The sequence below is a fragment of the Homarus americanus genome, unplaced genomic scaffold, assembly GCF_018991925.1.
Source record: "Homarus americanus isolate GMGI-L3 unplaced genomic scaffold, GMGI_Hamer_2.0 scaffold31887, whole genome shotgun sequence".
Taxonomy (NCBI): domain Eukaryota; kingdom Metazoa; phylum Arthropoda; class Malacostraca; order Decapoda; family Nephropidae; genus Homarus; species Homarus americanus.
Window position 1 is genome coordinate 1 of NW_024750920.1, and position 128,634 is coordinate 128,634.

Genomic DNA, 128,634 nt, shown 5'->3' on the forward strand with positions numbered 1-128,634 from the left:
CGTCTAGGTATAGTATTTGTATATCCTGTACCGTCTAGGTATAGTGTTTTATACCTGTACAGGTATAGTATTTATATACTTGCATTGTCTATATACATGCTGAACTGTATACCGGCAGGTTATATCAGGTCATACTACAGGTTATATAAGGTCATACTACAGGTTATATCAAGTCATACTACAGGCTATATCAGGTCATACTACAGGTTATATCAGGTCATACTACAGGTTATATCAGGTCATACTACAGGTTATATCAGGTCATACTACGGTTATACACGATATCAGGTCATACTACAGGTTATATCAGGTCATACTACAGGTTATATCAGGTCATACTACAGGTTATATCAGGTCATACTACAGGTTATATCAGGTCATACTACAGGTTATATCAGGTCATACTACAGGTTATATTAGGTCATATACAGGTTATATCAGGTCATACTACAGGTTATATTAGGGTGCCAATTTGGGTGTTCTTTTGTGACACTTACGGTTATAATTTGTTCACTAACCTAACAACCAAATCTAACCTAACCTAACCTAACTCTCCCTAATATAATCTAACCTAACCTACTTTTAACTTAACCTAACACACATAGCTCAGCCTAACCTAATGTAACCTAGCAACCTAGCCTATACATTATCCTAACTTAATCTAACCTACTGTAACCTACTTTAACCTAACCTAACCTGACTTAACCTACATGTAACCTAACCTAGCATGATCTGACTTGCTATAACTTAATATAACCAAATCTATCATAATATAATCAAGTGTAACCTAATGTAACTTAACCTAGTGTACCTAACTTAATCCAGCCCAACTTAACCCAGGTGTGTTTATCAATTACCGTTATCTACCGTTATTACCGTTATCTACCGTTATTGCTATTAACCGTTATTACCGTTATCTACCGTTATTACCGTTATATAACAAACTATCATTATGACAGTTATCTACTTATAAGTTCGTTATGACCGTTTTAACCGTTGACTCTTTCTACGGATATGAAAGTTTTACCGTTGCCCTTTCTTTACCGTTTAAACTTTATTAGCCGTTAAGACATTTAAGGTCATTAATTAACATTATGACCGTTAAGAGCTGTTAACTTTTGGCCGTTATTTAACATTATAACAGAAACTTATATAGTCGTTATAAGTCATAGCGCTTTGACCGTTTAAAGTTCATATAACCGTTATGTCTGTTATAAAAGTGCGTTGAAGTTACTGTTATGACCGTTAGTGACCGTTAGTAACCGTTAGTAACCGTTATAGTAAATGTTATTAGCATTATTAACCTGAAGTGCGTTATGATTTTCTTACGGCTATGACCGCTAAATCCGTTAGTAACCGTTAAATGGTTATTGGACCGTTATTATCCGTTAAGGCCGTTATTATCCGTTAAGACCGTTATTATCCGTTAAGACCGTTATTATCCGTTAAGACCGTTATTATCCGTTAAGACCGTTATTATCCGTTAAGACCGTTATTATCGTTAAGACCGTTATTATCCGTTAAGACCGTTATTATCCGTTATTACATATATTAGCCTTTATTAACTGCTAAGAAAGTTATTGGCCGTTAAGAGCGTTATTGATTATATCAGTTGTGACCGTTATTAACCGTTATTAACCGTTATTAGCCGTTATGAACTTATCCGTCAGTCATTACGTTTATTAGCAGGTTAAAGGCAATTATTAACCGTTAAGACCGTTATACTGCAATGATTAATTAGTTATGTGATATGGCTGTTATTAATGGATGTGCCTATCTGTTGTTGACCGTTATTAACAGATCATATTGTCAATAACTGTTATGACCGTTTTATCCCGTTAACACCATTTACCTTAAAGACTGTCATTAACTGTAACGAGTTATGAATCATCCTTACCGTTACTCACTTCTGTTATAAGTAATTTATTTATTACCGTTGCAGACTTACTACCGCTGTGAACTGACCGTTATTACCGTTTTGGTTGACGATGAGATGGGAGTGGTGCCGGGAGCCAACAGCCACGTGGTCAGCAGGAGGTGTTGACGGCGCGGTGTCACGACGCAAACTAAGCTCCTCCGCCCCTCACCACCACCTTTGCGCCATTACTCTTGCCACCCGCCCACACTAAGGGTAATATTTCCAGCCTCTCTTTCCTTCCACGTAGTTTTGGAATAAGGCGTAGTGTATGGACTCTAATTCCCTGATAGTCGCCAAATACGATACCATAGGTGTTTTGGAGTGGAGTAAAAAGGCTCGAGAATTGGGGTGTCTGGTGTGGGATGAAATCGACCCGCCACCAGCCTCACCTGGCTAGATAGATGTGCGCTACGGCGTCCTTCTTGCACGGACTCTCTCTGCGGCTCCAGCCAATGAGTGAACTGACTACGTCCTCCCGGCCAATCAGCCGTCGGCACGGACGACAGCCAACCAATAAGAACGACTAAACACGCTTGGCCATTCACCAGCCGATCACTGAGCACAATCAACCAGTCAGTGAACGAGGTGTTAGTAATTGACCAGTTAGTGACCAGCAAGAATAATAACACCAATGAAAACTCAGATACAATAATACTTTTATGTTTTAATTCAAGGATAATTAAAGCAACCGGCAACCTGTCCTTAATAGAGTACGTCTGTCAGTAGCTGTAAACACGTCTCCTAAGTCCTCTTTCCCTCTTGCTAAGGGTGCAGGTAAGTGCTTTAACATGGTGAGATTACTACTACTACTACATACACTCTTACTATCATAACTACTACTACTATCATAACTACTACTACTATCATAACTACTACTACTATCATAACTACTACTACTACTATCATAACTACTACTACTATCATACTACTACTACTATCATAACTACTACTATTCATAACTACTACTACTATCAACTACTACTACTACTATCATAACTACTACTACTATCATAACTACTACTACTATCATACTACTACTACTACTATCAAACTACTACTACTATCATAACTACTACTACTATCAACTACTACTCTATCATAACTACTCTACATCAACTACTCTACTATCATAACTACTACTACTATCACTACTACTACTATCATAACTACTACTACTACTATCATAACTACTACTATCATAACTACTACTACTATCATAACTACTACTACTACTATCATAACTACTACTACTATCATAACTACTACTACTATCATAACTACTACTACTACTATCACAACTACTACTACTATCATAACTACTACTACTACTCTCATGAATAATATGTAAACAAAATTCATACTCATACTCTTGCTCATAAACATACACTCATAAATGCATACCATTGATCATTCACTCATACACCCATTCATAAGCTTATACACTCAAATACTCAGCCATACACCTAATACACTCATACCCTCGATCATCCATTCATACACTCACTCACAAAATCATTTATACATTCATACAGTGATTCATACACTCACAAACACACATACTAACTCTTACACAAATACACTCTCAGGTTTATTTCACACATACACTCATACCCATTCATACACTCATATACACACACTTACACTCAACCATGAACTCACTAATACACTCATACACCTTATACACTCGTACACTCCTCATACACTTACCCACGCATATACTCATTCATACACTTAATCATACACTCACTATACAGAAAACACCACTTAACACCCATACACTCATACACTCACACATACACTCTTGCACTCCACACATACACTTACACATACACTCATACCTCCATACTCTTGCACTCACATATACACTTACACATACACTCATACACTCACACATCACTCTTACACTCACATACACTTTACTCATACACTCACATACACTCACACATACACTTACACATACACTTTCCCACACTCACACATACACTTACACATACACTCATACACTCACACATACACTCTTACACTCCACACATACACACTTACACTCATACACTCACACATACATACACATACACTCTTCCACTCCCACACATACACTCTTCCCTCACACATACACTCTACACTCAGACATACCTCTTCCACTCCACACATACACTCTTACACTCCACATACACTCTTACACTCACACATACTCTTACACTCACACATACACTCTTACACCCCACACTCACACATACACTCTTACACTCCATACACTCTCCACACATACACTCTTCCACTCACACATACACTTACACTCACACATACCTCTTACACTCCACATACACTCTTACACTCACACATACACTCATACACTCACACATACACTCTTCCACTCACACATACCTCTTCACTCACATACACTCTTACACTCACACTCACTCACACTCTTACTCACATATACACTTCCTTCCTCTCAACACTCACACATACCTCCACACACTCACTCTTACACTCCACATACACTCATACCTCCCATACACTCATCCACACTCATACACACACACTCACTCTTACATCTCATACACTTGCATTCATACACTCATATACCTCATACACTCACACATACACCCATCATACCTCATACACTCACTCTTACACTCACATATACACTCATAGACTCACACATACACTCATCATAAACTCATACCTCCACACATACACTCATCATACACTCATACACTCCACATACATCATCACTCATACCACCATACACTCACACACTCCTCTTACCTCCACACTCACACATACACTCTTACACTCACACATACAATCATACACTCACATACACTCTACCTCCACATACACTCTTACACTCACACATACCTCATACATTTACACATACACTCTTACACTCCATACCCTCTTACACTCCACCCTCTTACACTCCACACATACAATCATACACTCACACATACATCATACACTCCACACATACCATCATACACTCACACATACACTCTTACACTCACACATACTCTTACACTTATACATACCTCCTACCTTACACATACATCTTACACTCCCACACATACAATCATACACTCACACATACCATCATTACCACACCATCATACACTCACACATACCTCTACACTCACACTCTTACATACATACCTCCTACACTTACCACTCATACACTCACATACCATCATACCTCCACCCACCATCATACCTCCCTACACCTCTACACTCACCTACACTCTTACACTTATACATACCTCCTACACTTACCTCACACATACAATCATACACTCACATACCATCTACACTCACACATACCACTACACTCCACACACATCCTACACTCACACATACACCCTTACACTCACTCTTACACTCATACATACAGCTGAGGACCATCTACAACGCCTTTATTCTTCCCAAACTAACGTATGCGTCACCAGCCTGGTCGTCTTCTCTCAACTCCCCAACAACGTCGGCTAGAGAAGGTACAGAAAGGGCCTGCAGAATCATGCTCGGCGCAGAATACTCCGGCAACACCAACGCTCTCTCTCCACCCTGGAATGCCATCCCTCAGTAACCTCACCACCAAGCACTGGAAGGTTTGGCCGTGGACTACTACCACCGCCATCGCCACCTCTGCCCCCCACCCATCGCCGCAGTCGCCACTACAACAAAATTCAGCCCATAAGAGCCCGCACCGATAGATATAAGAACAGCACCATCCATCTATTGTTAAAATAATAAACAATTCCTGATTTATGTACTGTACAGCCCTGTAAATGTGTTCAATGCATATTATATCATTATGTCTAAATCAAATGTAAGTCTGTATATTTTCAGCCACCGGCACCGCTCTATTAATAAACCGTTTATTTATATATTTGTTACATACACTCTTACACTCACATACACTCTTACACTCCACCACCCCTTACACTCACTCTTACTCCACACATACACTCTTACACTCACTCTTAACTCACCACACACACTCTTACACTCACACATACACCTTCCTCACATACACCCTTACACTCACTCTTACACTCCACCTCTTGCACTCCACCCTCTCACACTCCTCCACATACCTCTTACACTCACACATACACACTTACACTCCACTTACCTCACTCTTACACATACACTCTTACACTCACATACCCTTACCTCACATACACTCTCTTACACTCCATACATACACTTACCTCACATCTCTTACACTCACACATACACTCACACATACCTCTTACACTCACTCTTCCACCACCCTTACACTCACATACACTCATACACTCACACATACACTCTTACACTCACACATACCTCTTACACTCACATATACACTCTTACACTCACACCTAACACCCTTACACTCACTCTTACCTCACACAAACACCCTTACCTCCTCTTACTCACATACACCCTTACCTCACACATACACCCTTATCTCCACACATACACCCTTATACTCACACATACACCCTTACACTCACACATACCTCTTACACTCACACATACCTCTTACACTCCACACATACACTCTTACACTCCACATACCTTACACTCACACATACACTCTTACTCCCATATTACACTCTTACACTCATACTCTTACACTCACATCTTACCTCCACTTACACTCTTACACTCACACATACACTCTTACTCACATACCTCTTACCTCATCTTACCTCACATACCTCTTACACTCACATACACTCTTACACTCACACACATCTTCACTCACACTCTTACACACTCACTCTTACACTCACATACACTCTTACACTCACACATACTCTTACACTCACACATACACTCTTCTCACACTACACTCCACTTACACTCACTCTTACACTCACACATACCTCTACACTCCCACTCTACCTCACCTCACTCTATACACACACATACCTCCACACATACACTCTCTCACATCTCTTACACTCACACATACCTCTTATACTCCCCACACATACACTCCTTACACTCACACACACTCTTACACTCACTCTTACCTCCCACACATACTCTTACCTCCCACATACACTCTTACACTCACACATACACTCTTACACTCCTCTTACACTCACACATACCTCTTATACACACATACACTCACACATACCTCTTACACTCACACATACACTCTTACCTCACACATACCTCTTACACTCACACATACACTCTTCACTCACTCTTACACTCACACCTTACACTCTTACTCACACTCTCCACACTCCACACATACACTCTTACACTCACACATACACTCTTACACTCACACACTTCACTCACACATACCTCTTACACTCACACATACATCACACTCACACACTCACTCTTACACTCACACCACACTCACCTCACTCTTACTCACACATACACTCACTCATACACTTCAGGTCATCTTCAGGTAGCTGGGCGGTGTCATGCGCGACTCACTTAACTAAACTTTAAGTTCATTATGTAGATGACCTGAACTTGTCTTACTGCCTCCTAACTGGTGATGCGAGAACCTATCTAACTGACTCATGACTGATGGATTCTCAAGGTTCCTACGTTAGAACTGACATAGACGAATATTTTTTAATAATTATAATAAGATAATAAAATAACACCAATAAAATAATAATAATAATAATAATAAATAATAATAAGTGATAATAACTAGAACAACAACAACACAACAACATCACCTTAAAAACAAAACACTTAACTACTCATAAAGAAAAAAGGAAAAAATTGGATTATTTCCTTATATTATTATTTTATATTAAGAAAATGCCTTAGAAATTAGGACTCAAAGTGGTCATCAGGCTTGAGTAAGCAGAGTAATTCCCCCAGCTATTTCTATGCTGTGTGTGTGTGTGTGTGTGTGTGTGTGTGTGTGTGTGTGTGTGTGTGTGTGTGTCTGTGTGTGTGTGTGTTGTGTGTGTGTGTGTGTGTCTGTGTGTGTGTGTGTGTGTGCTGTGTGTGTGTGTGTGTGTGTTATATGTACATGTGGTATGTACTGCTTCATCGATGTTATAGGGTTTGAGTTAGGTTTTAATGGAAGAAGTCAGTTTTAGTTAGGGTAGGAGTTAGGTAAGTTGGTTTTAGTTGAGTGAGTTAGGTTAGTTATATTTAGGGTGGTCAGTTTTAGTTGAGGATGATTAGTTATATTTAGGGTAGGTCAGTTTTAGTTAGGCAAAGGTTAGTTATATTTAGGATGAGTTCAGTTTTAGTTAGGGTGAGTTAGTTGTATGTTAGGTGGGTGAGGTAGGTTGAGTTGATCCAAGTCCAACAACATTGACACGGTTCTCGTCCAGCAAGTTAAGCAACATTGGGTCTGGTTAGTGCTTGGATGGGTGACCCTGCAAACACCAGATGATGTTGGCATAAAAAGTTAGGTTTAGTCGGGTTAGGTTTTGTTAGGTTAGGCCGCCAGCACCAGATGTGCAAACCCTCTATAAACTCGATTCTCGTGCATACATTTTTAACAGGAGTGCTTTTGTACAGATTAGAAAAAAACTATAGGTGTTGTTTTGGGAAAGTTAGTACATACTGACTCTACAGACTCTTCATCACTGATTACAACAGGTAAACGGAAGGTAACATGTAATAATATGTATCAGTTTAAGGTCACTAACTGCTTCAAGTTGGACTGTGGTTGAACAGACGCCGGGGCACCTGTTGTGCAGCACCAAGTTGCATTCTTACACCGATGTGTTGTGTGATATTTATTCAACTTGTGGAAGTCCCTGTTCGAAACAAACTACTGTACCCGCTTATGGCGTGTCACAGTAAACCTCTGTATCACTATTAGTGTTGAGCTTTCTGGAAGATCCGTTAAAGTTATCAAAAGTTGAAGAATATAATAATAGTTTGCCATAATATGTTTGCTCAGTAATAGTTTACACGAGTGATCTGACCTCAAATACCTGACAATATTTCTTCACTAAAATTATAAAAAATAAAGTAATTATTCACGACTTCACAGCCGCTGATTTTTTCATAAAAACAATTTAAAACGCTGCAATTTCACTGTGTTTTATAGCGGCAACTGTCGTAGTTATCGCAAATGTTAAAACTATTTATTAAGTTCAAGTTAACCTAATATAACTTAAAACCTAACCTAACCTAACCTAATAACCTAACCTAGCATAACTAAACACCTGCCGTGAGAACTAACTGTTACTGAGACAGGGGTAAGCGGCAGTTAAGTCCTCCATATTTATCACTTAAGTAGAGATCACTTATTTTCACTTAACAGAGATAATTAATTTTCATAAGCAATATAACTCTGATCCACCCACTCCCAGTGTCATGGTCACACTGATGGCTGGTCTGTTTGGTTCTTGTTATACTTCACGCCCGCAGAACATGTGGATAACTGGTTAGTTATCAGTAATGGTGTCATCGGCCGGTGGGCCTGCCAGTCTGGCTGATAGTGCCACACTGGACGGAGTGCAGAATGGTAGGAGAAGCGCCGACAGTCAACAAGCAGACTATCTACTGGAGAGACAGGCAGAGCCCTCTTATAACTATAAAAAAGCAATGAACACCAGCAGGTCGAACACCGCCATCTGTTTATCACACAAAACTATTTTCGTGTATACGGGTTTACTGTACTACCCCGAGGAATGTATTTACTTTCGGTTTCTCTGCCTCTCTCATATATATATATATATATATATATATATATATATATATATATATATATATATATATATATATATATATATATATATATATATATATATATATATATATATATATATATATATATATATATATATATATATATATATATATATATTTATTTATTTATTTATTTATTTATTTATTTGTTTATATATAGAAAGGTATGTACATTGTAACCAAGTCAAACAATTAAGTAAAAACATTTGAAATTATACATCACGTACACTTGTATAAATCATTCGGTGATACTTACATCTCTGTAAGTAAAATAAATATATAAATTTCAAAGACTACTGGTGAGTTACTTTTGCAAGTTTTCTGTTTCTTCCTTGTACAATATGAAGAACTGCCAATTGTTTTCCTTTTTCTAATTGTCTTCATTGAAATTTTTCCAAAGTAATAGTCTCACTGTTATATACTTGGCTTAAGTTCATTGGCCACTTCACAAATTCTATTTCTTGGGACATTTCTGTCCTGAATTAACTCTACTAACTTTTGTCTAATATTTTCCTTGAACATAATTTCACTTATATATTATCTTGGAAAATCTTATCGTAATGTTTAAAAAATAAAACCTATCATGGCAATGTCTTCCAAAAGATACAAAATGAAACATGTTGCTCCATCTGCATTTATTGCCATTCCAATAATACAGTACACACCTCTTAGGTTCTCATGCAAACAGAACCTTGACTTTGGTTTTCTACCTATACAATTATTTTCTGAAAAGTGGCTGCATACTATATGGCTCTTGTTTAAATTTTCCTAAAGTCTTTTGCATATTCAATGCTCTCAGCCATGCATGACATCTGAAAACTACAATTTAAAATGACAAACAGTAATATACAGGGTAGTAAATAACATGTCTCTATTTTTATTTCAGTTTCAGTTAGGACAATTTTTATATAATTCCTAGTTAACAATGCTCTAAAAATGAAGTAAAGAAGCTGAATATGGAATATCAATGTCCATTAGATATGATATATTATTGTAAGTTATTTAAAAATCCTCATCTTTCATAATTATCAGTCAATAGTGTTTGAAAAAGTGCTACAGTACTAGGAGAACTTATCATAAATGTGAGTGAGATGGACAATTTACCATTAATATTCAGTGCACTGTATCAAGTCCTCGTGGAATATGATTCAAATTTATTTTAGAAAGTCTGCTCTAGTTGTCATGGGCCTCATATATGTGAGACAGCTGCTAATTGAGTATCGTTATGAATGACACATGCTTATCAACCTGACTCATATATTTCTTATGATATCTACTGTGTACAGTTAACATGTATTTTTGTGAATATTTAATTAAAGTCATCCTTCGCTTTCCTTATCCTTTGGAAATACATAACTCTTTTGACGGTTACATATGAAACACCGATGGCCTCTTATCCTATATTAAAATTGGGTCACTTATGTAAACATGCAGACTACAAATTCATTTGACAACTATCGTCATCTATTGAAGCCACGCAGAACTTAGGTAAATGCTCTGGCGTTTTTCCCCCCCTCTCCTGTCTTCCCCATCAATAGTCTTGGGTCATCAAAGGCACTAGTTGTCTTGCTAAATTCTTCAACCTTTTTCTTTATCATGTTCAGTTTGTGTTCCGTTGCAGTATATTAAGAAATAATATTAATAAAATCAATATAAATAGATGTGTGAAAGAAATCTATCAGGTGTCGTATATCATCATAATAATAAGTATAGTATAAGTATAGGAAATTTATAGGTGTAAATTGAACAGGTTTAGAAAGTCATGATAGTACAGTCCTTAAGATATATCTGCCGAGGTAGTAACACACATATGATATGATTCATTACAAATGTTACTGTTAATATTAAAATTAATACTGATATTAATATTATCACAACCATAGGAATCTTTTCGTGTTTATATGACGTACTGTACTGTAATAGGGCAGACAATGGCAGTATGTCGAACTGACTCACTTGGTGAGACTCCATTGAAAAAGTTAAAGGTAATTAGAAGTTAGGTAAATTTATCATCACATTTAGGCTAAGGTACTGTATATACACACACTAATATTATGATCGTCCTTAAATAAGTTGTAGTGGCCAGAAGACTGGTTGAGGGCGTGACTCACAGCAGCTCTCAGCGTCAGAGTCTGAGGGGCAACACTGTCACTGGTGGTGGTCCTCTAACGACTATCACCTATTATCAAGTGCTATTGTTAGGTTGGGATAACAACTATTAATTATAAAAAATAAACTACTATGGGTTCAATTCAAGAGACAGAAACCCGGCGTTTGCCACTGTCTGACCGGTCTCCTTGTTCTTATAGACTGACGATGGTGGGTTTTTTGGAGTCTTGGAATTCCTCTGTTCCCCATACATTATCCAGGAGAGAGTGGAGGCAGCTGGTCAGCAGGGGTCCTCCTGTTTTATACCTGCTGAGTTTGCACCAGGTCCTGTGGCTTTGTTATTTTTCATCGGTTTGATGGTAGTAGCTACCTCATCCATGGATGGAGGATTGTTGAGGTGTGCCAGCTCTGGGTGCTAGGGGCATGCTAGGTATGCAGGACAAAATAAATAAACTCAACAAGTAGATGCACCGGATACGTGAACCCCAGTGAACTTCATGTCAGTCTTCTAAACGGGCGTAGCGTCACGCCTGTGGCTGCATGAGGACGAACTCGATGTGTGCGATCGTAAAATTCACTTCAATAGAGCTCTATGAGCTTTAAAATCCTTTCATTCAATTGAGTTAGTGTTTGAGTGTGTGAGGGTGTTTAAATGTGCATTTGTGTCATGGTCCTTGTATGGGTAGTAATTTCAACACTTAATTATTCGTTTTGTGACGACCCCACTTTCTCACCGATTACTTCCATTGCTGGTTACCAGCAGCCAAGGTCGTATGTACAGAAGCAGTAGATATCTACAGGAGTCGTCAATTACCACTGGCTGTCCTGCCTCGGTGATCGGTATCAGTGTACAGACAAACAACTGGCAGGTAGATTTCCACCTGGTCACAGAAACACACTTGTGCACTGAAGTATTCTTTAATAAGCACTAATTATTCACAACATTGCTCACAGGTAATGTCATCACAGCTCGGCATAACAATAACCGTCCACAAAACATGTGCGACTAATGCGTTACCCATAGAAAGACTTATTTTTCTCTAGCGAGAGGTATTATCCGTTTTCTTCTAAAGTTTTGGTGTCACTATTACAATGTAAAGTTAAATTTAAGAGATAACCTATGAGTAGCCATAAGTCAGATATAAGTGAGATAAAGCATTCAAGATGTATTGAGTATATATTTGAAAGTGTCATATATCTTTATGTGTAGAGTACATAGTGTTAAGAAATGTTTTTGAGTGTTCAGTTTCCAGGTGGAAACAATTTATGTTCGGTGAATTATGAGATGACTGTTCAAAACTGCAGTTAATTTCCTTGAGTTGCAGACCTCAGAATATCTGGAAGTAGTGCTGTCAGTTTGTAGTTAAGATTCTCAGCTGTCAATGGTAGACACTTTGAAATGTAACTTATACCCATGGACCTGGCGGATGTAATGTATTGCCATTCTAGGCACTTGACATGAGTTTAATTCTGAACATTGGTCCTGTTGGCATGAATACTTGTTTGGCTGACGTGGAAGACCAAGTGACGGAGTTGTATCAGTGTTAACATAAATTTGGCCAAATCTTAGTGAACCCGAAGTGGTTCATAGGTGGATGTTCTGGTAAAGTGTCCGGTATTCAACTAAATTTTCAATAAACTATCTTTATTGTATGTTAGGCGTATCATTTCTTTCCATTAAAATAAAGTAAAATTAAGTACTGAAGGATTTCTGAATTGTAAGTAAAAATAAAAGGGAAGTAAATTCGGCAAACAAAAATGGCAGACATCATTCAGAACTTAGACCCTTAGCATTTACCTGTGATAAACTCTGATAGGAAGAATAGCACAGATCTTCCTTGTACAAACTGTATAAAATAGTGTGTAATAATTAGAAAACACCCAATTGTACAACAGCTCACCAGTGATAAACTCTCTTACCAATTCAGTGATGGAAAATGGAGACACCAACATTACTCTTATAAAAGGTAGAAACTATAAGAACATTAAATCAATAACTAGAACAAGTTATCCTCACATATGCTTTATATTACCACGCAATTAATGTTTTGTGATTGAGTTGTTCCTTATCACCTGGGGCCATTTAAACACTTATGGTGGAGCCCTGGGCAAACCTCTGCTGGTAAGCCCGGGTTCCTCTCACTGCTGCACCCAAGCCTGACCACCAAAAGCTTCTCTGACCTGACCATTACATGATATACTGTAGTCATGACCAGGAAGGCACTGCAGTGGGCCTGGCTTGGGCTCAGGGTAACTGTCGTTAAAATACAGGATATGATTGAGCCTGATGTAATAGATATGACTCCAGTAAATAAATAAGAAATAAAGTGTGTACATTATATTTAATTCATGGTGAGAACGATACAAATCATTTGGTAGTTGGTACACATACAGTACACCAATATTAGTTGGCAAATATTTCCATGACTTAACATAACACTTCATCATTTATGACTTTCAACAACTATTATTCCTGTACTTGAAGGAACAGAGCCTAATTTTTATTTAAAAATTTATCCTTAAAACACTCAATGTAGTACAAACATATTACTAAATGATACAATTGGGATTGGTGGTAATGGTCTCAGCTACACTGCCAGTAGTTGAACGAGGACGACTTGTTGCCTCCATTTGTTGAACAAGGACAACTTGTTCCTCCAGTAGATGAACAAAGACAAGTGTTCCTCCAGTAGATGAACGAAGACAATTTGTTGCCTCCAGTAGATGAATAGAACAACTTGTTCCTCAGTAGTTGAACAAGGACAACTTGTTCCAGTAGTTGATTGTGAGGTCTTGCTTTCCCTCCCGTTTTGAACGAAGACATTTGTTCCTCAGTAGTTGAATGAGGACAACTTGTTCCTCCCATATTTGAACGAGGACAATTTGTCCCTCCAGTAGTTGAACAAGGACAACTTGTTCCTCCAGTAGTTGATTGAGGATAACTTGTTCCCTCTCAGTTGACGAGGACAATTTGTTCCCTCAGTAGTTGACGAGACAACTTGTTCCTGGTTGTTGTTGCCTCCAGATGAAGCGGCTCAGTAGTTAAAAAATTCCTAAAGCTCACAGTAATTATAAAAAAAGGATGGACAGTTGAAGGTTGGGATGAAAATACAACAGTTCTGATTAAAAGTTTTCATTACAAGTTTTACATCTGATGAAGGTAATAAAACAATAGGGAGACACAAGCAAGCCACTATACCAGGATGTTCTACAGGAGTTTGGACATTTTAACACAACAAATAATAATGTTTATAATGTTCACCAAGAAAGTGCCTGCTTATTCATAAAACTTTCTGGTTGTTATTAAACCTTTTGGTTTTGATATTAAACTTTCTGGTTGTAGCAAAAACTGATAAAGATAGATACACAATATAAACTGAAGGTGATGAACAAGTTAAGCGATTAAGTACATCCCATACACTTGTTAACCTTAAGCGCCGTCACATACAGAGGTGGTCCAGTCACTCAACATTTTCACTCCAGTACAAATGTATCGGTATGGTTGACAGTTTAGGGTCCATTATCCGCCACTCGAGATATTTTCAGCTTTCAGTCCGTCGGTATAAATGTATTATTAGAACGCTAAACAAGTCTCCACCGCATCTTAGGTCCCTTTCCGCCACTTTCCGCGTGTGTGTATTCTGTCATTGGTTTCCCCCGATGCCACAGGTGCCGATGCCGACTCTACCATTACGCGCGTCGGCGTTGCAAAGATCGACTTCTTCGTCCCCTTCAGCTTCTTGGTCTGTAATATAAAGATGGTGTTGAGGGAAGAAATGATTGAGCTTAGTAAGGAGAGAAATAAGGTTATATTAGGTTAATGAAAAAAAAACTTAGCCCTCTAACTTTGGTGGGTTAGGTTAACATTCACGGTCTTGGATGCAACTGACATGTCTGAAAGGTTGCACTACGCTCAGATCTTGAACTCACCGGTTTGCATCCACAAGCTACAAATAATTGTATAAAAAAATAAAAATAAAAAAATATAAAAAATATCACCATGGAAGCATGTAATTTGGTCACATTACAGGTTGTAGCATAAAGATCCATGGTAAATGTACTGTACACTCTCAACAAAATTTTCTCCAACACCTGGGCACAATGGATGTGAGAATGAGCAGAATGCAGCTTGTCATCTCAGAATTGTTTCTGATTCTCCGTTCATTTTTCAGATTGCATTGGTTATAGTGTCGAGAAGTTTTTGGTAGAGTACTCCCACCCTCTTGGTCATTTCACCATGATAATTTTATTCAAATTCACATTTCCATCTAGATTACATTGTGTGTGTGTGTGTGTGTGTGTGTGTGTGTGTGTGTGTGTGCATGCGCACACAAGGTGGTGTCATGCATCTAGTGTTAAGGGCAAGCACTGCTTGCTCCCTCTCGCTTTCAATTACATCGCTGGCTAGCCCTGTGGTGAACAAGGAAGCAACTTGCATAAGTCTTCCCCTACCAGTACACAGCCTCTTCACTATCAAGACCCTGCTGTGCTTCCTCATGGCAACACACGGTAACTGGGTGCCTCGTGGACCCAGGCTAGACCAGCACCGGATCTCGAGTAGCAGTGGGTCCCAAAGGAATGCAGGTCCACTGGCATGTGGGCACATCCTGGTGCCTACCAACACTGCCCCACTGCTTGCGGATTAACCTTGGTTGGTATAAAGGCTCACGGGAGTAAACCCGAGCTGAAAAATCTGTGGTGGAGCTCCGCATCAGGCCTCTTTAGTCTCCTCCAGAACCAACGTCGGTGACATCCTTAATAACTCGTATCATTGTATCATAGCTGGATGATCGTCATATTCGATTCAGGTGACTGCATATTTTGGATAATTGTTGGGAATATTTGGTGACATTTCCTTCAGTTTAGTGAATATTGTGATACCAACTGTAAATAAACCCCATTATCATCCTCATCATACCTTGTTGAGTGCTCAGGAGAAATAAAAACTAAGTCTGCAATTCATAGTAATAATAATAGGGGACTTAGATACCTCTGAAAGTGAAGAGTATGAGGGTTGTTGTGTGGAGTGGTAGAGGCTACAAACAGCAACGTCTCAACTCTAAAGACCATTCAGTGCAGCAATATTGGGTTAATTCCTCCTACCTCCCTTTAAAGAAATTTAATTATTTGCTGCAATGTTTATGGTGAGTACAGTATGCCCCCAAGTTCGAGGATTTTACTTTGTGGTTCTCGGTTATTCACGGATGACATCCTGGATGTACCCAAGAATGTCTGTGGGTAGTTTTAAAGTTGCCGAATTTTAAGTGGCTGGGACAGGAGCCATTCATTCTAGAGACAGTAATTTCCTTTATCTGTGTTGTAAATATGTGTGTGTGTGTTTATATATATATATATATATATATATATATATATATATATATATATATATATATATATATATATATATATATATATATATATATATATATATATATATATATATATATACATATACAAATACTACAGGTAAAAGAAATAATTGTCCTAAGGGCAAACACATAAAGGGAATGTACATTTCTTTGTACACACATAAAAATGTAACCCCCGTCCACAAATGTTTGAGAACCTAACCCCACGAATCTGGGGCCCCCTGTACTAGTAACATCGCCATTAGCTGGAATCTCCTGCCCCCGAACTCTCCAATAGCCGTTCTGAGCCTAAGAACAAATTTCCGAGAGATTGCAGTACACCCAATATGACCCCACGCAAGGCGCCATGAGTGGCCTAGCTGCATGGATTCTTACTCCATATTTTGCTGCCATTGTAGAAGATTGTTCTCTAGTTACTGTTGTGTTGTACAGTAGTGTACAGTCAGACACAATCAGCCAACAATAGTGTTAAAGCAGTGTTAAGACAAAAGTGATTAGAGTTATGTATACTGTACTGTACAAACAGCAAGTGTGAAAGTACCACATACTGTACAGAAACAGGGAAACACTGGAGCACATTAGCTTTTGTCTTTATTCAAGACATCTTCAGATCAGTAACATGAGACCACTAACACCTCACCCCAGTGAAAATAAAAGTCACTGAGCAGCCAATATCTCAGATTTTAGTTGGCTGTGAGAGGGAATTCTAGGTAGTGGGGCCAAGGACCATGAGTGTGTTAGGTTAGGTTAACTGACAAAAGACTTACCCTCTAACTTTAGTGGAGAAAGCTACTTGGCCTTGTCTGCCCATGGGCTTCCCTATCTGCTTCAGACGTCGTGCTTTCGCTGTTTCCTTTCTTGGCTTGTTGACGCTGGGCTTCAAGTTGTTTTCTTCTGTAAGGATAAAATACAAGCACCCAGCTGTGTATATGAAAGCATCACATGTTAACCCCTGCCTTATTACTGCTCATGATTTAACACCCTTATGCTAACCAAACTTAACCACATATGTACAGGCTCTCTCTGCTGAATAAAATTGCCTGGCATTTGCCAAATAAAATATTAAGTGGTATCCCCATATTAAAGGTTAACCTAACCGATCACTAAACTACCCTAACCTTATGCTAACCTGACCTAATGTAACTTAACTGAAGCCATCCTAACCTAACCTATGTAAACCAAACCTAACCTACGTTAACCAAAAGCTAAACCGACAAAACATTATGAACAATTAACTGTGTCTGAGTTTACAAACATGATCTGTGTATGTAATTTATATAGCTACCCATTTGAGGAGGACATACAGTGGGTATGAAGTAATGCAAACATTGTCAACATTGTTCACCTACAGTATGTTTGATTTGAGTAATGTATAATTTGGTGGTGTAAAAGAACATTTCTATTACAATATCATTAAAATGGATGTTATTGCATGAAGTACAGTACAGTGGAGTAGAGGCATTCCCCAATTTATAAAAGAGCTCCAATCAATTTTTCATTATCAGAACACACTGTTTCTTCGGCCTCCCATTGTAAAAGTTGAGATAAGTTCAAAAATAAAATAAATATATAAAAATCCTCAAAGTGTCTTCAAATGCCACAAAACATGTTTCAGTGTACAGTAAACCCTTGTTATTCACAGAGGTTAGGTTCCAAGGAATGGCATGAATAGGCAAAACCGTCAACAGCAACTTATACTACCTTAGTGCACTACTGTATACCAATACCAAACAACCGCGCAGCACTCATGTCCTTATTTTAACTTATCTAATAATTCAACTTTCTTTGTCAGAGTCATCACTGGCTTCTACCTTTGAAATTTCATTCCACTAGCATCACTAGCACTGACACTAGGCAGTCTTTTCAGGGCCATTTCACACAAACACTAAAGTTTTGAGCACAACACAAGAGATACTGCATAATGGTTGAGCACAAACAAGAGAGAGGAGACACAGCGACATGGGTGACTCGTTGTGCTGCAAATAGTCAAACTGCAAATCATAAACCAGCAAATAACAATGGTTTACTGTACACAATGATTATTGGTCAATAATAAACATAACTGTTGTAGAGTACTGTACAATATTAGTTTTCTGTCTGTGCTGTACTTATGAGAAACTGGATGAGATCATCATCTATTATACAGTAATATTCCTGATAGCTGGACCTTTTCGATCCCTGCAACTTCTGAATGTGCAATTTTTCCGGTATAAGAACTCATCTCAATTCCTGAAATCTCTCGAACACAGAAACATTCTGCACCAATTGTTCTGGCAATTGGGATAATTCCTGTAATAATAACCTGGAAACTAATCTTCAGATAATCCAATTTCTAATCAGACTTACTGCAATCACTTACTTATTTTTTTCAGATTCTGATGAGAAGCCTGGGTGATGTTGTCCCCGCTTCCTGGGATCTCTCTTTAAGCAAGGAGAGTTTTGTGACGTCAGATTCTCGTAGCCCCTGAAACTGACCGCTACAAGGCCATCGTCTGTTATGGCATCGATAACTTCGCGCCGTACCTGCAAAATGGTACCAATTAATACACTGTTGCTTCTTCTTCTTCTAAACATAAAATACAAACCTAACCCAACCCATATATGAGGGCTCTAGATCCCCTGTGAGAGTAATGGAGAGAAAAGTGAGGAATGTAAAGTGAAAGTAAGGAGCCGGAGGCAATATCACAGTAACCTGTACTTTAAAACTGGTCTGCCCTAGAAGTTGTTGTATTGCTGATGACTTATATAGTGCTGAGAGCAGATAGTATTGTAGAGACAGTAGAGAAATTTGAGAAAAGAAGGCTAGAATGAGTCAAAGGGCCTGAGAGTGCATGTGGCAAAAAACAAAGTACTGACTAGTGGCTGTCTGTAAGAAGGTGATGGCAGCAACTAAATAATGTTCATTGTGTGAGGAAGACATGTACACAAGAGATACAGTGGTGTAAATAGCAGACTGCAGGATGTTGCTGACTGCTGACTTAAGTAATTAGCAATGATGTGAAAATTAAGCCAGAATAAAAGTAAGAATATATCAAATTATCCAATTTATAAAAAAAATATCTGTGCGCGTCAGACATCATCATCAACGTTTTACAGCCATTTAAGCTCTAGCGAGGGTTAGCTGTGATTTCTGGTGATAGTTCTACACACTGTACAGTCTCTTGCAGCTTCTCTTATCAGGTTCTTAACTCTGATGTCATTTCTTACTACAGTACCTTTCCCTGTGTCATTCTTAACCTTTAATTTTCTGGGTGTTTGAACTACTGACACCCATACTACATTTTACTGAAACATTAATACTGATAATAGCTACTGAAACAATACATTAAGACACTGACAACCAAATATAGTATACACATTTAACTAACATTTTTCGATCACTACTTTAAACTGTATACAAATGTCTGTAAAATATCTACAACACCTCCTGAGTTATGATATACACACACACAATTCATGTCTTTATCTCTGTAGATTTCATTAAGCTGGAGATAGTAAATAGAGGGTGGAGAAGGTACAGGATGGCTGGCCAGGCATCCTACAGTAATTAAGCTCACCACTTGGATTGTCCAGTCCTTGTGTGTGTGATAAGTGTTGAGCCAACAATGTGTTCAGTTTAAGGTTGACAGCCACAAACACACTTACCATTGTGAGTCTTCTGACCAAACAGCCAGACATTCGTCCGACTTTCCATGCTTTTATGGGTGAAGGCTCGCTGCTGCTCTCCTTAGAGCTGAGACCAGCAGTACTTGTCACTGAATTGGCTGTAAAGAGTGAAAAGATGAAAAGAACTCCATTACTCACCATACTTTAGTGATTGTAAATAACAATGATGATAATATTTAATGTGAAAATTGAGTTAAGTACCGTACGTACCTCCTGCTGCCAGCACCACCACCCAACAATAACTCAACAGAAAATATCAATAAATATATACTGGGTAACTTGTGTCATATATTAGCTAACAAGCGAATACTGTATATACTGCAGTGTACTGTACCTGTAATACAACTAAGAATATTACAAACTGATAATACCATAGAGATTATTTTTGTAGTGATGTAACATATTCCTGCAGCAGCTGGAGTTGCCGGGAGCTCTCAAACGCTTGGCAGTAGTGTGTACTGTTTGCTGTGACACACAGCTCCATTCAAATACCTCCATTTGAAGGCCCATATCATATAGTTTTTGTTTTATTTAAACAAACTTTAAAAATTAACTTTTCTGGATCAGTTTGGTAAAAATTGGTGTTACAGCACTAACTTAATTAGAACTGATTTTCTAGACTGCCATAAACATTTCTTATGTTTTTCATAAAAATTACTTCCCATCATTACAATGTCAAAATATTTTTATGGATCTTTTATTGAAACAAACTTGTAGAGAATTTTAAACATCATTACAATACCAAATTCATTTTAACACAATTAGATCAAATAAGTTTATACACATTTTCATTAGCCATAAATATTTTCACCAATGGCTGCAACCTTATAAGGAAAGTGAAAATAGAATCATACCAAGTAGAAGTGTTTTATATGGTACACATTATTACTACACTAATATACCTGTTGATACCTGTTAATAATTATGTACTAATTACAATAATTATTCACTTATCATGAGGCAGTTCATTCTTGAGGTCAGGAGATGGTTGAGGTAGGAGGTGAGTGTACAACACTCACACTGTACATCACTGAAGGTGGAGAGGAGGTTATGACTCCACTCCTTATGTCATTGACTGTACTGTACACTATTTACATTTCATAGACACTTCACTTTAGTGCTCCTCAACAACCACCTCCACCACTTAGGCCAACTTTCCCCATACTATAGTGCATTTTTTCCAAGTGTATTTTTACCCACAATAAAGAGTACTAAGACAAATTACGTATCAGTAATGCTACATATGCAAAAACTAACATTTTAAAAGATCAGAATCATATTTAATATTACTACGGCCAAGAAGAAGGGAAATATGACTGTGCTCTCATATTTCCGCCTCTGCCAACTCAAGCGACAAGCTTCCCAGTCTGACAGTCATCCACCAACTTTCAGGGACTGTGTAATATTTCAATGTGATTCTGATCTTTTAAATTGTTAGTTTTTGCAAATAGCATTACTGAATGAAACTGTCTTAGTATGCATATTAGGGTAAAAATAAGTATAAAATCGTCCTCCTAAAGCATGAATTTGCTACCGAGTTTAACAGTTAATTCATGTATAAGATTTCTGATAAACTTCCTACTTGCTGATGATTGAAATAATGAAAGTATGTATCTTATATAATTTAGCTAAATATCTTTCTTGTCAAATGGTCATCCCAACGATTATGAATAAACTCATTTAGAAATACATCTACTTCAAGATGAAATCAGCTGTAACTCTTGAGAGGGGCAGGCATCTCTTCTCAGCTGGGAAAAATCACACTATAACAAGATTTTGGTTGGCTTTTTCTGGGTTGGGGATACATGCATCCGTGCTGGATCCAGATTAAATGAGATTGGGTTAGAAGGAGTTTAGTGTATTACTAGTACAGTACAGTACAGGTCTAGCTGTTGTACAACGTGGCAACAGAAACAAAACACTATAGGCCAAGACTCCATACGTAGGAACATAATCAGGTTAATATTCATCCACTGGCTGTCAGCAGGTTTCCAATTTTCAATATTAAACACACAAAGACTTAAAACATAAATATGACTTCATATCATTTCTTGTGCAAATCAATCTTAACGAGATATGTATCTCACAAATTTCTAGGCGTAAATTTCAGTACCGCCATATTGCCAGAGTCACTTGTCTCCTTCCCCTCCTCCTCTTCGTGACAACCAATGATCTTCAAGTATCGTGTCATGTGACGGCTGGCCAATAATTTTGAAGGCTCGTGATGCCGTGTGAAAAGTGCTCTCTCCTTATCTAGCTGTTATTTAGCGAGTTTATCAGAACAATAGTTAAGCAATCCACATGATCGCGTCCTACCAACATCAAGACTGTATCCTATTGTGAAAACTTTTACTTCTAAGAAAAGACAGAAATTCGTTTGTCTGTAACCATATGCATACCGACAAGAAGTCAAGCGAGTTATTAGATGTGCTTTTCAGGTCAGTTTATTTCAAGACACGTGCATTCAGGCATCAGGAAGGAGCACAATAATAAATATTTGGCTCAATATTTATTTCAATCTGATTTTAAGAATCAAGAAACCATCCTCCACCACTTCCTTCACCCAGCTGTATCCTTCACCACAGTAGCAGGTTAGCTCAAAAATGGTTAGGTTAGGTTAGGGTTTTTATGGCGTATTTTACTCAAACCTGACTGCCATTTTGGTGCTTATTAAGATTCGCTACAAATGAAAATCTAAATTTTTTCAACAACTTCTAATATGCACAAGAGATGAAGGTCAGACATGAGTAAGACACACCATAATACACCAAATAAAACTATTTTGGTATCAAAACCTGAGGACAGCCAATGGACGAATATTTACTCATAATCAAAACAGCGAGGCATTGTGTTTACCTTGTGTCTCGATGAGGTTTTAGTGAGGTTGATCACTTCCTGCAGAGGCTCTTCTTCAACTTTAGGAGCTCGGCGTTGGTTGGGTGGGACGTGGCGCCGCTCCACCTGCACAAATAACTGTCATTAACACCTGTGGGGGCAACTTTCTGTGATACTGAGGCAGTTGAGAAGTTCAAATGACACCTTCATCAAAACTGTGGAGACATCCTTCGAAAGTTTCCCATTTACCCCAAACATCTTACATCACTTTTTTGTCTCTATACTCTATAACATTTTCCTAAATTCATAAATATAAATGGTTAATACAGAGAACTAACCCGCCAGGGCTACAACAGTATCCACTATAATATAACAATGAAAATCCAGAGTTTTATAATTGTTTTTAATCAATTTCACTCACGGGTTAGTCCTATATAAATTACCAGGTACTTCATTTAGCTACATACTTACGTTAACTCTTGATCTACACATTGTCTTCCTGAACCAACACACAGCACTCCATCACCAACACACACACACTCCATCACCAACACACACGCACTCCATCACCAACACACCTCCATCACCACACCAACACCGCACTCCATCACCAACACCGCACTCCATCACCAACACACACACACTCCATCACCACCAACACACACGCACTCCATCACCAACACACACGCACTCCATCACCAACACACGCACTCCATCACCAACAACACGCACTCCATCACCACACGCACTCCATCAACACACGCACTCCATCACCAACACACGCCTCCATCAACACACGCACTCCATCACCAACACACACGCACTCCATCACTAACACACGCACTCCATCACCAACACACGCACTCCATCAACACACTCCAACCACCAACACACGCACTCCATCAACACACGCACTCCATCACCAACACACACACACTCCACCAACACTCACCACCATGAACATTCACCACCACCACACTCACCTGTTCATCACCACCTCATCACCACACTCACCACGCACTCCATCAACACACTCACCTGCTCCAGCTGAACGGTATAAGTCTGTAAACTCTGACCCAAATCCTCCGCCATTGTGTTTGTTTACTATAGGTTGTTGTGAGGCCAAGAAGACAACACCAACCACCCCAGAACCTCTCACTCGCTTATAAACCATCTACGTAATATCTCATATAATGGAAGAGAAAAAGTGTCTATAATATATCAATAATCATTTTTATTCTTGATACCAATCCTTATATATATTTTTTTAAATTGCGAGAACCACAAAGAAGAAAATCGTAAGCGTTTCCACTCCTCAGAACCAATAAACGTTTCCCTCACTCTTGTGTTAATTCAAGTTCTAATAATTTTTCGTAACTTTACATTGAGAGTTTTTGCTATTATATTTTATTAAATGTTGTTTGAATAGTGTAATTACCAAACTTGCGCAGGAGATTCCACTGCTGTAATCTTGAACTGCACTTGGTTAGTCAGGTTAACAATTCTAATATCTGCATATAAGATTTTTAATAACTTGATAATTACAGTAGACGTATTACAGGAAAATTCAGAGCAAATCTGTAATGAGTATTCTTCATATATTAGAAACTTCCAATATTGTTGATGAACCAAACACCTTTCTGTTCTTATCTTTATCGTTATTGTAATATTTTTGTTTGTGTAGGTTTTGAGAAACTCTTTATATAATACAGTATTTACACACACACATACAGAGAAGCATTCACGTACACAGAACAAACATTCACAAAAACATATGTCCCCTGCAACTGTGTGTGTGATCGGTTATCTTAAGTGAAGCATATCACATCCAAGAACAGTACGCTGTCTTGATAGATAAACGTCTTGTGGTGTAGTGTGGTGTAGTGAAGGTACAGAGGTAGGTGTGTAGTGTGGTGTAGTGTGTGGTGTATTGAAGGTACAGAGGTAGGTGTAGTGTGGTATAGTGTAGTGTGGTGTAATGTTGAAGGTATAAAGGTATGTGTAGTGTGGTATAGTGTAGTGTGGTGTGGTAAAGGTATAACGATATGTGTAGTATGGTGTAGTGATTCTGTTGTGATGGCTGTAGTGGTGGCAGTGTGGTGATGGTGTTAGTGGTGGTATGATTGTAGTAGTACTTGTAGTGACAGTGATTGTAATAGTGTTTAGTAGTAGTGGTAGTGGTAATGGTGGTACTGTACTCCTTCATACTCCTCCAACACCTGATGAAAAAGAGGGTCCGGAACCCGTAGGAGTCCCCCTCCCATCCATGGATAGTAGTGGTGGTAATATGTCTATTATCTAATCAGTAAAATAAAATATATATATCATCTCTGGGTGGAGGTTGGTAGTAGACAGATAGTATAAATATATTCTTCACGCCCACAGAAGCAACAATGGCTGTCGTCCTGTACTACCACCCACTATCACCGCCAAGTAGGGCCGTATTGCTTACTGCCAAGGCGCTCAACCTCTCCCTAACGCTCAAGAAAGTCGATGTGTTGGCCGGCGAGCAACTCAAGCCAGAGTTCATAGCTATTAACCCACAACACACCATCCCTACCATGGTTGACGGTAACCTGAAGTTGTGGGAGAGTAAGATGGGTTATTTTACTTTAATGGTAGTAATAAGTTATGGTAGTGACGTGGTATTGTATAGTGTGACGGTATTGTATGGTAGTGATAAGTTATGGTATGGTAGTAATGCTGACCGTATTTTCAGCCGCGCTATCTGCACCTACTTAGCGACACAGTACGGTAAGAACGACTCCTCTACCCCAGCAACCCACGAGCGCGTTGTCTGGTAGACGCTCGACTTGACTTTGATATGGGGACCTTAATCACCGATGGGCGGAGTATGCTGTAAGATATGGGTGGGTGTACAGTACAGTTGATTCCACTCCTGATTTTACCACTTAGCGATGCCAGTCCTCTCCCCGAGGTCTGAACCCCCAAACTGGTCAAGCGGGAGGGAGGGAGGGAGGTGTGTCGGGGTAGGTGTCTTGCTGTGGTGAGGAGGCAGGGTACAAGTAGAGGGATGAGACAAAAAATGTGCTGTGTATCAGTTGGAAGAGATCACAATGCAAGATAACATTTTGACAATACTGCATGGCGGGGTTCCTCTGCTAAAGTAATCGTCAAGTGCTAGCCAGATGAAGGAAGTTACAATAGAATGGGAGGGAAGAATTCATGATCTAGGTAAGGAGTTCCTTTGCAAAATTGGGCATTTAAAAGCAAATGGATTATGGATAAACAGTATTTGGATATATATCTTGTAGAAACAATGAAGTTTTGCTAACCCTTTGACTGGCAGCAGCCATAATAAAATAGTTAAAATACATCGTACCGAAGGGATTAATGCAATTAAAACAGTCAGGAAGTGGGTAACACATTTATTGTAATACAAACTGGACATGAACAAAATAGTTCAGTTGGCGGCTGTCCGGTGTAGAATCCGCACATAGTTCAGTTGTGCCAAAGAGGGAGGGAGGTTAATTGGGTACAAAATAATAATACTATTATTATTATTATTTTATTAACTGTACAATTTATGATGCCAAACGATAAAGCTGTTGTTTAAAGGTCTTATTAATCTCTGCTACTCGTTCACATTATTAAGTGTTATTTAGAATAAATGTTATTTTCACACGCTGACGTGGTCTACTTCAGATAATGGATTATCAAACAAATTATTTTACTTCACATGCTCGTGACCGTTGCTTGAGTATCACTTCTTGTATGTGTATTCTCATCATACTCGCCTCATGGAGTAAGACGACACAACATTACTCTACTCTGTAATGGTCTGTAGTAATTTGTCCACCGCCAACCCCACGCAGGAGTAGGGTGGTGGAGCAGCTGTCCCTCCTTGCACATCATAGTTTATTATTATCAATTACCTTTAAGCAACAGCTATATCGCTTTGCATCATGTATTACACATTATAAAAATATTTTGTTACCCATTTAACCTCACTAACCCAACCCAACCTAACCTAACCCACCATAACTTAAACTAACCTAACCTAACCTAACCTAACCTAACCTAACCTAACCTAATAACCCAGCTTACACTAACCTAAGGTAACTGTATGCTTGACAGTATCCGGTACTGAGGGGCGGCACCACCAGCCCTGAGAAACTGGACAAGTTACTCGAGGCTCTTGGCTGGCTCAACACCTTCCTCATGGACTACGCCTTCACCGCCGGCAACAAGACGACGGTGGCGGACATGTGCCTGGTGGCCACTGTGTCAACAATAGTGGCGGCTGGTGTAGAGATTGATAAGTACACTCGTGTGGTCAAGTGGCTGGCCAGGTGTAAGAGCACCATGCCAGGCTACGCTGAAGCCAACGGTGAAGGAGCCAATAGCTTCGGCGAGATTCTCAAGGCTAAGTTACAGCCACAGTGACACTTATCTACTGTACCTTAAGTGACCCTCTATACCTTAAGTGGCTTGTTCTAGCACCGTTATGTAAGTTCATTGATAACACAGATGTTCTTATCACTATAGTAAGTATTTTAAGAGGCGACAACTTTTTATTTTGATACAGTATTTTATATAGTTTTTCTCTACGATCATAAATCACCCGCAGTGGGCAGAGCATGAAGGATGAGGGAAACTGCAGGGTAAAACACGTCGAAAAACTGATGGTATGACACTATAATTATGTCTGTACGTGCTTTGTACGTGAAAAATTAATTAACCGTAAATACTCCTCAGAAAATCTCACGTCCACAAAGAAACAGAATATTACACCATGACGCCTCAAGAAATATATTAAAACAAGCACTTCCTGTTTAATGTGACGGGGGACCTCAGGCAAGGAAATTAGGTCAGGTTAGGTAGGTTTCTTTGGTTGGTTAGGTCAGGTTCTAGCAAATGTCACCTCTTTTAAAATATTTACTATAATGATAAGAACATCTGTGGAGAGGTGAACAAAATTGAACAACGCCTTCTGGAGTTAATCATCTCCTCCAGGATTACCCACTTGTATAAATATCCCTCGGCCGCAGTAGGTTTGAAGATCAACTGATTACCCTCTTACTATGACCCCAAAAGTCCTACCACGGCGCTCACAACTATTGCTACCCGTAATTAAGACTGTTTATAAAGTGTTGAGCGCCATAAATAAAGAACAAACCTTCAGCTGTGTTTCAACAAGCTCTCCGCCACTTGGTGTCTTCAAGTAGTTAAGTGACTCACGCTACAAGTTAATATGCACACAAGGGTCTACAGAGAATATTGACACTTTCAGTCGTTTGTAGGTTTGGTTAGGTTAGGGTTGGTTAGGTGAGGCTTAGCTCTTGTAAATTACAGTAAATCCTGATAACTTGTACAGTAAAAACTAAAGATAAACAAAGGTCTGATATGAAGTACTGTTTATATATGTAAGAACAGCAGAGTACAGTACAGTGTATGACAATTCACTACACAACATACATTAGTGCGTATAAAAAGTACATTACAGTGCAGTATAATACACAACATTACAGTATATCCTTAGTACGGTAAATTATAACAGTCCAGTATAGTACAATACACTATATTACAGTGAAGTATAGTACATTATATTACAATACACTACAGTACAGTAAATTCAAACAACAATACAGCATAGTTCAGTGCTGTTCAGTTCCTTATTGCACTGTATAGTACAATAAAATGCAGTACTGTACAGTATACTACAGCACATTATAGTATAGTACAGAACAGTGCAGAGTAGTAACGTATTACAGTACAGTGCAGTAGTACAGTACCTTACAATCCAGTGTAGTACAGTCCAGTAGAGCAGTACAAAATCAGTGATATTGATTGAACATTTTTAGCTAGTGTGGAAAAAACATTGTACTGTAAAACACACACACACACACTATCTATCTATCTATTTATCTATCTATCTATCTATATATATATAATAAAAAATTACAAAATACTAAAATCCAAATATAACATAACAAAGTAACATATCCTTATACAAATTGTGTGTTTGTGCTGACGCAAGTATATATAACTATTGATGACTGAGTGTGGAGGGGCGGGGAGGCAGATAGTAGGAGCTGCATCCCGGCGTCAGGAAAGATGAACCAAATTAAGTGCACGACAATAGTTACATTCCGATGACAGTAACTACTTCCCGGCGGCAGCAGAAATAGAGGTGGCAGTGGCAGTTTGGACTGCATCGATGAGCGCTGCCCTCAGACAAGCTCGCTCTAGTGTGTGGACCCCCTGGATGGTGCAGCCTATAGTGAACACAGACACGGGCCATATTAGCGTAAACCACACACACACACACACACACACACACACACACACACACACACACACACTATACCTATTATCTAATTAACTCATGGTGATGTGAGGACGTATCCAACTGACTCACTTAAACTACGACACAAAGATGAGTACTCAAAGGTTCCTACGTTAAATTGTCCACCTAACTGGTACACTTGCCTCCACAACTTTCCCCTGTATATGATCCACACATAAGTCAGGGCAGTGGGCGAGTAGACGAATAAACACAGCGTTATTTACACACTATTGTTTAGGTTAGTGAGGCTGGGTAAGGTTAGGTTAGGTTAGATATAAGACTCACCCCCAGGAGAGCAGACGTCATCCTTCAGCTGGCCCGGATGTTTACCTGTGGCTAACACCATCTTCGCTGACCCCTGCCGAACAGGTGTGATAATGATAATATAATAATAGTGATAATAATAATAATAATAATAATAATAATAATAATAATAATAATAATAAGAGAAACGAGACACAGACAGATATGTAAAGGAAGATCACCTGAAGAATAACCACCCCAGTCCACTGTCTAGTTAGGTTAACAAAAAAAAAATTATAATACCTATTTTTTACCTCAGTGTTGGGAGGTTACCGGTAGATGAGAGATGGAAATTAACACAACTTTAGAGAGAATTGGACTGGGCATATTAGAACGAATACAAAAAATCCATTCATAGTAGGTGACTCAATACCACGTCCAGTTTATTCAGTGCCTTGGGTCTCTGGTCATGGGTCAGCTCAGCTATACAAAGTCGGATCTAGGTCATATAGCCGACGCATATTTGACCTGACCTAACCTGACGTTTACCCTACCAATATTATCCCGTCTGAGGGAAACTTATCTCCTTACCATCATGGTCTGGGCAGCTAACTTAAGGGCCAAGGATCGAGGGAGTCCCATCTTGACACCACCGTCAGCCAGCGCCTCCAGGGCCACGTACATCTGCAACCAAAGAAAACGAGACACTTGAATAGGAAATTTAATGGATAACTGAACGAATTGTGCAACATGGCTAAGTAGTCCTGTTCTGGTATAGAAAACGGGGTTACTGGTGTTGTCTCCGTACTCAAGGTGTTGTCTCCGTACTCGAGGTATAGTCGTCGTACTCAAGAGGTTAAAAACAGGCAAATAAAATGATTACTATAAAGGCAGACTTTTGAGACTTACATAGGCAGGACCAGAACCGCTTAGTCCCGTGGCGGCGTCCAAGAAGGTCTCAGGCACCTCGTCACATTCTCCCACAGCCGAGAGCATCCTGATGGAGAAGCAAAGATGGATTCTCAAAGGTTCCTACGCCAAACTTTCCTCCTAACTTGTGATGTGAGAACGTATCTAACTGACTCACTTAAGCTACGACACAAAGATGGATCCCAGCACCATACAACATCAACGTACCTGTGGGTCAGCCGGGCATCATCTAGAGTAGCGTGTCGACCCTTGGCAAACACTGACGCAGCCATCTGTACCAGGGCAGGGGTGTTGGGCATGACCCTTATCACCCTACTCTCCGGGGGCAGGGCAGTCTCGATGTCAGCTAGTGTCACTCCTAGAGCCACGGAGGTCACTAGAGGTCGGGAGAGGGTCACACACGGGTGCAGGTCACGGAGGACTTGACCTATGATATTAGGTTTGACGCAGATCACTACTATGTCTGTGTCCGCGGCGGCTTCTTGGTTGTTGTGTGTCGTGGTGCATCCTAGGACCTACGCGTGATGAGGTGATGAATATTGGTGTATTATACAGTCTTAGTCATACAAAATACACCATAAATAATACACAACATTTCAAACTTCATAATATAATACACTATACTTCAACTAACTCAACACAGCTACGATAGCTACTTATGTATTAGGATATTTAATTTTAAGGTAATAAAATGGTGGCGAAGGTGTGGCTATAAGGGGGAGGATGGAGGCCACGTTATAAAAAAAAAAAGTAGTAGTAGCAATAGTAGTAGTAGTAGTAGTAGTAGCAATGTATGCAATAGGCCTATCAGTGCTCCAACAAGAAATAAAGTATGAAACAACTGGGGTCAAACAAGTGGCATATGCTGATGACCTCACAGGAGCAGGAAAAGTGGAGGACATCAAAAAGTGGTGGGACCTGGTAACATCCTTGGAATCACATGAGATTGCCACCTAGCCTTGTAAATCACTTCTCCTCGTGAAGCAGATGCATTATGATCCGGGCAGTGGGAGTTTTTCAGTGATCAAATAACTAGGACGGCCAAGACATCTGGGCGCGTGGTGGCTTTTCACGGACTTCAAGACCAGGCCGTAGGGAAAAGTGAATGGGTGGGTTAGCGGAAATCCCATAACCTATCGAAATTGCCACAGAACCCACATGCAGCACAGCATTACACATAGATCAGCATCAATTGGAACTACCTGATGCGTACCATCCTGAATCAAACCCTCCTCCACCCTTTGGAAGAAACAATCAGTGTCAAATTCATTCCCAAACTAGTGAAACCACCACGACTTAACCTAGTGAAAGAACATATGCACTTCCCACCAAGACTAGGAGGATGGGTTAACAATCAGAGGAGGTGCCAAACTCAGACATCAAAAATTCCCTTAAGCTCTGGCAGCCCTCACTGACCACATAATCGCCCAGAATGCAACAGGGGAAGTGGACACCAGCGAAGTTAATAAGATCCGTAGGTCCATTACAACAGATCGGCAGAACTGCCAAAATGACATGTTGCAGCAACTATTGCTGCTGGTTCCAGAAAAGTTGACAAAAAAAGTAGCTATAGCGCAGGAGGTGGGCGCCTCGAACTGGCTAACTACGTTACCGATAAGGGCAAATGGTTTCAGCCTTAACAAACAAGAATTTACAGATGCCATTGCTCTAAGGTACAGTTGGCCAGTAGATGGTTTGCCCTCCCAATGCGTGTGTGGCTATTCCTATGATGGCGATCACGCCATGGTTTGCAAGAAGGGGGGCTTCATATGCATGAGGCATGACGAGGTAAGGGATCTCACAGCAAATATGTTGAAGGAAATCTGCCAGGACGTCATGGTAGAACCGACCCTCCTTCCACTGGATGGCGAGATCTTCCAACACAGGACTTCAAACACATCTAACGAAGCCCGTGTGGACGTCAGTGCTCGAGGATTCTGGACGCAGGGACAGCGAGCTTTCTTCGACATCAGGATTTTTGATCCCATGGCCGCTTGTCACCGTAACCTAGCTCTCGATGCTGCACATAGGAGGAACGAGAACGACAAGAGACGGGCATATGGGGAGAGAATTCAAATATTAGGAATCAAATGGCTTCACTCCTCTGAGTGTTCTACAACCTCTGGTGGGATGGGCCCAAGTGCAAGATGTTTCTACGCCAGACTCGCGGAGCTGATCTCCGAACAGAAGCAGCAGCCCAGAAGTTATGTCACAGCCTGGATGAGATGTCGACTGTCCTTCTCTCTCCTTCGGTCGGCTTTGCTCTGCCTCAGGGGAACGAGAGCTTCTGCCCCTAATCCGACAACTGCTGCAGATATCGACTATGAGGCTACAGTCACTGAATGCCGCATGGATCTGCGGCTCAACTAATTTAACACAGATAGGATAGTTTCTTATGTATTAGGATATTTAATATTAAGGTAAATAAATGGTGGCGAAGGTGTGGCTATTGGGGGAGGCTGGAAGCCACGTTATAAAAAAAAAAAAAAAATGTAGTAGTAGTAGTAGTAGTAGTAGAACACAGGAGTACTCACATACCTTCATCTGTTGCAGTAAATGTTCATCAGCAGGGGGAGAGGAGGCGACTAGGTTCTCCGGCTTGGCGACACCTGAAACACACACACACACAGGTAATGAGTGACACCAATTACTGGATGACCTCAGCTTATTTCACCTGATGATTAAACACACTAACGTAAATCTAATTTAACCTAGCTTAACTTAACGTAACCTATCCTAACTTAACCTAGCCTATCCTGAATTAACCTAACCTATCCTAATCTAACCTAACCTAACCCAACGTAGCTGGGACTCCCTTTCATTATTAAACCGTGATGAAATTAGAATGAAAATACATACATAAATACATACATACATACATACACGTTTAAACAATAAATAAACATACACTTAAATACATAGGTGTTGTAAAGATAAATATTACGTATTGTGTTATATGCAATAGTGTGTGTGTGTGTGTGTGTGTGTGTGTGTGTGTGTGTGTGTGTGTGGTGATTTATGGATAATTTTGACAAATATGTTCCATTAACACAAACATTCGACAAACTTGAATTATCGATTTATTTACTGTAGTCTACCAGAGACCCATTCTCTCTGGAGCCTATTTGATTTTCGTTTTTGTTATAAGTCTGCCAGCGCCTTAGGCGGTGAGTTATTATTGTTTTGTTTTTTTAATTTTCTCCATTTATCATCTAACTAGCTGCAAGTACTCGACATGTACTGGCAAACTTTTTCGGAGTGAGAGTTGTGAACTCTTGGAACAATCTACCAGAGAGTGTTGTGACGGCACCGAGTGTGAGCTCTTTCAAGACCAGACTTGACCAACACTGGAGCAGGTTCAGGTACATTCAGGAGCCGGTGCATGCCCAGTGCCTGCCAACAGTGTAACAGAGAGCCAATTCATGCCCAGTACTTGCCAACAGTGCGTGACAGAGACGTGACCGATCGCCCAAGCTGCTAACGAGGCGATCAATTGGTGAAGAGGATAAAAGTACAAGTTAGTAAAAGTTACAAACTGTTTGTTAGTACTGGACAATAGACATATACTGACTGTTGGCAAGAACTGGGCTGCTGGGCATGTACTGACTCCAGGATGTATCTGTGCCTGTGGCAGTGTTGGTCAAGTGTCTTAAACACTCGGTGCCGTCACAACACTCTCTGGCAGGTTATTACAACAGTTAACAACTCCTATTTGTGGCTTCTTCATCCCTAAGCCGTGAGCGGGGCGGCCATCCACCAGTCCCAGGTATGGACACTCGACTAAAGTAATGTTCTCTATGGTGTTTATTAACCACCTGTTCGCCTATAGTATAAGCCAGGAAACTGCAGGCGCTCTCATCTCTCTGGGTAACTCAGGTGCAGTAGTGCAGGTACCAGTCTGGTGGCCTTGCATTGGACATTTTCAATCAACTGACAGTCTCTAGCATATCTCGGGGAGCAAACGGGGTGACAGTACTCCAGGAAGGGAAGTATCTCACTTTCTTATAAGACCCACTAGCTGAGTTGCTTGAGTCACTTTCTCACATTGATCCGAGAACTTCAGGTCATTGTCAACACACACTCCTAGGTCCATTTCACACTTCATCTCGCCGGGACATGTAATACGTCTCCTGCCTGTTGGTACGACCCAGGTGCCTCCTCTTGCACTTCGTGACGTTGATTGAATCTTGTTAGCCAAGCCTTTGACCACTCCTGAAGCTGAGAGACATCTTCCTGTAGCGCTTCACTGTCCGTTTGGCCCTTAATTTCCTTGAATAACTTGGAATCGTCAGCAAGTGAGAGATGTGAGGGGTGGGGAGGGGCAAGGGGAGATGGAAGGGGGTGGAGGGGGCAAGGGGGAGAAGGAAGGGGGGTGGAGGGGGGCAAGGGGAGAAGGAAGGGGGTGGAGGGGGGCAAGGGGGAGAAGGAAGGGAGGGGCAGGGGAGAAGGAAGGGGGTGGAGGGGGCAAGGGGGAGAAGGAAGGGGGGTGGAGGGGGCAAGGGGGAGAAGGAAGGGGAGGGGCAAGGGGAGAAGGAAGGGGTGAGGGGCAAGGGGAGAAGGAAGGGGGTGGAGGGCAAGGGGGAGAAGGAAGGGGGTGGAGGGGGCAAGGGGAGAAGGAAGGGGGGTGGAGGGGGCAAGGGGGGAGGAGAGCAAGGGGGAGAAGGAAGGGGTGGAGGGGCAAGGGGGAGAAGGAAGGGGGGGGGAGGGGCAAGGGGGAGAAGGGGGGTGGAGGGGCAAGGGGAGAAGGAATGGGGTGGAGGGGGCAAGGGGAGAAGGAAGGGGGGTGGAGGGGCAAGGGGGAGAAGGAAGGGGGTGAGGGGCAAGGGGAGAAGGAAGGGCAAGGGGCAAGGGGGAGAAGGAAGGGGTTGGAGGGGGCAAGGGGGAGAAGGAAGGGGGGGAGGGGCAAGGGGAGAAGGAAGATGGGGAGGGGCAAGGGGAGAAGGAAGGGGGTGGAGGGTTTAGTCTTAGTTTAACAAATTTATTGGCAGAGCTTGTAGTACAGTTTGCCTATTCTGAAGTAATTCAGTCAGGTCTTGACACTGAGGGTGGATCACTTCTCACTGTCACGCAGACAGAGGTTCACACACAAAGAAATACATCATATTCATTAACAACTATGAATGTATATAGGTCAGGTTCATATGGATAATGTCACTGTTCACTGCCATGCAGGACAGAGGTTCGTACACAAAGAGTTGCATCATATTCATTGACAGTACATATATATATGTAAAACACACACACACACACATATACATACATATACGTATATACATACACATATACATGTACACGTACATATACATGCACACACGCACACACATACATACATATACGTCGGTCAGATTCATGTGTATTACTTCACTGCCATACAGGACAGAGGTCTGTACACAAAGAATGCATCATAGTCATTGACACTATATAGGTCAGATTTGTGTGGGTAATGCCACTGTTCACTGCCACGCAGGACAGAGGTCCGTACACAAAGAAGGAAATACATCACATTCACCAGCAGCATATATAGGTCAGTGGATCACATACATTGGAGTCATATTCTAATTGAAGACTAATCAGTGTGGGCTAGCAAATTTGGTATAAACAGCAAGAATGTCCTCAAGCACACCTGATTCAATGAAGTAATTACATAGTTCAAGATACAGTAAGTCAGGTGGCCTGAAGTCTTTGAGGGGCAAGGGGAGAAGGAAGGGGGAGGGGCAAGGGGAGAAGGAAGAGGGGTGGAGGGGAGAAGGAAGGGGGAGGGGGATGAGGCGATTCTGTATATCACAATGTGCCTTGCCCTCCTCTCCTCCTCCTCCTCACCACCCACCCCTCCTACTATTCCACTTTCCCTCCCACCTTCCCTCATTCCCTCTCCTCTCTCCTCCGCCTCCTACCTCCCACCATCCCACCTTCACTCCCTATCTCCCACCCTCCTACCTCCCTACTCCCCCTCCCACCTTCCCCCACCTCTCCATCTTTGGTTTGGCTGCTTATCTGATCACGTGTACAGTGTGTGTGTGTGTGTGTGTGTGTGTGTGTGTGCGTGTGTGCATGTGTGTGTGTGTGTGTGTGTGTGTGTGTGTGTGTGTGTCGTGTGTGTGTCCTCGTACTGATCGTTACAAGAACAACCCATTCCAACCAAAGTGAAACCAATGATAAAGGTTCTAATCATCTCTTTCTCACGATAACAAGTGATAACAGCAGATAACATTAACGATAACAGTGGTAGATAATAAGAACACATTACAGATAGAAGCCAATCTCAGCCTCCTGGTGAAGAGGCTGGAGAGAGAGAGAGAGAGAGTTAGACAAAGATGCCAATTAAACACACACGCACGAATCTCACACACACACACACACACACACACACACACACACACACACACACACACACATCACACACCTCCTCCGCCGACTCAAGTCCTCGTAGTTCCTGCACCCTGAGCTCCCAGTGTTACACAACATTCATACTTCCAGCTCACCTATGCCTCCCCCACCTGGTCTTCCCTCCAAATGCACACACAACGTAAACACCTAGAAGAAGTGCAAAGAGGGCATGCAAGATTATTCTCTCCTCTCTACTCCATATCAAGAAGCGCTCAACACACTGACCCTTTCGACTCTCACTGACCATCACCACGACCTCATCTGCAAATTTGGTAAGAAGGTTCACACCATCCTCGACACCGGCTCCTACTACCACCTGAGATCCCTTAGCCCGAGAATTGCTGTCCGACACCACAACCGCATCCAGCCCATACGTGCACGAACTGATCGCTATAAGAACAGCCAGTCCCAACCATTGTAAAATTATCAATAACTTGTAATAAACCAGTGTATTCACTCCCAGTAAACACTACCCTTACACTGTTACTATGTTGAAATGAACTGTAGTTTGAGCTTTTCCACATCTAGTTATTATATGTCTTATTTGTGTCACTTATGTTACTTGTATATTATTTGTAATTGTAACCCATTCCCCAAATATGTAACTGTATATTTTCAGCCTTCATGCTTTTTCAATAAAACCGTTAATTATTATATATATTATTAGGACCTACCTGCAGAGATGAACCCCTTCGCCAGTGCTTGTGCCATGTTGCCAGCTCCAATAAACCCGATCCTCAGTGCTGCCATAGTGACGGTCAACTGCCGCTGTATAAGTTGTCACTAAATTAATTCATAAAACTATTTTTTAATTGGTTTTATTTTGTTTTGTTTACACCAGTAGAGTAAATTTCAGGTCTGAGAGATTTGATTCTGGTTTATCTTACAAATTCAAAAATCACTATTATTAATTTATCTTAGTTAAGATCATTTATTACTTGTACTTTAACACGTTTTATTACGTTACGATTTACGATGGTGAGTCACTGTTAAAGGTAACTTCTTGGTACCTTTCTCTTCACTGTTGTCACTGTCAAGGCTGCGCGAGACTCCCTGGTCGGTCCAGGAGCGTCGTGTTCACTCCGCTTCCTTGGGTATATTCCATGCCCACCCCTACAGGCCTACCAACCCACCCTCTTATCTTGAATATATAAACACTAATATAACCGCTGCTATATTCAGTATATGTCGTATTATATAATATAAATATATATTGTGGCTTGATGTTTGATATTGGGATGAGAGATAAAGATATACTTGACGTTGTGAGTTTCTAATCATTACTTTGTACCCAATCAACGGTTGGTCACTAACTCAGGTGCGCACGAAGATGGATGTTGCCATATAGTGATCAGAAGAAATAATGTAGGTATTAATGTGTCTGTATGTATGTGTGTGTAATATAACCCAACCTAACCTAACCTAACCTAACCTAACCTAACCTAACCTAACCTAACCTAATCTAACACTAACCTAACCTAATCTAACATAACCTAACCTAATCTAACTTAAACCAACACTAACCTAACCTATCCTAATCTTACCTAACTTAACATATCGTATCTAACCTAACTTAATAGCCTAACACTAACTTAACCTAACCTAACCAAACTATTCTAATCTCACCACTCAACGGCATTATTTTCATAAGCCTTTGGTGAAATGACCATATTCAGTAATAATTGAATATTTAATTATTGTTGTTTTGCATTTCGTCGCATTCAAATAGTTTCAATTGTTCTCATTATCTTTCTCTATTTCCTCTTATTTATCTCTATCTTATTTTCATATTATTCTTATTATTTTTTCTTTTGTTACGTGTACAGTATTAGCGTGTGTTAAATAAAAGTTGAACGCGGTGTCGTGATCGAATGGTAAATTTCAGCCCTACCCTGATGACCTTGAGTTGCCAAATGTCGCAATAACCACACCTTTTTTTTATTTAATTCATCGTTCAGTTCTTCGTAGATTATTATTATTATTATTATTATTATTATTATTATTATTATTATTAATATTATTATTATTATTATTATTATTATTATTATTATTATTATTATTATTATTATTATTATTATTATTATTATTTTTGTTATTATTATTATTATTATTATTATTATTATATATTATTATTATTATTATCCCATAGAAATAATTCCTCTCATTAATATATATAAATAAGTTAAACGAGACACGTGATTAATTTTTACCAATTATATTTATTAGTTTGAGTTTCAAGTTTAAATACAATGCCCATCATTGATTAATTTATTTTACTAGAGAACATTACTAGTGAACATTACTAGAGAACACTACTGAAGAACATTACTATGAACATTACTAAAGAACATTACTAGAGAACATTACTTGAGAACATTACTAGAGAACATTACTGAGAACATTACTTGAGAACATTACTAGAGAACATATTAGAACATTACTGAGAACATTAGAGAACATTACTAGAGAACATACTGGAGAACATTACTAAAGAACATTACTTGAGAACATTACTGGAGAACATTACTGGAGAACACCTTTCCTAATAGCCAACCTCCCCAAAACATTGAATCGTCCTTAGAACACCATGTCCCTCCAGAGAACATAAGGGCCTCTACATCCTCCAGGAGACTGTGGGGTCCGTCAGCGTTCATCCCAAGTCCGCAGAAGGAGGAGAGGGTCGGATAGGACTCCATCTTGGTCACCGAGGCCCATCTCTGCTGCGTACTTGTGAAATCTGCCCTCATAACGGTAGACATGGTGAGTGTGTGTGTGTGTGTGTGTGTCTGTGGGAGTGTGTATGTGTGTATATTTCTTCGGCTTTTATGAATAAGGTCATTGAAAATACTCTCTCTCGGTTCATCTGTCCATCTATCCACCAATAAATTTACCCATTTATTTATGTATGCCTCTTACTTATTTACAGTATATTTGAACCATTATCTATCTATCTAATCTATCTAGCTATCCATCTATCTATCTATCTATCTATCTATCTCCTTCCTTCCTCCTTCCAACACCTACCCCTTTCATCATCATACACTTGAGGAAGGCCAGGCAGTACCCAGTTCCTTCTTCAGGGGATTCTTCGCCTTTTCCACCGGCAGACACACATTGGAGAAGTCCCTACATCGTTCCAGAGCCTCGCCGAAGTCAGCTTCCCTGAGGAGTCGACGGGGAGGTTCAGAATTCTCTTGACCGATGTAGGCATAGTTCGGCATGTTGTTGGAGTCGAGCTGGGAAATTGGTTGGGGAAAATTGGTGGGGAAAATTGGTTGGGGAAAATTGGTTGGGGAAAATTGTTGGGGAAAAATTGGTGGGGAAATTGGTTGGGGAAAATTGGTTGGGGAAAATTGGTTGGGGAAAATTGGTGGGGAAAATTGTGGGGAAATTATTTTGGGAAAGTTGAGAATAATAATGTTTGTCATAATGATAATCCTATAGGACTCCCTCTCACCCCCCACAGGACTCACCAAGGACTCCCTCTCACCCCCCCCAGACTCACCCAAGGACTCCTCTCACCCCCCACAGGACTCACCAAGGACTCTTCCCTCACCTCCACAGGACTTACCAGGACTCCTCACCCCACAGGACTCTCACCAAGGACTCCCCTCACCCCCAGGACTCACCAAGGACTCTCTCACCCACAGGACTCACCAAGGACTCTTTCCTCACCTCCACAGGACTTACCAAGGACTCCTCTCACCCCCACAGGACTCACCAAAGACTCTTCCTTCACCTCCACAGGACTCACCAAGGACTCCTCTCACCTCCACAGGACTCACCAAGGACTCCCTTCTCACCTCACAGGACTCACCAAGGACTCCTCCTCACCCCCCACAGGACTCACCAGGACTCCTCCCTCACCCACCACAGGACTCACTAAGGACTCCTCCTCACCCCCATAGGACTCACCATCTTCACCTCCCCAGGACGCGGTAATGTTGCTGATCTTGGCCGTCATTCTCTCCTTCAGTGTTTCAATCTTTCTCAGGACTCAGGGGCAAACCGCTTCTGTCAACGTCATGGAAAAACAGATTATTTACCTTTTGTGTACCGATATATACGGTCTATGTACTGTACATTGTGTGTGTGTGTGTGTACTCCACTGTGTATGACTAGTATCTCAAAAAAGAAATTATCTGACTTCCGAAATGCTATGTAACTCGTGATGTCCCGGGAGGGTTGGTATGTGTGGCTCTGTTCGTGATGTCCCGAGGGCTGGTATGGGTGGCTCTGTTCGTGATGTCCCGGAGGGTTGGTATGGGTGGCTCTGTTCGTGATGTCTCGGAGGGTTGGTATGGGTGGCTCTGTTCGTGATGTCCCGGAGGCTGGTATGGGTGGCTCTGTTCGTGATGTCCCGGGAGGGTTGGTATGCGTGGCTCTGTTGGCATACTGATCCTACTACAGTTGGTAACCGAACATTATATTAACGGAATAAATACAGCGCATCACTTATATTAAACTACAGGGCAGGAAAGCGCATGTCCCAATATCTATCATCCGTGGTCTCAATGTTTTACACAGACTGGACACATTGAGATACTGTACAAGCTGAATTAATACAAACTTATATGACTATTTTACTGTATAAATATGTATCTATCTGTAGCACCGCCGGAGGAAACGTTGATTATTTCCACATTTTTTATATTATCATTTCACTATTTATTATCTAACTGGCTGTTCAGGTGGTTGGTCTGTTCATTGTTACTTTGTTATGGCGGCGCCGTGTGAGCTCATTCAAGACGAGAGGATAAAGTAAAGTAAAGTAAAATAAAGTAAACATCTAATAAAATAAATTCACAATCAAACCATCAGAGAAAACGGCGATATATTAAGAATATTTAAGGTATAACTATACAATTTCGAGCATGAAGGCTTTAGCACAATGTCTATGAAAATGCTCATTATCATCACTCAACACAAGTTTAACACGCATAACTCAGCTTATGGCTTAAATGTCCTGTTCCAGTACAATATATAGTTTTGTATCTATTTGAGATTTTTTTCATATCTTCTCTGACAATTTGACGACGGCTGTAAGCGACACACACACACACACACACACACACACACACACACACACACACAAACTCACCGTCCGCATCCCTGCTACATTCTGGTAGGGGTTGTACTGGTTCACCTGGCCGTACTGGGTGAACTGGGGCATCTGTGGGTACTGGGGGAACTGGTAGGGTGAATAGACAGGCACTGGGACGTACATCGGGCGGCGGTAGCGTTCCTCCTCAACTCATTCTGTTAAGACGTGAAGGCAGGAGACCACAACAGCTCATCAAGTATTTAAAGTCTACCATCAACAATCCTACACGTAAGACTCTCGTAGATCCTAAAACTAACCAAAACAAAAGACTACAACCACAGGTGATCTACAGGTATATGATCTGAATCTACACAGGTTAATTACACTCCCACATAGTCATAAACTCACCAACATATCCTGGAAGTCTGGTATGATGTCATAAGTGTCAATCCCATGGCACTTGTCACACGCTGCCTTCATCTGCAGCCACTGTCTCACCGGTTCTTCTCTAGCTCGACATGATCTTAATGGGAGGTATGTGTAAGGGATAGATAGATAGATAGATAGATAGATAGATAGATAGATAGATAGATAGATAGATAGAACACTAATGAGATGAAGACAGTAAACATTAAGGGGCCTAATTGGACGACTTACCTTTATATAAGCGTATTTCTTCATAGCCTCAGGTGGACTATGAGGTGGGACAGGAGCCAGGGCGACACTGCCAGGTGAATCCACATACTGCAAAGGTGAGTGTCTCCAGTGTGTGTGTCTCTCTCTCTTTTGTCTCTCTCTATTTCCTTCTCGGTTTCTCCTTTTTCTCTCTCTCTATTTCTCTCTTTCAATTTTCTCTCTGTCTACGCACGCATCTCTCTCTCTAATCAAATTACGTAACTTTAGAAATATATTGTTTTTCTTAATTTACTTAAAACTTTATAAACAATGACTTATATTGTTCGATATAATGTCTCTATACCGAATACTTATAAATTACACTTATTGATTAAATGTCACTTAACACCCACTACTTATTTATTATTGTATATATTATACTCAAGTCTAAATAATGTACTTAAAAATTACTTAATATTTCTAAAGTGGATTTATTGCTTGTTTAAATGATGTAAACTTACATACACACACACACACACACACACACACACACACACAAACACACACAAACATTTACATGAACACAGACACATACATATACACATCATAATAATATGAAAAGCCTCGAAATCGAGGATGGCCACAAGGGCCTCCTAGGCGTGAATTTGTTAAGGTGTAGAAGCTGTCAAACACAAACACACACCCTGAGTTAACAAGCTGACCCAGTGTCAAGGAGTAGTCCGAGAAGACCGGACAACTCATAACCATTACCCGGAATACGATCCGCAAATCGATTAACACCCAGGTTCCCAATTACGGGTAAAATGGCGTAAAGAAACTTGCCCATAGCTTCATCCTGCCCGGGATCGAACCGGGTCCGCTTTGCGAGGCAGGCATGCTGACCACAGGTCGCCACATAGATACCGACACACACACATATAATGAAATCGCTCGCTCACGTGTGTGTGTGTGTGTGTGTGTGTGTGTGTGCAGTATGTGCTCATGTATATGTCTCGGTGTGTGTGTGTGTGTGTGTTATATGTGTACAGTATGTGCCCATGTATAGTCTCGGTGTGTGTGTGTGTGTGTTTATGTATGTATGTGTACAGTATGTGCTCATGTATATGTCTCGTGTGTGTGTGTGTGTGTGTGTGTGTGTGTGTGTGTGTTTATATGTATGTGTACAGTATGTGTGTGTGTGTTTCCTGCCCTTCCCATCTTCACCCTCCCCCCCCTGACGATATTCCCACCTTGCCTACTGTATATCACCCCACAGGTAAGATGACTCTGTATAAAACACAATTAACGTTTCCTCCTCCACCACTAGACTGACGTCCCTCAAACTCCTCCTTCGTCGGGTCATTTTCCTCCCAAAGTTGTCAGTCTCAAGTAGATTTTTATATATGCTCATTTAGAAGTCTAAGGTTAACTTCTCCTCCTAACTGGTGATGTGAGAACCTATCTAACTGACTCACTTAAGCTACGACACAAAGATGAATTCTCAAAGGTTCCTACGTTAAATAATAATAATAATAATAATAATAATATAACTACCTGGGGCTGCCTACAAATTATTATATAATTCGTAATGTATTCACCTGAGGATCAAGGTCTTAGCGATTATAGGTGAGAAAATTATCACCATTATAATTATTTTCCGGAAATGGACCAAATTGCTCAACTTTGTAACAGGAACTGAATCTCAAGACTTTGGAAAATTGTTCTCATATGAATCGGAAAATAGGAGAGAATTTTTCGCCAATATATTTTTATTATTTTTTCTTGAGATTGTGTCGATATAATTGTGGGAATTGTATATATATATATATATATATATATATATATATATATATATATATATATATATATATATATATATATATATATATATATATATATATATATATATATTGTTTTCTTTGAGTACGATGATTTAATCCCTTGAGTACGACGACTTAGATCCTTGAGTGCGTTGACTTAGAATCCTTGAGTACGATAACTTAATATCCTTGAGTACGGTGGCATAATATCCTTGAGTACGATGACTTAATATCCGTGAGTACGATGACTTAATCCCTTGAGTACGACAATTTAACATTCCTTTAGTACAATAACCTTTACTCTTGAGTACATTAACCAGTACTCTCGGATTTCTGGCTGCCACAGGAACGATAATGACCTAACACCGTCAGCGTGACTCGGCGCTTATGAGGGTCGGCAGTTGTGAAGGTCAATAGGGGTCAACATCTGGGTGGTTGGGGAGGATATGAAGACACGAAGCATTCACGGGTAGTAGTAGAAGTAGTAGTAGTAGTAGTAGTAGAGAATTCAGAACGTTGATCAAGGCAGCTTCACTCCTCTAGTGTTCACAACCTCTGGTGGGATGGGCCCAAGTGCAAGATGCTTCTACGCCAGACTCGCGGAGGTGTTATCCGAACTGAAGCAGCAGCCCAGAAGTTATGTTACAGCCTGGATGAGCTGTCGACTGTCCTTCTCTCTCCTTAGGTCGGCTTTGCTCTGCCTCAGGGGAAAGAGAGCATCAGCCCCAAAGCCGACAACAGTTGCAGATGTTGACTATGAGGCAACAGTCACTGAATGCCGCACTGATCTGCGGTTCAACTAACTCAACACAGCTAGGGTAGCTACTTATGTATTAGGATATTTAATTTTAAAGTAGTAGGAATGGGATTTACTGATCCAGAGGAGCTTGCTGCCACCGAACATCAGAACTCAGTCAAGCTCACGGCAGCCCTCACTTAGCAAGTCAGGTGGATTTTTTTACATCGAATTTCTTTTCAATGGGACACTATGCTATTAAATACTTTTTTTAACGAAGCTTTATAATTGTGGTCATCCTTGATTTGGTTAAAAGTACCTTGAAAAAGTTACAAAAAAAATATTTACCGATCGTCATTTCAGAATTTATTGGGCCGTGATTGGTTATAACCTGAAGAATCATCGTGACCATGAGATAATAAACCTTTGCTATTGGTCAGAAGTTTCGTGACGTAGCATTGTGGCATTGAGATAATAAACCCTCACCATTGGTCAGAAGCGTTGTTGAGAAATGACATCATAGACTAGAAGCACTGTGATTGGTCGTAGGTGATTGACACTTCAGGTTGATGACACTTCCGGTAATTGATAATCACCCACATACACACACACCACCGTGATTGGGCAGCTTTTCCTTCTGACGGGCGGCGCCGTGACAGTATAACAGCTGATGATGGCCGGCTACATCATTATAATAAACCAACATGGCGGCCTTACGGTTCAGTTGTGTTGCAGAAAATATTTATGACAGTGGCATGAAATATGGCAGTGACGTCACAACCCCTACCAGCCCTCCACACAGTGTTACCAACCTTTCCTCCCTTCCTAGAGGAGTATGTTGGTAGCCCTGGAGGGTTATGTTATATATTTACATAAGTTTCTGTTTGCTTAACTTACTGTTGGTACTCCTGCAGGCTGAAGAAGAAGAAGAAGAAGAAGAAGACATTGTTCCCTTCAGGGTAATATTACTTATGGTAATTGTCTTCGTGTTATGTGACAGTTGTGGTCCTGACCTCCGGCCATTCCCCCTCATTAACTCAGATTTAAGTATACAGTACATACATACACTGTACATACATACATACATACATACATACATACATACATATGTGCGCATCACTATTAGGTCCCTGGGCATCAGAGAGGTCCCTGGGCATCACTGAGAGGTCCCTGGGCATCACTGGAGGAGGTCCCTGGAGAGGAGAGGGGAGGAGGGTCAGAGAGTCACAACAGGAGAGTGAGTTAGCAGCAGTTGTTACTCTTGCAGGCGCATTTGTTACTCTGCATCACGGTGTTCCCCAGGGGCCTCAACTGTATGTTTTATCTCAGTTAGTTAATGGTTTTGAGTGTTTTGTTTTCTGTTTTTTCCTGTTTTTCCTGTGTTTTTTGGGCTGAAGTTTTGAGTTGCTAGATTGTTTTTATCTGTTGTATTACTGTTGTTTTCAGTATCTCACCCACCCTCATCCACCCACCCTCATCCACCCACCCTCATCCACCCACCCTCACCTACACCCATAGCTATACACCCACTCCCACCCACCACCCTCACTTACGTTGTCCTATCGTCCGTGTGTGTGTGTGTGTGTGTGTGTGTGTGTGTGTGTGTGTGTGTGTGTGTGTGTGTGTGTGTGTGTGTGTGTGTGTGTGTGTGTGTGTGTAGAGGAACATGTACATACACAGAAAATGAACAGTAATCGTGACTTGCACATAAATCTATCTAGGCTGAAAGAGAAAGACAGAAAGTAAAGGAGGATTTTAAAGATAGAGAAATAGAGTGAAAGAGATGATACAAAGATATACAGACAGAGAGACAGACAGAGAGACAGAGACAGACACAGAGACAGACAGAGAGACAGAGAGAGACAGACAGAGAGACAGAGAGAGACAGACAGACAGACAGACAGACATAAACACAGACAGACGGACAGACAGAGACATAAACACAGACAGACGGACAGACAGAGACATAAACACAGACATACAGACAGACAGACAAACGGACAGACAGACAGACATAAACACACACAGACAGACAGACATAAACACAGACAGACAGACAGACAGAGACATAAACACAGACAGACAGACAGACAGACAGACGTAAACACAGACAGACGGACAGACAGAGACATAAACACAGACATACAGACAGACAGACAAACGGACAGACAGGCATAAACACAGACAGACAGACAGACAGAGACAGACAGACGTAAACACAGACAGACGGACAGACAGAGACATAAACACAGACAGACAGAGAGACAGACAGAGAGACAGACAGAGAGACAGACAGACCTAATAATACTTCTCCTCCACATGTTAAATCTCCTTCGTCATTTTCCTTTTCTTCTTCTTCATCACCTCCCTCCTCTTCTATCTATCTATCTATTTATCTATCTATCTATCTATCAATCTATCTATCTGTCTATCTGTCTATATGTCTATCTGTCTGTCTCTCACACACACACACATCAAAAGTTTATAGGTGGTAAAATGAAAATAAATAAATACATAAATAAATAATATTGAGGAAAAGGTAAAGTTGACAAGTAAAAATATGGAGTGACTAATGTTGGGGTTGACATACGTGGAGGTGGCAAGGAAGGAACACACAAGAATAACTGTTGGTGGCAGACAAATTAAGTTATTAAAGGGGTGAGAAGATTATTATGTAAACTAAGTCATTTAATAATATTTATATTAAGTTATGATTATGTTAGTTAATTAGGTACATTAAATAACACAAGTAAAACACATCTATACATCTACCAAAACACACCAGAATATTACCCAATTATTCTTACTTTAAACATTAAATACACCTACTGTATACAACAACAACACAAAAACCTGATAGAAATGGCAGCTCGGGTAGCAAGTCAAGGTAGCGATGGCCAACCACAAGGAACCAGGGATTAACGCCGTAGTCCACAACCATCAAACCATCACAACACCATCAGCAGAGGAACACCGTAGGCCGTAGAGGAGAGACAGTAGAGACTCAGCTTACCAGTCAGACACACTTCTTCTGAATCTGTGCTCACTGGGGTCAAGTAGCTTCGTGAAACAGCTTCTTCTCCTGGTGTCAAGTTGGAGCAAGTGGTGGTAGAGTGAGGAGGGGACAGAGTCGTCACAGGAAATCAATAAATAAGTACATAAATAAATAAATAAATAAATAAACTAGTTAGCTATCAAAAGGAGTCAGAAATGTGCATGTTACCCATTAAAGTTTCATTCTCTATAGTAGTATGAAAGAGAAAACCAACATTTATTAGAGGATAACTTATTCAAATTTGTGCTACTATACTGGTATGTCTTTTTGACCAATTAGACGGCAGTGTTGTATTTACGGTTTTTTTTATCCTCTTCGCCACTGATCGGCTTGTGTAGGCAGATGGTGCGACCTCACGTCTCTTTTCCTTTATATTCTTCACCAAAAGGTCGGCTGGCTAGCCGCCCGGGCGATCAGTCACGTCTCTGTCACGCACTGTTGGCAAATACTGGGCATGCACCGGCTCCTGAATGTACCTGAACCCGCTCCAGTGTTGGTCAAGTCTTCTCTTGAAAGAGCTCACACTCGGTGCCGTCACAACACTCTCTGGTAGATTGTTCCAAGAGTTTACAACCCTCACTCCGAAAAAGTTTGCCCTCACGGTTTTCCGGACTTGCGGCTTCTTCAATCTTGAGCTGTGACCCCTTGTGGGGCGAGCGTCCGCCAGCTCAAAGTAAGGACACTCAACTGAGTAGTGCCCCCTGAGATGCTTATAAACCTCAACTAGGTCCCCCCTTGCCCGTCTGTAGTATAAGCTAGGCAAGTTCAGGCGCTCCAATCTCGCAGGGTAGCTGAGATGCCGAAGTGCAGGCACCAGCTTGGTGGCCCTCCTTTGAACATTTTCAACCAACTGACAGTCCCTAGCATATCTCGGGGACCAGATGGGGTGACAGTACTCCAGATGGGGAAGCACTTCACTCCTGAAGATCGTCACGAGGGACGGACCGTCTAGATATCTGAATGACCTTCTTATAAGACCCAATAATTTATTTGCCTGATTTACCTTCTTCTCACAATGGCCCGAGAACTTCAGCTCATTGTCAACATACACACCTAGGTCCTTCTCACACACAGTCTCAACTAGTACATTTTCTTCATCCCGTTGGGACATATGGTACGCCTCCTTACCGTTGGTACGCCCCAGGTGCATCCTCTTACACTTCGTGACATTGAATCTCAGCAGCCATTGTATTTACGGGTTTTTTATATAGGGAGAGGAAGGGATGGGGATATTGATGGATAGATGGATGGATGGATGGACTGATAGATGGATGGATGTATGGATGGATAGATAGATGAATGGGCGGATAGGAGAATGAATAGATGATGATGAGAGGTATGATGAGCTGGATGATGGCTGCGCGTGAGTTGATATATGTGGTGAGGCAGGAGCGCAGGCTGCAACCACACATCTTGAGCTCTCTCTTTTCCTGATCCAGTTGTGAAAGTGTCGCACCAAAATGGGAGAGGGAGAGTTGCAATGGACTGCCGATAGCCTAGTTTGTTGGGTTTCGCCTTAGTAGCCTGTCCATCAGGCATTGCCTTCGTCTGCTGGTGTAGTCGTTGGGTTCCCATGGTGGTTACCTCTTCCGCCTATACCGCCGTGGGGTCTTGTTGGAGCTCTGTAAGCATGTCTGCCTGATGCTGGGCTCCACCGCAAATTTTTCGTTCGGGGTTTACTTCCGTAGCCTTATTATACCTACCAAGGTTAATCCGCAAAACAGCGAGGCAATGGTTGGTAGGCGCCAGGACGTATCCACATGCCAGTGAGCCTATGTGCCGTCCCTCTGGGGTACCCACTGCTACTCCGAGATCCCCTGATGGTCTAGCCTGGGCCCACGAGGCACCCAGTTACCGTGTGTTACCACGAGGAGGCACAGCAGGAGTGTTGATGGTGAAGAGGTTGTGTACTGGCTGGGGAAGACTTATGCAAGTTGCTTCTCTGTTCGCCACGAGGGCTAGCCAGCGGCGGTAGCTGAAAGCGAGAGGGAGCAAGCAGTGCCTGCACCTTAACACTAATATAAAGCTGCCACACTATACGCATTAAACCACCCTGTGCACACACACACACACACACACACACACACACACACACGTCCCAACCACTGTAAAAATTATCAACAACTTGTAATCAACCAGTGTGTTCACTCCCAGTCAATCTTACTTTTTGCACTGTCACTATGTTGAAATGCCCTGTAGTTTGAGCTTCTCCCCACCTAGTTATTATATATCATATTTGTATCACTTATGTTACTTGTATATAATTTGCAAATCAAGAGACCCATTCCAGGATTCTCTAAAAGGTCCTCGAAGGATTTTCTCTGTTATTCCTGGATAATTATAAAGTCCTGGGTAGCCTTGGAGTTAATGACGGCAGCATAGCGTGTGTGGTTCATCGTTAGAGCCTCCCTTGTGGTGTCCAATACAGTACTACCTCGTTCGCTCCCTCGCTCCCTCGCCTTGGAATTCCTCTCATCCAGTGACGTGAAGGTTGAGATTCATGGAAGTATTTTGTTTAAGTATAGATAAAGTTTAGGGATTTTTAAGGTTCTTGGAAGGAGTTTAGGACATTTCTTCTTCTTCTTCTCACCCTCTTTTCCTTCCTATTCTTGTCCATTCCTCCTCTTCACCCTCTTCTTCTCCTGTTCCTTTTCTCCACTCGCTTCTTCTTCTTCATCGTCTTCTTCTTCTTCGTCTTCTGCTTCTTCTTCTCCTCACCCTCTCTTCCTTCCTATTATCCTTCTCTTCTTCCCCTCTCCCTCCTTCTCCCCATCAAGCCACACCTTAACACCACCACCGTAACTCAGGTGTTTAATGTCAGCGCCAAATTCGACTGAGATTTCTCCATCATCTACGGATAATTAACTTCCGCCTTGACCATACTGTTAATGTGACACCCCCCCTCCCCCTAACCTCCCAACACCCTCCCCTAACCTCCCAACACCCTCCCCCCTTAAAGTAGTTAGTGGTTATATTATTAATGTAGAACAAGGTCTTTGAGTAGTTGAACGGGTAATGTGTGTGTGTGTGTGTGTGTGTGTGTGTGTGTGTGTGTGTGTGTGTGTGTGTGTGTGTGTGAGCGTTTGTAACACTCTTAAGTTCTCATCCACAAAGCTATTACGTCACACATGGAGTATAACACTTTTTTGCGTCAAGGTCGTGTAAGCTGCCATGGAAACCTGCTCCACCTCCTCCTCCTTCTCTTCCGCCTCCTTCTTACTCTCTTCCTTCAACTACTACTCTTCTTCCTCCTCCTCCTCCTTCATCTTACTCTCTTCCTTCAACTATTACTCTTCTTCCTCCTCCTCCTCCTACTACCACCACCACTACTACCACTACCACTCCCTCCTTACCAGGCGATGGTGAGAGAGAGAGAGAGAGAGAGAGAGAGAGAGAGAGAGAGAGAGAGAGAGAGAGAGAGGGGCGTGTCCCGAGAACTATCAAGGTGTGTCCCCCCTCCTCCCCCTCCTCCCCCTCTCCCTCTCCCCCTTCAATGAATATATATATAAATAGGACACCTCTTCCTCCTCCTACAGTCACTTCCAGTCAAACTCCTTCAGACAGTCAGAAATCAGGTAAGAATCCCAGTTAAGTGATTGGTGATGATTGCCAATTACAATCCATTTTATACAGTTAGTGATTTGTACAATTGTTATTATTATTATTATTATCATTGTCATTATTATTATTATTGTCATTATCATCACTGTAACAGGATGATCGGTTTAGTGTTGGTGATGGCCATGGTGGTGACGGTACTGGGCCGGGGAGAGGAGGATTACTACAATGCTTATGGCTTTACGAAGGTACTGTACTGTTACCTGTGTACTGTTACCTGTATAGTGTTACCTGTGTACTGTTACCTGTGTACTGTTACCTGTATAGTGTTACCTGTGTACCGTTACCTGTATAGTGTTACCTGTGTACTGTTACCTGTGTACTGTTACCTGTATAGTGTTACCTGTGTACCGTTACCTGTATAGTGTTCCGTGAATAATATCATCTGTATTGTGTTACCTGTGTAGTGTTACCTGTGTAGTGTTATCTGTACAGTGTTACCTGTGTAGTGTTATTTACATAGTGCTACCTGTATAGTGTTACCTACTGTATATAGTGTCACCTGTAAAGTGTTACCTGTAGAGTCTTACCTATATAGTGTTACCTGTATGGTGTTACCTTTACAGTGTCACCTGTATAATGTTACCTGTATAGTGTTACCTGTATAGTGTTACCTGTATTGTGTTACCTATATAGTGTTACCTGTATTGTGTTACCTGTATAGTGTTACCTTTATAGTGTCACCTGTATAGTGCCTCATCACCCTCTCTACCTCAGATGATGACTAACTGCTTCGGGAACGACCTTTACTACGACTATATTAGACGAGTAGGTTACGCCAAGCAGGAGTGTTCCCAGCAGCCATTGGCTTATCCTGGACAGTTTACCGGGAGTGGTGGAGTGGTGAGTGACTAACTATCTATCTGCCTACGTCTGTCTGTCTCTATTATATATCCATCAACTGTTTCTGTAAATGACATTTTTTTTATTATGTCATTAACCTTAATTAACCTAAATTAACCATAAGTTACCCTGATTATTTTTACTAGACTCCTTAAGGTGCTTTGTAGAATTAACAATTAATGATGTTAAATCTTAAGTCATGAGAAGTTTATTCACTTTAATATATCAAAACAAAAATTATTATTATTGTTATTTAATGGTAAAAAGGAATAGAAATACACGCACGCACGCACGCACACACACACACACACACACACACACACACACTGCTGCTGCTACTACCACTACTACTTTGCTGTCACTCGGAATCGAGTATGACGACCATCCAGCTATGATACAATGATGTGAGTTATTAAGGATGTCACCTACGTTGGTGAGTTCTGAGGTGACTGAAGAAGCCGATACGGGACCGGCAGGGTCGTTCACAGGTGTGACAAATGTGGAGGGCTACATATAGTGCGGGAGGGGCGGCGGCAGGGTCTTTTTGGCGCTGACGCTTGTCTGCCTTGGTATGCAGTCGTGCTAACTCTAGTGGTGCTCCTCCAAGCGTTACAGTGTGGAGCAATCGTCTCCCAGGTTAGGGGTCGATTTGGTACTTTTTCAAGTTTGTCCTTATACCTTTTCAATTGTCCGCCAGCGTTACATTTACTATTCGTTGGGTGACTGTAAAGTAGCTGCTTCGGCAGTCTACTGTCGTCCATGCGGGCAACATGGCCAGTCCAGCGTAGTTGTTCATGGATAATGGTAGCCTCGATGCTTCTACATTTGGTGTCAGTGAGAATACTGGCATTTGTTCTCTTGTCTTCCCAGATAACTCGGAGGATGGAAGGTAAACTACGTTGGTTAAAGTTTTCAAGTGCCTTGAGGTGCCTCCTGTATATGACCCATATTTTGATGCCATATATCAGGGTGGGGAAGACCACTGCTTGATATACATGCAGCTTTGTAGATAATTTCAGCTCCCTACAGCTGAAGATACGGGTACGAAGTCTGCCAAAGGCTTGAGATGCACATCTAATCTGAAGTTGAATCTCTTCCTCGATGTCCGCGGTGGTGAACAGGTGGGAGACGAGATGCCGAAAGTGGATAACATTAGATGGTGGAGGTGTGGCTGAACCAAGGGCAGGCTGAAAGAGAATCTGAGTCTTATGTACATTCACCTCAAGGCCGAAGTGTGCATACGCATCTGTGTAGGTGTTCAGGATCTTCTGTAGGTTGCGTTCAGTGTAAGCGACAAGGGTGAGGCATACTGAAGTTCAGTAATGGAAGCTGTGGTCACCTTCGTTCCTACCTGAAGTAATCTTATGTTGAAAAGACCCTTCATTCGGTACTTGATGTCCACCCTGCCGGCTAAATTGGCACTTGCACGAGTAAGGAAGGCAGCCAAGAAAATGGAAAAGAGAGTTGGTGCCAGTACACATCCTTGTTTTACCCCCGTTTGGATGGGGAGAACTCAGACTGGGTGCCATTGTGCAGGACACTGCCGTTCATGCCATCGTGGAGTTGCCTCACAATGGTGATGAAATGTGGTGGGCAGGCAAAACGGCTTCCCTTTTGACCGAGTCGAAGGCCTTGGTTAGGTCGATGAAGGCCTACAGGTCACGATGCTGTTCTCCGCACTTTTCTTGTATCTGACAGGCAGCAAAGATCATGTCAGTGGTGCCACGTGATGGTCTAAAGCCACATTGAGATTCTGGGAGGAAGTTTTCCGCCTCAGGAAGAAGTCTGTTCAGGAGGACTCGGGCGATAATCTTGCCAGCTATAGACAGCAGCGAGGTCCCACGGTAGTTGCCACAGTCTGACCGGTCTCTCTTGTTATTATAGATATTGACAATGGAGGCGTCTTTAAGAGCTTGGTAGATTTCCTCCTTTTCCCATATATTCTCCAGGAGAGAGTGGAGACGGCTGGTAAGCAGAGGTCCTCCTGCTTTATAAACCTCGGCTGGGATTCCACCAGGCCCTGAGGCTTTGTTATTTTTCATCTGTTTGATGGCAGTAGCTACCTCATCCAGGGATTTAGGATAGCTGAGGAGGGTCAGCTCTGGATGCTGAGGGACCTGCTGGATAGTTAGGACATCCACATCAGTGTTTCGGTTGTGCAGCGAATGGTAGTGCTCTTTCTAGTGCTGAAGGATGCCTTCTTCGTCTTTAATTAGGGAGTTACCGTCGGATGAGCTGAGGTCGCACACACACACATTAACAAACAAATACATACACATACACTAACAAAACAAACACCCAAACAAACAGATAGACAGACATAGACAGACTCACACAGGTAGATAAACAAACTAAAAATATCCGTCCCCCCCCACCCCCAGCAGAGTGTGGCGCCGCTCCCCCAGCAGGTGTACGGGTACCCCAACACCCCCCTCTACCCCAACACCGGCCTCTACCCCCAAGTGTTCACCCTGCAACAACCCTGCCGTCATCCTTCTTAACCGCCATTGCAGTAAGTGTGTGTCCTCTCTCTCTCTCCTCTCTCTCTCTCTCTCTCTCTCTCTCTCTCTCTCTCATTAGATCTGTCACTTAAGATAGCATTTTTTAAACCTACTTATAATTATCATGGCCTTTATTATAAGACCCTACCCTATAATTATCACCAGCCTTTGTTAGCTAAGGCCCTACCCTATAATTATCACCCAGCCTTTATTATAAGACCCTACCCTATAATTATCGCAGCCTTTATTATAAGACCCCTACCTATAATTATCACCCAGCCTTTGTTATACAACCCCTACCCTATAATTATCGCCAGCCTTTATTATAGACCCTACCCTATATTTTTCAGCCTTTATTATAAGACCCTACCCTATAATTATCACTGGCCTTTATTATAAGACCCTACCCTATAATTATCACCAGCCTTTATTATAAGACCCTACCCTATAATTATCGCCAGCCTTTATTATAAGACCCTACCCTATAATTATCACCAGCCTTTATTATAAGACCCTACCCTATAATTATCGCCAGCCTTTATTATAAGACCCTACCCTATAATTATCACCAGCCTTTATTATAAGACCCTACCCTATAATTATCACCAGCCTTTATTATACAACCTTACCCTATAATTATCGCCAGCCTTTATTATAAGACCCTACCCTATAATTATCGCCAGCCTTTATTATAAGACCCTACCCTATAATTATCACCAGCCTTTATTATACAACCTTACCCTATAATTATCGCCAGCCTTTATTATAAGACCCTACCCTATAATTATCGCCAGCCTTTATTATAGACCCTACCCTATAATTATCACCAGCCTTTATTATAGACCCTACCCTATAATTATCACCAGCCCCTTTGTTATACAACCCTACCCTATTATCGCCAGCCCTTTATTATAAGACCTACTATAATTATCACCAGCCTTTATTATAGACCCTACCTATAATTATCTTAGCCTTTATTATAGACCTACCCTATAATTATCACCAGCCTTTATTATAGACCCTACCTATAATTATCACCAGCCTTTGTTATGCAACCCTACCCTATAATTGTCGCCAGCCTTTATTATAAGACCCTAACCCTACCCTATAATTATCGCCAGCCTTTATTATAAGACCCTACCCTATAATTATCACCAGCCTTTATTATACAACCCTACCCTATAATTATCGCCAGCCTTTATTATAAGACCCTGCCCTATAATTATCACCAGCCTTTATTATACAACCTTACCCTATAATTATCGCCAGCCTTTATTATAAGACCCTACCCTATAATTATCGCCAGCCTTTATTATAAGACCTTACCATATAATTATCGGCAATTAACCACTTCTCCCCCCCGCCCCCCCAGGGCCGCCAAGCTGTCGAGCCTTTGATCAATAGAGATGTCATGGAGGCCTCACTCGCTGCAGTCCACGCCGGCATAAGTAACTATACCTGTCAACTGAGGGTGATGGGACTGGTGAGTACTAGTGGTAGGTGGTGGCAGTTGTGGTAGGTGGTGGTGGTATAGTAGTGGTAGGTGGTGGTAGGTTGTAGTAGTATTTGTTAGGTGGAAAATTTAACGTAGGAACCTTTGAGAATCCATCTTTGTGTCGTAGCTTAAGTGAGTCAGTTAGATACGTTCTCACATCACCAGTTAGGAGGAAAATTTAACGAAGGAACCTTTGAGAATGTACATGACACTACACTAAGAATCTCTACTATCTCCCTCCCAACACAGATTGATGATAACCTCAACATAAACCTGAATGAAGCCATCAATCAATATGTCAACATTCCTATCGACTCTTATCTGAGGGAAGACTTGGTTCTAAGCGTCCGATACTGCAAGGAACAGTCGGTATGTTTGTTAACTCTGCCTTTCGTTCTTATTCTATCTCTGTCTGTCTGCCTGTTTAAATATCTATCTTTCTATTCAATTATCAATTTATTTATCGTGTTGAGAACTGTACTAAAATATATAAAGACAGTTTTTTCAGTCTGTTTTAACCAATAAATAACACTACTTCTGTGTGTGTGTGTGTGTGTGTGTTTCCAGGACCGTATGCCACTCGAGTTACTCACCGTGCCATCACCAACTGTCTTCCGAATCCTCTCCTTCGCCAAGTGTGAGAGGAAATTACGTCGGTTTTCCTGCCTCAAGAAGGATTTGAGGGATAATATTAATTTAGTGGAATTCTCAGCCATTCCTGACATCGGTGGTGCTGGACCTATTGATAATCTCGCCATCATCTTAACGGCAGCTGGAACACTGGATGAATTGGATTTCTTCTAGGCTATCTAGGGAGACCATTCTCCCTCTCTCTCTCTCTCTCTCTCTCTCTCTCTCTCTCTCTCTCTCTCTCCACTATCCACTCTACAGTATCCACAATCCACAAACCACTCTCCAGTACCCACTATCCACTTGTCACCTCAGCTCAAAAATCCAATACATTTTAATAAAGTGTATAGAACAAATATGATTATTTATTATTTCCTTGTAAGAGAGAGAGAGAGAGAGAGAGAGAGAGAGAGAGAGACGAGAAAGAGAAAGATATGGATAATTAAGATGTGCCAAAAAAGATAGAAATAAATTATTACTGAACTGAAATTATTATAATTATGATATGTAATATTATGATGATCCAAAGTTATAATAATAATAATAATAATAATAATAATAATAATAATAATAATAATGTGATGTCCCTCCCTGCTCCCTACAGTATTGAGGAAAGGTAAAGTTGACAAGTAAAAATATGGAGTGACTAATGTAGGGGTTGACATACGTGGAGGAGGCAAGGAAGGAACACACAAGAATAACTGTTGGTGGCAGACAAATTAAGTTATTAAAGGGGTGAGAAGATTATTATGTAAACTAAGTCATTTAATAATATTTATATTAAGTTATGATTATGTTAGTTAATTAGGTACATTAAATAACACAAGTAAAACACATCTATACATCTACCAAAACACACCAGAATATTACCCAATTATTCTTACTTTAAACATTAAATACACCTACTGTATACAACAACAACACAAAAACCTGATAGAAATGGCAGCTCGGGTAGCAAGTCTAGGTAGCGATGGCCAACCACAAGGAACCAGGGATTAACGCCGTAGTCCACAACCATCAAACCATCACAACACCATCAGCAGAGGAACACCGTAGGCCCTAGAGGAGAGACAGTGGAGACTCAGCTTACCAGTCAGACACACTTGCCTCGATACCTCGGTCTCATAGTCAGATGGGAAACTTGTTCTGAATCTGTGCTCACTGGGGTCGAGTAGCTTCGTGAAACAGCTTCTTCTCCTGGTGTCAAGTTGGAGCAAGTGGTGGTAGAGTGAGGAGGGGACAGAGTCGTCACAATAATAATAATACATTGTCCTCCCGTGCTATGTATGAGGTCTCCCATAAGAGTACAAACGTTCACACAGTCTCCACGCAGATCTGTAAGGCAGTGTCTTCTGTACTGGGTATGATAGGCTCAAAGAACATAACCTAATCTAACCTATAATGAATTTCGCTTTTCGGTGTCTATGTACTGTCCAGGGTCTGTGTTCTGTCCAAAGCGTCAGAGTACTGCCTTGGGTGGCTATGTACTGGCTAGAGTATCTAAGTACTTTCCAGGCTGTTTACTGTATGTACTGTCCAGTGTTTATGTACTGTCCAAGGTTGACCAAGATATGCCCCGTCACCCCTGTCAAGCCAGCCAGTGTGACGCCACTGACAAAAAGGTGCAACATTTATCAGAGATTTAACGCCAACTCGAGCGTTCACGTACGCCACGCCCGCCCGAAGCCCAAGGACAAGGTTGATGGAGGGTCAACTGGTGGAGAACGTTCAAATTTGAGGTTAATATTTATTTATTTTTTATATTATTATTATTATTGTTATTATTATTATTATTATTATTATTATTATTATTATTATTATTATTATTATTATTATTATTATTATTATTATTATTATTATTAATGCTAGGTCATCCCGGACGATCATAAATCCCCTTTCCACCCTTTCCTTCCTCCCTCCCTCAGTCCTTCTACTTTCCCCTCCCGCTCTTCACCCCGCTCTTCCTTCCCCCTGTCACCCCCGCTCTTCCTCATCCCCCTGCCCTTCCTGTCGTCTTGAAGGCCCGACAATCACAGACGTTTATCAATTCTTGGCTGCCTCAGTTAAGTTTCCTTGTTCACAGTGAAGTGTTTATTCTGTGGGTGGGTGGGTGGTGAGGATTGTGTGAGGAAGTGTTGGCAGGTGGGAGAGGTGTGTGAGGGGACGTGGGTGGGTGGGAGGGTGTTGGTGGGTGGGTGGGGAGGGTGTGTGTGTGTGGGTGAGTGAGGTGTTGGGTGGGGAGGGTGTGGGTGGGAAGGGTGTGGGTGGGTGGGGAGGGTGTTGTGGGTGGGGGTGTTAGTGGGTGGGGGGAGGGTGTGGGTAGGGGACGTGTGGGTGGGTGGGAAGGGTGTTAGTGGGTGGGGAGGGGTGTTGGTGGGTGGGGGTGTTGAGTGGGTGGGGAGGGTGTGGTAGGTGGGCGGTTAGTGGGTGGGGAGGGTGTGGGTGGGTGGGTGGGGAGTGGTAGTGGGTGGGTGGGAGAGGTGTGTCAGTGGGTGTGGTGGGGGTGTGGGTGGGTGGGGAGGGTGTGAAGTTGGTGGGTGGGGAGGGTGTGAAGTTGGTGGGTGGGGGTGTGGGTAGGTGTTTGTTCCTGGTTGGGTTGAGACCTTGCTGCTCTAGTTGATAGCAGCCCATCCACACACACACACGAAAATAGATACCAGGAAGGACATTGACACGATAACAGGAAACATGAACTTTTTAGCAACAAGAAAAGCGTCTGTGTATGTATGTATATATGTGTGTGAGTGAGGCGTGATGTGTGTGTGTGAGTGAGTGAGGCGTGATGTGTGTGGGTGGGTGAGTGACCGCTTGCCTTCAACAAAGCATCGTCAGGATATATATCAGACAGTGTACTCAGCCACATTGAGTCTTAGGAGTTGATCTGACGAAGTAGTTCCTCTCTCTCTTGCCCATCTGACCGACCAGCGACCACCACTACCATTACTGCCTCAAGAAGTAACTACTACTACGACTATAACCCACTACTACTACTACCCGAAGAAGTAACTACTACTACTACTACTACTACTACTGCTACTACAACCACTACCGAACCCAGGTGAGACAACCCAATATTTTACCCCATTACACTGATAGTACTCAGGTATGAACCGTTAATAGTAGCCAGTCTTTAGTAGTGACCATCTGTACCACAAACTAGAATTAGAAACATAATGATCGTATACCTTCACCATACTACCCTCCCAGCACCATACTACCCTCCCAGCACCATACTACCCTCCCAGCACCATACTACCCTCCCAGCACCTCAGCACTAACACAGCTCTCCTACAGGATGGTGAGGGTCGTTGTGCTGCTGAGCGTCCTGATGATGGGTCTGACTCAGGAAGACTTCTTCAACAAGTACGCCTTCAACAAGGTACTGTGTGTGTGTGTGACTTTTCCACAAACTTTCTATGACCAAACCTAACTCAACCTAACATAACCTGACTTAACACTAACACTAATCTAACCTAACACTAACCTAACATTAACGGTAATCTAACCTGACTAACACTAGCACTAACCTAACACTAAATTAATACTAACCTCTGATCTACAGGTAATAAGCAGTTGTTTCGGGTCAGGTGAATACGGTCACTACCTATCACAGATCTCCTCAGCTCAGGTCAACTGCAACCAACAACCAATCACCGCCTTCCTCGCTGCCCCAGGACGTAGTAACCCAAACGTCTATTATTCCTCCCGCCCCCTCTCATCCACCCAGGTGAACAAGTGGTAGATTTACTCATTATATTCTTCCGGTGAGGTGAGTCAGCGGTACACTGACTCATCTTACTAATTTGGGTGTCCCTATAGTTAAACTGACTCACCGTGCCACTTGGTTGATTCATCCTCACCTACTTACTCATATTAAGAGTTGAGTAACTGGCTATTTACTTACCTTACTCTACAGTTACTCTATAAATAACCATAAAGTAACTGTATGTGACTTAAAACATCAAAAACATAACAACACACTTGATGAAGTTTACAAAACGTGACGTATTTTGCTCCGTGTCTCAGCCTTTCAGTAAAATAATAAACAACTCCTGATTTATGTACTGTACAGCCCTGTAAATGTATTCAATGCATATTATATCATTATGTCTAAATCTAATATAAGTGTATATTTTCAGCCACCGGCTGCAACTCTATTAATAAACCGTTTATTATTATCATTATTATTATTATTTATATTTCAAAGCTTTCAATATGATCAATAGAAACATAATTATGTAGATAAATACACACGTTATACAGGGTGAGTCAAACGTCTCCAGACACAGGCAAAATGATCACTTTATTATACAATCACTTGTAAGTCACAAAATATGCTCTATGTGGGCACCATTATACTGAATGCACATACGGATGTGTTCCTCCCACTCATGGCGAACGCGCGTTAACAACTCTGGTGTTATGCTCACACACTCATCACGAAAGCGTTCCTTTAGCTGGACCGTGTTTTGTATCTTCACCTGGTGCACTGTGGCCTGCAGGTGCCCCCACAAGTAAAATCAAGGGGGGTGAGGTCTGGGGACCTCGGAGGCCACTCCACGGGACCACGGCGGCCAAGGGCGCAAGCGGATACCGTAATGGGGTGGCGCCCCATCTTGCTGAAATGTAATGGTGCCCCCATAGAGCATATTTTGTGACTTACAAGTGATTGTATAATAAAGTGATCATTTTGCCAATGTATGGAGACGTTTGACTCACCCTGTATATACATTCCACCGTATACAAAAAAATAAGGAAAAGATAAAAATAAGAAATTCGTCCCAGAGTTTTAGTTTCCTTTAAAATAATATTCTTGTACTAAAGAAAATAAATTCCTTTTATCACCAACTCAACAGATATTTGACGCCTCGTATATACTACATGTAAACTGCTCCCCTTACTCACTCTCTTAACATCCCATCAGACAGGATTAAAAGTCTACTGATAATAAAATATTCATAAAAAATACGTGTCTATCTATCTATTTCCTTGCAGACTTCACCCTCAAGCGGCTTCAACCCCAGACGGAACAACCCACGCTACACGCCCGCTACCAACCCCCTTAATCCACGCCCACTCACTGGCTATAACCCACGCTACACGCCCACTACTAACCCACGCCCACTTACTGGCTATAACTCCCGCTACATTCCCACTACCAGCCCTCTTAGCCCACGCCCACTCACTGGCTATAACCCACGCTACACGCCCGTTACTAACCCCCTTAACCCACGTCCACTCACTGTCTATAATCCCAGCAAGCCTTTTACGAGCCAATCAGGATCCCAATTCGATGTCCCCATCAGCCAATCAGGATCCCAATACGGTGTCCCCACCAGCCAATCAGGAGTCCACTATGGTGTTCTAGGCAGCCAATCACAACCGCCCTTCCCCCAGCCAAATATCTATCGCCCTTCTACTCATCAGGTGAGTCTGCTAGAACACACACACACACACACACACACACACACACACCTAAAAGTAAACAAATAATTTCACTTTTATTTAAATTTGTTTTGTTATTATAAGTAAGAAGACACATTATGCCAGGCTATTTAAGTAATGTAAGTAACATGGTCTTCAAGTAATATAAGTGTCCATTAATAAGTTCATTTCTAACCACTATGACTTAATTTCCCCATTAATTTCTATATTAAGACTTGGTTGACATATGATTTAAATATTATTGTCTCTTAAAAGATCAGAAACTCGTATGCAAATTAGCTTCATCAGTTACTAATTGTTTATATTATTTTTTGAGAGTTAATGTCTCTTAGTTTTAGGGTAAGACGAGAGAGAAATTGAATTATCTCTTTCTCTGTCTGGCTGTCTCTCTGATTTGATTTGATTTACTTAGTTTTTTGTTTGTCAACGCTTCGGTACTCTCCCTCTCTCTCTCTCTCTCTCTACCTTGTATGTCTCTCTGTTCACTGTATGTTCCTCCGTTGCTTCAGTGATAAAACTTGTACGAAATTATGTAAGTTATCATCATTATTTACTAATTACTAACACAATTGTGGGATTTTTATAACTACATATATTCATTTTGTATTATTAAAAATTAATTATTTGGGTCGAGCTTTAATTTGGAGTTTCTTTACCCCAAATTATCTGAGAGTTACCTGTTATTTCAGTTGACAGTAATTACTTTTTCTTCATATGTGACCCAGACTTTAAAAACGACATAATTAGGATGATAACTAATAATCAACAAAAGCATAATTAGGGAAATGAATAAAATATGATATAGAAATAAGTAAGAAATATATAAATAAATGTATAATGAAATAGAATAATAATTAACCAGTATCATTAAGAAAGTCTCCTTCCCCTCAGAGTACTGGATCACCCGGACACAACTCTCGTCGCCAGTACTCATGGGACTACGACTCGATAACTACCTCCATCCACGACCTTAACGCTGCCCTCAGTAACATGACCTGTGTCTTGACCTCTATCAACGCCGTCAGTATTACCTCTATCGGGTCAATCTATCCCTTATTTTGGGGGGGGGGGAAGGGGGTCAGTTTTAGGATAATTTGGGATCGTTTAAGGTTATTTTAGGTCAGTTATGGTTTATATTATGTCAGACTAGTCCATTAATTGCTTATCTAGGCCGTGTCAGGTCACACCAGAATATTGTAGGTCATTTTTACGTCATTTTAAGTCAGTTGTAGGTCATGTTGATATAATCTTGGGGTCACATTTACTCTTGGTCTGTTTATTGATTCATTCACCCGTTTTCTCTGTTGTCTTCCCCCATTTATTCACCCGTTTTCTGTGATGTTTTTCCCACAGATCGACGGAGACTTAAACATTAAATACGAGGCCTTCATAAATTACTACAGCGATCGGCCACTCGACGCCTCTCTCAAGGGTGATCTGGTGGATGGGGTCAATATGTGCAGGTCTTATGTGGTGAGTCTATCTATCTATCTATTTATCTATCTATCTATCTATCTATCTATCTATCTATCTATCTATCTATCTGTTTATACCGGCCCATTTGTTTTGTTTTAATGTTTTAACCATCTCTCTCTCTCACACCCCCCCCCCCCAGGAGTGTTTGCCAGTGGAACAACTCAAGTCTGGTCTGCCGTGGAAGTTACATCGTCTGTTGGACTTCCTCAAGTGCGAGAAGAACTCCCGCTTGACCTCCTGCTTCAAGCAAGACCTCAGAAATAACCTTGACCAGTTCGACCTGTCAGCTCTACCAGACGACGGGAGACGAACCGAGCCTGTCGACCAGTTGATGACTATCCTGGTAGGGGCTGGCGATATGGAGGTCTTTTAAGTGGTTCTCTGTCAGCACCTTTCTCAGTCAAGTGTCTTTCTCAGTCCAGTGTCTTTCTCAGTCCAGTGTCTTTCTCAGTCAAGTGTCTTTTTGCATTTTTCCGTCAGTGTATTATACAGAATCCAAATACCTTCTGGTTTACCTGACGAAGGGAGTCTCTGCAGGTATACTTCACTTCAGGTATACTACACTACAGGTATACTTCACTACAGGTATACTTCACTACAGGTATACTGCACTACAGGTATACTTCACTACAGGTATACTTCACTACAGGTATACTGCACTACAGGTATACTTCACTACAGGTATACTTCCCCTCTTTCTAGTTTACAGTAAACCGTAAAGTGTCCTTCAGGCTGTCTACACTTAGGTCCATTTAACTTGTAAACAAAGAAGTGAATCAGTGTTTGTTGTTAATAAAAGTACAGTGACTGTTGTGTTTAGTTTACCTGAGGATAATAATAATAATAATAATAATAATAATAATAATAATAATAATAATAATAACAATAATAATAATAATAATAATAATAATAATAATAATAATAATAATAATAATAATAATAATAATAATAATAATAATAATAATAATAATAATAATAACAATAATAATAATAATAATAATAATAATAATAATAATAATAATAATAATTTTCCTCTTCGCATTAATATATTATTATCATTATTACCATTCTTGTTATTTAATATTTAAAAAAATTACTATTAATAATATGAACGTAAACACTATGCAACAAGTCTTGTACACACACACACACACGTACACTCACACTATGCAACAAGTCTTGTACACACACACACACGTACACTCACACTATGCAACAAGTCTTGTACACACACACACACGTACACTCACACTATGCAACAAGTCTTGTACACACACACACACGTACACTCACACTATGCAACAAGTCTTGTACACACACACACACGTACACTCACACTATGCAACAAGTCTTGTACACACACACACACACGTACACTCACACTATGCAACAAGTCTTGTACACACACACACACACACACACACGTACACTCACACTATGCAACAAGTCTTGTACACACACACACACACACACACGTACTCACAGTGTGTAACTAGTCCGGTACACACGACAAAGCTCCGCCGGGTATAGCTCCCTCGACACATCTCCTGCATGACGTCAGCGTGTTATTGCCAAGGATGGACCTTCACCTTAACTCTGTCATCCAAACTCTTCACCTTGAACCATAACCTTCTGCTGTGACCTTGATTTTGGTCCTATTGTATCAAAAAATATTATCCCTTTGTCCTAAATCATTATTCTAAAAATATGTAGAGTTTGATGATGATTGTTCTTCTCGTTGTTGGGATATTTAAACAACTACTTACATTATGATAGCTGCATCCGTCTTAAGTGTACATTGTATATTGTATAACATGATAATATATCCAACCATATTATATATGTTTTCATTATTTTTTACTCCTGGACATTATTATTTCCACGTACTATATAATATAACAAACTTGTGGGTTAATTAAGAAAATTTATGCTTTAGGTATGTACAGTAGTTGCTGCCACGCGAGGATTCAACTCACGTGTGGGCGACACACACACACACACATACACACACAAGAACACAATGCACACAAACACACACATCACACACATACACAAAATAAAATTCTCACTTATGTTAGAGACAAATATACACAAAGACACCTGACCGGTGCATCCTGTGGCCTTGGTGAGAGGTAACTCCACGACACTAATGCAAAAAAACATCTCTGGTCCGGAACATATAATTCTCTGTGTTTATGTTTTACCTAATGATGGCTGAGTCAAGGTTGTGTGTGTGTGTGTGTGTGTGTGTGTGTGTGTGTGTGTGTGTGTGTGTGTGTGATTGTTTGTGTATGTATGTGTGTGTGGGGGGGGGGTGCGCGCGCGCGCACACAGGTTGGTGTAATGCGTCTAGTATGGCAGCTTTATGTCAGTGTTAAGGTGCAGGCATTGCTTGCACCTCTCGCTTTCAGCTACCGCCGCTGGCTAGCCCTCGTGGCGAACAGGGAAGCAACTTGCGTAAGTCTTCCCCTGCCAGTACACAGCCTCTTCACCATCAACACTCCTGCTGTGCCTCCTCGTGGCAACACACGGTAACTGGGTGCCTCGTGGGCCCAGGCTAGACCAGCAGGGGATCTCGGAGTAGCAGTTGGCCCCAGAGGGACGGCGCATAGGCCCACTGGCATGTGGTCACGTCCTGGTGCCTACCAATCACTGTCACCAACTGTAGGAGGAACATCGAGGCCACCATTGTCCATGAACAACTACGCTGGACTGGCCATGTTACCTGCATGGATGACAGTAGACTGCCAAAGCAGCTACTTTTCAGTCACCTAACGAATAGTAAACGTAACGCTGGCGGGCAACTGAAAAGGTATCAGGATAGTCTTAAGACAAACCTGAAAAAGCGCCAAATCGACCCCCTCACCTGGGAGACGATTACTCCACACCGTAACGCTTGAAGTAGCACGAAACGAGAAGGTGCCAATACGTTCGACTTGGCCCGACCCGACTACATACCAAGGCAGACAAGCGCCAGCGCCGAAAAGACCCTGCAGCCGCCCCTCCCGCACTATATGTAGCCCTCCACACGTGTCACATCTGTGGACGACACTGCCGGTCCCGTATCGGCCTCTTTAGTCACCTCAGAACTCACCAACGTAGGTGACATCCTTAATAGCTCGTATCGGTTTATCATAGTAGGATGATCGTCATACTCGATTCCGAGTGACAGCAAAGTAGTAGTAGTAGTGTGCGGAAGGTAACATAGAAATATATAAAGAACATATTACAACAGATAGGGCAAATCCAGACTTCAGTTACGGGGTGTCCAAGTGTAGGTTGGGGGTGTCCTTGGGAAGGAAAGGGAGGGACAGAGGAAACAAGGGAAGGGTGGAAGATATAAGCAGGCAACCGTACCACCACTTTCTCTAACATAAACAACAACGGTAATTACTCTCTGACATCACACTTACCTGATCACGAGGATGTCATTGAAGATGTATAATACAGGGGAGGTATATTAAGGGTATGTAAATGAGATGATGATATTTTATATATGCTTATAATATTAAAGGTATGTTCATGATTTATTACCCAACCTAACCTAACTTAACCTAACCTAGGCTAGGATAGAATGCAATATCCTCGATAGTGGTAGATTTTGAGATGGTAGATGATGCGTACAGTGGAGAGGAAGAAGTGCGTACCAGGCGTAAATAGTTATGTTGCCTCACACGACCCTGAAGCACTGTCAAGGTTGTGTACCGGTGGAGCAAGCGACCACACCCACCTCCACACACACACGGGGGTCATACAGGAAGGGAGGTCCGCTATCATCATTACGCCACCCTCCTCCCTTCTCTCTCTCTCTCCCTCTATACATATATAAAGCCAGGAAACATTATCTGTGTTGCTTGCAGTCTGACACGCGCTTGTTAAGGTAAGGACATGAACGAGGATCTTACTGTGACGCTGAGGGTACGTAGTTGTTCTCTGTACTTGTTTTGTTCATATAGAAGAACTTTTAAGATGTTTACGTGATTTTAGTTTACTTTATCCTCTTTACAACTCATCGGTCTGTTAGCCGCTTGGGCGATCGGTCACGTCTCTGTTACACACTGTTGGCAGGCACTGGGCATGCACCGGCTCCTGAATGTATCTGAACCTGCTCCAGTGTTGGTCAAGTCTGGTCTTGAAACAGCTCACACTCGGTGCCGTCACAACAATCTCTGGCAGGTTTTTACAACAGTTCACAACTTTCCATAAAAGTTTGCCCTGGCAGTTGACTGAACTCTTGTGACATTTTCAAGCCTAAAGCTGTGACCTCTCGTGGGGGGGGGGGTATCCGGCAGCTCCAGATATGGGTACTCGACTGAGAAATGTCTTCTGTGTCAAAGCACTTGGACCAATTTTCTGGATCTTCATACGTTATTTGCTCATTTATCAGGGGATTTGTGAACGTAATTTGTTCACCCACATTCTACAATATCCTCTGAACAAGTTTCTAAGTCAGTGTACGTAAATTGTTCATCTAGAAGTCCTTCGAATAATATTGAGGCCCTGTGTACGTGTTCTGTTCATCTAGATATGTCTTCAGAACAACTTAAATGATTGATGTACTTGACTTTAAGGGTTAATGACTCTCTGTACGTGATTGGCCCATAGCTAACTCCCAGCCCTGTCGAGTCTCAGTTCAACCTTTATGCCATTTTGTCTCACCTTACTGTTTACGGTCTTTATATACCAACACTGCCTAAGTCTATCTATCTATCTATCTATCTATCTATCTCTATACATTTAGCTGAGACTAAATTTGTATTAGCAGGCAGGATGGTGGTGGTGTGGAGGGCGGCCCTGAGTGTGTGGGTGTTGGTGCTGATCCACGTTGTCTGCGGCCAGGAAGCCTTCTACCAGAACTACGCTTATACCAAGGTACTACTACTGCTACTACTGCTGCTACTTCTACTGCTATGACTACTGCTACTACTGCTGCTACTACTACTACTGCTATGACTACTGCTACTACTGCTGCTACTTTTTTTTAAACGTGGCCTCCATCCTCCCCCAATAGCCACACCTTCGCCGCCATTTTATTACCTTAAAATTAAATATCCTACAACTACTACTACTACTACTACTACTGCTATGACTACTACTACTATTACTAATGATAATAATAATAATAATAATAATAATAATAATAATAATAATAATAATAATAATAATAATAATAATAATAATAATAATAATAATAATAATAATAATAATAATAATAATAATTATAATAATAATAACAATAATAATAATAATAATAATAATAATAATAATAATAATAACAACACGAAAAGCATGTGTGTGTGTGTGTGTTTGTGTGTGTTAAAAACGTCCATAATGTGTCTATAAATATCAAGTGTTGCATAAGAGTGTTAAGAAGGCGTGTGCGTTGTGTTTCAGGTGATGGGAGAGTGTCTGGGAGAGAGAGTGTACCAGGACTACCTACAGAGGGTGGCAGTAGCGAGGAGAGAGTGTAATACCCAAACCACGACACACAATAGGCCTCCTGGATCGTCTCGGCTCACGCCCTTCGCCTTCAACTTCCCTCAGGTGCGAGCTGTTTTTTGCCGTTCTTAAAAAGGTCAAATACCTTCAGATACACGAGTCCTCACAGGTCAAAGTTCACGAGATGCTGACAAATTAGTGTTTTTGTTTATTTTAATGTTGATGTAGTATTGTTATTACCATCTGAGAGAGCAGTGTGTGTGTTGGGGTCGATTAAACTGAGGCCATGTGTGATTCCATTCATTGGTTCCGCATCCACCTCTTCACCCGCACTTTGCAAGGTTAAAAAACCACAACCATGATGTAATTTTACAACTGAAACCGCAGCAGCGCAACACTCACAGGGTCTAAAATCGCCCCCGCACCGCTCGTAGTGTCATGGGTCAGCTCAGGCCGAGTCAAAAGTTTGTAGGTGACTTCTTTTCAGTGTACACCGGGCCAGCGAGGTCTAACTCTGGTACCTCAAGATTTCCTCACGCGTCACTACAGACGGTGTTCCCGCCCGGTGCTCCACACTAGAGTATTACCGCCAGGTGATGACACGACTTCTGCCTCTCAACTTATATATAACTCTACTTTCTTCCTGCAGGGAGGGACGGTGCAGCAGCCTGGAGTATTTTCCCAACCACCTGGAGTATTTTCCCAACCACCTGGAGTATTTCACCAACAACCGGTATTTTCCCAGCCATCTGGGGTATTTTCACAACGGCCTGGGGTATTTTCCCAACCACCTGGGGTATTTGCTCAGCAACCTGGGGTATTTTCCCGTCAGCCGGGAGTATTTTCACAGCAACCTGGAGTATTCTCCCAACCGCCAGCACTGCAGGGTGAGGGCGGCTCCCCCCAGCAGGTGCTCCACCCAGGGTCCTTCATACCCTCAAGACAAGGCCTCCCCTTCGGCCCCCGCCTCCCTAACTTCCGCCAAGTAGGTTAACTTATCAATTTAGTATTTAGTTAGTGAGCAGCCAAGCTTAGAGATATATTAAAGAGACACTAACCTTTGAGAGACATCAAAGAGAGACACTAACCTTAGAGAGACAGAGACACCCCTAAATATCATTACTGTCTCTCTGAAGCGTGCCGATCAAGCGTGTTGGCCAGACAGGTTCAAACAATTTGCTAATTAATGTTAAATATTTAGACCAATTCTGTATTAGTTTTTTATATAATATATCTTGAATTTATATATTAACATGCTCTTGATACTGACCTCTGCTTGAATCACTCGCTTGAATCTCTGTATGACCCCTGTTTGACCTTATGACCCCTGTTTGACCTTATGACCCCTGTTTGACCCCAGAAGCGGGCCCTGGTGCTGGGGAGGTCAGAGATACAAGACGCCATGAAGAAGGTGTTGGCGTTGGTGGGTAACTTCACCTGTGTTCTCACCAGACTGGGAGTGGTGAGTTAACCTAAGCATTATTAACATGTTAGATTATGTTAACATTAATGAAGTGTTAGATACGTGTTGTTAATATTAATGCTAGATGTCGGTGTCAACATTATTAACTTTGTTAGATATCAATATTGTTAACGACCTATAGTATCAGTATTTAACATGTTAATTAACGATATTAACACATAATAACTAACGATGTTAGCACGTTTTTAGATAATAACTTCCAATATTATTACTATTTGTCATATTAAAAGCCGATATTAACACTACTTTACACGTTAACACCTGATATTAACACTATTTATCATGTTAACTCCCGATATAAACACTATTTTACATGTTAACTCCCGATATTAACACTCTCTAACATGTTAATTCCACGCAGGTTAACAAGGAGCTGGATATTAACTTTGAGGGATTGGCAACCAACGTGTTCAACCAACCTGTTGCTGTCCCCTTGAAAAATGACCTGATCTCTGCTATTGAGTACTGTAGGGATATGGCGGTAAGTCTCTCTCTCTCTCTCTCTCTCTCTCTCTCTCTCTGTCTGTCTCTCTCTCTCTCTCTCAGTGTCGGTCTAATAGCATAAATATATATATATATATATATATATATATATATATATATATATATATATATATATATATATATATATATATATATATATATATATATATATATATATATATATATATATATATTCTTTACACAGGACATGACAGTATCACCTCAACATCCAAAATAAGTCTCAGTAACCTTGAAATTCCGGGGACGATTATAAAGAGAACGCCAGACATCAACACGTAAACATGAAGGTTATTCTGTTCTGTGACTCGACTCTTTTTGAGGAGAATTAATCGTTTATGGTTCTATCCTGGTATGCTTCGCCAGTCATTTTTTGAGTATCAGTCATGGTGATTCGTGAGAGAGACGGAGAGACAGTGGGAGGTGGAGAAGGAGAGAGAAAGAAGAAAAGCTTTTGATTGCAGTCGCTTATGATAGGGGAGATATAAAGAGAGAGAGAGATGAAGTAAGAGAACTAGAGGTTGAGAGAGAGAGAGAAAGAGGGAGACAGAGAAATTAAGAACACTAACTCACTCACACATAACATAAACTTAAGTAAAACAATGCATACCATAATTTCGTCACCTGCGCACGTCTCACCCGTTGTGTCTTCCTCTTAGTCACAATTGTCTTTCATTCTCTTATTTCCTTCCATTTTCTATCTGTCACTCCATTAATCATTGATTTATTCTTTATTTATTCTTTACTACGTTTATCAAGTATTTATCACTTGTACTAACCCACACAACTATTATTCAACTATAGTGTTCAAATTATAAAAAATCACGTTTAAATTCAACATATCACGTTCAAATTCAATATACCACGTTCGAATTAAATATATCACGTTCAAATGCAATATACCACTTTTAAATTTCTACATATCACGTCCAAATTAAATATATTACATTTAAATTTTATACTTTCAGCTATGTTTACCCCTTGAGAAGCAACAGTCAGCCGTCCCGCACCAGCTACAGCGTCTCAAGGCCTTCATCAAGTGTGAGAAGGAGGAGCGACTGTCTGCCTGCCTCAAACACGACCTCAGGAAGAACGTACACCGAGTCGACCTCAGCCTCTTGCCTAATAATGGAGGGAGAACGGATGACTTGGAGACATTGTTCAGTTTGTTAGTTGGCGCCGAGTCTGCCAATGAATTAGAATTGATCTAGAAAGAGAAAGACAGAGAAAACGAGAGGATTAGAAAAAGGAATTTGTGTACGTTGAGTCTAACTATTAACAGTGCGTAACAGAGACGTGACCGATCGCCCAAGCGGCTAACGACCCGATCAGTGATGAAGAGGATAAAAGTAAATGCTCGTTCTCTGAGCTGACTGGAGACTATAAACTATTAACTGGTCTAAACTATCTCTTATATACAAAAAGCTGTCTAACTAACAGGAACTGGTCTAAGCTGGTCCCCACACCGGGGATCGTTATAACATCTGAATTCTCTATAAAACTACTTCGTTACAGAATATCTAAGTTACCCCGACACGTTTTCTGTAATACACTCATTTTCATCTTTTCTTAGATGGATAGATAAATAGATAGATAGATATATAGATAGATAGATAGATAGATAGATAGATAGATAGATAGATTTTCAGTAAAATCTTAATGTAATAAATTATATTAATATTTCTTTTATAATTATAAAAAATACTATATAATCATGCATAATTTTCATAAATAAAACATTGAAATATAAAATCGTTTCATTTACAAAAGAAAATATAATTAGCAACTGGTAAATTGTCATTAAAAGCATAAATACTAACGTTCCATATATGAAAACCCTAATCACAACTATCAGTTAATTCCTGAATACTGTCGATAAGGAGAAAGATGTTGGCGGAGCAACGAGTGGCGGCAGCAGTGAGGGAAAAACAAACCAGGACTAAAGTATTATACGTTGTATCTTATAGTATAAAGTTAAGAAAATGTTCCATTACCTTTATAAGTCTCTCGTACGTCCCCATCTGGACTACTGTATAGGGGCAGGGAAACCTTACCTCCAGAAAGACTTAACATCCCTAGTAAAGGTGCAACACAGACTGACTAAGATGATGACTGAACTATTATCTCCATTATCCGGGTAGACTTAAGACTAACAACTCTTCAGACAAGACACAGTAGGGCAGATCTCAGAGAGACATTCACAGTCTTGAGAGTGATGGACAACGTGAACCCAGACCATTATATGTGATGTCACGCACCACCAACAAGAGGGGTACAAGCTCCCCAACATGTCCTGCTGAACGAACATAAGGAAATACTTCTGCACACACAGGCTGGTAGACCTATGGAACAGTCTACCAGTTAAAGCTGTGGTGGTGGTAGACCTATGGAACAGTCTACCAGTTTAAGCTGTGGTGGTGGTAGACCTATGGAACAGTCTACCAGTTCAAGCTGTGGTGGTGGTAGACCTATGGAACAGTCTACCAGTTAAAGCTGTGGTGGTGGTAGACCTATGGAACAGTCTACCAGTTAAAGCTGTGGTGGTGGTAGACCTATAGAACAGTACCAGTTTAAGCTGTGGTGGTGGTAAGACCTATGGAACAGTCTACCAGTTCAAGCTGTGGTGGTGGTAGACCTATGGAACAGTCTACCAGTTAAAGCTGTGGTGGTGGTAGACCTATGGAACAGTGTAGACCTATGTACCAGTTAAAGCTGTGGTGGTGGTAGACCTATGGAACAGTCTACCAGTTAAAGCTGTGGTGGTGGTAGACCTATGGAACAGTCTACCAGTTAAAAGCTGTGGTGGTGGTAGACCTATGGAACAGTCTACCAGTTCAAGCTGTGGTGGTGGTAGACCTATGGAACAGTCTACCAGTTAAAGCTGTGGTGGTGGTAGACCTATGGAACAATCTACCAGTTAAAGCTGTGGTGGTGGTAGACCTATGGAACAGTCTACCAGTTAAAGCTGTGGTGGTGGTAGACCTATGGAACAGTCTACCAGTTAAAGCTGTGGTGGTGGTAGACCTATGGAACAGTACCAGTTTAAGCTGTGGTGGTGGTAAGACCTATGGAACAGTCTACCAGTTCAAGCTGTGGAACCAAGAACAGTACTGAGCATCAAAATAGCCCTAAACAAGATTATCAAGAACAATGGAGGGATCCTACACCGGCCACTGGCTCCTTCCCTCTGCAAGGCCACCTCCAGTGGGTGGCCATTAGGTAGATGTATAAAATATGCACAAATTTACTGAAACGAAGAATTGATGTAGATGATGTAGAAAATGTGATATATTCGTAAAATATAGATAGATAGATAGATATTCAATAATCGTCATACAAGTTTTTACAATTAATAATGATAATAATAATAATAATAATATATATATATATATATATATATATATATATATATATATATATATATATATATATATATATATATATATATATATATATATATATATATATATATATATATATATATATATATGGCCACTTAAACCGTGTTGTGGCGCTGTAGGAGACACGGCCACCTTAAATGTTTTACGATGGTGTTTTTCGCGTGTTGTCTTGGATGGCGACACCACTACAAACAACATTATAATGACACTTGAGTTTTATTAATAGTGGACCTTGATGGCGGACAGCAACCTTTACCTGTCCAAGTCATAGTTACCCCGAAATTTTTATTTCTTAGATAGATAGATAGATAGATAGACAGACATACAGATAGATAGATAGATGGACAGACAGATAGATAGATAGATAGATAGATAGACAGACAGACAGACAGATAAATGGACAGACAGACAGATAGATAGATCGATAGACAGCAGGGCCGTAACCAGCCTTGATGGCGTCCAGGGCAAGGTCTGAATTTGGCGCCCCCCTTCACAGCTCCCCACCACCACTAACCCTCCACTTCCACCACAAATAATTATATCAACTAAATTTTAATTAATATAAATATTGTAGCATAATAGTATGGTTGTATCAAGGCTTGAACAAATTAACTTCAAAAACGGGAATAATTTTCTATCAGTAATCACCAATTTGCTGCTCAAAACGCACATGGTCTACACTCAGTTCAGAAAATACCATAACTTTGTGGATTGCTTAACTTTTCATTATAAAATTCAATACTAATCTTGGACAATTCTGATGACAGATTGACCAGACATTTCTGGTAGAGTAATCTTTTCGTTTTGTTATTTTCCTTTGAAAAAAATTACTTTAAAAAATTCATAGGCCCCCTTACCTTGGCGCCCAGGGCGGCTTCCTCTTCTGCCACCCACTAGGCAGTGACGGATTACGTTTAATAGGGGCGTGAGGCACAGATCAACTTGGGGCCCCCTACCCTCAAGGTGTGTGTGTATATATATATATATATATATATATATATATATATATATATATATATATATATATATATATATATATATATATATATATATATATATATCAAGAACAAAATATACCAAAATTTATCAATGGTTTCATCAATATTAAGCTTCTGCAAAGTAACACATTCAATGTTCATAAGAGACAGAAAATTGAGACGTTGCTAGAACATCGTTGAACGAAGTTCATGTTTTATATGCTTCAACTTCGAGAATCTTTGGATTTGGGGGCCCCTTAGAGTCGGGGGGCATGGATTATCCGGCCCTGCCACTAGGTACCCCCTGATAGACAGATAGATAGATGTAGGAACCTTTGAGAATCCATCTTTAAATCGTTTCTCTGTCTTCACCTCCCCCCCTCCATCCCAAGTCTATCTCTCTCATAAATATTTTCCTCACAATTACATCTTGTTGATAATTTACCACTTGTGTTATCACGTAGGATGTTGCCATGGTGATAACCAGCTGACCAAGGGGGTATATAAGACCCCAGACATCCCTCCTGGCCACACACGACTGAAGTGGACAGCTAAGCCCACACCTGCTGCTGCTACTGCTCTGTGACGACATAGTTCAGGTATGAGGAACACCGCTTCTGGTGTTCCGTGGTCTTCTTCAATGTTCAGGCATTATTACCGACCTACCTAATTTACCAAATGTCCATCGTAACAAGAGGTAGCTAAGACGGGCAATATATGGTGATGGCCTGTGTAGGATCCCCCATTGTTCTTGATGATAGTCTTGTCAAGGGTTATTTTCACTACCAGTATTGTTCTGGCTTCCCTAGTTCGTGCTGGTAGACTGTTCCATAGGTCTACCACCACCACAGCTTGAACTGGTAGACTGTTCCATAGGTCTACCACCACCACAGCTTGAACTGGTAGACTGTTCCATAGGTCTACCACCACCACAGCTTGAACTGGTAGACTGTTCCATAGGTCTACCACCACCACAGCTTGAACTGGTAGACTGTTCCATAGGTCTACCACCACCACAGCTTGAACTGGTAGACTGTTCCATAGGTCTACCACCACCACAGCTTGAACTGGTAGACTGTTCCATAGGTCTACCACCACCACAGCTTAAACTGGTAGACTGTTCCATAGGTCTACCAGCCTCTGTGTGCAGAAGTATTTCCTTATGTTCGTTCAGCAGGACATGTTGGGGAGCTTGTACCCCTCTTGTTGGTGGTGCGTGACATCACATAATAATATAGCTCGATATATTTGATCAATACCAGTGCCTTCTTCCATTGTGAGCTACTCTGTTTATGACCACACTTTGTTGCCTACCTCCGACCTGGTGCTTCATTCACCTAACTACAAGATTTTACCTGTAATGTCATGCGGTTGGATCTTGGAGACTAACCGCACATATATACTGTAGTCTGTGTTCTATAAAGTTCTTCTGTCGTGTTCACACTCTGAAAAAGTGTGAAAAAAATTGTTTAAATTAGTTATTGTATTTTTTGCTGTTCCTCTAATACATATAAAATGGTTGAGGTGTTCTGGTGTAAATTAAGCTGTTATGAGGTAAATTGAACTTGAATCTACTGTTTTTATTGTTTAGCCATCATTCCTCTCTCTCTCTCTCTATCCCATGTTCACTTTTTCTCACCCAGGATGCTACGAATTGTGTTAATGATGATGGTGGTGGTGGTGGGGACAGCTCGGCGACGATCGCTTCACCAATAGATATGCCTACATGAAGGTAAACCAATGGGCCCCTTAATTCAAGTCCAGTGAGGCTGTGAGAATAATGGGCAAGGAAAGGTAGATAGATAAATACAGAGGTAGAATAATAGACAATCAGATAAAAAGGCATATTATTTAGTTGAGAATCCTATATCAAATTCATTTTTTTTTCGTCATTTTAGGTGTAAGATTACATTGAAGTTTATATTTATAAAAATAATTTATTTGTTACCCAATAAACCCTTTTCTATGTTTGGCTCAACAGAGAAATGGATTCATGGGAAACTTGCTTTTATTTTTATTTTTTTTTGTTCAAAGTATTCATTATAACAAGAAATTATACTGTTTAAGAGAATGGTATTGACTTTCTGACTCACACACATACCATTTTATCCTTCCCAACAGGTCACAGAAGACTGCCTCGGGAAAGTCAAAGCTTACAATTGGAGGAGAAGCATTTCACAGGCAGTCAAGGCTTGTTATGGTGAACAAATCTCTTCCTCCCTCACCAAGAAGCAAATCAAAAGAATTCATTCACGCGATCCGACATTGTACAGGATACTGGCAACCTAGCAAACGTGGGTGATAGATAGTGCATGGATAGATAGATAGATTCATAGATATATACGTAAGGAAATAATCCAATAAAAGATAAACGAATAGAAACAGCCAGACAGATAGTTAAAGAGGCTGACAGATAGTTAAATAGACACACAATTGCAGGATCTTAATTGTTTCTCTTACTATAGACAACACAACATACTGTATATCATTTCTCTTGATTTTTTCTCATTTTTGTATTCATTTACGGCTTTGTTATTATTATTATTTTTTCATTATATTTTTTATTATTAATTAATTAATTATTATTATTATTATTATTATTATTATATTTTCGCCCCTCAGGCCCTGATGTGGGTCAGTAATGGAAGCAAATTGTGAAATAGCTTTAGGATGAAGACAGATAACACACAAACTGTAGGATGATCTTAAAAACGTTATTTCAAACGTACGGTATATTACTCTATCCTCTTCGCCACTGATCGACTCGTTAGCAGCTTGGACCAACCGCCGTTGTTGCACACTGTTGGTAAGTACTGGGCATGCTCTGGCTCCAGAGTATATCTGTACCTGCGCCAGTGTTGGTCAAGACTGGTTTTGAAAGAGCTCACACTCGGTGCCACCACAACAGTCTCTATAATAGCAGGTTATTACAATAGTTCACAACTTCTCAAAAAAATTGCCCTGACAATTTTCTGAACTTGTGGCTTCTTTAACCTCCAGGTACGAACTCTCGACTGAGAAATGCCCTATGAGGTGCTTATAAACTTGTATTAAATCACCCCTTGCCCGGACATCCTGTAGCCAAAGATGTTATAGAGTCCCTGAAAGCTGTAGGATATGTTTAGAAGCCAAAGGATGAAGTAATAACGACCCTAAAGCCTGTAGGATATTCTTAGATGCTTTAAGATGAAGCTAAGACAACACTCAGTATCCAACAAAAGGTAATATGATCACAGATGCATGTTGTGTTACAGGTACCCAGTCCGTTCTTAACCACCAACACCCAGGCAGCCTATAAACCCATGTTTTGCCCTCAACAAATTGGGCAGCTGGGCCAACGGGGGTACCAATTCGTCTTCCCCTCTGTTCGACAGGTGAGGTTTACCTCTAAACGCCCATGAATATCCATTAGTGTATCGTGATTCATCTTATCTACCCTTATACCCCTTAATTTCCCTTTTGAACACCCTTTAACTAAAAAAAAAAGTTAAGAGAACCACCTACCTTTCACTACTGTATATATATATATATATATATATATATATATATATAATTTGTCATCTCTGTTTAGTGTGGATTTTATTATATTATTATAATTATTATTATTATCACATACCTAATGAATGTGTGGGATGTACAGGTAAGGCAGACAAATGAACCATTGTACGACCTTACAGTCATGGAGAACATCGTCAACAAGGCGAAGGCTAAAATGAGCAACTTTACCTGTTCGATGAAAAAGATGGGATATGTGAGTATCTGTCGCTATCCTGCTCTGAGGTGATGTTATAGTTAAGATAATGTTTATAGTTAAGATAATGTTTATAGTTAAGATAATGTTTATAGTTAAGATAATGTTTACAGTTAAGCTTGTCTTCTAAAGTTACTCTCATAGATAATAATTATTCTGAAGCATTTTAGTATGGTAAATATTCTCTCTCTCTCTCTCATCAATCATCTTACTCCCGCAGCTGGACAATGAGTTCAACCTAAGATTCGACTACATAAAAAAACATATTGAAAATTTTAACCTGAATACCCAGCTTACTAAGGACCTGCATGGCAACATTGACAAGTGCAAGCAAATTTTGGTAAGTGACAGTCAATGCTTCACCATCCTGTTCCTTCCTACATCATCCTACAAGTACAGTATATTATTCCTACACCATCCTACAAGTACAGTATATTATTCCTACACCATCCTACAAGTACAGTATATTATTCCTACACCATCCTACAAGTACAGTATATTATTCCTACACCATCCTACAAGTACAGTATATTATTCCTACACCATCCTACAAGTACAGTATATTATTCCCAACATCCTCAAGTACAGTATATTATTCCCACACCATCCCACATACAGTATATTATTCCTACACCATCCTACAAGTACAGTATATTATTCCTACACCATCCTACAAGTACAGTATATTATTCCTACATCATCCCACAAGTACAGTATATTATTCCTACACCATCCTACAAGTACATATATTATCCCTACATCATCCCACAAGTACAGTATATTATTCCTACATCATCCTACAAGTACAGTATATTATTCCTACATCATCCCACAAGCAGTATATTATTCCTACACCATCCCACAAGTACAGTATATTATTCCTACACCATCCCACACAGTATATATTATTCCTACACCATCCTACAAGTACAGTATATTATTCCTACACCATCCTACAAGTACAGTATATTATTCCTACACCATCCTACAAGTACAGTATATTATTCCTACACCATCCTACAAGTACAGTATATTCCCACACCATCCTACAAGTACAGTATATTATTCCTACACCATCCTACAAGTACAGTATATTATTCCTACACCATCCTACAAGTACAGTATATGTTCCTACATCATCCCACAAGTACAGTATATTATTCTACACCATCCTACACAAGTACAGTATATTATTCCCACACCATCCCACAAGTACAGTATATTATTCCTACACCATCCTACAAGTACAGTATATTATTCCTACATCATCCCACAAGTACAGTATATTATTCCCACACCATCCTACAAGTACAGTATATTATTCCTACACCATCCCACAAGTACAGTATATTATTCCCACATCATCCCACAAGTACAGTATATTATTCCTACACCATCCTGACAAGTACAGTATATTATTCCCACACCATCCCACAAGCACAGTATATTATTCCTACACCATCCCAAGCACAGTATATTATTCCTACATCATCCTACAAGTACAGTATATTATTCCTACATCATCCTACAAGTACAGTATATTATTCCTACACCATCCTACAAGTACAGTATATTATTCCTACACCATCCTACAAGTACAGTATATTATTCCACATCCACAAGAAATTCCTACACCATCCTACAAGTACAGTATATTATTCCTACACCATCCTACAAGTACAGTATATTATTCCTACACCATCCTACAAGTACAGTATATTATTCCTACACCATCCTACAAGTACAGTATATTATTCCTACACCATCCTACAAGTACAGTATATTATTCCTACACCATCCTACAAGTACAGTATATTATTCCTACACCATCCTACAAGTACAGTATATTATTCCTACACCATCCTACAAGTACAGTATATTATTCCACACCATCCCACAAGTACAGTATATTATTCCTACATCATCCTACAAGTATATATTATTCCTACATCATCCTACAAGTACAGTATATTATTCCTACACATCCCATAATATATTATTCTACACCATCCCACAAGTACAGTATATTATTCTACATCATCCTACAAGTACAGGATATTATTCCTACATCATCCTACAAGTACAGTATATTATTCTACATCATCCCACAAGTACAGTATATATTCCCACACCATCCTACAAGTACAGTATATTATTCCTACATCATCCCACAAGTACAGTATATTATTCCTACACCATCCCACAAGTACAGTATATTATTCCCACATCATCCTACAACAGTATATTATTCCTACACCATCCCACAAGTACAGTATATTATTCCTACACCATCCTACAAGTACAGTATATTATTCCTACACCATCCTACAAGTACAGTATATTATTCCACACCATCCTCCAAGTACAGTATATTATTCCACATCATCCCAAGCACAGTATATTATTCCTACATCATCCCACAAGTGCATATTATTCCACACCATCCCACAAGTACAGTATATTATTCCTACACCATCCTACAAGTACAGTATATTATCCCACACCATCCTACAAGTGCATATTATTCCACATCATCCTACAAGTACAGTATATTATTCCTACACCATCCACAAGTACAGTATATTATTCCCACACCATCCCACAAGTACAGTATATTATTCCTACATCATCCTACAAGTACAGTATATTATTCCTACACCATCCACACAAGTACAGTATATTATTCCTACATCATCCCACAAGGGTATATTATTCTACACCATCCTACAAGTACAGTATATTATTCCCACACCATCCCACAAGTACAGTATATTATTCCTACACCATCCCACAAGTACAGTATATTATTCCACATCATCCTACAAGTACAGTATATTATTCCTACACCATCCTACACTACAGTATATTATTCCTACACCATCCCACATACAGTATATTATTCCTACACCATCCTACAAGTACAGTATATTATTCCACATCATCCTACAAGTACAGTATATTATTCCCACACCATCCTACAAGTACAGTATATTATTCCTACATCATCCCACAAGTACAGTATATTATTCCACACCATCCTACAAGTACAGTATATTATTCCTACATCATCCTACAAGTACAGTATATTATTCCTACACCATCCTACAAGTACAGTATATTATTCCTACATCATCCTACAAGTACAGTATATTATTCCTACACCATCCTACAAGTACAGTATATTATTCCACACCATCCTCACAAGTACAGTATATTATTCCTACACCATCCTACAAGTACAGTATATTATTCCTACATCATCCCACAAGTACAGTATATTCCCACACCATCCCACAAGCACAGTATATTATTCCTACACCATCCCACAAGTACAGTATATTATTCCCACACCATCCTACAAGCACAGTATATTATTCCACATCATCCTCCAAGTACAGTATATTATTCCTACACCATCCTACAAGCACAGTATATTATTCCCACATCATCCTACAAGTACAGTATATTATTCCTACACCATCCTACAAGCACAGTATATTATTCCCACATCATCCCCACACAGTTATATTATTCCCACACCATCCCACAAGTACAGTATATTATTCCTACATCATCCTACAAGTACAGTATATTATTCCCACACCATCCTACAAGTACAGTATATTATTCCACACCATCCTACAAGTACAGTATATTATTCCTACATCATCCCACAAGACAGTATATTATTCCTACACCATCCCACAAGTACAGTATATTATTCCTACACCATCCCACAAGTACAGTATATTATTCCACACCATCCCACAAGTACAGTATATTCCCTACATCATCCCACAAGTACAGTATATTATTCCTACATCATCCACAAGTACAGTATATTATTCCCACATCATCCCACAAGTACAGTATATTATTCCTACACCATCCTACAAGTACAGTATATTATTCCTACATCATCCTGCACAAGTACAGTATATCATTCCCATCATCCCACAAGTACTATACAGGTTCCTCGTTAACCAGCCAACCGTTCAGCAGGTTGCTAACCAAACCATTGTTTCAATGGGTTTTTGGGTGATTGGTTCCAGCTCACCGAAAATTGCCTAAATTCAACAAAAAAGGGAATTAGAATGGGGGGTGGAGAAGGAAGAAGAGAAGGCATTGGGGTGGAAGAGAAGTCACCCCATGGCACCATTTCACCCATAAAATTTTAGTTCTCTTGGTGTATTTCAAGATGATTTTCTTTAAATCAACACAGCACTGCATTATATATTGTCAATATGTAAAATATATTTCAAAATGACCAATAATTTGCTTGGAAACACAGAAAAAAAGCATTTAGTTGAAGAGAGTCTCAAGCAAGATGTTACCCACTGAAAACAGAGAGAGACTAACGCCTGTCTGGTGTGTTAACAGGCTGGATGGCACGCCAGAAACTAGTTTCTTTTACCTTCAATTATGTTCAATAATTGTTAAAATGACTAAAAGTTAATATTAAACTTTTTAAAATTATTGAATAGTATAAACTTTTGATATTTACTAAAATAGTAGGGATTTAAGCCTAAAACCGATTACTGTATTGGCAGACTAATACTACAGCTGGTGGACCGCCAAATGCAGCGAAAACATGTTGAAGTCGGTTTCAGAAAAACTCGTTAATCGAGGGATTGCTCGTTAACCAAGTTAAGAATCTTATGGAAGGTAAATCTAAACTCAAATTCAAGTAACCGAGGCGCCACAACTGAGGGACCACTGTATATCATTCCTACATCATCCTACAAGTACAGTATATCATTCCTACATCATCCTACAAGTACAATATATCATTCCTACACCATCCTATCTCATATACATGCACAAAACTCATAAAAAAATGTGTTAGTGTGTGTGTGTGTGTGTGTATGTATGTGCATGTGTTTCTGTTAATATATAATAGTACTATAGCATCAACCAAGTTCCCACCATCTTCAGGAGGTTACCCGAGGACAACACAACACCACTCTCCCCCAAGTTACAGCGAATCTTGACTTTCATCCAGTGTGAGAGGAAGACTCGGCTCGCTGTCTGTTTTAAGCATGACTTGAAGAAATTCCTCGAAAACTTTGACCTCACCAATTACCCTTACTACAATCAAGATGATGATAGAGCTGCCAGTTTCTTGCTTGAAGTCTTTTGGGGTGTTGATTCTGAATTAAAGTTGTATTAGTCAGTCACTCAACAGTATAGGATGCCCCTAGAGGCCCTCCACACAGCATTGGTTACCCCCAGAGTATAGGTTGCTCCCCACTGGCCCCCCCACAGTATACAATAGGTATACCCCCAGAGATCCTCCACACAGCATAGGTTGCCCCTCAATAAGTCACCCACAGCGAGGTTACTTTTAAGATGTAGTATTGTTCATAGGATTTATTTCTCTTTTTTTTGGTGTATGGATAATGAATAATTTGTCTGTCTTGTGACATTAAACAAATGGTAATATCTAATTAATTATTATCCTTTTATACATTTATCATTCTTTCCTCTCCCTCTCCCCTTAGCTTCCTCCTCTCCCCAGTACCTTTCCCTCTCCCTTCCCCACCACTTCCTTCCATCCCCATTACTTCTCTCTCTACCCCCTCCCCTCCCTGACACCTCTCCCTCTACCTACTCACTTCCCCAACCTTGATCATAAATACAGAGGCAACCTTATAGTACCAGCAACATCCATACCAGGAAATACCTTATTAGTTCCCAACTATCTATCACTCTTCCTGGAACTATCTATCTCTTTACCTTCATATTCTACAAACTCATGTTATTATAAAAACAGATTCATATTTACTGTATAATATTTATTTGTGAAAAAAAGGAGAATGAACACTATGATGTGTTTAAAATTTTCCTTAAACTCTTTTGATAACACAAGTAAAATAAATAAGATTAACAACTATTTGGAGGCACACACACAAAAACAAAAAAAACCTTAACTTAATGGGATAGAGACAGTGGTGAGGTGTGTTAGGGTAGCTACTGTACAGGTTATAACACCACGTTGTGCATAATAATTTGCTATCATCACCAAGGTCATCATTAACTCTTACCACCAATAACTTAATACAGTATAGTCTATTAACTCGAAGCTTTTACAACTGAGGCCTAGAGTCAGTTTGCAACCAGGCAGCTGATTGGTTGGTGGACAGATACGGAAAAAATCAATATAGTCTTTTTTTATTTAATCCATCATATTTATAAAGATATTTTCAGGGATAATAACTATTGTGTTGATCTCTGATAATTTCCACAATTGAGGAAGCAAATACTTACCTTGTGAAACACTCTGGTAACATAAATATACGAAAAAGATTCCAAGTTCTCATCAACAGTCTCCACCGTGCTGCGTGACATAATGCAGAGAGTTGGAATTCACGTCTCAGAACTTGTCCGTCATGTTCTTGTTGTCTTCAAGATATTTATGTTACCAGAGTGTTTCACAAGGTAATTTTTTGCTTCCTCAATTAAGGAAATTATCAGAGATCAACACAATAGTTATTATCCCTGAAAATATCTTAATAAATATGATGGATTAAATTTAAAAAAAAAAAATACATGTACTACAGTATTGTGACTTTAACCGTATCCGCCCAACAACCAATCAGCTGCCTGGCTACAAACTGACCCTAGGACTCAGTAGCAAGCTTCAAGATAATACACTAGAACTATCATCACCATTAACTTACTGCGGTATATATCATCATCGAGGTCATCATTAACTTTCATCAACACTAATTTACCTTACTATCATCACCGCTAACTTCCAGTACTGTTCTATCATCACCACTAATTTACTATACCTGTACTAACTTACTATCATAGTCTATCTCATCATTACACATCTTGCAGATTGTGTTCACTTATTATAATAATATCCGTAAATCCATTTTCAAGTCATTACTAAAACAGGTGTTATAACAATACACAAATACTGTTTAAAATATGATAATATATTCCTTTTCTTGAGCAACCAATATAATCTTATACAGTACTGTACTGTAGAACCTCTATACACCAAAATTAAATTTATTTTCGGACATTATCGGGCGCTAAAGATCGCCCCTATATTCATACGTGCGCTTGAACGTCTGTGCATGGGTGTTCCATTCTCATCTCCAAGTTTTTTCTTTAATCATAAGGGATACGAGCACATTAAAATTATTTTTTCCACAAATTCTGTGGCATAGGTCACTGACCCACATTGGGGCCTGAGGGGCAAAAATTTAATACTCCTGTAATAATAATTCAGATAAGTAAAAAAAAAAAAAAAAAAAAGCTGCCTATCTACCAATTGGACAAACTAAAATCGTTCCGGACCACGGGAGTTTCCGGACCACAGAATGCCGGACTACAGAGGTACAACCTGTACTGTACTTACAGACAACACTTTACAGTACGAAACAGTCATATCAGTGAAAACAGATGTTGACAACAGTTCAGATAAGCAAGGTTATGTCCATAGATTCACATTTTGGGGGCTTTTGCTTTTTCTGGACTGGGGTCTGCCTCAATTAGTCTGGTGTATCAAGGTAATGTACTAGTACTGTACTGTAGTAGTAGTAGTAATGTTAAAATAATAGGAACATTTGTTATATCCTTAATAAAACCAAAGATCCACATCCTCAACAGCAAAGTAACAATGTTATAATTATGCACCTATTATACCTATTGTACAGTATAATGGCAACTTTCGTGTCCATCAAAACAACTAACATCAACACACATACAGTACACATTTCATTCTGTTTTTATACAAAATGTTTCACACCGTATGACATTGTTGTCATCTCACAAACAAAAATGTAAATCTTCCTCTTAAATGTTAAGCCTTAAAAAATCTTTCTTCCATGAGGACTAGAGCACATTAACTCACCCAAGCGGTGGTCCCTCGCCAAGCATGACTATACTCAACAGGGATTCCATCTTGCACAATTGATTCTTCTGACATCAAATATTTGCATTACACAGCAGGCATGGGGGTAATTAATTAACTTAATGTAATCAGAAAAAGATAATACAAAATATATTAATGAGGAAAGAATGAAAATTAACTTAACTCGTTAAATATGTATGTTAATTGCCCCCATGTTTGATACACAGAGATGGTATGCAGTAACAAGGGTTCAGATCTGTGTATCACCCAACACAAAATTAACAACAGATCCCATGTAGTGTGTGAACATAAGACTATCTGGTTATTAATTCATCCATGGGAGGAGAGGTAATGGTCTATCTCACTATGTAATGGTTACATGCTTAAAGGTCATGAGGTTAGGTGGTGGGAGGAAACGGGGTTTGTTAGTCAGGTACAGTATGTAAATGAGCTTTGATTGTAGTGGTCATTATGTGCTGGTGTTGTGGTGTGTGGTGGTGGGCCAGGCAACTTGACCAGCAGGAAATCCAAGATGGTTTACACTTATTCTACCATCATGATTTACAATGTTTTGTGAAGTGGATTTATGTACAGTACTGTATACATACAGGTTTTGTGAGAGAAATGGGTATCGGTACATATGCAGGTATCTCTTCACATACAAATGGGTTAGGTTAAATAATAATACAGAAAGTCCTCGCTTAACGTCGGGGTTACGTTCCTAAAAATGCGACGTTATACGAAACAACGTTAAGCAGATCAATTTTCCCAAGAAATAGATAAAATACAGGAGTTAAGTTCCCGTGCCTCCCTTTGCCCCATGAAACACACTACATATGCAGAAAATCATTGCCATTTCTATACAAAATAATGCATGCATATACAACTACTAAGCTTGTATTGGTAATCACCGATGGGCGGAGGTGGTAGAGCGAGTGTGTGTGGTGGGTAGTGAAGCAGAGGAGGTGGATGGCGGAAGGGGAAGAGTGTGGCGGGAGCGGGGGAGGAGGGTGGTGAGACACTGGGAGAGCGTAGCGGGGCCAGACGAGAGAGGGCGATGCGCCGTAAAAAGTAATCCGTGACCACGCAAAACAACGTAGCATCGGATCACCGGGACGTTATACGAATTTTTGATCTAAAAATTTTAGCGACATAGTACCGAAACAACGTTAAGCGGGACGACGTTAAGAGAGGACTTACTGTAATAATAACAATCATAATAATAATAATCGCTAAGTGAATTTTCGTATCTCGAATAACAGAACAAATGGGAAAAATAGGGTTCAATTCCCAATAACAAAACTACCCCAATATCATATGCCAAAAACGGTTCACAAACAAGGTAAAACCTACCTAATTAATGACAAATACTGTACAGTATTTTCACCATTTAACGAACGAATTCAAGCCGCCCCTTTCCATTAATCAAAATATCAGCTAAATCAAATTTCCATTATTTTCACTCAATTTAGTGAACTAGCTCACTAAATCGAGCATGATTCCATTAAATTCTGTGCCATATACGCTGCATGGTGTATGGGGGTTTGTTTACATCCGCTCAGTCTGTTTCTTTCCGCCAGCGTGTGAGTCACCTCTCGGTCAACTAACTACAGTGCTTAGACATCATGCTGAATGCCTCAGAAAGGAAGTGGTGTGGGGGAGAAAGTCAAAAGAGTGTGGCTATCAAATGGAAAAAAGTTTGGAAATAATAGAAAATTTTAAAACAAACACCGAACCCCCTAGTTTAAGGTAAGCCATGAATAATGTTTCTAATATACATATCATGTGTCCTTCTGCTAAATCGAGAGTTCGTTACATTGCATTCTGTTAAATCGAGAGTACAGTATACTGTAGTACACAATTACAATTGTTAACTACCTACCACATTAAAAACATTAACAAAATACTATCTAGATGAAAATATAAAGCTAAAAGTAATAAGGAAAAATTTTATAAAAATTTAACACAGCAGCCAATGGCACCATTTGCATAGAAGCTGGCTACTTCATTCATGGCCGCCCTCAAGCGTCGCCTCTGCTGACCCTTAGCAATGCTCCCCTTCCCACTCTTAACACACAGAGAAATGTTTATTCCCTTTATGTTTTGACCTTATGATAATTTTTTTTCTCCACATTCTGTATGCAGGATTGTGTGTGCATATAACTGAATGAAAAAACATGAGGAAAGTTATGTTTATATAACAAAAATTAGAGGTTGAAAAATAACCATAATTCATACCTCAGCCTGGTTGGTAGAGAGCTAGGGGATGTGGCCGCCCCAGCTGACTACCCGGGGCGCACAATTTGAATATTTACCAGGACCCAAATTCGTAAATGTGGGGGAAGCTTTCGTAACACAAAAAAGAAGAAATTTAAGAAATTCGTAAAGGCAAATTTTCTTATCTCGAACGTTCATATCGAGGGATACCTGTACATATGGGGAGGGAACCTGAACATGACCTCCTTCTTGAATTGTGTAAACAATGGTTCTCTGTACACAACGCTTCTCAGGAAATGTGATCCCCAAGAACATTATGGGACCCCAGCATCTGAGGATCATAACACCTGAGGACCACAACACCTGAGGACCACAACACCTGAGGACCATAGCATTTAAAAGTAGTCAGCTTAAGTCCCTAGCCTTAACCTAGTGAATGAGTTCTTCACAATAAAAAACGTCACTTTTCAATTAAGAAGTTTAATGATGTCTTAAGTGCATCCATCTTTCCCAAGGAGCTGCTGTGACCACCCGACCTCTGCCGCACCCGTCATTAATTCTTGAGGTTCGTACACTCGTGTTGGTGTCTCTGCCAGTCTTTGATCTGTAGTGGAAGAAGTACAAGTAAGAGAACTCATACACCCTGACTGCTCTCCTTTAACTTAACATGGGAATACCTGATGCTGAGTACCATATATTTCTCTACAACTACTAACAACAAGATATAACTGTGAAAATAATGATAAGTTTGTACTATTATCATGTTATAAAACACCTAAATTAACACTACAACTTAAATTAACACAAAACACTTAAATTAACACTACAACTTAAAATTAACACAAAACACTTAAATTAACACTACAACTTAAAATTAACACAAAACACTTAAATTAACACTACAACTTAAAATTAACACTAAACACTTAAATTAACACTATACAAACACTCAAATTAACATTATGCACTTAAACTAACACACTTAAAGTGACACTACTGTACTGTACACACTTAACTATTACCATGGAAAGGCCGACTCACTCATACGATTACCAGGATAAACCAAGAGTCCAGGATTCTTACAGTGCACCCAGTTTATAACAATAAGTTTGTGTGGGGGCAGCCCCTTGTGTGTGGGTGTTCCCTTGTGTGTGTGTATGGGTGTTCCCTTGTGTGTGGGTGTGCGTGTTCCCTTGTGTGTGGGTGTGGGTGTTCCCTTGTGTGTGGGTGTTCCCTTGTGTGTGGGTGTTCCCTTGTGTGTGGGTATTCCCTTGTGTGTGGGAGTTCCTTTGTGTGGGCACCCCTTGTGTGTGGGTGTTCCCTTGTGTGTGGGCAGCCCCTTGTGTGGGGAGCCCCTAGTGAGCAGCCCTTGTGTGTGGGCAGCCCTTGTGTGTGGGTGTTGTGTCCCTGTGTGTGTGTGTTCCTTGTGTGTGGGTGTGGGTGTTCCCTTGTGTGTGGGTGTGTGTGGGTGTTCCTTGTGTGTGTGTGTGTGTGTGGGTGTTCCCTTGTGTGTGGGTGTTCCCTTGTGTGTGGTATTCCCTTGTGTGTGGGAGTTCCTTTGTGTGGGCACCCTTCCTTGTGTGTGGGCAGCCCCTTGTGTGTGGGGAGCCCCTAGTGTGTGGGCAGCCCCTTGTGTGTGGGTGTTCCTTGTGTGTGGGAGTTCCTTTGTGTGGGGTTGTTCCTTGTGTGTGGGCAGCCCCTTGTGTGTGGGGAGCCCCTAGTGTGTGGGCAGCCCCTTGTGTGTGGTGTTCCCTTGTGTGTGGGTGTTCCTTGTGTGGGCACCCTTGTGTGTGGGTGTTCCTTGTGTGTGTGTGTGTGCGTGTGTGTGTGTTTTCCCGTGTGTGGGTGTTCCTTGTGTGTGTGTGTTCCCTGTGTGGTGTGTGGGCAGCCCTTATATGTGGATGCTCCTTGTGTGTGTTTGTGTTCCCCTGTGTGTGTGTGTGTGTTCCCCTGTGTGGGTGTTCCCTTGTGTGTGGGCATTCCTTGTGTGGGTGTTCCTTGTGTGGCACCCTGTGTGTGGGTGTTCCTTTGTGTGTGGGTGTTCTCTTGTGTGTGGGCATTCCTTGTGTGTGGGTGTTCCTTATGTGTGGGTGGCCTCTTGTGTGTGGGTGATCCTTGTGTGTGGGTGTTCCTTGTGTGTGGGCAGCCCCTTGTGTGTGGTAGCCACTTGTGTGTGGGTGTTCACTTGTATGTGGGCAGCCCTTGTGTGTGGGCTTTGTGTGTGGGTCTTCCCTTGTGTGTGGTGCAGCCCTTGTGTGTGGGCAGCCTGTGTGTTCCCTTGTGTGCAGCCCCTTGTGTGTGGGCAGCCCTTTGTGTGTGGGTGTTCCCTTGTGTGTGGGCAGCCCCTTGTGTGTGGGCAGCCCTTTGTGTGTGGATGTTCCCTTGTGTGTGGGCAGCCCTTGTGTGTGGGCAGCCCTTTGTGTGTGTGTTCCCTTGTGTGGGCAGCCCTTTGTGTGTGGGTGTTCCCTTGTGTGTGGGCAGCCCTTGAGTGTGAGTGTTCCTTGTGTGTGGGCAGCCCCTTGTGTGTGGGCAGCCCCTTTGTGAGTGGGTGTTCCTTGTGTGTGGGCAGCCCCTTGTGTGTGGGTGTTCCTTGTGTGTGGGCAGCCCCTTGTGTTTGGGCAGCCCCTTTGTGAGTGGGTGTTCCCTTGTGTGGGTGTTCTTGTGTGTGGGCAGCCCCCTTTGTGTGTGGGTGTTCCCTTGTGTGTGGGCAGCCCCTTGTGTTTGGGCAGCCCCTTTGTGAGTGGGTGTTCCCTTGTGTGTGGGCAGCCCCTTGTGTGTGGGTGTTCCCTTGTGTGTGGGCAGCCCCTTGTGTTTGGGCAGCCCCTTTGTGAGTGGGTGTTCCCTTGTGTGTGGGCACCCCCTTGTGTGTGGGCAGCCTCTTGTGTGTGGGTGTTCCCTTGTGTGTGGGCAGCCCCTTGTTTGTGGGTGTTCCCTAGTGTGTGGGCAGCTCCTTGTGTGTGGGTGTTCCCTAGTGTGTGGGTGTTCCCTTGTGTGTGTGTTCACTCACCGTGGTGAAACCGAGTCACAGGAATGAACCTCCGAACCGACTTACTCTAACTGTCGTATCTCGTTTGGGGTCGATGCTGCTTCATTTTGGGAAGGAGCGAACTTTTGACCCCAACTGCACACACATCACATATATATATATGCGTACCTGACACGCTTGGCTGCAATATACTAAACTGTTGCAACATGTGAAGTCCCCATTAGCGCCACACAGGAAACATGAATGCTGCGAAGGTTAGGGTACAGTAAATCAATCACAATTAATTGGAATAAATCAATCAAGCACAATATAGTACAGTATATTAATCACTCACACAATTCCAATAAATCAATCACCTCACAAAGATCACAATAAATCACTCACAATCAATTACAGTGGTCCCTCGGTTAACGAACACAATTCGTTCCACAGAGTCATTCGTTAACCGAATCCATTATTTCAATGGAATATTGAGTAATTGGTTCCAGCTCACAGGAAAGTACATACAAAGTAAAGCCAAAAATGCATAAAGTCAGAAACACTCCTAAAATTCCCCTAAATTGCCCTTAAATCACTAAAAAAATATATATACACGTACATATACTGTACACTCTTACTCTTAAATCACTACTGTAATGTGATACAGGTGATTAATTTTTATCTTTTGTGCAAAATATATGACGTTTATATTCAAATTATTTGCTGTCTTGCAAGGATTCCAGCAATGCAAATTATATTCTCCTAACTTTAGTCTGAGATATTATATAAGATAAAAACTGTAAACCTAAAACCCTGGCTGGGGGAGAGGGAGGGAGGTGAGGTGATATGTTTGACAGTTGGCGCCCAAGGTCTAATGTGTGTTTATTTATCAGTCCTTAAGTGACTAAGCTTCTCTCTTATCAAATGCCAGTGAAATGACCTGGGAGAATATAATTTACATTGTTGAGATTCTTGTAAGATAATGATTCATTTGAGTATAAACAAGCTATAATTTGCACTAGACATACAAATTTTAGGACCGTAATCATTTAGTACATGTACAGTACAGGTTTGCACTTAGGTCATTTATTTATTTTACGTTTCTTTTAGTATGGTGTGTGCATGTAAATGCATAAAAATAAATGAAGAAATTTATGTAAATCTACCCAAAGATACAGTTGAAAAACTTTATTTGATAAAATGTACTACAGTACACTAATGTACTAAAGTTTTTATCTCTTGTGCAAAATATATGACATTTATATTCAAATTATTCACTGTCTTGTAAGGGTTCCAGCAATGCAAATTATATTCTCCTAACTTTAGTCTGTGATATTATATAAGATAAAAACTTAAAGCCTTCTGTATAACCACCAAACCCTGGCTTGGAGGGGGGGGGGGGTGACATGTTTGACAGTTAGCACAAAGGTCTAGTGAAGTATTTATTTGTTTATTTATGTCCTTTAGATTGAGTTTTTGTTTTTTGCTTATAAAATGTCATAGAAGTGACCAGAGAGAATATAATTTATATTGCTGGAAATCTTATAAGATAGTGATTAATTTGAATGTAAACATGCTATAGTTTGCACTAGACAAAAATTTTAGTAATCATTTTGTACATAATTTTGAGTGTGAGCATGTAAATGAGTTTCAATAAATTAATAAAGTTACATAATCGAGCCAAAAATAATAGTTGAAAAACTTTATGAGTACAGAGCTTGGATGGCTAAATTTTAGAATGACCAATAATTTTAATATAAAAAATGCAACAATATTCAAGAACACAACCTTCTTGATATTACTCCACTGGAAACGAATGTAAACATAGAACAGATTACTGTATTGGCGGACTAGCCCATCAGCTGATGCTCACAACAAAACGTGTTTTTTGTAAGGATTTCGTTAATCAAAGTTTGTTCATTAACCAAATTGAAGATCCTTATGGGAGCTAATTCGTTAACCGAAATTTCATTAATCGAACTGTTCGTCAACCGAGGGACCACTGTAATCATAATACCTATAAATCACAATTAACCCCAATTAATCCCCTACAGTATGATAACACTTACAAGAGCCAGTATAGTCATGTTAGTATTGCTGGCTACAATTTCTTTTCTTTTGATTGTTTCCAGGGCACTGTGGGCTGACTGGGTGGTGGTGGCTGGCGTGGTGGTCACCTTGGTGGGTATGTCCATCAAAGTGTGGGTCTTATTATTCTGCTGTGATAGTTGGGCAACAGGGGAGGTGGAAGGTGCACTTTGCAGGCAAGCCGAATGTGGACTGAAAGATCTATTTGTTTTGGGCAGGGCTCTCTGTGTCGGCTGAACCTGTCGTGCGATGGCACTTCCCGAGTTGGGGGCCGGGATGGCACTGACCAGCAGATGAGATTGGTGTCCTGTCTTGGTACCTGAGTTTCCTGAGGAAGGGGTAATGCTTAGTGTGTCTCCCTGCAGAGCATGAGTCATTCTACTGACTGGTGCGACCAGGTTGGTGCTGGTGTCGTGTAATGAACAAGAAGTGACCAGAGTATACATCATGCTACTACCACTGATGATGGAGCTGTTTCCTGTAGGACAATAATGTGGTCACTTATGTTTTGATTTGATTAGGTCAAGTAAGGTTAAGTTAGGTCAGGTGAGGTCAGATAAGGTTACATTATGTTAGGTCTGGTAACATTAAGCAACTACAAAATATTTGAGTAGACGCAATCTTCCGCTCCCTCAAAACAAAATACAATGACTTACCAAGAACTAATCACAACCTCTGTTAAATCTAGAAACTATTACAATATTTCAAAACTTTCATCTAATTTATTTAATCTAGAGCTACTTTACAATACTGTACAGTTGCTCTTCTCACACCCTCACCTAAATGGTTAAGATATCCAACATTTCTTTATTAGAGCTTCACCAAGCTGTATTCTTACCTATAGATTAACAATGAACTAGCACACTATACCGTACCTTGTTTTGAGTTAGTGGATTGGTTCTGTGTTTGTTTCACCTTAACTTGATCTGAGAGATTCACCATGGAAGGCCGAAATGAGTGAATTTTAATAGTCACAGGCTGCTGTTGCTGCTGCTGCTGTTGGTGTTGTTGCTGCTGCTGTTGTTGTTGTTGTTGTTGTTGTTGTTGTTGTTGTTGTTGTTGTTGTTGTTGTTGTTGTTGCTGCTGCTGCTGCTGCTGCTGCTGCTGCTGCTGCTGCTGCTGCTGCTGCTGTTGTTGTTGTTGTTGGCTTACTGATATAAGAGGAGGCTGCTGACCCATGTGAGTTGTTACAGTGTGCACCGAACCGGTTGGACGAACCAGCTGCATCATACTGGTATTACTCGGCTGAATGAGACATGGGGAAACCCTGGACCTCATCATCTCAATGTACGGGGGTGGAGGCCCCTGAGGACCACCCACAGCTTGATTCTCCTGTGGCTGTATTTGAGGCTGTATCAAGGGCGTCGTCACAACACCAAGTGGGATCATCTGTGTAACGGAGGAAACCGACACCGGCGGCCAGATTTGGACAGGTGGTGGCAGATTCTGCATCTGTGGCATCCTGTCCGATGACATCACTGCCATAGTCACTTGGGAGTTACTCCTGAAAGTCATCAAATACTTTACAAAATAGCTCATATTATTTAAGCTTTTCTCCATCAACCAACACGGAGCAGAATTTCTGGCATTATTTCTTTAAACAGTTCTAAGATAATGATGTGAAGCAATGCACATGCCCCTCCCTGGCCTGGGTTAGACATGAGATGGGTGTTATCCACTGCAAACTTGCCAGGTTTTCTCTGGGTACTACAGATTCCTCCTGTACTAACACTGGACCACAGAGGTCATAACAAAGAACAGATCAACTGCCCAATTGGGTAATATGCTGACAAAAGGTGAAGCGATAAATAAATCATAAATTACTTACTGTAAATTATAAAACATACAACTTTAAGTGACTGTAAAAAGTGACTCTGTAAAACAATAACTAAAGTGACTGTAAAAAGTGACTCTGTAAAACAATAACTAAAGTGACTGTAAAAAGTGACTCTGTAAAACAATAACTAAAGTGACTAAAACAGCAAAGTGACTCTGAAATGTAATAACTACAATGCAAAAATATTCTGGAAGCAACAACTCCAACTGAGGCAACGTTATATATTACGCACCAAACACTCTACAGTACACCATTACCCCTTGGAACCTTAAGTGTCATCGCTCAGGTAATAATGTACTGGCAACATTAATGTCCTGCTAACTGCAATCCATCTACCGCTTGTGAATGGCAGGACTGCATTAAAATCTTTGTAGGTTCTGACAACTCTCATAATTGTAGGCCCCAATTTGATATTTTGACTATGATACACTTATCCCCCCCTATTCGCAAGGGTTACATTTTTGGAAATTGTGGCATATCGTGAATTCGCATATACTACAGTATTCCTTTAAAGTTGCATCCCTCGGAAATTGCGAATTGAAAAAAAAACTAATTAAAATTATCTTACTCAGCCTCTAGACCAAGAAATAATTGCTGTTTTCAAGTCATATTACCTTAGTCGCAGTTTTTCCATGATCCATGAGGCACTGGAAGAAAATGGCGTGGCGGGGGAGTGAAAGAGATGTGGAAAAATTACACCATTGCTGACTGCATAGCAAATGTTAAACTGAGCCATGATAATCACTAGAAGGTGTGTGAACTCTCGTTGCAAGGCCCTATGACCTGAAGGAAGCATTTCACTGGCTTCCCCACAGTGGAGCCCCTGATCAGTGCAAGTGGAGAGGGATTTGGTGAAATGCAACCAGAAGAAATCAGAGAAGAGCTGCTTGAAACACTGGAGAGGTTAACAAATGAAGAACTGGCTTCTTTACTAAAAGAAGATGAACAAGATAATCAGCAACAAGATCTTGGTCCAGTTGATTTAGAGGAAAACATCTGGACATAAGAGAATTTTTTTTTTAACTTTCTTCAAGCAAGGAAAAGAAGCACTTCTGGAATTAGACTCATCTCTAGACCGAGCACTGATGATAAACAGCGGTGTGGACCAAAAACTAGCACCACTCAACAAAATCTAAAAAGCTCCCCATCACACTATTCTTCTCCAGAGTTCCCAAAACACCAGCTTCAACTCAATCTTCTGCCATTCCATCCACCCCTGCATATTCTGTTACTCCAGCTACCCCTGCCACTGCTATTGGATCATGCCAATGCCCTCCACTCTTTAACTTGTCCTCTGAAGATGAGGACGACCCCCAAGCTCTTTCCTCCCCATCACTCTCTCCTGCCATTCCTGCCTCCCCTGTTGAGGCAGACGAGGATGAGGGGCAGTGAACATCACCACCAAGCATCATCATCATCATAAACTTCACTCACCATACATATGGCAAGGGGAGAGTTGGCAGGGGGTCATGAGGCAGGGGGAGAGTTGCCAGGGATCAAAAGAAGTCAACACCTTAGTACAGTACAGAGTATTTGTTATTTCATGCTTATGCTTATTTAATTATGTTATTTCTTGTTTATTATAGTGTCTTATGCCCATCATCATATCATTCATTGTATGGGATCTGTACTAATCATCATTGTCATCATAACAAGAAGATCCAGGATAAAAAAAATAGTATAAAACTATGTACAAAATACGAAAAATGAAGAGCATAAGGTGTATGTGTGTGTGTGTGTGTGTGTGTGTGTGTGTGTGTGTGTGTGTGTGTGTGTGTGTGTGTGTGTATGTGTGTGTGTGTGTGTGTGTGTGTGTGTGTGTGTGTAAATAATAATAATAATTAATGGTTTATTGAAAGAGCTTGGCAGCCAGAAGGCTGAAAATATACAGTTACATATTTGGGGAATGGGTTTCGAATTACAAATAATATACAAGTAACATAAGTGACACAAATAAGACATATAATAACTAGATGGGGAAAAGCTCAAACTACAGTTCATTTCAACATAGTGACAGTGCAAGGAGTAGTGTTTACTGGGAGTGAATACACTGGTTTATTACAAGGTCGAGGTGATGTGTGTGTATGTGGAGGCAGTGAGCTGTACTGCGACCCTCCATGGGATGTGCTTACCGACCGCCCGCCTCAGTGTAAACAAGTACGATACATGCATACTTGTCAGTCACAGTCAGTTCACGTTGGTCAACCATGGAGTGTATGTCGACGGTTTATTCAACTTGTTTTTCCATCATTGCTCAGTGTTTGAGTCATTATGTCTGATAACCCTGAACCTAGCATCTGAATCTGGTACAAGAGGGTATTGTGCTTAGAAACGTTTAAATGTTGATTGTGACAGATAACATAAACATACCGTTGCTGTTGTTTTTCTCCTCAGGAGACGTCCCTCATATTTTGTATAACCTGATAATTCATAAGAGCTAGAACCACAATTATTTCGAATGATGGTTTTCTTACTGTAGAAGTATTATAATAAAAGTTTTTGTATAGTACAGTAATTAAATTAAAGCAAATATTAGTCTGCTAATATTTTTATTTTATTCGTTTTTTTTTTAGGAGGGGGGGGAATAAAAATGTTACTTTAAGGCCATGGGAAATTCATAAGCCCTGTTGAATGGGTAGTACCTAACTCTACAGCCAGACACACTGCTCCCTTATGAACAAATGGTTTAGTATTTCAGTGTGGTGTATTCAAATTGGCCCCTAATGATCCACACTGTCCTTAATGAGCCACATAGTACCATGCAAGATAATTCTGGTCTACACCTATATATACTCAACCTAATCTAACCTAACTTTCCCTACCCTAGCCTAACCTACACAAATACCTGGAGGTATGCACTTGGGTGTTGTCACCAGGCTGGGTGGGAAGACTACCAGACACTGCTGCTGGCTGCTGACTTTGGCCCTTGGCTGACATGGCAGCTGCAGCCACTACATTTGCTGCTGCTTTGGCTGCTGCAGGTGATATGGTTTCTGCTGTAGCCATGGATGCTGCCTTTCCTTTTGACTGAAGCTTTCTCGGCCCCTGTTGAGAGAAGGCAATTAAAGTGTGTGTGGCCGTTGACACAAGTGCCCCGAGTCACGACTGGATTGTCACAAGAGCTTTAGCGTCGTCCTCAAAAAATAAGTGTTATATATAACCCGCGGCCGACAAAGACAACGGAATGAACATAAATAAATACCTCATGTTCATAACTACAGTAAATAAAACAAAAATTTAATTTTATTCTTTCAGGGTCTTACAATAATTACAGTGAGTCTTCTTTATTGATCATGGAAGTGTTTCTCAGCTCCAACAATGGGTTCAATTATCCCAATGACTCACATGTGCAGCACTAACACCTAAGAGGCTGATCTATCTTTCTTCCTAATTTACACACAATTGCAGGGTCTCAACTGTCTCTCTTACTATTGACAACACCACAAATATAACCGTACTCATTCTTGATCTGTCTTATTCATTCTATTTTATTCTCCTATGTCAGTTGATATTAATATTGAAGTGGGGCCTTCTCGGATGGGTCCCACTGGTCGGGAAGGTTGTGGACCCCAGGGCCGACCTGATCATCATCAAGTTACTGGGGCCTCAACTGACGCCACCGCAGTTGCTGGAGGATCGGCTTTTTTCACACTTCATTTTTCCAACATTTGCGGCCTGAGATCCAATTTTCCTTCTGTGGAGCACCATCTATTAACCTCTTCCCCCGACCTCTTACTACTTTCCGAACTCCAACTGTCCAAAGCAGCTTCACCCAAACCTTTTCAAGTCTCCAACTACAACCATTATACCTCCTTCCGTTCTAAGGGAGGTGTATGCGCCTACTGCAACACACGTACACCTATGGCTTGACTCACGGATCTTGAATCTTCGCTTTATGATGTCATCTGGCTCAAAATATCTCTACCTACTGTGACTATTTTTCTTTGTTCTCCCAACTCAACCAACTATTTCGAACTCATTGACTATCTCACTTCTTGCCATGAGTCATTTCTATCCACACACCCCAACACCGAGATCCTCTACCTAAGGGATTTCAATGTACATCACAGAGAGTGGCTTGGCTCTGCAAGGGATGACCCAGGTGGTGCTGAGGCACTCTCTTTTTCCCAAATTAATGATATGGAACAAATAATCAAACACCCTACATGCGTTCCTGATCGACACGATCAACTTACTAACATGCTTGATCTTTGCTTTACCTCTAACACCTCACACTACTCATACTCAATTTCTGCCCCCTTAGGGTCTTCTGATCACAACCTTATTTCTATTAAATCAAACTGGGCACAACCACCTCCCCCCCCCTAAACGTCAACTATGACACTATCGGAGGGCAAGCCGGCAATCCTTACGAGAATTCTTCACCGACTTTCCTTGGGATGAATGTTGCTTTTCCACTCAGGACGCCTCGGTATGTGCTGACAAAACTTTCACATTACAATCATGGTTTATCACTCCTGGTCTCTTGCTTGCAGTGTGATAGATAGGGCAGATCGAGCTATGAAACTATCTCCTCCTTTTACCCACACCTCTTTCATTACTTCTAGGAATCGTTGTAAGGCTATTCTTAGTAGGGCCAAGCAGAATTTTTTAAAAAGAAAGACTGCTGTCCTGACTAATTCTTCCTGTAGTCCTTAACCAAAAACATCTGCAACAACTTCTGCACTCCTTCTTTTCCTCCTCTCTTCCGACTTGATAACTCTATAGCCAACTTTCCCCCTGACAAAGCCAACCTCTTTGGCACCTTATTCTCCTCTAATTCCACCTTAGACGATTACCACTCTATCCCTCCTACCCCTGCACCTCCTACTGAGCCTATGCACTTTCCTATAATCTCCACTCGAAGGATTGCCAGTGTGTTATCCAGGTTGGATGTGAGTAAGGTGCATGGACCGGACGGAATACCCCCTCGTGTTCTGAAGCTCTGGCCCTTGTGCTTGCTTGTCTCTTTCGCCTCTGCCTCAAAACCCAAACTTTTCCTTCTTCTTGGAAGCATGCCTTGGTTCAGCCCATCCCGAAGAAGGGTAACCATTCTAATCCCTCTAACTATTGTCCCATTGCCCTAACTTCATCCCTCTCTAAGATTTTCGAAACTGTCTTGAACTCACATTTTCTCCGTCACCTTGAACGCCTTTCTCTTTTGTCAGATCACCAGCATGACTTTCGCGAGGCAAGATCTACTGGTGATCTGCTCTCCTACTGCACCCATCTTTGGTCATCCTCTCTTAGGGATTATGGGGAAACTTTCGTCATGGCCCTCGACATCTCCAAAGCATTTGAGCATTTGACAGGGTATGGCACAAGTCTTTGCTATCTAAACTTCCCTCTTATGGTTTCTCTCTCCCATTTTGTTCTCTAATCTCTAGCTTCCTTGAGAACCGATCCATGGCAGTTGTTGTCAAGGGATTGATCTCACTCTTTCTCTACCAATAGTGGTGTCCCACAGGGTTCTGTTCTTTCACCAACTCTCTTCCTTCTTTTTATCATTGAATTTACTTCACACTACAACTAATTCTATCCATTCTTATGCTGATGATTCTACTTTTCACTCTTCTTCATATTTCCCCTTCCTCTTAACTCTCAAACTAGATCTGTTTCTAGAGCTGATATCATTACTTTTATCAATGCAGATCTGTGCAGCATCTCTGAATGGGGAGGTACAAACTTGGTTAAGTTCAATAGTAATAAAACTCAATATTTACCAATTACACTTTGTAAATTAGACGATCTCCCACCAATTACATTTCAGGATGCTATCATCCTCCCAAATTCTGAAATAAATATGTTAGGCCTCACCATTTCCTCCAATATGTCCTGGAAATCACACATCCTTAGTATAGCTAAAGCTGCCTCCCGAAAGTTGGGAATGCTGTACAGATGCCGTAGCTACTTCACTCCTGAGCAGTTGCTCCAAGTATATAAGGAATTCATTCGTCCTAACTTGGAGTACTGCTCTCATATCTGGGGTGGCTCCTCTTCTGTCCACCAATTAGATAGGGTGGAATCAAAGGCATTTCGTCTTATTAACTCTCCTCCTTTAATCGACAATCTCTTTTCCCTTTCTCTTCGCCGCAATGTTGCTTCACTCTCTCTCTTTAACAGGTACTTTAACGGGCAAATGTTCGGTGGATTTGGCATCCTGTGTACCGCCGGCAAGGCCGTGGGCTCGTAACACAAGTCTTGCCCGCGGTGCCCACCGTTTCTGTGTGGATGTTTGTCACATGAGATTAACCCGTTATAGTACCTCCTTCTTTCCTCACACAGCCAAACTGTGGACTGTTCTGCCTTCTTCTGTGTTTCCATACTTATAAAATCTGTCTCACTTTATAAATCTGGTGTTCCGGCATCTTCGCCGTTCTGATTTTTTCACCCCCCAGGCCCCATTGTGGGTCGTTTGACCTGTGCCCGGGTGGGCTAATTCCCGTATAAAAAAAAAAAAAAAAACACACTTCAGAGGTTCATGGTGCAGCAATAACACTTAAGAGGTTCTAACTATGAACTATCACACACTGGATGACACAACTGTCTTAACTCTCATACAGTTGGATGAACTAGCCCGAAAAGAATAGATATTCTTTTTAATTATAATTCAATTACTGTACACGGATTTATCAAATTTTGAAACTACTCATCAATGAAACAACAAACATCTACAGTAGGTGTACAGTACTTTCATCAGGGGTATGGCAGGTTGTAACCTACCTTTTTGACAGGGGTCCTGTTCGTGCTACCGAAGTGGTTGATATTCGCTGCTGATATAATGTTGAAGCCTGGATGCACTTTCTCCTGATTGATCGTTGTTACACCCACCCCGCTCCTTTCGCCCTCGGTTGTTGTATTGAAGGCAGTGGGTGGGGGGATGACAGGGTCCGCAAGTACTTGAGGTCTCGGTGCTGGGGTAATGATCTCTTTCTGTGCCACCAGTGAATCTGAAGAATGAACTGCAATAATGAAGACAACACTGACAGGTCCATGGGGCAACAGGTACAGGAGCTTTAAGATTGCCATCACCTACATTATTCTATGTTTAATTATAAGAGAAACACAAATGGACAGACAGAGAAGGACAAGGTGATCCAAGATTTTGGTGTGATAATCTGACTTAATTATTTCCTTTTCAGCAAAAAAGAGGAAATAAAGAATAAAAATCTTTAAAGATTAATATAGGCTATAGAGTAAACCTTCCTCAACTCAATACCATACGAATAAATTTACTTCTTGTGCATTAAACTACAGTTGTACCCCACTTAACGCGGTCAATTGAACCCAGAGGGTCCCGCGTTAAGTGAACAACAGAACATATGGGATTAATTCCAATAGAACCCAGCCCGACCCCCAAACTCCACTTTTTGACGACACATAACTATGTTGTAGTAAAAATTCTATCTTAACTTTATGATGGTATGAAAAAACAAGTAATATAGAAGAGGTTAGGTTAGGAAAGATAAAGGTTAACATAGGAAAAATGAAGGTTACCTTAGAGAAACTAAAAGTTAGGTGGAACACTTACGGTAGTAGAAGAGATGGGTCGGCATACGGGGATGGAGGCTGGTTCCGAGGCAGAGGGCAGATTACTGGCCCTCAGGTGAATCACCATTACTAGGTGAATCAACATCACTGTCACTTACAGTTGTCAGGGCTTCCCTGACAAATCCCTCAAAGTCAACTTCACTTTCACTATCACTGGCTTGGGCTGGCTGTGGTGGGTTGCGGGCGAAGAACTCGGTTATGCTTTGCTGACGGCTGGCTTTGATGTTGTCATGATACACCGTGATGTACGGCTCCATAGCCTGCACCAGTCGGGTATGGAAGACTTCATAGCGTTCATCGTCATTGTCGCGGGAAAGGACGGACTTAATTTTTTCTGCAAACTCTATGGCACACTTAATATCACTATGACTTAAACTAGGTTCTTCGGAGAATGACGCACCTTCTTCCTCCTCTTCACTGGCGTGTTCTTCTTCCAACATCTCGTCGGCAGTCACTTCAGGATCTTTGATCACCTCCAGGATGTCTTCGTTGGTGGTCTCGGAGAAGCCTTCAGCTGTAATATTGAGCGCAGCTTCTCTGGCAAGGTCCACTGCTACTGCAACAGTCTGAACCTGACCAGTCACAGGTTCACTCCTCCTCTCACCTGGTATGCCATGCAACACATGTCTCCATGCGTGACGAATCGTAGCAATAGTCAGCAGATCCCATGCCTCCACCAAGAAGTCTACAGCTTGTTTAACGTTAAACTTCTTCCAAAATTGTTTGACGAGAAGTTCTTGAGTCACCGCCTCTTGTTCCTTGTCCTCGTCGCTTTTGCTCTCGCTGTCGGTGTCACCCAGCTTACGCAACTCATCCTTGGTGTTGGTAGAGTCGTTCAGGAGCTTGAACTTCTTTGCAGAGTACGCAGCTTTCACATTGCAGATCAACTCCTGGTCCATGGGCTGGATTAATGACGTAGTGTTGGGAGGAAGGAAGACCACTTTTACGTTGGGGTGACGATCCATAAGTAGGGGCGAGTGTCCAGGTGCGTTGTCAAGGAGCAACAAAATATTGAATGGAACATTCTGTTGCTCGCAGAATTTCTTCACGTCGGGAACAAAACAGTTGTCAAACCAGAAGAGGGACAGAGAAGAGGACATCCACGCCTTACGTGCGGTTAGCCAGTGGACATTAGGCTTGTTCATGTCCATATTCTTGTAGGCGTGCGGCTTGCGGGCTGTGTGAATCACCGATAACTTTGGTTTACAGGTACCGGAGGCATTGGTGGTAAACAGGACGGTGATGCGTTCCTTCTGCAACTTCCGACCCCTTACCTTGCTGGCAGACTGGACAACGAAGGTCTTGGAAGGTAACTTTTCCAGAAAAGACCAGATTCGTCCATGTTAAACACCTGGTCGTCACTGTACTGTCCTTCCTCCATAATCTCACGTAAAAACGGAGGAAAATCTCTAGCCGCCACACGGTCAGCACTCGCTTCCTCACCACCAATGTTGATGTTGGTGATCTTGTTCCTCTTCTTAAACCTATATACTAATATTAGCCAGAGGAAAGCATTGAAGGGTTTGAGCTCTTCATTCCCAGCTTAAAACGACTGCTCGTATAAACCACGTCGCGATACTCCTGCACTGTTGGCGTGTCCACCCCGCCATGTTGCGTCGCGCCCAGACAAATAACTCACCAGCAAATTTTCCCGCTTTTGCCGCTTTATTCTGGCAATACCTGATAGATAAACACAAACGCTGTGATTTCTGTGCTCTTTGATCTTGTACCATCGCCTTCTTGATAAATGCGAAATGTAGATTCTTTGGCGCCATGCTGGTAGCGAGTCAACTTTACCGTGTTCCTTTCACCAAATCTGAACAATTTGGCCTTCACCTCGTATTAACCAGGAACGTCGTGTCTTCTTTGAAAACCCGTGCGCTGGGTCAAGTAAGAAGGTCTCTCTCTGGTGGCGGTGGTGGTCGCGGAAAGCCATTTTAGAACAATGGATCGCGCGTTTACAGTCATGGCCTTGAGGATGAAACTACACATTAGCTGGAGTCCAAGCTGTCGTCTCCTCCCTCCTCCTCCTCCCGGGGTGGTCCGTCATAATACTTTAAGCCAATTCAATAGCAGCAGGGGTAGGGATGCATGGCCAATCACAGTCGATCGTCATATGGCGTCAGTGATAGCATAACAAAGACACACTGCTGTACCGCCACTTCCACCCAGGAGGGAAAGGAGGAGAGGCAGGCAGGCGAAAGCGGCGAGGCGGGTGGCGCGTGGGGGCAAATCTAAAATAGCGTCTCGAGCCGGACACTCACTGCGTATATGATGCGTAAACAACTAGTGAAAGTTCGCTCTGGCGAGCACATATATGACAAAGCAGCGTAAAAGTGAAACGCCTCGTTGGTAGGATAAATAATGTATATATATATATATATATATATATATATATATATATATATATATATATATATATATATATATAAGTGTCCTCTGAGGAGGCAGGTGCTTTTGAGTTTAGAAAAATCATTTATGGTATTAATGATGTAGTTCTGTGCAGAATCATGTGATATCTTCAGATTTGAAAAGTTTCATTTTTGCTAGGTAAATTTTAACTTGAAATCTTATGAAAATTCAGTATTCCCACCCTTTTACCAACACCACTAAATAGCTTATTTAAAGTAAAGTAAATGTATCCAGGATTCATTTATTACGGATAAATAGTCAGAATAATTGAAGCGAATGATCTTGACACATTTATTAAATTTAATATTCCTTTAGAAAACAAAATCATCAAATACAAAAACGGGTTTTACTACTACGACCCGGTGTTGCTGCACACCATAGAGAACATGTCTTTCTTGCTTCTGTTTCTACTCATCACCTCCCTGCTGACCACCTGAGCTCGGATGTAGCCTTCCCTCCTCTCCTGGCTGTACACGTGACTGCTGGCCTCACTCACTTGCTGTACACAACGCTCTATACTCTGGGTGTGCGAGGGCCAGGCAGGGACATGCATGGGGTTGTCCAGGAAAGCTCTGACTTGAACATTGGTGAGGCTGCAGGTAAGAGGGGGCTCACTGCCAGCCTGGATGTTATCCAGATCAATGAGATCAGTGAGGGTCTTGGCACCTAGATTGACTTCAGGAGTCTTCCTGACCCTGAAGGAATCGTCACCAACTGATTCGTCATGCCCAGATCCTCTCATAAGTCTCATATCCAAGATCTTTTTGACTGCCACTTCCTTCTCTCTCCTCTCATCCTTACTGCAGAGCATTAATTGCAGAACTGCCTCGGATGAGCATGGCCCAGGAAGATCTCCTCACAGTCTGCTCCACAATCTGAACAACCTTCCTTGGCTGACTTCAGGAGCTCAAGCTGGAAGAGAACATGCCTCGGACCTTCGGGAGAACGATGACTTGACCTTTGGTGTTGAACTAATTTGGCAAGTAGACACTCACGGCGAATTGGACAATAAGTCTCAGGTTGTGAAGCTGGTTCCCTTTCAGTTTATGATGAGCGACTCAAATTCTGCAGAACCTGAGAGCCGTTGTGAGCCACCTAGAATGTGAGACTGGACCTATCTGCAGGTAAGCAAGTCTATCAGGCATGACCCCAGTTTTGATGGCACTGCAAATCATGTAACCATAGTACTGGTCAGTACTCAGGTCGTCAATGACAGTATGTGCAAGCTCAATGAGTGGAGGGCCAACTGTGATTTTTTCAAAGCTCGGATTTATTTCTAACTCAGTGGCAGAGTCCAGCATCTTGCCAAGAGGACCAGACCATCTGTTGTTTGATAGAGTCTTGCCATCCAGCTCCTGGATCAGATGTCTGAGTGGCAACTCGTTGGTGTGGAGGTCACAAACAATCCAGACCAGCTTCCTCCCAATCTTCCGCTCTATCCACTGTATGACCCCCCTTGCCACCCTGTGTTCGTGTTGGTGCTGTCCCTCCACGCCTGCAGGGTCTGGTCTACGCTCCTCCTCTGAGCCAGTTCACAATGTTATCTGCCACTATCTCAGCTGGTTTCCTGATGTCATCTTTCTGGAGTGAAATGCCACAAATACTTCCCCTCCTGGTTCACTGCAGCAGGAGTAGTGTTCCTCCTTCACCATGGCAGGGAACAACTTGTCAGAATCTCCAACTTTCATGAACACTTTAGTGTCATCCCTTCCCATCAAAGAACAAAACAATTGATCTCTGCATTTCTTATCCTTTATCAAATTCCTCTTCTAGGTTACCACAAGTTTCTCCTGAGCTTCCTCCTTTTTACTTTAATATGATCTATCACCAGGTGAACATCATCAGGTGTTATCAAACCACCGGGCTAATCCAGGCAGCTGTTGCTATCTCTGCAGTTTCTCTGAGACCAGTGTGGTGTCGCATGCTGGCCAGAGCTATGCTCGACTCTTTCCTATTTCGAATCTTATGCCTGGAAGGTTTGGGGATCATTATTTTCTGGGTTAGGGGCAAGCCTACCATTCTCCTGGCCAGCACTCGGATCAGCCATGGGGAAGTCATTAAACTCTGAATCAGCTTGACTCCAATCATCGGCCTTTTTTACCTCACCCTGGGCCTTCTCAAGTCTCTTTTCCTTGGCAACTCTTCTCCTCTTCTGTCTCTCTGTGGCAGCCTCCTGTCTCTTGGACTCCGGAATATCTTGGCTAGAAATCATGAGAGCCCCTATACTGCCAGTCTTCTCTCTCTGTGCTTTGACAAATGCCAGTTCGATCACAGGAATCTTCAGTTCATGCTTGCAAATACAGGAGATGTGGGCCTCGGATTTACAGTCACGATCGCATCCAAACTCAGGACAGAGAACAATTGGGCACTTCCAAGTAATTATGTCAAATAACTGGTCCAGTTGCTTGGCAAAGCTGTCCTTAACTGCAAGTTTTCCTCTCCCAAGAGAGATATCTCTTGCCTTTTCCCAACTGGCTAGCAGTCTCTCACTAATCTTCTTCTGACTTGTTATGACTGGAGGCTTGAACTGAGCGTTAGCCAGAGTGTACTGTGCCAAGACAGCTTTGGTCATATCACTGGCAATGTCTTTGTTTGTGTAAGTTCTTTGGTTCTTTTCACTGATTTGCCTGATTAAAACACCGTGATTCTCAAAGCATCTCTCAATGTAGGCAACTCCGACTTCAGGAGCTCTCTCCCAGACCCAAGATAGTGACTGAGATGGCTGGATTTTTGGTTCCTCGTCCTGACACAAGCAGCCATCGCAAATATTATCAACTTATAAATGCATCAGAATCTGAAACAGAAAATATTGTTAGTTGGGTTGTTAAAGAATGAAGTCAGAAAGCAATGTTCACTATTTAATTGTAATGCACTAATGCAGCTGTACGTTAGATTTTCGATAAATTTCACGCTAAAACTTACCTTGCAAAAGGTTGCAAAATATTGAAACTGAAATTATTTTCTGTTTATATACACTAAAATCTACCAAAAAAGTGATGGGCCATTAGTTTTAGCTGATCTTCCCTCCTATGACACACCCTAATATACAGTGGTCCCTCGGTTAACGAGATTTCGGTTAACGAGTTACCTTCCATAAGATTCTTAACTTCGGTTAACGAACAATCCCTCGATTAACGAGTTTCTTACGAGCCGACCTGAACATGTTTTCGCTTGCATTTGGCGGTCCACAAGCTGTAGTATTAGTCCGCCAATACAGTAATCGGTTCTAGGGCTTAAATTCCTTACCATTTTAGCAAATATCAAGACGTTTATACTATTCAATAATTTTAAAAGTTTAATATTAAATTTTTTAGTCATTTTAACAATTATTGAACATAATTGAAGGTAATGAAACTAGTTTTATGCGCACCATCCAGACTCTCAACACACCATACAGGCGTCAGTCTTTGTGTCTTTTCAGGGGAGGTAACATCTTGCTTGAGACTCTCTTCAACTAAACACTTTTTTTCTGTGTTTGCAAGCAAATTATTGGTCATTTTGAAATTTATTTTACATATTGACAATATATAATGCAGTGCAGTGTTGATTTAAAGAAAATAATCTTAAATTACACCAAGAAAACTAAAATTTTATGGGTGAAATGGCGCCATGGGGTGACTTCTCTTCCACCCCAATGCCTTCTCTTCTCCCTTCTCCTCCACCCCCATTCTAATTCCCATCATCATCATTATCATCCAGGAGCCTTCTACATACACACCTCAAAGTAAGTGTATTTTTCTACATTTTTTGTTGAATTTTGGCAATTTTCGGTGAGCTGGAACCAATTACCCAAAAACCCATTGAAACAAACTGTATAACAGTTTATGCTTTGTTTTTGCTTTCGGCAGGGCCGCAACATCATCAACGCAGCTCAACCAGCCCTAGTTGTAGCAGCAGCAAGAAACAACGCAAGAGCATTGATTTGGAGGAGAAGCAGAAAATAATAAGACAGAGTGACGGCAGTAAATCTGTGAATTCTATCGCACGTGATTTCGGCATGTCGCACTCTACGATCACGGCGGTAAAAGGATCAGCTTCACTGAAGGCAAGAAGATTGACCAAGTATCGAGAGGGGCCGATATCAAATACGGAAAAGATGCTGATGACCTGGATTGAAGACCAGACTCAAAAGCTAGTCCCACTCAGCACGCTAACCATCACGGCCAAAGCAAAAAGTTTGTTCGAGATGTTGAAGCAACAAGCAGGAGCCGACTACGACAGAGAGTTTTCCGCAAGCTCTGGCTGGTTTAAGCGCTTCAAACATCGCTATGGGCTTCATAACGTCAAGGTCAGTGGTGAGTCAGCGAGCGCGGATTCTGCAGGAGCAGCGGAATTCATCGAAACCTTGGACAACCTTATCGTCGAGGGAGGATATTTGCCCCAGCAAATAATTAATATGGACGAAACTTCCTTTTTTGGAAGAGGATGCCCAAAAGGTCATTCATACACAAGGAGGCCAAGTCGATGCCAGGCTTTAAGGCATTCAAGGACCGAGTGACTGATGTTGGGGGAGTGTTGCCGGATTCAAGTTGAAACCTTTTGTGATGTGGCATAGCGAGAACCCCAGGGCTTTTAAAAAAGTCAACAAACGTACGTTGCCAATCTATTATAGAGCCAACCAAAAGTCATGGATGATGCAAGCATTGTTCCAGGATGCCCTTCTCAACTGCTATGCTAGTGACATCGAAAGATACTGCACAGAAGAAGGGATAGAGTTCAAAATTTTGTTGATTTTGGACAATGCTCCAGGTCACCCCCCGCCTTTCATTGGTGACCTCTACCCCAACATCAAAGTGGTTTTCCTGCCACTGAATACCACCTCGTTGATTCAGCCTATGGATCAAAGGGCTATTGCAGCTTTCAAGTCCTACTATCTCAGGAGGACCTTTGCAATGGCTATTTATGCAACGGAGGATGACGAGAAGACACTGAAGAAGTTTTGGAAAGAATTTAACATGTACCATTGCATGAAGAACATTGCTTGGGCCTGGGATGATGTCACAAAACAATGTATGAACAGAGTGTGGAAAAAAAGTCTTGAAGAGATATGTGCACAATTTCAGGGGTTTTGAGACGGTCACAGAACTTGAGAAAATTACAAACAATCTTGTGAACATGGCAAACAAGCTGAACCTCGGCGTGGACGACGACGATATAGAAGAACTGCTAGACGTTGTTCCTGAAGAACTAACCAACGAAGAGTTGTTAAAGTTACAGGAACACTGAATAGCTGAAGAAGAGGCAAGGGAAAAGGAAAGTGAGGAGGAGGAGGAGCTACCGAAGAAGTTCACTGTAAAGAGGTTATCTAAGTTCTTCGCCGACCTTAACACTCTGCTGAGAAGTGCCAAAGAGATGGACCCCAACACCGAACGCTTCTCACTCATAGAGAGGAATGCACATGCAGTGTTTGCCGCATATCGTCAAATCTATGAGGAAAAAAAAAGCTGACAAAACAAACAACGCTCGACATTTTCATCAAAAAAACAAGTCATCCCAGCAACAAACCTCAGCCAGGCTCTTCACACGCTACAGATATCGTCATTGAAGCTGCAACTGAGGAACCTGTGTATGAAATTGATAGCAGTGACAGTGATGTTTATGATCCAGGAATGGCTTAAAAATTGTGTAATGTATATGTAAATTGTAAACTGTACAGTACTTAAGTTAAATAAGTGAAATGTAAAATTTAATTTTCAAAGTAAAACCTAAGAAAAGTCCATCAGATTTAAGGATACGATACTGCATTTACTTCTCAATCAGTGAACAGTGTAGTGTTTAATTTTACTTTACTACCTGTATACTGTACTGTACCTGTTTTACTGTATGTATATTATAACTATTTTTTTACTACAATATATTAGCAAATGTTGACATTGTTATTTTATTAGCCTTCCTAACCTCTGTGTTTCATTAGTTGTGTACGTTATCCAGTGAATTTAGTCAATATTATACAGTACAAGTACACTGCAATATTTCACATATACGTAAGTATAAATACAAAGTTTACTATGCGATGTTCAAACGTTCATTTCGGTTAACGTCACGTTTCCAAGAACGTATCTAGGACGTTAACCGGCGCATGACTGTATTGTATTTCAGACTTTTTCTATTCATATATAACTAGTTTGAACATTCAAAAGAAGTCTTTCGGGTGCCTGCCCACACCCGAATGTTCCAAGAACAACTTCAGATTACTAAATAATAACTCGAACCGAATCGCATATATTTAGTTTAAAACAATGAATTATGGCTCAGAGGGCCGTCTGAGAAGACCATCATAAACAATGGGAGATCTGACACAGGCCACCTTGCCGTAGGTGGGGTGGCCATTAGGTCAATCAGAGTGCTGTCCTTATATCTGATGGTTGGCGACCACAGTCACCCACTCTTAAACATTCTCGGGCTGTTTTTACTAATCCTCCAAGATTTTGTATCTCTTTAGAGACCCAGACTTTAATTTCATTCATCCATCCCAGCCTCTTCCTTCCTACCTTTAACTTTGCCCATAATATTTATCTTCACGTCATACCTATTATATGACCAAAGTACATTTCAAGCATTTCTCTTGAAGATTTTGCTAATTTTATTACTTTTTCGTTTGTTTTCCTGTCGCTCTAACTTGATTTTAACATTGCCTATACTGTAAAACATAGTAAAGGCCTCTCACCTCCTTCTGGTTTCTGCCGAGTGTCCATGATGTCAATTGGTGCATTTCTGTCTGAGGAGGAGGACTTGATAGCGTAGAGAGCAAAACAATGTAACAGCGAGTGATCGTGAGGATTTACCAGAGAGTAATGTCAAGCAATGGATTTTGAGGCAAGGCAATGAGCAAATAATGAATGTTCGTTTTATTGATTTGTATCACCTTTTGTTGGTCTCTCTTATCTACTGTCAATGTATAATATACATTGTATATCCAATAATGTGATTGTTAGTCTCTAGTGTCTGTTGTTAAAGACTCTTCATAATGTGAATCAATATGACCTCTCAATTTAGTACACTAGTGAGCAGCCATGTATATATCAAAACAATACTGTAATCATAACCCTTTTTTATAGTGTACTAAAGATCCAAGTGTAAATTCTTAATCATCATTTATCTACTGTGCTAAATACCATAAGTAAAAGAAAAACACTATTTTCAAGTATATTTATTTAAAAAATGACATGCAAGTAAACCTAAGAATCAATTATCATATCTGCAGCATACTGCGGTTACAAATACTGTACAGTATTGTACAGTATATTAAATTTGGGGAAAATTTGACTATGTTAGTGAAACAATTAATATTCTTCAATAATCTTAATTACAGTAGCATCTCTCTAGTTCACCCACTTTTAAGACTAACCATTTGACAATCATGTGAATTATAATAAGGGTGTAAAGGGCCTTGAGACCATAACCCGAAAATATTTGGTATGTAAAATATTTATATTTGGACCCAAACAACACACAACATAATTTCTCACATATATAAACAGTGCCAGTGACCATAAGATCCCAACGTACACATAGGTAAAAGGTAAGAATTGGAAATAAAGGTATAAAACAGTATCGTTTATACTTGGACCATTTACATGAATCATTCCTAACATTCAAATCTGTAGGACTGATGAGTTATAAATAAATGGCAACAAGATGTGAAAATTTTCAAATAACTACTTTCTTTTTTTAATCTTCTTCTGTGGACTTTGCAAGTTAACTGTCTATCAGGTGCCAAGAGTGCTTATCATCTAATATATCAACAGTTTTTCAGAAAACCTTCTAGTTCATTCATCTGGTAAAAATACGTTAAGTTTAATTACAACATAAAATGTGACAGCTGCATAGTGGTGGCATGACCTTCTGCAGTTACATCTCAGTGATTCTTAACCCCTTCACTATTGGACGCCACTTTTAATACATGGGGTACTTTTATTTGGCTAATGCCGGGCGATTAAATTCTGCACAGGAGTTATGTGGCTAGACAGTGTATGTATGCTCACGTTATCGTTTCACACCACATTATCTTTGTTGAATGGATTTTTTATTCTACATTACACAATATACTTAATATCTAAATTTGGTCTTTTAAGAAAAGTTTTGTACTGTACATATAAGCAATGTACAGAACCTCAAAAAAAATCAGTCTCATGCCTGAAGAAATAAAAAATGAGATAATTACAATAAACAGAAAGTACATCTAAGTGTTCTGACTTCAAATAAAAAATGCAAATAACAAATGGTTAAGAATATCCTTTGAATTTATTTTACTTTTACTTCTTCTTTTTTTAATTTGTAAACAATCATATATTTTGATGAACATGACACAGGTTTAATTTTGCAAGGTAACAATCAGCAAACTACAGAAGTGCTACTATAAAAATTCCCAGTAATTATTCAATTTTTAAGTATACCGCATATCCATTAATTGCAATTTGCAGTGTAACAATTTAAGTGTGAGGATATCAACATTTTCACATTAATTATGGAGAAATAATCTTGTATGGGTGCTATTAACAGAATTTTTCAAGATGTAATATTGACACAAGTAAGTTTCAGACAAGCAGCTTTTCAATTTCCTGGTGCATTATTGTTATCTGAGGCTTCAGCTGAGAGCCTTCATTGGATAGTATGGCACATGCCATTACTGACCGAGCAACACCACAAGCACGGCCCAGTGCTGTCTTAGATCGCACAAAAACATACGGAACATTCTTGTCTTCACACAATAGTGGTAAGTGCAGCAGAATTTCGAGGGGCTCGGCATCTGCTGCCATTACAATCATCTCGGCAATTCCTCGATTGAGAGCCTGGAAATAATAATAAAAAATCACTATATGCCTGAAAAAAGTCACTAAAAAATATCCCTTAATACTAACCATTAAGAAGCAGTAAAACACTAAAATCACTTGTACAGTATGTGTACATACAAGTGCAGTTAGAATGACAGCAAATCCACAAAAATAAACTGAACAACAACTTTCTCAAGCTTGGAAAATCATAATTAATGAGAAATATATTAAAATAGCTACACAAAATTCAGGCATCTACAAACTGTAAACTCTTAAACCAAGATTTTTGCATCCCAGGCTATTCCTTTGTCATTGGTCTTGTTATAAATACATGTGGCAAAAAAAGCACCTTTTTTCAGCTACAGGTATTTGTCTAAGATAAACCCCCATTTATGCCAACTTAAAAAAAAAAAAATGTATAAAGTCATCCCTTGGTTATAGCACACTTGGTTATTGCGATTTTCGCTATAACGCCCCCATCAAAATCTGCACACCTGCCGTTATAGCGCATTTTCAAGCCGAGAATTTGGTTAGCACGCATTTGCCTCCAGGTGTAATGTTAACCCCTTGCTTCACCTACATCTATTGAGGATAAAATCTTTCACCTACAAATTGACAATAACACATTTGCTGTAATCAGACATATCTAGTTGCCTCAACAATTGCAACTCCAGTTGCAATTGGGGTTGCAATTTCAAATTCTGTGTCATTACTAAGGAATAACGAAGTCTCTGGTGCAATCTAAGATTGAGAGAAAACCGGAGGACTCGGGCATCCTGAAGCGAGAGAAAACGGACTCCTATGATGGGGGCACTCAAATAAAGAAAGCATAGCTACATGTTTTGTGTACTACAGTATTGAGCATACCCTTTTCATCACTTTGTAATAAACCTAGCCATGCCCATATGTGTTTCTGATACTTACCATAACATTATATGTATATATATCTTTAGGCCGAGAATTTAGTTATGACACAGTTGCCTCCAGGTATATTGTTACCCCCTTGTTTCACCTATATCTATTGAGGATAAAATCTTTCACCTACAAATTGACAAAAACACATTTGATGGATGAAAATGGATGGAAGTAACAAAACTTGAAAGCAGTTGTACAAACACAAGCACTCACACATGCCACTCATACTGACAGACTTGACACTCACGTACTTGACAAGTTTTACCAACCATAAAGACAATTGAAGCTTTCAACATCACTCACAATGGCTCTTGAATGTTCCAACTATAATCAGTCATATCTAAGTTGCCTCAACAATTGCAATCCCAGTTGCAATTTCAAATTTGGTGTCATTACTAAGGAATAACGAAGTCTCTGGTGCACTCTAAGATTGAGAGAAAACGGAGGACTTAGGCGTCCTGAAGGGAGAGAAAACGGACTCCTATGATGGGAGACTCAAATAAAGAAAGCATAGCTACATGTTTTGTGGACTACAGTATTAAGCGTACCCTTTTCATCACTTTGTAATAAACCTAGCCATGCCTATGTGTGTTTATGATATTTACCATAACATTATATATACCGTTTATAGGTCGACCCTGATTTTTTGACCAAGAAATCGTTAATTTACGATATTCCTCGTTTATAGTTTGACCCACGCTTTTGAGGATAATGGAACAACAAAACCTTCACTAAAAGCGCTCTACGTCCTATAAACTGAGGCTCACCGTGCATGAAACACGAGTGCCGAAGGCAAATTGTTTACCATTTATTATTACGACACTTTACATTGAAACCGGGTAGTTTCAACAAAAATATTGTATATTTCCATTCAAGTATTTATTCAAGTCAATTAGGAGGGAATATTATTGTAATAAACAGTTTTTTAACTAAACCATTCGAAAAGCAATTACGTTAACATCTTTTGAACGAAAGAAAGCGAGTCATTGTTTTCGTCACGATTTTATACCACTTTCCACTTTAATACGTACGTAATTTCAGCAAAAATATTACATTTCCGTGAATGTATTATATAAAGCACAGTATGAATAGAATGTCATTGTAATATAACAGAATTTTAACCGAAAACTATTAAAAAAACGAGTAACATCTCAAGAACAGAAGCTTAGGTAAAGTCTTTTGTTTTCGTCATGTATTTTATCCTATTTTACATTGAAATACATCACGTTTCAGCAAAACTACTTTTATTTCCGAGAATATATTCATTCAGGCGCAGTTTCGGTAAAATATACGTTTGATGTAATAGTTTTTTAACTGAAAACGATTCGAAAAACACATACCCTCTAGCCCTGGGAGAAGCTGTTTGGTGCTGCAGACAATGACAAGGAAAATGATTTTGATGGATTTTAATGAAAATATTCAGAAATATGGTATCGTAGTATTTATTCAAGTCAATTAGGATAGAATATTATCGTAATACAACAGTTTTTTAACTGAAAACCATTCGAAAAGCGATTACGGTAACATCTTTTGAATGAAAGAAAGCGAAAGTCATTGTTTTCGTCACGATTTTATCCCACTTTCCACTAATAGGTAAGTCATTTCACCAAAAATATTACATTTCCGTGAATGCATTATATCAAGCACAGTATGAATAGAATGCCATTGTAATATAACAATATTTTAACCAAAAACTATTAAAAAAACGAGTAACTTCTCTTGAACATCGGAAGGTTAGGTAAAATCTTTTGTTTTCGTCATGTATTTTATCCTATTTTACATTAAAATATATCACGTTTCAGCAAAACTACTATTTATTTCCGAGAATATTTTCATTCAGGTACAGTTAAGGTAAAATATACATGTGATGTAACAGTTTTTTAACTGAAAACGATTCGAAAAACACGTGTACCGTCTAGCTGATACAGCTGGTGGTGCGTGATGCGTCATGCGTCGTTGTAAACAATAGGAGGTTGAAGTAGATTACAGGATATTATATTAAGTGTGAAATATCGAAAAGGTTTTTATTACCGGTATTTTTTGTAGATCAATGAGAACTGTGATACCGTATATGATATGATAAGTTAGCCTGTGCTAAGAACTTCAACATAGACTACTGAAAGCAAGTTGTAAGGTAATTTAGCCTATTGTAAGTTGGTGAGCTTCATTTACTGAAGGAACTGCACAACTTTTCATTACTAATTGGTAAATATTTTTCATGTCTGAAGCTAAAAGTTGCTCCTCGCCCTTCCCATCATGCACGGGTTCAACCTAACAAAACTATTATGCATGTATAGGACGACCCCCAATTTTTTGCCTAAAAATTTGGTCTTAAAAACTCGAACTATACACGAGTATATACGGTATATATATTTAGTGGGTCTAAATGGTCATAAAATGGGAAACTTGGGGTTGTGTCTTGGGTGCCTGGAACCAATTAGAATAAATCCCATAGGTTCTGTACTTTCGTTACCGCGTTTCTCGTTATCACTCACTCCGGTGTCCGAATTAGGCGCGATAACCAAGGGATGACTGTACTTACAAGGTAAAAATTCTACAACCCAAATTTCATTTATGAGGTCTGATCAGAGACTTCCAGAACTGAATCTAATAAGTGTACAAAGAAAGACGGTCAACCACATGTTTTATTTGGACATTCCGAAATACCCAAGATATGAAATTTGATGCAAACGGCTTAAGAAATAGGCAATTAGTTTATGAATGTTGCATCAAGACAATGTGCAATCTCATTGAGCACTCTCCCTTTAGGAATTCTTGGATAAGCATAACATTCCACTGGTTCCCTACACTTTATATTCACCGAGTTTCGCACCAAAAGACTTATCTTCCCCAATCTGAAAAGCACCCTAAAAGGAGAGATTTCAGGAAGTAACAGCTCTTTCAAATAATAATATACAGCCATCTTTCAATTTACTTGGTAGTTACGTTCTTGAAAATGGCCATGTAAATAAAACACGTGTAAATGAAACTTAATTATCCCATAAGAAATAAAGGAAATGGCAAGGGTTGGGGTAAATGCTCCTTAAAAACTGTAATTTGTTTATATATTTCCTTCAATATGTTTTATTTACAATAATATAATAACAATAATACATAATAATAATAATAATACTGTAATGACAAAAGAAGCAACCTGGTGGTGGTGGTAGAGGAGACGTGGGGGGTTACTGGGGGAGGGAGTCATCAAAATCAGATGACACAGCAGGTGATGTTGGAGGAGAAGTGGGAGCGTTCCAGATGTCAGGATGTCAATGGCTGAGGTTCAGGTGATGTAATTTTTTCCTTTTTCGTGAAGTAGGAAAGCAAAGAGGTACTGAACTACGCTGCTTGGCACAATGGCGTTCTTTTCAAAACCGTGCTATTTAAAAAAGCTTTGTGTTATTTCGAAAACGTGCAAAATCCATGTAAATCGAGAGGTGACTGTATCACACATTTTTAAAGTTTTCTGTGCCCCAAAATTTCAGTCAGGAATGCATTCCCCCTTACATGTATTAATAAGATTGTTCAGCATGTTTTCATTTAGGATGTAATTTTTTTAGGGCTTATAGGGTTTGCTAGGGTTTATCTATTAATAATTATGCAACAGATTAACCTTCCTTCCATCCCATGTACAGCCAGCTTCAATTTGAGGAATGCTGATACTGTAGTAATATCTCCATAAGCCGGAATCCCTCTTAAACCAGGACTCTCCAACAGCCGGAATTGAATTTTTGTTTTAATTCCCTAAATTCCGGATTTGCGAACAAATTCTGAGGTTGAAAATCAGGAGCATTATTGGATTAAAAAAAAAGAAAAAGAAAAGGGAAATGTCCAAATTTTTATTTCCGGGTCTGGGAGCAAATGTCGATTATGAAATAATGAGCAATTACCAGAAAATATGAGAAAAAGGCGAAAAAAATCACCCCAAACCTTTCTGCTCCGGGCCTGGGGGCAAAGATTCCCGGCGTTATTTAAGATTGCACAGAGCGCACCCAACCTTCACAGTGAGCAGACGTGACGTGCTGCTCGCCGCTCCTAGCTCATGTTCAAATTGTTGACCGTTACGGCTGTCAGCCTTATCTTGTAGTTGTACATGGATATTATTATTCTTGTACACTACGCTTCTTCCCTATCCTATCCTTTCGCCTAGAGTCCCTGCTATTTGGTAACGACACGAACCATGTGGGCAGAGCCACAAGGGGGGCCGCTCAGAGGACTGCTGAGTTGAGACAGTAAGGGTGGCAACATTTTCTGTTAGGGATTCGGCAGTGCTTCATAACCTGTCAGTGTCAGGTGTTAGGGCTTGGCTAGGCCCCCGTCAGGGGATTGTCTGTTCACCCTACCCCTAGACCCATCTTTACTCGCCCAGCAAGCAGACAGAAGGAGCGGCATTCATGGGGTTTAGCCGAGGTTAGGGTGTGACCGTTGCCCTCAAAAAAAAAAAAAAAAAAAAGTCCTACAATGCTGTTCAAAGTTTTAGTGTTGTGTATTTATCTAGGAAACACCCCTGTAAATTTTCTTGGAGATCGGTGCATGTTTGAGCTAGCACTGTCGGCTTTACAAAATAACAAGGAATATTATTATCTAATGAACAAATTTAGTGGAATTTCTTTTATTAGACTTATAAGATATACTAACACCAAGCAAATGATCGATCATATCAATCTTAATACCCCTAAAACAATATTATAGATTAGCATGAAATACAATAATCCCAATAATTGCATTTCTAGGTTCAAGACCCATTTCTCTCAACTGGCATACAATGAAAAAAAGAAATACTACTACCCCGCAATGCCTGGAGTGTTTGAGGAGCACCAGCAGGAGATGGCTGACTTCTTCCGTGAATCTCTAGCCCAACCATTTACACGTGGCGACTACAAGGAGCTGGTAGAGCTGTCTGCTGCTTGTAACTAAAGGATTCGAGCCAGTGAACTTCACGATGGTCTACCCCGGCGCACTTCACAAAGCAAGGTGGATGGCTAAACTGCTCTATACCCTCAAGATTGTTCTCTTGTCAGGCCAGGCCAGGCCAGATCAAAGAGCAGTTTCCCAAAGCTGAGGTTGTGACTAAGTCAAATCAGCAAGTTAGAACGGTTTGCTGTGTTTACAGTCGCTGTTTATGTCCCATGGTGGATTGTTTGCCCCGTTCCAGCAAGTGCGCCACTGAATGACTTGAATTTGGTTGAAAACTTGGCTGAATTTGCCCCATATGACGCCACAATAGTTGACAAAGCACGTGTGGCACTCGGTAGACACACTTGGTACTTAACTGAGGAGTTGGCCCCACTGGCTTTGTTCTCGTCCCAAGTACAAGAAAGGACAAAAGAGGAGATGAGGAAGGCCCTTCTTTGCCATGAAGGCAATGAAGTTACTAAGAGAGTGGGGCTCCATCATGGGGGCTATGGAAAGCCATATCTTCCTCCTGTCCCAGAAAGTGGCACTGCCCTGGTGGACCTAATTGGGCCTGACTCAAGCCGGTTCTTCACCATTTTTGGCATGCCCTATCAGTTTCTCCACAGTCCAGCCAGTGAAAGGGCGGATCATGACGACTACCTGAACATGAAACGGGTTGTGGACAAGCTTCAGGTCGTCAATGAGGCTGCAGAGCTTGGTGTAAAACTTTGCCATGACTTTCTTAATGTTGCCAGGGATGAGGAGCGCTTTCAAGAAGTCCTTCAAGTAGTTGAAAATGACAGACTCCGCGTTCCTAATCAGCGCAAACGATCATCTGTTTCCGAACAGAAATCATGGTTTCTTGCTCTAGAGAAATAAAACCTTGTGAATATATGATAAAACCCCTTAATGTTCCATGAGAGAATAAGATTGATTAACTTTTTTGTGTTAGTGATAACAGCTTTTAATTGAGACAGGTAAAATGATCTGTGTTAATATCCCTTATGATGGTTGTGTAATCTCATATACAGTGGGGTATGCTATAACGAACGGATCCTACTACGAATATTCCTATAACGAACGGTTTTACCTATAAAATTGAGAATGCTATAACGAACGCAACTCCTACAACGAACGCGGATGAATACGGGACTATTTCGCCTGGCGCATGAATATTGTTGTACCGCGACCCACAACAAGAGCGTCAGGCGCCATCTTTGTCTCATTGTGTAGCCAGTGCACCACTGTTATTGTTGAAATTTTGTCTTTTGATGTGGAAATTCGCATTATTTGTATAACTATTTTGTTATACAAGTATACAATTGTAACAATAAGTTGTCCAAAGCGAGTGAGAAAGCAAATAACCCTTGAAACTAAGAAAGAAATTATAAAGAAACGTGAGAATGGAAGAAGCATTGCGAAACTTAGTGATGAACATGGGATGGCTAAATCGACTATATGTACGATTTTGAAGAATAAAGAGGAGTTAAAAACTGTGCAAGTGGCTAAGGGAATCTTTAGACTTAGCAAAGCAAGGTGTAATGTGATTGAAGAGATGGAAAATTTACTCTTAGTGTGGATAATGGAGAAAGAAATGGCAGGTGGTAACATTAGTGAAGCTATAATTTGTGAGAAGGCCAGACAATTGTTTGAGGACCTTAAAGCCAAGACTCCCAGTGGAAGTGCTAGCGCTGTGCCAGTGTTTAGGGGTACCTGCATGCTGAATAACACTAAGGTAAGATAAAGTACCGTATTTTTTACATTTTCCACAGAATTTCTTCAGTGTTAAGTGGTTGTATTTGGGGGTCCGGAACGGATTAATCCTATAACGAACGAGGTTCTGGAACCAATTACGTTCGTTATAGCATACCCCACTGTATAGGCGTGTATGCCGTATAAACAAAATCACTATTTTTCAAATTGCTGGTGCTCACTCAAATATAAATGAATCTTCAAAAAATTGCATATGGGTATTTTGTATGTCAATATGCAACACCAAAATTTTGAACAGCATTGTAGGACAAAGTTGGGGCAACTGTCACACCCTAGCCGAGTTGGACAGATTAGGTACGATTTTCATGTATGTTACTGATCATGGTCAAAGTGAGAGTGAAGATCTCCAAAACCCCAACCCAGGGGCCTCAGATAGGTCTAAAAATGCTATTAAGCGACCTAAGGGTGAGGATAAATAGACTTGTGGATCTGAGAGATGGTTACATCATCCTCACAGAGACAGATGAAGATGCTGATAAACTACTTACGTCTGGTGCCATGGACAAAATGAAAACTAATGGTTACGAGGTCATTGTCCCACGGGCATACAGCGCCAAGCTCACCCTAGTATGAAAGAAGTTGGACAAAGATGTAGTGGAAAATAACGCATTAGAAATAAGAGATGAAATAACAAAGCAAAACAATGTTAAGATTGTGGAGGTGTATCCTATGTATGCCCATAATATAATCAAGGTTCGCTTTGCAGACACAACGGATGCAAAAAAGAATGAAGGAGAAGGGGCTCTATGCATATGGCACTTCTATCTCATCACACCAAATAGAATATGAAAAGTATACGCCCATCCAACAATGTATGAAGTGCTATAAATACAATGACCACATGACCAAGAACTGCCCCCTGCAAGGGGTCATATGCTCTGAGTGTTCATCCGATCAGCAGTTCTTCAAAGACTGCCAAAGCACCAACTAAAAGTGTGTCGTCTGCGTGGGTGGCCACAGGACCTTCTCTGCCACCTGCCTGGTCAGGAAACAGGTAACTCAAGAAACAGAGAAAAAACTGACCAAAATAACCAAGCAAAAAGAAACCAGGGAAATTTCTAACACTATAGAAAAGACCACTCAGTCGACAATCATGGCTTACAGCCAAACCCTAAAAGACGCTCTGAAAGAAACTCGAGCACTCACAAAAACTCAACAATGTCAGCAAGACCATTGAAGTCCTGCAATCAGAGATAAGAACCATCAAGGACTCAATAAAACAGGCAGTTACTGAGTCACTGCGTGCCATGAGGGACGCAATGGTGGAGAACATCAGGAGCGTCTCTTCTCCACAGCTGGACGAATCCAAAGCCACCGCAATATACTTGTCTTACTTGCATGCCCATCACATGAACATGGTTCATCCAGGTTCATTCTTTTAACACCTCAATCAGACACTAACCAGGAACATTACACCTGTTGAAATATGCAACGACGTCCTTTCAAAAGAAATTCTGAAGGCAGTAACCTACTCAACGACTTATAGACGACCTCATCCCACGCCAGAAATGGACCATGACCGCCCTGACTTCGGCAAAAGTCAGTATAACCATAGCCCCGACGTGGCCAGTCAGTCCCCCCCCCTGGGATCACAGCTCCAATGACACCATAAACCTCCGTGACCCCAAGACATGTATTCCCAGCGACAACAGTGACTAAACAGTGACTATTGGACTGCGACCACATTCAATGGTTGCGACCAGATGGTGGCGACTTACTCCACAGAGGAACAAGATCTTTGAGCTGCAGCATCAGTAGATTACTTTGACACGCTGAGTGTTGCTAGACTTCGAGGATTCAGTTCTAGGAGTGCATGTGGAGACAACTGGGAGACCTGTTGTCATATTCACAATGTACCTACCTCCCAGACGTCCTTACTTACCTGAACAAGACCTCAACCAGTTGCTACGCCACAGAAAACCAACATACATCACAGGGGACTTAAATGCGCGCTACGCCATACTCGGACACGGTAATGAGAACAACGTCGGTGTGGCGCTGTATGATAATATCAGAAGAGGAAAACTGCAACACCTCGGGCCAAATTTCCCGACATTCATCAGACGTGCCAGTGCCACAACACCCGACATAATCCTCTCTAACAAAGAGGCCGTCCTGAACAGGAACGTTACCGCCGGACCCATCAGTACCAGCGACCACCTGCCAGTCATCGTGACGCTCTCATCAAATACCATTATGATCCCCACCAACATCCGGTCAAACCTCAAATGGGCAGACTGGGACTCTCAAGCATGGGAGAAACCTGGAAGAAGCCAGCCTCAATGACATCGACGATGCGGTCTAACAATGGTAGATGGATGTGAAGACGGAGATGGACAACAACATCCCGACCACCACCCACAGGACCATTCCTCATCCTCACACTAGTCACCAGCTGAGGCAGCTCAATGTCCAGTATGATCACGTGAGACAGCTAGCCAGTAACCGCGGGTGGACGCAAGAACTGAAAGACCGGTACCGAGAACTACAGACGGACATCCAGCACGAGAGCAAACGTCTACATGAACGAAAGTGGGCCGCCTTGGTAAGGGAAGAAGCCAACAATTACCGCGACTCTGCTGCCTTCTGGAAAGGGATCAAGTGACTGATGGGTTCCACCTCTAGCACGGTCCCTTACCTGCTCGACCAAAACAACGTGAAAATATCCAAGGAGGAAAACCAAGAAAAATTACATCGGCCATATTTGCAATAGATCTTTACCATTAGTGAACAGGAGAACGAGGACATCGACAGGGAGTTTGAGGAGGACATTTGGTCAGTTGCAGGACCATCAGTACCTGCTCCAGCTGCTAGCACAGACTGACTTCACTAGACTGGTGGATGACAGCTACCTGATGGAGTGCATAGTTCCTGCAGATGTGTCAGCCATCATAAAAGGGTTTAAAAACAAGCTCCAAAAATTATGCTACAATATTTTTACTAGGTGTTCAAGACAGACCTTGTTGTAAGCACCAACCCTCTTGAGCAGTGACAACAATGGTGATTGAGAGATGGTGAGTGGTGACAACATTATAAGGAAGAAAAATTTCAGCTGTTACCTCTCTGTAAACAAGAAACTGAGAATATACTACAGAGCAATAGCTCATCTGGGATCGAATGTGAATTTTTTTAGGGAAAATTTATTATTTTTCGATCATGTTTTATGAACCCAGCACCAAACGAACAAAAATAATATGGGAATTATGGTGAGATTGCATACTGTTGTTAAAAAAGGATCGCGGGCTACCGAACTGGAGGCGAGTTGTCTTCCCTCCCTCCTTCCTCTCCCCAGCTGTACACCAAATCTAGTTTTGTACAGTATCTTAGTATAATTCACATTCTATTCCTATAATTTTTTAGTCAGTAATTTATGAGGAAACAGCTACCATCAGAAGGAGTTTGTCGATTTCATTCAATTTACCACCACAAATGTTCTTACAAAATATATATAATATTTTTTCTATTATTTAATACCTTTACTGCATCCCTTCAACATTATGTTGCATATCATCTTAAAATACAGTACAGTGGTCCCTCGGTTAACGAACACAATTCGTTCCGGAAGGTCGTTCGTTAACCGAAAATTTCGTTAACTGAATCCATTGTTTCAATGGGATATTGAGTAATCGGTTCCAGCTCACCGAAAAATACATAAAGTAAAAAAAAAATGCAGTAAAATACAATTACTTTGAGGTGTGTATGTAGAAGGCTCCTGGTTGATGATGATGATGATGGGAATTAGAAGTGGGGGTGGAGGAGAAGGTGAGAAGAGAAGGAAGTAGGGATGGAAGAGAAATCACTCCCATGCTTGATGCCGTCGATTTCACCAATAAAATTTTAAGTTCACTAGGTGTAATTCAAGATTATTTTCTCTAAATCAACACTGCACTGCACTATATATTGTCAATGTTAAATCAACACTGCACTGCACTATATATTGTCAATGTTAAATATATTTCAGAATGACCAATAATTGTACTGTAAAAACGTAAAAATACTCTGTGTTCAAGAGACTCACAAGCAAGATGTTTCCTTCACTGAACAGAGACACAAACTGATGCCTTGGTGGGTGAGTGAAGTGGCTGATGGGAGCACCAAAACTAGTTCCCTGTACTGCAATTGTGTTAAATAAGTGTTAAAATGACTAATAATTGTAATATAAAACTTGGAAAAATATTAAATAACACAACCTTCTTGATATTTACTCCAATAGAAACGAATATAAGCCCTAAAACCGATTACTGTATTGGCGGACTAATTTTCCAGCTGGTGAGCAAGCCAAAACATGTTGACATGTTTTCGTAAGAATTTCGTAAACCGAATCATGTTTTCGTAAGAATTTCGTAAACCGAATTGTAGATTCTTATGGAAGGTAATTCGTTAACCGAGGGACCACTGTATGGAGTAAAGAGGAGAGTGGTGGTGGAGTGAGGAGGGGGAAGAGACCCTTGGGGGGAGAAACTGATTGCTCACCCCCTAAAAAGGTTAGTCTCCCACTCCCCACCCCTGCTACTCAGGTAGGAGAGGCCAAAATTTAGGTCGAAACTGGAAAAAATTACCCATAGAAACAATTTTGGTGTCATGTGGTGCAGAAATATGTCCTGAATCACATATTTAAAATCCCCATCAATTCCCTTTGTGGATTTTTTTTACAAGGATTTAAATAAGAACATTAAGTTTTTCATATAATATCTCAGACTATAGGAGAATATAATTTGCATTGCTGAAATCCTTGCAAGACAGAGATTACTTTGAATATAAACGTCATATATTTTGCTCAAGAGATAAAAATTGTAGTACAGTTAACCCTCACTTTACGCGGTCCCGCATTCCGCGTTTCCACGTTAACGCGGTGCCTTGCCAGAACCTCACGTGCTCAAATTACGCAGTACGCGAACCCCATTACGCGGAGAGTGTCCGGCGCGACGCTATTTTTAGATTCGCCCCACCCGCCACCCGCCCGCCCGCCTGCCTGCCTGTGCTCCTCGCCTCCTCCCTCCGCTTGGGCAAGCGGCGCGGTAAGGTTGCGCAGAGTGTGTCTTTGTTGCGTTAT

The 128,634-nt window shown here is 40.8% G+C and overlaps 6 protein-coding genes, 1 long non-coding RNA gene and 1 pseudogene across 8 annotated transcripts; 6 read left to right on the forward strand and 2 right to left on the reverse strand.

The window, feature by feature from the left end:
* Positions 1–25,439: 25,439 nt before the first annotated feature.
* Positions 25,440–28,731, forward strand: LOC121854511 (annotated as a pseudogene).
* A 218-nt stretch (positions 28,732–28,949) lies between these two features.
* On the reverse strand, positions 28,950–38,554 carry LOC121854508 (pyrroline-5-carboxylate reductase 3-like). Of its 2 annotated transcripts, none has more exons than XM_042349188.1 (8): positions 38,467–38,554; positions 38,131–38,224; positions 33,608–33,678; positions 31,277–31,584; positions 31,049–31,136; positions 30,731–30,823; positions 30,182–30,254; positions 28,950–29,825 (listed from the first exon to the last, which is right to left on the reverse strand). In XM_042349188.1, exons 2-8 carry the CDS (start codon positions 38,204–38,206, stop codon positions 29,713–29,715), a joined length of 822 nt encoding a protein of 273 aa, XP_042205122.1. In that variant the 5' UTR covers positions 38,207–38,224; positions 38,467–38,554; the 3' UTR covers positions 28,950–29,712. The 2 variants fall into 2 exon arrangements, with proteins under 2 accessions (XP_042205122.1, XP_042205121.1); XM_042349187.1 differs by having other exon boundaries at positions 38,419–38,546.
* Positions 38,555–52,256: 13,702 nt separating this feature from the next.
* Positions 52,257–55,688, forward strand: LOC121854510. The gene is made up of 4 exons (XM_042349189.1): positions 52,257–52,301; positions 52,442–52,532; positions 53,062–53,187; positions 55,563–55,688. Exons 2-4 carry the CDS (start codon positions 52,443–52,445, stop codon positions 55,686–55,688), a joined length of 342 nt encoding a protein of 113 aa, XP_042205123.1. The 5' UTR covers positions 52,257–52,301; position 52,442.
* A 1,351-nt stretch (positions 55,689–57,039) lies between these two features.
* Positions 57,040–58,169, forward strand: LOC121854503. The gene is made up of 3 exons (XM_042349183.1): positions 57,040–57,171; positions 57,433–57,552; positions 57,751–58,169. Exons 1-3 carry the CDS (start codon positions 57,100–57,102, stop codon positions 57,985–57,987), a joined length of 429 nt encoding a protein of 142 aa, XP_042205117.1. The 5' UTR covers positions 57,040–57,099; the 3' UTR covers positions 57,988–58,169.
* Positions 58,170–60,836: 2,667 nt separating this feature from the next.
* LOC121854504 lies at positions 60,837–65,542 on the forward strand. Its single transcript, XM_042349184.1, has 7 exons — positions 60,837–60,871; positions 61,108–61,192; positions 61,376–61,540; positions 62,809–63,240; positions 64,150–64,278; positions 64,612–64,731; positions 64,874–65,542. The coding sequence occupies exons 2-7, from the start codon at positions 61,109–61,111 to the stop codon at positions 65,105–65,107; spliced, it is 1,164 nt and encodes a 387-aa protein (XP_042205118.1). The 5' UTR covers positions 60,837–60,871; position 61,108; the 3' UTR covers positions 65,108–65,542.
* Positions 65,543–68,592: 3,050 nt separating this feature from the next.
* On the forward strand, positions 68,593–73,797 carry LOC121854505. Its single transcript, XM_042349185.1, has 7 exons — positions 68,593–68,614; positions 69,500–69,606; positions 70,129–70,278; positions 70,823–71,158; positions 71,534–71,635; positions 72,018–72,137; positions 73,126–73,797. Exons 2-7 carry the CDS (start codon positions 69,505–69,507, stop codon positions 73,366–73,368), a joined length of 1,053 nt encoding a protein of 350 aa, XP_042205119.1. The 5' UTR covers positions 68,593–68,614; positions 69,500–69,504; the 3' UTR covers positions 73,369–73,797.
* A 3,259-nt stretch (positions 73,798–77,056) lies between these two features.
* LOC121854506 lies at positions 77,057–85,728 on the forward strand. The gene is made up of 7 exons (XR_006086558.1): positions 77,057–77,134; positions 78,179–78,267; positions 78,657–78,829; positions 79,790–79,909; positions 80,176–80,286; positions 80,507–80,626; positions 85,222–85,728. It is a non-coding gene; the product is annotated as an uncharacterized LOC121854506 (long non-coding RNA).
* A 5,106-nt stretch (positions 85,729–90,834) lies between these two features.
* Positions 90,835–104,587, reverse strand: LOC121854507 (mediator of RNA polymerase II transcription subunit 15-like). Its single transcript, XM_042349186.1, has 6 exons — positions 103,984–104,587; positions 100,106–100,305; positions 96,299–96,927; positions 95,405–95,751; positions 93,525–93,602; positions 90,835–90,974 (listed from the first exon to the last, which is right to left on the reverse strand). Exons 1-6 carry the CDS (start codon positions 104,287–104,289, stop codon positions 90,924–90,926), a joined length of 1,611 nt encoding a protein of 536 aa, XP_042205120.1. The 5' UTR covers positions 104,290–104,587; the 3' UTR covers positions 90,835–90,923.
* Between the last annotated feature and the right edge of the window lie 24,047 nt (positions 104,588–128,634).

Bases quoted from the DNA above. Each gene is read 5' to 3' on its own strand.
- LOC121854508 (XM_042349188.1), bottom strand. From the start codon at position 38,206: ATGGCAGCACTGAGGATCGGGTTTATTGGAGCTGGCAACATGGCACAA. The intron at 30,824-31,048 runs GTAAGTCTCAAA...CTTTGGTTGCAG, and splicing joins GCGGTTCTGGTCCTGCCTAT to ATGTACGTGGCCCTGGAGGC. The intron at 30,255-30,730 runs GTAAGGAGATAA...CCTGTTCGGCAG, and splicing joins TAGCTGCCCAGACCATGATG to GGGTCAGCGAAGATGGTGTT.
- LOC121854510 (XM_042349189.1), top strand. From the start codon at position 52,443: ATGATCGGTTTAGTGTTGGTGATGGCCATGGTGGTGACGGTACTGGGC. The intron at 52,533-53,061 runs GTACTGTACTGT...TCTCTACCTCAG, and splicing joins ATGCTTATGGCTTTACGAAG to ATGATGACTAACTGCTTCGG. The intron at 53,188-55,562 runs GTGAGTGACTAA...GTCCCCCCCCAC, and splicing joins TTACCGGGAGTGGTGGAGTG to CCCCAGCAGAGTGTGGCGCC.
- LOC121854503 (XM_042349183.1), top strand. From the start codon at position 57,100: ATGGAGGCCTCACTCGCTGCAGTCCACGCCGGCATAAGTAACTATACC. The intron at 57,172-57,432 runs GTGAGTACTAGT...CTCCCAACACAG, and splicing joins AACTGAGGGTGATGGGACTG to ATTGATGATAACCTCAACAT. The intron at 57,553-57,750 runs GTATGTTTGTTA...GTGTGTTTCCAG, and splicing joins GATACTGCAAGGAACAGTCG to GACCGTATGCCACTCGAGTT.
- LOC121854504 (XM_042349184.1), top strand. From the start codon at position 61,109: ATGGTGAGGGTCGTTGTGCTGCTGAGCGTCCTGATGATGGGTCTGACT. The intron at 61,193-61,375 runs GTACTGTGTGTG...TCTGATCTACAG, and splicing joins ACAAGTACGCCTTCAACAAG to GTAATAAGCAGTTGTTTCGG. The intron at 64,732-64,873 runs GTGAGTCTATCT...CCCCCCCCCCAG, and splicing joins ATATGTGCAGGTCTTATGTG to GAGTGTTTGCCAGTGGAACA.
- LOC121854505 (XM_042349185.1), top strand. From the start codon at position 69,505: ATGGTGGTGGTGTGGAGGGCGGCCCTGAGTGTGTGGGTGTTGGTGCTG. The intron at 70,279-70,822 runs GTGCGAGCTGTT...TTCTTCCTGCAG, and splicing joins TCGCCTTCAACTTCCCTCAG to GGAGGGACGGTGCAGCAGCC. The intron at 71,159-71,533 runs GTAGGTTAACTT...GTTTGACCCCAG, and splicing joins GCCTCCCTAACTTCCGCCAA to AAGCGGGCCCTGGTGCTGGG.
- LOC121854507 (XM_042349186.1), bottom strand. From the start codon at position 104,289: ATGGCAATCTTAAAGCTCCTGTACCTGTTGCCCCATGGACCTGTCAGT. The intron at 100,306-103,983 runs GTAGGTTACAAC...TTCTCTCAACAG, and splicing joins ACAGGACCCCTGTCAAAAAG to GGGCCGAGAAAGCTTCAGTC. The intron at 95,752-96,298 runs GTACGGTATAGT...CCCCTTCCTCAG, and splicing joins ATCCACTAACTCAAAACAAG to GAAACTCAGGTACCAAGACA.